Consider the following 144179-nt stretch of genomic DNA (forward strand, 5'->3'; position numbering starts at 1 on the left):
CAGGCAAATATGTCAGTATTAATAATCATCATCATCCTCCTGAGGTTAAAGATTATATACGCACTTGTTCAACTGAATAACTCAACTTTTTTAAATGCCTGCTATGCATCAGGCACTGTTCTTAACACTTGTGTAAACTGATTTAATCTTTACCACAAACCTACAAAAGAGTTGCTATTATTATTCTCATTCTACATACAAATGTCTGAGGCTCAGAAAGGTCAACAGAGGAACTGAGATTCTAGGACTAGAAGCTCCACTCCATGGTGACTATTGCATAAGGCATATGATGTAATTAATGGCACTGGACCAGGAGTCAGCAAACCTCTATGTTTCAGAGACCTCCTAGCCAGAGCCTAGAACCAAACACATTGTTCATGAAGCACTTGCCAAAGTCACTGATGAGAAGCATGTTCTTTTACATGTCACTGAACCCCACTTTGCCCACCGGCCTCAAGATGTGTGTGAGGCTCAGTGAGAAAACACATCTTGTATGGGAGTAATGGACTATTAGTGGTATCTGTTAAGAAACAAATACCTTTGAATAAAGAGCTAGACTGGTTTGTTCCACTCATGCTTTACCTGTTCTGTGGTCTAGTCTAGTAGCTGGTGATTCAGTTTTGATATTAGGGTAGAACTTGCTGATTCTGTTCCCATGCATATCAGAGCCAGGGGATGCTGTAAGCCATGCAAGGCTATGAGGCTGCTGCAGGTCCGTCTGCCATGTCATGCAAGGACCAAGATCACTTCCTGTGCCATATCCTGAGGTCTCCACATTTTTGGCCAATCACCCCAGTAGGTCTTCCCCTCTACAACTGATCTGTCTGACAACTTTTAAGGCATGAAATAATGCAAGATTGTGACATCATCATGATCATAGTAGCGGGTTGAATATTGTCCTCCCAGTATGTTACTTTATTTGGAAATTGGATCTGTGCAGGTGTAGTAATTTATTAAAAATTTTTAGATAAAATCATCCTGGTTTTAGGGTGGGCATGAAACCCAATGATAGGAACCCTTATCAAAGAAAGGACAGGGAGATTTGGGCACAGAGATACCCAGGCACAGAGGAAACAGAGATACAGGAAAGAATGCCATGGTTAGATGGAAGCAGAGATTGGAGTGATGCAGAATAAACCAAGAAACACCAAGGATTGCCAGGAGTCACTAGGAGCTAGGGCCTTGGGGAGGGAGGATGGCTCCCACTTTGATTTCAGACTTCTGACCTTCAAATCTGTGAGAAAATAAACTTTGTCTTTTTAAGCAACCCAGTTTGTGGTAATTTATTGTGGTGGCCCTCAGGAATTAATGCACCACTCCTACTGCTTATTCTATAAAGAATTACAAAAGGTATATCAATGACTTTAGAGTTCACTAAAGAATCAGAGATTCTAAATTCAGGACTAAGTTTAAAATTCTGTAAATCATACTCTGGGGGAAAATTATGTTAATCATACTTCGCATACAGAAAGCACAAGCCATTACTGGCAACATTTATTTTCACATTTGATGGTCCAATAATGAGAACAAAAATCTATTTACAGTCCAGAGACTGTTTCCCCTTGTATAGCATACTTCTACATAATTATAAAAGAGCATGCTCTTAAAAAAATATTCTATGAAAATAAACTTAAAGGACATATTTTAGAAAAAAAATTAATTCCAAGAATATAATAAAATACTGTTATATTTCTGCCATCAAATAACTATTTCAAGACATATTTTCATTACATTTTGTTACTACTGATCTATCTAGCCCACTTTAAAATCTATTACACAGTAAAGTTCATTTAAAATATTCACTAATCCACATTTTTCCACAACCTAAATAACTAAGAACCATCAAAGATGATTTTTAAAATATATTTTAACTGGGTCCATTTATGCATTTTGGACTATTTTGTCTTGGATTATTACCCAAATGAAACATAGACGAGACCCCAAATTTTCACTTATTAGGAAAAAAAAGCCTGTAAAAATTTTATGCTTTGCAATCAAAGGTAGTACTCCCAGCATGGTGCCTGCTACCCATGCGCAGCTGTGAATGAAAAAAATCAAGGTGTGATTAAACAGTCTTTTTCATATTATCCTCCCTTAAAGGTTTTTTAATTGGAACACAGCCATCATTAACAGAGCCTGTTCACCAGAAGCCTTTGCTCCCCGTGACGAAAGGAGCCACCCAACTTCTGGCTTCTCCTTGCCAAGTTGATGCCTGCTACTGACGTCTCTCAACAGTGTACCCGCTCTGTCCCATGTCAGTTTTAATAAAGGAAATAGCATGAAAATAACTCTGTTTATAAGCTTTTGACATCCTGTGGCTTTATACGAAATTTAATTTTCACAGCACAAACAGGAAGCACTGGGTTAGATCTTCTCTCCTGTGTACACACACCTCTTTCTCCCATCCCCATTCTGGTCCTCCTTCCCTGTCTCCCCCACGTCCCTCTGTGGTAGGACTGCGTGCTGGTGGCCTGCCCTGAAAACTTCAGAAGCATTTTGTGCTTCCTTCTGTGTGTTCCCTGCATCTATTTTGTTGTCAAAACACCCCTTAACTGAAGCTGTGTCCATTTGTGTCATGACTCCAGCTCTCAGATCTCCCATTTCCTGTCACCTGAGTCTTCTCCATGACATCCTTGGGCAGACTTCTCCCTGCTGGGATCCCTCCCCCAGTCTCCTTCTAAGTAAATATGCCTAAAACATTACTTTCTTCATGGCATTCCCCTGCTTAATATTTTGTTCTGGTTCCCAATTGTCCACTAGATAGAAGCACTAATCCCATAATGGGTTTTTCAACCCTCTACGATGTTGCTCAATTAATGTGTCCATCTTTCTTTTTTCTTTTTTTTAATTTTTTTATTTATTCATGAGAGACACACACAGAAAGAGAGAGAGAGAGAGAGAGAGAGAGAGAGGCAGAGACATAGGCAGAGGGAGAAGCAGGCTACCCGTGGGAGGCCTGATTCAGGACTCAATCCCAGGATCCAAGATCACGCCCTCAGCCAAAGGTAGACATTCAACTACTGAGTCACCCAGGTGCCCCTTCCTTTTTCTTGTAAATCCCAACATAGCTATTATTCAAAACAGGTCAATGTGCACATTGCTTCCTTTCTATCTGCACCTCCTCCTTCTCCTGCATCATGGTTACTCTTTCAGCCTGTCCCAGCTTCCCCTTTGACTTTGGGCACAGAATGTCCTTCCTCTTACACACCATCAGAACTACCAACTCATAAAGATCTTGCTCAGTCCTACTTCCTCATAGAGTCTTCTACACTCACTCTACATAATAATTTTCCACCTCTGAAATAATTAACCCTTGTTCTTTTTTTAGATGTCTCTTCCTATTCTTCCATCTCTCATATTCCCTCATGCTCAAAGAAATTGGCTCAGACACCTGGTTGGAGACCTGTTGGCTTTATCTTCTCATTAGTTTTCCAGTTTATTTGCCCTTTCTTGGCTTAATTCCTTCCTTGTTCGGCCTATATAGTATCACATTCTCATCAACCTGATCAATAGTCCCACCTCACCTTGACCTTCAGCCTTGCTATCTCCAGTGCTGATTAATAAATTGTTTAGTCCTTCTGGGTTTTTTTTTTTTTCAGTAGCTACTGGTACAAATTTGATGACAATGTAGATTAGCTCCTTTAAATTTTCTATTTGCATTTATGACTATTTAGCAAATCTTCCCTACTCTCACTCAGCTTCCTTTTCTTTTAAGCCTTTTGTAGAGTTTAAGTGCCTAAACTCTTCCCTTTTCCTTTCATTCTCTGCAAAGTGCCATCAGAAGATATAATCTTATTCAGTATCACTATTGTCACATTCAGATTTGCCTATATTTCTCCCTAGTCTTAGAGGAAGAGTGCCCTTAACTCTCCATGGCTGCCAATCCCTTCCCCTTCCATCTTCTTTGGGTTCCACTGTTTTAGTTCATCCTCTCCCTTGGCTTCGTCAATTTATAACATGCTCAAAGCATCCCCATATTTTTTTTTAAGATTTATTTATGTTAGACAGAGAGAGAGAGCATGAGTGGGGTGTGGGGCTGAGAAAGAGGGAGAGAGAGAGAATCTCAAGCAGATTGTGAGCTGAGCATAGAGCCTGATGGGGAGCTGAATCTCATGACCCATGAGATCATGATCTGAGCTGAAATCAAAAGTCAGACACTTAACCGACTGAGCCCCCAGGTGCCTCCGCATCCCCATATTTTAAAATGACCCTGTTTCCTTTTTGGCTTTATAAGTAAACTTGTTAAAGGAATAGCTATGTTCCCATTTTTATTCTTAATTCCCAACCTGAGCCACTGCAATCTAACTCCTACCCCACTGTTTTACTGAAACTGCTTTCAAAAATACATATATACATACACAATGTATTAAGCCACAAGAAGGAAAGAAATCCTGCTATTTGCAACAACAGGAATGGACCCTGAAGGCATTATACTAAGTGAAATAGGTCAGCCAGAAAAAGACGAATATTGTAGGATCTCACTTATCAGTGGAATCTAAACACAAACAAACTCATAGAAAAGGGTATTAGATCTGTGATTACCAGAGATGGGGAATGGAGGAAACAGATGAACTGATCCAAAGGTACAAACTTCCAGTTGTAAGATAAATAAGTGCTGGGGAAGGAATGTATGACATGATGACTAAAGTTAACACTTATGGTATATTTAAAAGTTTCTAAGAGAGTAAATCCTAAAATTCTCATCACAATACAGTGGGGGGTTGTACCTATATGAAATGGTGGATGTTAACTAAACTTCTGTGGCAATCATTTCACAATATACTTAAGTCAAATAATTATGCTGTACACTTTAAACTTACACAATGTTGTATGTCAATTACATCTCAATAACACTAAAAAGAAAAAAAGAACAAAAAAACAAAAATGTTGCTAGTTACTCTTTCCTACCTGCCAAATGCAATGGCCTCATTCCATCCTTGTACAGCATTCCACAGTTGTTTGCCTACACCTTCACTTTCATGACATACCTCTGTATTCCCTTCTACCTTCAAGACTTCTCCTGAGAGTTTTTCACTGATTACTCTTCCTTGGCCTAGCCTTTTTTTTTTTTTTTTTTAAAGCCTTGGCCTTCTTTTTTTTTTTTTTTTAATTTTTATTTATTTATGATAGTCACAGAGAGAAAGAGAGGCAGAGACATAGGCAGAGGGAGAAGCAGGCTCCATGCACCGGGAGCCCGACGTGGGATTGGATCCCTGGTCTCCAGGATCGCGCCCTGGGCCAAAGGCAGGCGCCAAACCGCTGCGCCACCCAGGGATCCCATCCTTGGCCTAGCCTTTAAACATGGGTCTTTATGAAAATTATTCCTAGGTTCTCTCTTTCTATTACTAATATTCTTTCAAGATGATTTCTTTGATTCCTATAGTTTTATGTGATTCTTGTATTCTGATTACTCTTCAATTTACTTCCATCTTCAATCTAAACTTTAGACCCATATTTCTAGAAGTCACCAAATTTCTTTTTTAAAATATTTTATTTATTTATGAGAGAGAGAGAGGCAGAGGCAGAGGGAGAAACAGGCTCCATTCATGGAGCCCGACGTGGGACTCGATCTGGGGATTCCAGGATCACGCCCTGGAAGGTGTGTGAAGCCCTGAAAGCGGCGCTAAACCCCTGAGCCACCCTGGCCACCCCAAATTTCTGCTGACGTTTCAAATAACCTACAGAAAGCTGAACTCAGTGTTTTCACTTGACACTTGCTTCTTCCTCTATCTTTTTTATATTTGTTAACAGCTTCACCAGAATACTTGTGAATGTCTCTTCCTAGGTAGCCATCTACCTTTTGTAGCCATCTACCTCAGATGCCTACTGTTCTTCTTTTGGAGATAGTCATCTGAGACTATTTCCTATACCACACCTCTAAGTCTAGTGGGTAACCAAGTCTTTACTCATTCTACCCTTCCAAAGTGCTCTCATCTTCATCCTGAAAACTTAAATTCAGGTGATTCTTGAATCTTCCTAGTTTATTGAAAAAGACATCTAATGAGTCCTTCCCTCAAGAGTCTCTGTCTCTTTCAGTCTACTCCATGTATCAGCCCTAACAGTATTTCTGTGTTGCTAGACCTCTCTTGTTACATACATGACCATGTCACTTTTCTATCTAAAAAAATCAACACTGATCTTAAACATGTTTCTAAAAGCTAGCATTTTATCTTCCCAAGGCAAAATAAGGTCTACACATAAAAGCTGGGTGAGAAGACCAGCATATAACTTCTGCCCACGTGATTTTTTTTAAGATTTTATTTATTTATTCATGTGAGATACAGAGAGAAAGGCAGAGACATAAGCAGGAGCCTGATGCAGGACTTGATCCCAGGACCCCAGAATCATGACCTAAGCCAAAGGCAGATGCTCAACCACTGAGTCACCCAGATGCCCTTGCCCACATGATTTTTATTTGAGAGATGGTTCTTATTTTCTTCCTTTGTCCAAAGGACCAGGTGCCATGTATGAAACCATTCCTTCCTCTTTCCAGATGCAATTCCCTCTACTCCACAAAGGGTCTGTCATCAGTGGTTACATACCAGCTTCATTTGCCTACTGTGGCAGTTCAGTTGTATCTCACAGCCATGGTTAAAAGATGGAATTTGGGCTTCAGTGAGCTCTCTTAAAGATGTCTCATGTATTTCTACAGAAATGTATTTTCACTTGCCAATAAAATTAATGTCACTTTTTAAATGCCTGCTGCAATGTCCAGCATCCTGGCTTTCCAACTGGAATAAGATAATAAAGATTAAAGGAACTCACCTAATTCAAGATGGGCCTGGATTTCCAGGATTATTTTTGAAGATTTACATTTGTTCCTTTGCATTTTACATGCACAAACTAAACCATCAAGCTAATAAAGCTGCTTTCAGTCTACTCTGACAGCACATGAAGGTACCTACTCACTATCAGTGCCAGCCTGGGCATCATGCAAGTCTTAACACATGGATCTTCCCTCCCACCACAGCTGGGAGAATTTGGGGATTTTTTTTTTAACTTTAAGACTTGTACAGGCTGTTCTTCCACTCACCTTCCAATGTGAAGCACTACTTAGAAGAAGACTGAAAGCCTGATTTTGTGTTGGTTTTTAAGCCTTTCACAAAACATAAATATTAAGAGTTTTATCTGAGTTTACTTGTACTGTCTCACTCAAGATGGATCTTAAAAATGCTTTAAGAATCTCCCCCTGGTTTGTCATGTGTTAGGGTGTGTGTGAGAGCAGGAAAGAAGAAGCCAAGGATCAAGTTTGTTTATCTTAAAATTTTTAGCTTGTAGTCAATCATTTCATTTTAATGTGCTACATCATACCACAGTAATTGTTTTAACCCATTTCTGCCAGTCTACCAAACTTGCTGTGAAATCAACTTACTTTGTCTTTTTGAAATTGCCCTCCAGAAAACAAGACAAATAGAGATCTGAAGTGATTGCATGAAGAGTTACATCAGAATCCTACTATTTAAGCATAGTTTGAGCTTGTTTTTCTCCTCACAACTTTGTGCATATTTGCCATACAAGGCCCTGAGATATCTATATTTTGCAGGATATAAAAACACTTAGATTAAATGGATCAATCAATTCATTAACTAATAATTAATTAACACTTAATTAATTAAGTTTCTGCTTCACTTGTCTTCTAAGTACATAGCTGTTAACATTTGTTTAGGGGAGCCAAACATGATATACTAACAGTCGTTTTCATAAGCCATTATGCTATGTTACAGAAGTTTTGGGATACAAAATCATGTAACTATAATGTCTTCTTTAAAAAAAAAAAAAAAAAGACACCCTTCCCCCACCCTAAAGAAAAGCTATAAATTTAGGCCAATATAAACTTGTCAGAGTTCTCCCTCTCAATTTCACACCAGGGCGTGGTGCTACACAGCTGGGGAGCTGAGCTAATAAGTGTTGAAAAATGAAAAATGCTGCTTTATGGCATCACATAAACTGGCAAAAAGATTACTTTTACCTCCACCCCATTTTTGACAAACAAATGCCAAAATGTAGATGCTGTAAGAATGAGATTTTATGGTATTAGACCCATGGGGCAAACAGAATTGTCTTGTGGGATTTTCTTTTTATTGAATACTATATGTAATAAGAAGTGGCATAACATTTATAAAATCTAATCACTTTTTGTTCCTTTTTGAACCTCAAAGGGGTCATTTCTAGGAAAGCTGTTGGAAACACTGCATAATGATCTATTTATCCAGTAGTGAAAGAGGATTATCCCTTTTACAAGGAGACTGAGTTTTCCCCAATAGCAGAAATACCGTAATATGAATGCACAAAATGAGCACTTTAAGGAACATCACATTCAACAAATATTTATTGAATAACTATAATAAAATTCAGAGAGTGAGGCTAAGTGCTCTTGCGTAATTTACATTAAATAATATCATCAGGATCAAGTTGTTTTTCTTGGGATGGTTTGCTTCCTAGCTGATGGCCATTCACTCACTCACTCGTCACTCACTAGCCATTCATTCAGCACTCAGCCAGCAAACATCTATTGCAAATTTACCATTTCCCAGTTCTATAGGCCCACTAAATCATGAGAATCCTGCCATTACAGCAGATATCCTAAATTTATCATGAGAAGAAATCCCTTTATTCAGGGACTAGAAATCAGCCTGATAGAGCCAGAAACACAAAAAGAGAGAGAGAGAGAGAGAGAGAGAGAGAGACAAAAGGGTACCTTGTCAGGAACAGTTCTTCCCTATAAAGGTGCATATTGAACTCCAATGAAAAAGGGAGGAGAGAGCTTAGGCCTCTAGGTGTTCTTAAGAGTCCAATGACCAGGAATTTCTGATTGTAAAATTAGAGAACTGTGGTTGTCTATTCTTCCTATGTCTTCCTGATTTTTCCATATCTAAAAGCATATCCTTTCTCCTCTGAGCTTGCTAAAATTTTACCTATCGCTCTTTATAGTAGCTCTTAGTATTTATCTTATATTACAAGTATGTACACCTTCTGTCTCTCTACTAAATGTAAAATCCTTGAGGGTAGGACCAACGTTTTATGTATCTGTCATTCACCAACAGTGTTCAGCATAGTACATTAGGGATAGTCTATATAATCAAATACTCATGGCATCAAATAATACTTACTGTAGTCATCAGTAAAGACAATAAGTACTAATTGAGAAAACCAAAAAGCATTACTAACATTTGGGAAACATACCATCGTAGTAGTCCAAATCGTATGCTTATTAGTAAATAATAGGATGAAATGAGGGAATTCTGATCACAGTTTTTAAAATGTGTAATTACATGAAGAAGCCACTGAAAAGTGACCTTCAAATTCCCAAAAATATTTGAGTATATTTTATAGGATACGTTGAAACTTACAATTACATGAGCTGAGTCATTTTACCATTTTTATGTTCCATAATTTAATAAAATGCATCACTGGAGTATTTCCCTCTCCAACAAATCCAAATTCTGCAAATGGCAGATGGTTTTCAAGAAAGAATCTATTCTCCAGTCATTGTTACTACTGGGTTACTACTCAGTTTACAACTACTTACATCAAAATGGTAAGAACAAGAAGGATTTTGGTGAATTGTAATAGGTTCTAACTATTAGGTAGATTGCTATAACATCTATCTGTTTTCTCATCATCCTGCTGCAATACACTCTGAGCCACAAAAAGGAAAACAGAAGTTCTTTAAGAATATAGACTTGTCGATCTATCAGTGCTATTAACATTTTACCTAATTTGGCTAAGTTTAATAAAAAGTTTCTACTACCAATCCTTGGGTAATAGTTACTAAAGTTTTGATATCTGGTTGAACTTTGAGGATGACTGCAATTGTGATGGTAGTTCACTATATCTCCACATCATATCTAGGACAGTAGCACTGATTCCTGATTTCATGCTAGAAGAGAGGATTATTACAGCTTTCTTCTTAAAGATTTGGTTGGACTCTTCAAATTTGGAAAGTGGTGAATATTGGACAACTTTACATTCACATGAGACATCTGGATATGTGAGTAATCACCAATTTGGTATTACTTACAACGAGTTTTTTCCATCCACTTGAATTCTAATGATGGTCATCACAATACAACTTTCACAGGGCTAGGCACAAAATACCCAAAAGGCTTAGGTGAGCTTAAAGTAAATCAACCACAAACAGCAGGGCCTGACAGAAACACTCTTAGAGAGGCATTAAAGCACTTCTTCAAACAATGTGGGAGGTGGGCAAGAAACTTCAGCAGAAAAACCTGGAATGTAGAAGTGTGGAATGTGGTGACATCTTTCGAGGAAATGATTTAGTCAACCACAGGTCAAAAAACACAATACTTATAAACAATAACAACCTCTAAGAACAGCAGTCATAGCCACAAATTAAAGTTTTTTCTTCAAAGTGCTTCATTTTGAGCTTCAGATCCCAAAATAATTTCCATAATTAGCATAACATTTGAATGTAAAGAATGCTCTTTTTTTCTAATGTTATATAATTTAAAAGAAAAAAATTTGGTTCTTTACAGTATTCTGTGTTGTTTGGGGGGAGTTGTTATTTTTTGAGGGGGGAGGTCATATGAATCTTTTAAATGAAGTCCTCAGAGAAGTTTCTTGGATTGACTCTATTGGAAATATCTCAGAAATCTGCAGAACACAGTTAAGAAGTTTCAATATCACATTCTGTATTTTCCTTCTCCTTCTTTTTTCCTTACTCAAAAATGAACAAGTCCCCTTTTATTTTTTTTAATTTAATTTTTCATGAGCGACACAGAGAGAGAGGCAGAGGCAGAGACATAGGCAGAGGGAGAAGCAGGCTGCACAGGGATCCCAATGTGGGATTCGATCCTGGCACTGCGGGATTATACCCTGAGCCAAAGGCAGATGCTCAACCATTAAGCCACCCAGGCATTCCTCCCTTTTTCTTTAAAGATTTCAGGGGTGGAGGGTGGAGGGCAGCAGACTTTCCACTAAGCAGGGAACCTGATGTCCATGGGGCTCCAGCCCAGGACTGGATCCTGATCTGGGCAGAAGGCAGGTGCTTAACTGACTGAGCCACTGAGATGTCCCTGAACAAATCCCCTAAATAATTTCATAAGAGAAACACGGTGCTTTACACAGAGGACAACTCGATAAAAATGCACGGACCCTGTGTTTATGGCCAGGGCCATGGGTCAAATCAAAATCATGTCCTGCATGAACTGAAACAATCAAAAGATTTCATTTGCTGTGCATTTTTATGTTTTCTGGAAGTTTGCTTTAAGACGAAGAACATATTTATTCATAGTTCTGTCTTCACGTTGATCAATTGAATGGCTTAAGACAATAATAAGATTAGAGTCTATGTATGTGTATCAAAGGAAACATGGGATTTGCCTTCTCTACTTCCATTCGGTATGCCTTCTCTGAATAAGCAACAAATTGGTAGTAGCTATTACCCAGAGTGGCTTCCAGATGTTAACCATGTGACTAAATAGACCTCCTTTCTGATGAGACTGGCAAGAGAGGGAAACTTAGTGTGTGCAATGATTTTGCTAACTACAAAATGTACCTTTTTGTCTATCAGCTCCACCTGCACTATGTAAAAAACCTACATAAATAGGATATGTTTTTGTGGGGAAGAGGAAGATTTGAATCTGTATAGCATAAGTGAATCCATTCTTTTTTTAAAAAAAGAATAGCTAATTAAATAAAAGCTGATTATTTATTTTTTAATGCTTTACCTTTTTTTAGATTTTAAGTCTTACATCCACACTTTATAGAAAGAGATATACATGCTTAGAGTCTATGTTAAGATATAGCAAGCGCTTTTAGTGTTTTACATAGTTTAGGTAAAAATTTGCTGTTAAATGGTTTTCAGCTAAAGTTGAACATTAATGCATTTTATATTTCTTTTGTGTGAAGAAAAATAAATAATTCACACTTTTTCAAGTGAAGTATGTACTTTTCCTGGCTTTCTTGAAATTATATTATTATTAGAAGCAAGTGCCAGCAGGCTTCATGGGTGGCATTTCTCACTGAAAAGCAAGACATGAATCAATATTTTTATTAGAGTCAACCCACTTGTCTTCATAAACAAAATATTATTAATGTTTCTCCATTTAGACTTCAATGCTAGTAACAAGAACATACAAATTGTTGGAAGAGAGAAATAAACGATTCTGATAAGCAGTTTTTCAAAGACTATCATTGGTGCAAATTGACATAAGAAGTTGAGATTGTCAGTCAAAAAGTTTCAAAAGCTGATGTTTAATGTGTTTTTTCTAATGTATTGAGTAGACTGTTTATTCATCTCATACTTTCGCTACTGACACAGCTGTAGTTAATGAGACTTTTGAACATCCTTTGTCTATTATGCATTCTCTAATGACCATGTAAATATAAATTAGTGGAGAACATGGGGAAAAATTAAGTGAAAATTCTTTCTTTCACACACACACACAACCCCACACAGAGTGCCTTCAAGTGAAGAATAATTGCAAAGGACATAGCCTAGTGGCAACATTAAATGAAAGCTCTTTATTTTTGTTAATACTATTTTTTAGGGCCACAGTGTGGGAGTGGGAAGTGAAAAAGAAAGTAAATGATCTGATGTGGACATGCTAGGTTGGTGGTGGCTGAGCTTATGTAGGTGCAGCTATAGAGGGCATTTGGGCTCAATGAAGACTGATCCAAGAAAAAGAAGATAGACTTAAGTTTTGAAGGATGGGACAGGGGAAAGCTACTCCTGGACAATAGGTCAGAATGCGTAAGGGCACGGGGCAAGAGGCAGCACAGCACATCTGAAGAATTCTTAGAGTTCGACCTGATAAGAAAGTAGAACAGAACTAATGAACAATCAAAGAGACAAACAAAAAACCAGACTCTTAAATACAGAGAATGATGATCGACAGAGGGTGATGGGTGAAGTAGAGGGGATAGAGAATGTACTTGTCCTGATAAGCACTGAAAAACATATGGAATTATTGAATTATTATATTGTATACCTGAAACTAATATAACACTGTACCTTTATTATACTTCAATAAAAAAGGACAACATCATATGTTTTCACTCATACGTGCAATATAAGACATAGTGAAAGGGATTATAAGGGAAAGGAGGGGAACTGAGTGGGAAAAAATAGAGAGGGAGACAAACCATGAGAGACTCCTAACTCTGGGAAACAAAGGGTTGTTGAAGGGGAGGTAGGGGGGATGGGGTGACTGGGTGATGGGCACTGAGGAGGGCACTTGATATGATGAGCATTGGGTGTTATACTATATGCTGGCAAATGGAATTTAAATTTTAAAAAAATGAAAAATAAAAGAAAAAAAGAAAAAAGTTTAAAACGCCAAGAAAAAAAAAAAAAGAATAGAATAGGAGATTGGCTGTCTTTGGAAATAAACAGGGAACTGAACAGTTTTTTGAAAACTGATTTTGTAAAATCAAACCTTATATTAGATATTTTACAAAACTTAAAAACCAATTCTGTGAAGAATCCTTTTATATAGTCTAGGTATTTAGAATATAAGGATGAAAAAAATCCAGTTTGCCTTCAAGAAGGTCAAAGAAATAGACACTCACTGAAATATAAATTATACTATATTTAACCTATCTTGTAAATTTAGACTTTGGCATGCATATCATACTTTCTTAAAATGAGGCATTACTATAAAAATAACCCCATTTGCTAGTTGTTCCCACACATGGATTTTCAAGAATCATCTTAAAATATGGCATTTTCTAAACAGTGCAACTTTACCTCACAAGTGTACAAGACAAGACAATCCTTTGGAATGTGGAAGGAAAATATTAAAACTTCTTGATATCTTATTTTATCCCATGTTTTAAATTTCTACTTTGGTTTATGTATTGTATATATATAATACATCACTCAATAGTGCTTTCATATAATTTATAAATAAATAAATATGCACATATAAGAAATGTGATAAAAATGTTTTACTAGTGAAACATATAATAGAAAAATTTTAGAAACAATCACTATAGAACTTAATTATTTTTCTCCTACCAATTAAACTGGATGACACACTAGCTAGACCAGGTAAATAGCATTGCTTTGGTTTAGTTAAGAGTTTAAGGCAAAAGGACCGCTAAAAACCTTGTTTGTTAGGAGTTGGAATGAACTTGTGGCCAGTAATCCTATGTGTTGTTGCTTTCAAAAATACATAAGCATGAAACAGGGTCATGCCTAAGAACCAGACATTTCTAGGGAGTCCTTTGGTGGGTTCACAATACCTCTAAAGTACATTCAAAATTGTGTGTGTGTGTGTTTGTGTGTGTGTGTGTGTGACTGTGTATTGGTGTCTGTTCCTTTCTTTTAAGATGGTCCGTAAGTGTAAGCTGAATCTTAAAGGACACCGTGAACATGCCTCACCATTCTCCCTACCGTCTAATTAAGAGACCTGCCACAGGACAACATTCTCTCTTCATAGGCTGGCTGACTTCGGTGCTCAAATCACATATGTCACATTTTAAACAAGTGGCCTTCCTGGATTATGGCTCTTTCTTTTCCTTGTCTTTTATGACCTAGTTCTTCTTTTCACTCAGCATCATGTCCTAATTTTGTCGGATTCCTACCACAAGAATTCTTGACAACGGGCTTTGTGTTTTTCAAAGAATTCTGCTTCCCAAGTTAAGGTGGAAACTAGTCCTAATATTGTGATCCTAACTCTGGCCTTGTCTGGTTTTCTCCAAGTTTTGGCCAGTCTACCTCTAGCTACTGCCAATATGACCAATGACAAGCAGGTGCCCGAATGAGTTTAGAGTTTCACTCTTCATTTTCTCTTTTTCTTCAAAATATAACTCAATCAAAATGTGACTTAATTCCAGAAAGTAATATTTATAATTTTGTTGTAGGTATTTCAAAAGAATACAAAGATATATAAAATATTTCTGGCTCTTAAGAAAGTGCAACTTACTAGATCACAAGGCTCACAGGATAAGTATTCACATTTAAGTTTCCTACCTCAAATCTACTGAACCTTTCACCACAGAACACTGATAATTTTGTCTATAATAAGTTTGGTATTGTTTGTGAGATTTCAGACTTTCAACACAGTTTAATAAAGATCTCTATTTTCACTTATTTTTAAAAATATTTTATTTATTTATTCACTAGAAACACACAGAGAGGCAGAGGGAGAAGCAGGCTCCTCGCAGGGAGCCGGAAGCAGGACTCGGTCCCTGGACCAGGATCATGCCCTGAGCCAAAGGCAGACGCTGAACCATGGAGTCACCCAGACATCTCTATTTTCACTTCTATTCTTTTACTTTGTTGGCCTCTGTGAAAGCAAACGAAAATAATGTATACAAATAAAACTGTTTAAGAAATGCTAAATTAACATCTGCCACTGCTTGAAACTCCTATTATTTTGTCACTTGCATCCATTTATCTACTGGGATAGAAGGCATATAACACAGAATTTACCATCTTAACCATTTGTAAGTGTACCATTCAGCAGTGTTAAGTAGAGTCACATAGTTGTAAGACAGATGTCCAGAACATTTTCATCTTTCAAATATGAAATTCTATCTGAAACTGTACCCATTATGTAATTCTTTCCACTTCCTCTGGTAGTCATCCTTCTACTTTTCTCTTTCTATAATTTTGACTACTCTAGATACCTCATACAAGCGGAGTCATACAGTATTTGTTCTTTTATAACTGGATTATTTTGCTTGGCATAATGTTCTAAAGGTTCATTCATATTTTAGCACGTGACAAAATTTACTTGATGTTTAAAGCTGAATAATATTTCATTGTATATATGGATAGACACTGTCTAACACTCATATAATTTTGGACACTTGGGTTGCTTCTATCACTTGGCTATTTATTATAAATAGCACCGCTGTAAACATGGATGTGCAAATATCTCCAAGACCCTGCTTTCCCCTATGACCCAGCAATTGCACTGCTGGGGATTTACCCCAAAGATCCAGATTCAGTGAAATGCTGGGACACCTGCACCCCGATGTTTACAGAAGCAATGTCCACAATAGCCAAACTGTGGAAGGAACCTCGGTGTCTGTCGAAAGATGAATGGATATTTCCCTTAATCTATCTTCATGGTCTTTTAATTGTAATGGATAAAGAAGATGTGGTCTATGTATACAATGGGTTATTACTTAGCCATTACAAAAGACAAATGCCCACCATTTGCTTCGATGTGGATGGAACTGAAGGGTATTATGTTGAGTGAAATAAGTCAGTCGGAGAAGGACAAACATTATATGGTCTCATTCATTTGGGGAATATAAAAATAGTGAAAGGGAATAAAGGGGAAAGGAGAAAAAATGAGTGGGAAATATCAGAAAGGGAGACAGAACACGAGAGACTCCTAACTCTGGGAAACGAACTAGGGGTGGTGGAAGGGGAGGTGGGCGGGGGTGGGGGTGAATGGGTGACGGGCACTGAGGGGGGCACTTGATGGGATGAGCACTGGGTGTTATTCTATATGTTGCCAAATTGAACACCAATAAAAAATAAATTTATAAAAAAAGAAGCCTAGATTACATGTAAAAATAAAAAGACCCTGCTTTCAATTATTTTGTATATATACATTTGTGTCCATTTTTAACCTATATAAATACATTTTGCTCTTAAAGACTGACATTTTGCCAGCATTTTATAAGAAAGTAAATTCTCTGAAAGTATAATAATACAAAGGAACATTTGCCTTTACAATGTAAATTAAGGAGAATTTTACAGAGCTCCTTCATTTTAATACAGATAGGACAATAGAAAATCCATCGTCATACTTCATATAAAATATTTTCCATTGGTCAATGATACAGATAAATAGATAGATATACACACACATGCATACACACATATATCTCCTGAAAGTAGTCCACTTTGGAATAAATTGTATTTATTTTTTAAACTGCAATGGCTGATTTTGTACTATGTGGTTATCTTTTCTTTTTTAAAGATTTTATTTATTCATGATAGACAGAGAGAGAAAGAGAGAGAGAGAGAGAAGCAGAGACACAGGGAGAGGGAGAAGCAGGCTCCATGCAGGGCACCCGACGCGGGACTTGATCCCCGGACTCCAGGATCGTGCCCTGGGCAAAAGGCAGGCACTAAACCACCGAGCCACCCAGGGATCCCCCTATCTGGTTATCTTTTTTTAAAATTTTTTAACTCTTTTATTAACCAACAGGGAAAAGGTAAGAAGAGAGAAGAAGGGTGCTAAAGTCAGTCACAGCAGGAAGAAGGACAATCATAATTGCTGATCTTTCTGATACTACTAAGTAGGAGTTTGTGCAGTACAATTAAGAGTACTGGGCCATAATTTTACAAGCAGAATTAAGTATCAGAGCTACATTTATAAAAATACCAAGTGTTCCATATTTAGACTTTCATGATACTAGAATCCTAGAACTTGTAAGCTTATCAAGCCCTACTCCCTTATTTCACAGTTGGAGAAATGCGCTCAAGAGACTAATGGACTGGGGATCCCTGGGTGGCTCAGTGGTTTAGCACCTGCCTCCAGCCCAGGGTGTGATCCTGGAGTCCCAGGATCGAGTCCCACATTGGGCTCCCCGCATGAGGCCTGCTTCGCCCTTTGCCTGTGTCTCTGCCTCTCTCTCTCTCTCTCTCTTTCTCTGTGTGTCTCTCATGAATAAATAAATAAAATCTTTTTAAAAAGAGAGACTAATGGCCTATCTAATATCAGCTTATAATTCCTGAAGCTGGAACAGGAACTCCTCAGTATGATTTCAAAATTCTTCTTACTGTATACTATTATGATTACATGTATATTTCATCTTCCTTTAACTGAATGTAGCAGGATATAGATGTTCAGATTGTGTTGACAGGGAAATATCTCTTTTTGCTTTTCTTCCTTTTATTTACAATAGATGTACGGGATACCACAAAGTCCCCTCAGCAAATAGGAGGGTTTGAAGATTTAACCTTCACTGCCCTTAAGGAAGCAGGATCTGGTTAGGAGTTGCTAATAGTTATTGCTCTGAATTTGAAGAGCTATCAAGGTCTGCTGCAGGAGAGCAAAGAATGGATTCTAGAATCCACAGGCTGTATGATGATCTCAATAGAGGGACTCCCAACACTACCAGGAGGACTTAGAGAAAGTAGAATAAGAGGTGTTTCCAGAAAGTAGCTTGGGAATATGAGAAGTGGTCATGGGAGGCGCTCAAAAGGGAGACAATCCCTTTCCCAAAGAAGAGTCATGTGACAAGGTGAAGAACACGTACAGATGCCCAGGTATTTACATTGACCACTCAGTTTATGTTCAATGGAGGAACTTCCAGAGTCTTTACCCAAGGGCCTGCACACTGTTTTGGTGAGAATCACTTTGTGAACAGTGCACCAGAGTGATAAATACCCATTCTCCCAAACTGTATTTGGCTTATATCCGAGAGACCCCTGTGTCCACCTCCCCAGTGCTGCCTCAGCCTAGCTCACAATGCCCCAGGTGGTCCTTCTGTTCTAAACAGACCCCATCAGAACCATGCATATCTAGTAGAAGTAGGGGGACTCCTCTCAGCTGTACCTAGAAGGGCTATGTCTAGCATAACAAATGCAAGTGTAAGCTCCCTAGAACTGAAGTAATGGCTATACTAAAGTTTAAAAACGTAGACAACTATTCCTTTGTAATGAGTTTAGTTTTAGTCTTTTATAAGAATTCAGGACCTTTAAAAAAAAAGAATTCAGGACCTTTAAGTTTTCTCTAGTTTTTCTTTCATAAATGGACAAAGGCTTGAAGATATAAAGGACCTCACTTTGTTAATTTATAAAATTTTTAAAATTACCTAATTCTGAGACATTTTGTCTAATGTGTATGTATTATTTACATACATGTGTTTCTCTTTCCTTTCAAATAATTTAACAGATATAAACCAAACAATGGAGAGGATGCAACTTGATGCTCGGGAAAACAAGATGCATAACTGCGTATTGTTTGTATGACTAACTTGACTTCACTTAACTGTAATCATTTGAAAGTACCAAACATACTACTCTGAATGACTAGTCCTTCAATCATTTTTTTACAGCCAACAAGTTGCCCTCAAGGGTTCTAAACACACAGCAAACTAGATTCTGACTTTGCCTTTATATCTTTAGATTTCCAGAAATATTAAAACCCTACAAAAAGGGAGATTTTTTTTGGCTTTTATTTTGTTTACTAGCTTTTCTTAGTTTAGACATCAAAATTACCAAAGCGGAGTACATCAAGCAATGGGCTTATAGACTGTCTAAAAGCAAATGAGTCACAACAAAAAAATTAAGAGATATACAAAGAGTAAAAGAATGCATGAATAAAAATCCGCCAGGGAATATTTTCCCCCCAGTTCAATAGGGCAAAAGATCTACCATAAAAGAAGCAAACAACCATCCTGAAACTTAATTACATTTCAAAGTAATGTAGTTACATGAAAGGAACAAAACATTTTTGTTCAATAGTTTGCCTACCAGATGGCACTTCTAAATATAGTCATCTAAAACCTTCTGTTTGTTCTATAAATAAAGATGAAAGGAATAGCAATAATAGCTAAGCATTTAAATCACTGGAAATAAAAGAGCACTTTGATTAGGTTTGGAAAAATCTGGTTTATTCTAACAAGGATCTTAAATCTGGGAAGACACAAGTTTGAGGTGAAGCTCAGAATCTCAAGCTTCCGGGACTGCTCTTGTCTCCGCTCAAAATGGTTTTCATTCAGGTAGAGGAACAAACCAGGAACTAATCCCAGGATACGTGGGGAAATCTGAAGTAACATTAGAACTCCTAATCAGTAAAGACTCTAAAGGGCTACAGTCCAAATCCCAGAAGTATTTGAGGGTTTGGGTTTTTTGTTTTGTTCTGTTTTTGAAATGAAATAGTTGGGACATGCCCTGTCTTATTTTTGTGAGCTAAAGTGTAAATGTGTAACAGTTAAGGACCGGGACTTTGGAGTCAGGCCCAATATGTGAGCCCAGGCTCTACAAATGACTGGCAGTATGCTCTTGAGCCAAGTTCCTTACCGTTTTGAGCTCCACTGGCAAAACAGATAGCAATAGGACAGAGTTTTATGGGAACGTACTAATGACAGCGCTTGGCACCTACTAAGTCCCAATGAATTTCAGCTATGTAGTATCACTATTAGTATATATGATCTACATTACATCAGCATATTATTAGGCTTCTGATTTTCTGCTGTCTCAGAGCATGGCGTGATGTGCAGCCAGGTTCTCTGGCAATAATGGAGTTCTAACAGTAGAAGTCAAAGCCTTACCTGGCATATCTCCAAGTGGTTTCTCCTAGTATAACACTGCCCTCTTCTCACCTGGATCTTGAAAGTTATCGAGAGTTCATATGTGGAAGGCAAGCCTAAAGATGGAAGTACTTCTTAAGAATTGGTTGTCAGAGGTCAGTCCACCCCAGTCCGTCCGTCCACTAGAATGACTTCATTCTCAGTATTCTCAGCTGACGATCTATAGGCTTTAGTGAAATGACTCAGAGTTCCTTTTGGATCTGGTGAACTAATGGCATGTAGGACCATTCCCATAGACAGCATTGGTCCAACACTGCAATTGCATAGAGCTTGTCTTGGCAACTGACCCATGATGTTAAGCAACCTAGTCACTTGGGAGTAGGGTGAGTACCATGAACAAATAAAAGATAAGTTGGAATTGCTTAAACATGATGCAAACTACAATGAATGGAAGACTAGAGTTTAACAGCACTTAAAGTTCTCCTGGGTTGTTTGATGAATTTTACATGAGGAAAGAGCCGTTTGAGGGGTCTACAGCCCTCAGCATTAAAGGATGTCTATGGTTAGGTCTTTATCAACAAGGTAATCCTACTTGTTTTCAGTAGTTTAAAACTTGTGATAAAATGTACATAAAATCTACCATTTTAATCATTTTTAAGTGCAGAGTTCAGTAACATTAAATACATCTGCAATGTCGTAAAACCATCATCACTATTTCCAGAAATTTTTTAATCATCCCAAACAGAAACTCTATGCCCATTAAACAACAGCTCCTCACCAATCCTTCTTCCCCTTTGCTTTTGGTAATCACTGCCCTCCTTTCTGTCTTTAAGAATTTGCTTCTTCTAGGAACCTCACCTAAGTGGGATCATTCAATATTTATCCTTTTGTGTCTGGCTTATTTCGCTTGGTATAGTGTTTCCAAGGGTCATCGAAATTGTAGCATGTATCAGAATTCCTTTCCTTTTTAGGGCTGAATAATACTCCATTGCACATGTTTACATTTTGTTTTCCATCCATCCATTGATGGCCAGTTGGGTTGCTTCCACCTTTTGGCTACTGTGAATAAGGAACACTGGTATGCCAACATGTCTTTTGAGCTCCTGCTTTCATTTCTTCACGGCCCAAAGTAGAATTGCTAGATCATACGGTAACCATTTAACTTTTTGTGGAGCAACTGATCTGCTTCCACGGCTGCTGCAACCATTTCACCTCTCCATTGGCAATGCACAAGAGTTCCAATTTCTCCACATCACCACCGACATTTATTTTGTTCTTGTTTTTGTGATAATAACCACCTTAGTGGGTGTGACATGGTACCTCCTTAGAACTGCTGTGCGAACCATTTCTTTAAAACTACAGAGCTGGGATCCCTGGGTGGCGCAGCGGTTTGGCGCCTGCCTTTGGCCCAGGGCGCAATCCTGGAGACCCGGGATCGAATCCCACGTCGGGCTCCCGGTGCATGGAGCCTGCTTCTCCCTCTGCCTGTGTCTCTGCCTCTCTCTCTCTCTGTGTGTGACTATCATAAATAAATAAAAAAAAATTAAAACTACAGAGCTATTACAACACTTGTCTTATCTTGAATATAAAAGCCACAAACGTCCTGTTCAAGGCCCAAAAGTGGAAGGTCAAATATGATTATATCTGCTGAATTCTGAGCAAAATAACACCAATTATATCTGCTAAATCTTGAGCAAAATAACACCAATATCTCTCCACATAAAATATAAGCCAATCTTGAGGAACCCTGGCTGGCTCAGTGGTTGAGGGACTCCTTCAGCCCAGGGCGTGATCCTGGAGACCCGGTATCGAGTCCCACGTCGGGTTCGGCACGGAGCCTGCTTCTCCTTCTGCTTGTCTCACTCTCTCATGAATAAATAAATAAAATCTTAAAAAAAAAAACAAAAGGGATCCCTGGGTGGCGCAGCGGTTTGGCGCCTGCCTTTGGCCCGGGGCGCGATCCTGGAGACCCGGGATCGAATCCCACGTCGGGCTCCCTGCATGGAACCTGCTTCTCCCTCTGCCTGTGTCTCTGCCTCTCTGTCTCTCCCTGTGTGACTATCATGAATAAATAAAAAAAAATAAAAAAAAAAATTTAAAAAAAAAAAAAAGGCAATCCTAAATTCTGGGATTGCAGCTAAAAATCCTACAGTAAATAAACAGGCTGCTTAGGCTTCCTGAAAAGCTGTCACCTGCACAAACCACCCTCCGCATAACCAAAGCGTCAGGGCTGCAAGACTCGCCTCTGACTTGACCAGAGGGGCAGGACCGCAGCAGCCCCAGCACGCATGCGCGGCCCGAGGAGCGCCCCTGCGTCCCTACGTGCGTGGGCTCGCGCGGCGAAGGGGCGGGGCTGCGGAGGGGCGGGGCTGCGGAGGGGCGGGGCCGCGGCGAAGGGGCGGGGTTGCGGCGAAGGAGCGGGGCTGCAGCGAAGGGGCGGGGCCGCGGCGAAGGGCGGGGCCACGACGGGGCGGGGCCGCGGCGGAGGGGCGGGGCCCCGCACTCCTCGGGCGGCAGCGATGGCGGCTGTGTCGGGTTCCGTCCGCTTGCAGCGCTGCGTGGCGTCGCCGGCCGGGAGGCACAGCGCCTCTCTGATCTTCCTGCACGGCTCAGGTGGATTACGCCCTAGTTTTCTCCTTGGGGAGCGTCCTGCCCTCGGGTTCCCCAGTGTTGCTGTCGTGGAAGAGTCGCCTCCCCCCCCCCAGGGCTCGGTGAACTCGGAAGGGCGACCCTCCCCGCTCGCTGGCCCCGCGCGGGGGGACCCGCCGCCTTCCCCGCCGCGGGTTCCCTCTGCCTGGCGGTGCTCGGCCCGTCGTCCTGCTGGTGGCCCCCGTGCCCCCCCGGGCCATCCCCCCATCCACAACACTGTCTCCATTGCAGCCCTTGCTACCGTGCCCCCCTCTCCTCCACCCCCACCCGGGTTCTCCCTCAAGTCTAAACAGAGCGAGTTAGTAAGGTAAGTTTTCTGCAAGAGGCACATAAATTACTTAGTACTCTCCAGGGCCAGCTATTAGGGATTGGGGTTTCAGCCGCCTTGGATTCTGTGCCACTTTCTTCCTCCAGCCTCGTACTCCTGTAGACGGGGGAGATACTGGAGTGGTTTATGGATTATGTCCTTTGTGCTAGGCCCTGTGCCGGGGCCGGAGCGCTTTCTCCCAGTCCTGTCGCCCCTGCTGCTCCTTCTGCTTTGTTCCTCTTTCCCCCTCTTGTCCTTAAACCCCCGAGATGGAGCACAAGGTCACATCTCAGCCCCGAGGGACAGATAGTCTCCTTCCACCGCCTGCCCTTAGGGCGTTTAATTCTTTGTAGGACTCCTCACCCTCATCTGTAATTGCTTAACGCCTGTCCTCCCCACTTCGCCTTCCCTTCCTCAAGAGTAAGGACCCTTGTGTTTTTGTTTTGTTTGTTTGTTTTTTTAAAGGACCCTTGTTTTAATCTTTGCATCTTTGCATCCCTAGTGCCCGGCCTAGGGTGAGTTCTTGGGAAATATTTTTTTTTTTTTTTTTTTTTTTTTAAGAAATGAGATGCAGCCGGTGTCCTCAGGGCGCCTACCTAAAGTCAAAAAACAAAAACAATTCAATTAGTTTGAGTCAGCAGTGGATGGGAGATCACAAGATGGTGCGTGATTTACTGCCAAGAGGATCGTAAGGAGAAAACTGTGGTTAGGCCTATTAAGCATTTGGAAGATGAAGAGCTTGTCGGATTTGAGCGAGAACGTGGGCTCTCAAGCCGAGATTTCTTCTGTAGGCCTAAAGAGGATGGTGGCTGGTTAGTGCAAGGGGATTGGGAAGGTACAAAGGGGAGACCTCCAATGGGCCAGTTGTGGGAAGTATTTTCATTTTAAAAACAAGTCCAGAGAAGTTGAACAGCTTGCCCAAGGCAATTTGATGTTACTGTGAGTGTAGTGGGTTTAGGATCCGCACCCAGATCTCTCTGACCCCCCCAGAAGGGGTAAGGCGGAAAAACTCTGAGCTAGGCTGTATCATTTTGGAAATAGGGAAGAAATGGGCCAAAGATGTTGAAAGGGAAAGACTTGGCTGATGAAATATATTTAGAAGATGAAGCCAGATGTCTTAAGAGGACATCAGTGCTTTACAATTAAGAGACTTATTCCTGGTACTGTTTGGGGCTCCAGGGGTGTTCATTTATAAGCATCCAGAAATGCCCCGATACTGTAGTCTTTGTAATAAATAAGCTGATTATCTCATAATATCTTTTTTTTTTTTTTTTAGATTTTATTTATTTATTCATAGAGACAGAGAGAGAGAGAGAGAGAGGGGGACTCGATCCCAGGTCTCCAGGATCCGGCCTGGGCTGCAGGGCGCTAAACCGCTGAGCCATCCGGGCTGCCTCCTATCTCATAATATCTTTAGGAAATACTCCTAGACTTTTCTTTGGTCCATGGCCACTTTGCTTAAAGTACTATCCTTACTCTTTTCAATTTCAAATTACTGACCTTTTTATAGGTTGTAAGCCCAGACTTGTACAATATAAAAATATATATATTTTTTCCCTTTGTACTTTGGAACAAAGAATTTATCCAAAGAATTCTGCCAATTATGCAAATGAAATGCAATTCCTATATAGTTAGAGCTCCATTGCAGTAAATTAAAACCCTTACTGGAAGTCCGATTTTAACATTTGACTTTATGTGGTTATGTTATAAATGCTTGGGTTCTGGTTAATCCAAATACGGGCAGACCAGTTTTAACAGTCTTAGCAAAGCTCCTGGAATAAAGTGCTGGCTTTTTAAAAGTGCACCTTGTGAATGGATGACTGGAGGTTACTTTGTAGCATTAAGTTTTGCTTTTCAAGGTTGAAAAAGTGTATTTAGAGGCAGATTTTTTTTTTTTTTTTTAATCTTAAAAGGCTGAAGTTCTCTGCTAGGATATGGCAGCCATAGAAGAACAGATGGGAATGTAATATATAGCCAACTTAGTTTGAGCCTTTCCTACTCCTAAAATACCAAAGAAGTACTTTCTTTCAGGATGGTAAAAACAATAGTTTTAGTTCAGCTTTCCAACTTAAGATTAATTCATTCTATTGTATGCTACTTTAGAATACTATGGTTCTTCTTTTAATGGTATTTTCATATGTGTAATTACCAAATTTAACGTCTATATTCCACACTACACCATAAGGTTCACATAGACCCGAACCATGGTATTTTGCTTTCTGCCCTTATAGTCAGTTTCAGTGAACTAAGTTGACTGTCGCTAAAGTTACTAGTAACCTCTGTGTTGCTAAATGTGGTGAATCTTTTCCAGTCATCTTATTTGAACTGTCAGCAACATTCAGTGTTCTGGAAACACTTGATTCTTTCTACCTATTTATTTCTTTTGATTTATTTTGCAGACTCATACTCTTCTTTCTGTCCACTAATGTTGGGGTTCCTCAGAATTTGGTCCTAGGACCTCTTTTTTCATTTTGCATTTTTCTCTCCAGGCTAATGTGCATATATACCTGAGGATTCTATTTTTTCCACCATACGATGACATAAATTTGTGTCTCTATTTTAGGTTTCCTTTGTGCTCTGGACATGTTTATCCAACTGCATAACAAGTGTTCATTCATTAATCTATTCATTCAAGATATATCTATTATATGGCCAGCAGTGGCACTGTTCTAGGCTCTAGGCATATATTGATGAATGAAACAAACAAAAATCCCTGTTCTTGTGGAACTTACATTCCAGTGGAGGAAATTTTATATAGTGGGTAGAAGTCCAATGGGGGGAGAAAAAAAAAAGTAGGACGAAGAGAATGGGAGGTGCCAGGGGTGATAGTTTTAGATAAGGTGGTCAGAGTAGGCCTCACTATGAGGGTGACACTTCAGCACCTAGACTTGAGTGAGGGAATCATGTGGATGTTGGGTTAGACTTATTGTGGACGAGGGAGAAGCCAGGACAAAGGCCCTGAAGTAGGTTCCCTAACATTCATGGAACAGCAGTCAGGCGTGTGTGCCTGGAGTGAGACGAGTAGGCCAGGATCTTCAAAAGGGCACAGATGGTGTGGGGCAGGGGTCAGCAAACTCTCCATAAAGGGTTAGATAGCAACTATTTTAAGTTTTGTGAGCCAGATATGGTTTCTTTGACATTCTTCTTTTCTGCTTACTTTCCCTTTTCAATCCTTGTTCTTTATTTTTTTTAGCAACTCTTTAAAAATGTAAAAACCATTCATAGGTTTTGACATTTGTCTTCCACCTGGCTGTACTTTGCTCAACTCCAGGTAGAAGACCCTGTAGGCAGTAGAGCAAGTATAGACCTACTGATTCATGTGTTTCCTGTCTCAGTGTGTAGTTCCTTTGTTCATTCATTTGTCCTGGCCAGAAACCTCACAGTCATCCTTGAAACCTTCCACCACTGACCCATCATAATGAACCTATTACCAATCTCTATTAATTTTATCTTCTAAGTATCCTTGTACCTCTTTCTGTGCATTCATTGCTGGACCCCTAATATAAACATCTGTCACCTGAACAGTAGGCTCCTAATTGATCTCCCACACCCACTTTTGTCCCTCCCTCCTGTCCACACAGCTGCCAGAGTGACCCTTAGAAGATGGCACCTTTCTGCCACAAAGTAGCTCCATGCTCTTAGGAATTGTCACATCCCCACAGTTTCTCTTGCCTCATCTTGCACTCCCTGCTCTTTCTCATTCTTCAGTATCCTCCTCCCCCTTCCTATAAAGAATCTTAGCACTTGCCATATTCTGTCCAAGATACTCTTTCCTTGTGCACTTCACTTTTCACCATCCTGTAGATCTGAAAACTGTGTCAGTTTGTGTCATTTGTGATCTAAGCATTAAATGAATAAATAACTTGGTAAAATACAAAATGAACTTTGCTTTACAGAGCTTTTATTTTAGTAATTGTATCACCGAACTCCTTAGCTGGGTCAGTTCTGAATATAGTAAAACCCTGGCAGCACCAAGTGTCTCATCTTTGCAGTGGTTACGTTTGTCTCTCATATTTATGTATGATTATTTGACTCATGTCCTAGTGAGCACAGCATCTGACACATTATAATAGGTATTCAGTAGATATATTTTTAGTTGATGTCTTAATGAACTGATTTAAAAAATTAAAAGTTGTTACCTTTAAAATTTCCTCTTCAAGACTACATAACATGGACCTATATTACCTTCCTTTTTTTTTATGGAAATATCCATACATTAATTCTTACATGGATTTTGGTTATTTTTCAGCCTTGGGATGTGTAATCAATATTTTACATGATGTAAACCTGTTATCAAAATTAAATTTAGATTTCTTCAAGTGGGGGGCGCCTGAGTGGCTCCGTGGTTGAGCATTGGCCTTTGGCTCAGGTTGTGATCCTGGGGTCTTGGAATCGAGTCCCTGTGGGGAGCCTGCTTCTCCCTCTGCCTATGTCTCTGCCTCTCTCTGTATGTCTCTGATGAATAAATAAATAAATATTTTTTAAAAAAATAAAAAAGAAAGATTTCTTCAAGTTAAAGTAAGCTGAATACCCCTTTTGAAAAATTTTGTTATTTTTACCAAGAAAATTGCTTTAGGTTGTTAAACTACAAAAGTTTATATGCACCTCAGAAATTTATTGTTTTTATGAGTAAGATGAGAAATGACAGTATTTAAAATCAGATACAGAAAGAATTTTTTTTTAGAAAAAAATAAATTTACTTCATGTATTTGTGCCTGTTATACCCTTTAAACAAACAAGGAACTGAAAACTCAAACAAGGTCTTTATTTCTGTATTTTTTAAGATTTTATTTCTTTATCCATGAGAGACACAGAGAGAGGCCGAGACACAGGTAGAGGAGAAGCAGGCTCATGCAGGGAGCCTGACGCGGGACTTGATCTCAGATCTCCTGGACCATGCTCTGGGCTGAAGGCAGTTGCAAAACTGCTGCGTCACCCAGGGATCCCTCAAAACAAGGTCTTTAAAGCGATTGGTGGTGTAGTTATTTTTACATATGGAGATTTTTTTTTTTTTTGTATTCCTTGTTCCAGCCTCTACGTGATATGAAAGTTACATAGACTGCTTTTAAATATGCTGTGTTATCAAAATGATTTCTCTTAATCTATATTTTGTGATCCATCAGGTGATTCTGGACAAGGATTGAGAACATGGATCAAGCAGGTTTTAAATCAAGAGTTAACATTCCAACACATAAAAATTATTTATCCAACAGCTCCTCCCAGGTATGCAATAATTTATCTCACTACTTAGTATAACTGTGGCATAAAATGTATATAAATAGATGTACCAGCTAAATGTTCTTTAAACGTAATTCTGTATTTAAAATATTTTGAATTGGGGTACCTTTTGCCCAGAACTTTTTTTTTCCAGTTCCACAATTGGGCCAAGTTTTACAAGACGAAAAATTTCTTCACTCTTTGTAAAGCATTCCCTGAAGCTCTTAACTTAGACTTTGTCCTAAGCACAGCCTATAGAACTCTGCTTCCTTTGTCCCTAAGATTGCTCATCTTTCAAATTCTCTTTTCCCTTTGTTTACTCCTAAAAGAAACTGCTCCCAACAAATATAAGCTTTCTAATAATTTAGTTAGGCCAAAGTCCATAATCTCTGGCAAAGGGTTTCATGGCATTCTTTCTATACTTAAAAAGATTTAGAAACAATGTTAAGCTTTTTGAATCAGTAAACCAGAATAGGAATGTGATATTGACTACTTAATAAAATATTTAGATTATACAGTCAGTAGATGTGTTTAATAAAAATACACGGTCAGGAGATTGGTATAGTTTTAAAGTCATACTGTTTTTTATAATTATTAAGTTAGCATCTGCATATGCTTTTTATCCTGAGCACATATTTTAAACTGGGGTTTGCACATACTTTTTTTGGTAAGCAAACTAATGTGCTGAGCTGTGCATCCCTATCTGATTTCCCATTATCTGTTCTTGATTTGTTCTTATTAATTATGCTGTGTGCTTATACAAATCCATTTTGGTTTTTTGATTGTGATTTTTTTTTTTTTTCCCCTAAGTTGTATTGAGAATCAGAACCAGAACTTCAAGGACCTTCTTATGTGCAATTAAGATTTTACTTACCTCAATTGATAGACTCGAAAGAGGTAGAACAACAAAATGATAATTTTGTTGTAAAATTAAGATTCAAAAAGTTATTTCAATATAATCTTAAAGTGGTTTAGTAGTTTGGTAGTGTAAATAAAAGACTAATAACCAAGGGGTTATTTTTGTATTGTAACTCAGATGTTTTTGAAATGTCAAAAGAGCTTGTCATTTGCTATTGGTTTTCAGAGTAAGTGAAGTTTAGAAGAAGAAAGACTGTGATATTCCTATGGAGATGGGAAAGATAAGTTCATTTCATCCTAAATGTAAATATAGTTGATAAAATTGAATGGAAGATCATTAGAAACAGATTCTAGAATTAATACTTTCAGCTTATGAATTTTATATCATCACCAGCTTTGATAGGTGTTCCAGGCCAGTGTATCTCAAACTGTAGGCCAGAAATATTTCTGAGAATCCAAAAATCTTCATGTGCACTCATATTATTTGTGGATGCTGTTTTGTTTAAGTAAAATATAAAATCACTCAACTCTTTCAGTGAATTCATGGTAACATTTTGATATTATATATTTTCATTGTCACCTGTTTGAACAGGCTGTCAAACATTTTAAACCATGCTGATCAATGAAATGAAATACGTGAATTTAAATTTTCTTGGTACCACATTAAAAAAAGGAAAAACAAGTAAATTGATTTTAATAATATATTTTACTTAACTTACTATATCCAAATTATTATCATATCAACATATAATCAATATAAAATTATTAAAGTAACAATTTACGTTCTTTTATTCATTCTAAATCTTTGAAATCTGGTATATATATCTTACATGTGCAGTACATCTCAATTTGGATGCTGATCAATTAAATTTCTATTAAATAATTATTTACTCAAAACAAAAACACTAATTTGAAAAGAAATATGCCCACCTGTGGGTTTATTATTGCAGCATTATTTACAGTAATGAAGATATGGAAGCAACCCAAGTGCCACCAATAAATGAATGGATAAAGATTTGGCGTGTGTGTGTGTGTGTGTGTGTGTGTGTGTGTGTGACACTGGAGTATTACTCAGCCATAAAAATGAGTGAGATCTTGCCACTTGCAGCAAGATGGATGGACCTAAAGGGTATTATGCTAAGTGAAATAAGTCAGACAAATATCATATGATCTCATTTTCATGTGGAATATTAAAAAACAAATAGAAACAAACCAAAAAACAGACTTAAATGCAGAGAACAAACTGATGGTTGCCAGAGAGGAGGTGAGTGGGGGGATCAGTGAAGCAGACAAAGGGGATTAAGAGGTAGAAATTTCCATTTATAAAGTAAATAAATCACAGAGATGAAGAGTACAGCATAGAGAATATAGTCAGTAATGTAATAACATTTGGTGACAGATGGTGACTGCACTCATCATGGTGAACACTGAGCAATGTATAGAATTGTTGAATCACGTTGTATATCTGAAACTAATGTAACACTGTATGTTACTTATACTTCCATTAAAAAATTATCTTAAATAAAAGTGAAAGTTCAGTGGCTGGTTAAATTACGTGCATTTTTAAATGCTATATAGCTCTATGTGGCTAGAAATTACCATTTGGGACAGTATAATTTGAGACTTTAAAGAGGAGGTCCCATATATTATAGTACATTAAAGACGACTATCCTAGATCAAATCATCATTTTTACTTAAATTTCTCATGGATTATAGTGCTTGGAATTGTTAGATTTCTTTTGTTGAAATGAAAGTGATTTTTTTTGTTGAAATGAAGTGATTTAAATTGTTAGTTCTCAAGCACAGATGGTTCTCCCTCCGAGAACATTTGCAATGTTGGGAGACATTTTTGGTTGTCAACTGGCCGGAGAGGCAGCATAAGAGGCTACTGGCATCTCGGGTAGAAACCTGGGATGCTGCTAAACGTCCTACACAGCAAGAGACAGCCCCCACAACAGAGAATAATCCAGCCCCAAATCTCAGTAGTGCCCAGCCTGAGAAACCCTGCTTTAAATTACACCTTTCTCCCACACGTACTAGATGATTAGTATCTTGAATCTCTGTTAGAGGGAAAAAAAAATGTTGCAGTGTGGTCAGCTGTTTATATTTTAGAAAAACAAATATATGAGGTAATTAAAATATGAATGGTATCATTGTCTTTGAATCAATACAAAAAGAAGTTGAGATTGCACCTAAGAACAGTTCTTTATGTACTAGGCTTTCTTTATTTTTAGATTTAATTACTCTAGGTCAGAAACGTTAAATACAAAATTCCACTTTCCTTCAAAATTTACTCTTGAGAGCATGAAATTGTGAAGCTTTGCTTCCTTGTTTTCACTGGTTATAAGATTCCTAAAATGAAGAAATTAAAACCTCACAATTAAGTAAACTTTACAGTTTTCCATTCAGAAACTTGAGAGCTTTTCAAAAATTTTCAGAAAGAGTGTGTTTATATGTTTTTAGTCCAAATAAGATCTATATTGTGGGTTATTACATCTCAGACCCCTATCCTTGATTAGAGGCATCATATATGACAGTGAAATGAAACACATTATAATTGAGGATAGTAATGCCAGTTAATTTGCTATCAATATACAAATCAAGTAAGTTTGTAAAATGTTTGTTGCTTTCAAACATAAATACCAGAACCCTCAACTGACCTAGAAAAGTTATTTTGTGTCAGATATTCAGCACGTTGTACATTCTGTAGCTCTGCTGTATTTCATTGGTCCTTTCCCACATTGGAAATCAAATGTCACTGATCAAGGATTACCAATGGCTCCAGACATTTCAACTTTATGATCTTCTAAATATTGGAAGGGATCTTATAACGAGCCAGTATAACAAGCAAGAACTGGTTCAATGTTTTATTATATTAGAAAATCTATTTCAACATTGTGAAATAGTGTGAAATCATTTTTCTTTTGTTCTGTGAACAGTGAAGAAATCAGCAAATCTTCCAAATGTCTCAGACTCTCAGAGCAATTAGAAACTTTATTTAATATGTAATTTAAAGTTACAAGATCTGAACTATTTCACTTTCAAATATGAACCACATCCTTATTGATTGAGGATTTTGCAGTCTTAGTTCATCTTACATCTCATTGAAGTTTGGTACATGCTATTTCCTTTCTGTTTTAATGTGTTTCAAGATTATTTTGACTTAAGTACATGGGCCCAGAATCGAAGTAGTTAGGACGCTAGATACTAGTGTTTAAATACTTCATTCTCTTGTCCTTTTTGAAATTGGTAATGATGCTTTCTTTAGTTTCATAGTGAATTAAGTGTAATACATTTTAAGCATTTTCATGTTTTTAGACCTAATTCTCTGTCTCACAAATAATCGTTTCTTATTTTTTTTCCCATTAAATCGTGTTTGGTAGTTATGTAGTATGACTCCTGTTCACAATCTGACCTCTTTTCCGTATGCTTTTTCCAGACTGTTCAATCAGTCTGGCCCTAGTGCCCTTAGATTTTAGCACTATTAGTGGTGATTTTATATAAATATAGTTAATAAAAATTTGTCCTAGAGGAACAATATTTTGGAGCCTTTTTACATTTTCCTAACTAAAAGTAAAAACTTCAGTAAACCACAAGTATCGTAAAAAGTAAATGGCCACTATTAAGACTATCATCCTATCTTTAATATCTTTAATGTCTTAAGTGTTTATTTAGTTGTGCAAATGTGAGTTCATACTAAACATATGATTATAAATTCTGCCTTTTTTCACTTAAAACTGTATTTAATGATTTCTTCCTATAATGATTTCAATTCCTTTTGTTTAGGGAGTTAACTTTTCTAAATTGTTTTCCAAGAATGGACAGTTTGCAGTATTACTAACAGTAATACTTAGCATTAATTTATTTTAAAAAACATTTTCTCATTTTATTACTGAAGCTCTCTGAGGTTTACCAGTTATCATATAAACAGTGCTTTCTATATCACTAATTCAACTTAGCAGTTTACTGAACTAATGTGTTTAGGTAAAAATATGATAGATAAGTGATTTTTTTTTCCTTGTACACTCAAAATTCTTTAAATATTTTTTCTTGGTCACAAAATTGTTGCCTTTACAATGATATCTACCTTATAATTTAACAGCATCTGACACATAACAGACTGAGAATAAAAATACATAAGAATGTCAAAACAGGAACAGAGTACTAATTTGTTGATTAATTCTAAGCTTAGTTAATGGATAAAAGCTTTGCAAATATGTGTAGTTACATTTACGTTTTATTCATTTTTGTGCCATTTATATTTAAGTTTATTATATATTAATAAAAATAAAAGTTATGTGGTACATATTCAGAGTAACAAATAATAGTAATGTATAAGCAGTAAATTCACTTGTTATTCTTCTGATTACTTTGAATCAGCAATCTGATATGTGCTGTACAATGTAGAACCTTTGAGAAACCAATACTTCAGTTAAGAAGGAAAAATGAAAACATTTAGAGATAGGTCACCTAATTCTCATTTAAAATAAAATTGTGAAGGCTATTAATGCAGAATTTATCAGTTCTAGGTCTTAAAATTTGCATGTCTAAAATGAACAGATTGGCCTGGATCTCCAAAATCCTTTACAGTCATTGACTTTTTGAATTTTAGGTCTCTTAAGATTTTATGCAGTATAAGAAAGAACCAGTAATGTAATACTCCTCTTTTGTGCCATAGTGTTAGACCAATAGGTCAGGGAAATATCCAAGATATACTATTGTTCAGCAGGCTATTGAAGATAGAATTATTGTAGTACAGTAGTTAAGAATATGATCTTTCGATTAGCCCGCCTGGGTCGGAATCAAGATTTCTCTACATAGGCTTTAAGATCTTGAGCAAGGTATTTCACCTCTCTAATGGTGTCCCAACTTCCTGAAATGCAAAATAGAGGTGGTAATTGTATTTACCTCAAAGGGTTATCGTGAGAATATATGATGTTATTGAGTATATATGTAAATTCCCCAACATGATGTCTGACATAAAACAAGCACTCAATAAATGTTAGTTATTAGTAGTAATCTATGGTATCCCTGTGGGCAGGATGTAGAAATATTATCCAAAGGATTAATCGCTGATAATTCTTAAAGAAATTTTCCAGACCTATGTGTGTGGGTTGTATTGTAAAGGACTATTTGGGTTAGCAGTTTTATTTTCCCATACATGAGTTTTATCTTCATACTGTTCAAATTCCCAGATGACATAAAGCTGAGAAAAATAATGAATATATTGAATAATAAAATGGAAATCTGAAATGATCTGATAGTCTAGAATAGGATGAGCATACTACAGCCTGTGGGTTTAATATGGCCAAACACCTATTTTTGTAAATAAAGTTTTATTGGAATACAACCACACTCTCTCACTTACATATTATCTATGGTTGCTTTTGTGCTATAAAATGGAGATCAGTAGTTATCAAAGAGACTATATGGTCCACAGAGCCTACAATATTTACTCTGTGGCTTTTACAGAAAAGGTTTGCTGACCCCTGGCCTAATGCAGTAGCTTTCAGAATTTTTAAACTCCAACTCACAATGGGTTTTATATTTTACTTGCTGATCCTGTACATACATTTCAGTGATTAAAGTATTATAAATACTAGAGCATAGGGTTGCCAGCTCTATTTAGCAATGAAGAAACAATATCTGAGACATATTTATACTAAAAAAGTATTTATTGTTTATCTGAAATTAAAATTTAACTGGTGTCCTGTATTTTATCTGCAACTCCATCTGGTTGTTACCCCCAGAGAGTTTGATTTAATTAGTTTGGGATGTGGCCAAGGAAGAAAGATTTTTAAAAGCTTCATTTCTTATTCTTATATGCAGCCAAAGGTGAGATCCACTGGTCTAGCAATCATAAAAGTTTGAACTAGGTCACTGTGGTGGAAATGCAATATAAGCAGTCAATTCAGGAGAGATTCACAAAGCAGAAACTGGGAAAAATTGAAAATTAGGGGAAAGGAGAAGGTGGTGATGTTAATTTAGGGAATCTATGAGAAGATTATACGTTCAATGACTGAATATGCAATGTGTTTTGTTTTTTTTTTAATTTTTTTTTAATTTTTTTTTTTTTTATTTTTTTTATTTATGATAGTCACAGAGAGAGAGAGAGAGAGGGGCAGAGACACAGGCGGAGGGAGAAGCAGGCTCCATGCACCGGGAGCCTGATGTGGGATTCGATCCCGGGTCTCCAGGATCGCGCCCTGGGCCAAAGGCAGGCGCCAAACCGCTGCGCCACCCAGGGATCCCCTGCAATGTGTTTTGTATGGGGCATTTTAAATTTAGCATTTGGCCTGATATTCATGAGTTAGCACCCATGATTTTTTTTTTTAATTTTATTTTTACTCTACAGTTTATTGAAAAATTGGAGTTTTAAACTGGAAGACAAATGTTTTTAAAATATACTGTTCCCAACTGTTCCCAGTAAGAATCATCTGGGAAATTATTTCGTCTCTCAAATTCTGATTGAGTAGATATGAGACAGAGCTCATAATTTGCATCTTAAGGAGCACCACTTCTGATGTAGGTAGATTCAAAGTGTCTGTCAACCATTTGTACTCAAGTATACCAGCATGTTTATAAAAAAAAAAAAAAATTACAGAATCTTCCTTCCCACTTCTGAAAACTGAAGTAGATTTTGAGAGTGATCTGGCTCTCTTTGTCGTTTTTCTGCATCAAAATTTGAGAGCTCTTACTTTGGAAAATACAGGTTAAATTGAAATAGAGTTTCAAAAACATTTTTGCAGGAGATAACTTTTTAAAATATCTCTATTACTTATGTGCTTGAGATTGTTTGAGATATTTTAAGTTTGGAAAAAGATACTAATGAAAACAAAGTAAAAGGAGGGGAAAAGATATGTTATATAAACAGTAAACATAGGGAAGTTGACGTACTATATTATTATTAAATAAAGTATACTACAAGGTGGTATTACCAGAGATAAAAATGAACATTTATAAGCTAAAAGTAGATGTTAAAGAGGAAGACCATAATCCTACATGGGCAAGTCCTTAATAATATTGCTTATATGCATGTGCAGAGAAAAAGGATAGAACTAGAGAGAGAAGCAGACTAATCTTTAATCTTTGTTGAAGATTTTAATCCTCATTCTTCAGGATCTAATAAGATAGATCTAATAGACTAGAATAATAGAACAATTTAGGAAAAGAATGTGGCTAAGCAGATACAAAATTTCATTAGTACTATAACTATTTTGAACATTGACATTGATAGAACTCTATATAAAAAAAAGCTTGTAGGACAGTCACCAAGAGATGACATAGAAAAAAAGATCATAAGGATGGATGAGTATCAAAAGACGGAAATTGCACAGAATATTTTCTGTGATAAGAATGGGATGAAATTAGAAGTTAACAGCAATAGGATATTTAGAATACTTCCAAATATTAGGAAATTAACAACATTTCTAAATGTGAAAATAAATAAAGGATATCAACACAAATCCTAAAGGGAAGAAAGGGAACTATCATGAACAACTTTATACTAATAGATTTGAACAGTTACAAAAAAAGATAAAAATTCAATGAGAAATACAAATGACAAAAATAAAGTAAAAATCAAATTACCCTCATTATTATGAAAGAAATTAAATTTATTATCAGCACCTTCACACAAGAAACCTTCAGGTCCAAATAATTACACTAGTAAATATTATTGAACATTGAAGTAAGAAACAAACTCAGGAAACAGGAGCATTTCCTAAAACATCTTAAGAGACCAGTATGAACCTGATAACAAAACTTAACAGACATTCAAGAAAAGGAAACTACAAATCAATATCCCTCATGAACAAATATGTAAAATTCCTTAACAAAAACTAGTAAATCAAATTCAGCTACATATAAAATGGATAATACATTGTGACCAGATGGAGTTTATCCCAGGATTGAAGAGTTAGCTTTACATTTGAAAAGCCGTCAATGTAATCACTGTGTTAATAAAATGAAAGATCAAAAATCATGTTTATTTCAAAGGATACAGAAAAAGCATTTAACCAATTCATAAAGAAAACTCTGAGCTAATAAGGTAAAGAATGAAATTTCCTCAACATAATAAAAGGTGCATAGGAAAAAACTTGTAACTAACACCATATTTAATGATGAAGTACTGAATGCTTCCCCTCAAAGATTACATAGGAGGATGTCCTTAATTCTGTTCAACAATGTATGGAAGTTCAAACATAAGGCAAGACAATGAAATAAAAAGAAGAGAAAGTAACGGTGCCTTTATTCCCAGATAATATAACTGTTTACACAAAGATCATAAGGAATCTACTAAATATCTAGAAATAAGTGAATTTAGGAAGACATCAGGTTGCAAGAGTAAGATACTAAAATTAAATCCATTTTTATGCATTCACAACAAATAATAGTATGTCTTTTTTCATCTTTTTACTTTTAGCCAGTGTGTCATTATATTTAAAGTGGGTTTCTTACAGACCTATATTTTTGAGATTTGTTTTTTGTCTTTAACCAATGTGATAGCTTCTTTTAAGTGATTTGTTTAGACCATTTACATTTAATATAATTATTGATAATGTTTGGTTTAAGTCTACAGCTTTTTGTTCCTCTTTCTCCCTCTGCCATCTTCTTTATGGATAATTTGGATATTTTTAATACTCCATTTCACTTATCTATTTTTATTTTTTCCCAATTGCTCTAGGGATTACAAGATATATAAACTTTTCACATAGTTAGATTTTTACCACTTTACATGACATGTAGGAAGCATACAACCATATCGTTTCCTTTATCTTCTCCCTTGTTGTGCTTGTCACATGTATTTCATTTATGTATGTTGAAAACTCTATCAAAACACAGTTATAAATTTTGTTTTCAATAGTCATACATATTTTAAAGAGCTTAGGGGAGAACAATAGTCTATTATATTTATCAAGTTGTAGTCTATTACAGCATGTCAGTATGTTTTGATTAAATTGTAAATTGCCATTATGACTATAAGGTATTCCTTTTCCTCAACCCTATTTAATAGATGTTTTTAATCAGCTAAGTTAGGGGCACGTTAAGTAAAAGTCAGCAATTAACTTGCCATGTTGATTTAAATGGAAAATATTGCTTCACTTTTTTCATTATTAATTTGGACTTCATTTAATTGAAGTGCTCAATAAAGATTTTTGTTTCTCTAACATACGTTAGTTGTATTTGTAATTAGAGGTTTTCTTGGTTTGGGCTTACTATTAGAATTTCCATTTTAAAAATAATAGCAATTTTTTAACAAGCCAATTAATAACTTATATGATGATATAAATTGCTCTGTGTTTTGAAAAATTCTAAAAGTAGTAAGATTTGCATAGTGCCTCTACCGTTTGATTACTATTTTTCCAGTGAAGTGTGTATTTTTTATTAAGTGTATTCCAAAATAGGGTTAGATACTTTTGATTTAGGTATAGATAACAATGGATTCATTTTTATTCTCTCACTTGGGATTCAGTTCCTATCTGAAGCGCATATTAGGAGATTGCTGTCCTGATACCAATAAACTTCAAGTACACTTCACTGGTAAGGAACCTACTAAAAACAGCTATTTTGAAGAAATAATTTTACTTCTTTGGTAATTATTTTAAATAGCACACTTAAGTACTCATAAGTAAAAACTTTTCTTAGAAACGTGTGTATAGGGCAGCCCTGGTGGCTCAGCGGTTTGGCACCACCTTCGGCCCAGGGTGGGATCCTGGATACCTGGGATCAAGTCCCATGTCAGGCTCCCTGCGTGGAGCCTGCTTCTCCCTCTGCCTGTGTCGCTGCCTCTCTCTCTCTCTCTCTCTGTGTGTGTCTCTCATGCATAGATAAATAGAATCTTTAAAAAAAAAAAAGAAAGAAACATGTATGTTTGGGTTTTTTTAAGCAACAAAAGAAAAATTTGACCTTTTCTTAGAAATTGCAGTATGGATTTTACAGAAATTAAAGTCAAAGGATATTCAGAGCAAAGTAGGCCAATATTAGATACTCTCTTATTTCTTGCTGACCGAAATTATTCCCAGTGACATAAATAATTATTGATATTCATCATTCGACAAATACTTGTTCTTGGTACCGAGTGTATTGCTGTGGAAAAGAAATGGAAAATAAAAGAGCAACTAAATATATTCATTTCAAATAGTGATAAATTCTATGAAGACAGTTAAATAGAGTAATGGAATAGTGTGTGTGTGTGTGTGTGTGTGTGTGTGTGTGTGTGTTTTAAGGTGGAGGAGAGGTACACTTTAAATCATAGGGTCAAAGAAGGCTTTCCTAAGGAAGAGACATTTGATCTGATCCCTAAATGATCCGTGGAAGCCCACCATGCAGAAGTGTGGTGCAGAGCATTCCAGGGAGAGAGAATATCAGATGCAAAGCCACTGGATCAATAATGAGGCAGTCCTGTTTGAAGAAAAACAAGAGGGAAATGGACCTGGACCTGGTAATTGCTGGGGAAGTTCTATGAAATGACTGGAAGACTGGAGCCACATGATGTTATCTTAAAGGTTGTGAATGACCTTTTCATTTTATGACTTTTAGAAAATACAGATCAAAACAGAACTTGGTATCAAGCTGAATATCCACTCTTGTTTTTCAGCCTTGAACATTTTATTCCAGTTTAATATTTTACCAGTATGTTTGATTGATTGATTGATTTAGGAGCCACACAGATGTTCTTTTGCCAAGCATATTTATTTATTGTGGTAATGTCTGAGCTATTTTATACTAGCTAATAAAGTGATTTATTTGAGGGAAAAGGTAAATGAGTATAACATATGTGCCAGTTTGTTTAGCTGTTTTGAGAATCAGTCTTATTTTTATGCTTTCTTTAAAGATTATTCTAACATATTAAGAGAATTATGCATTCTTGATTATGTTTTCTTAACAAAAAAGTTCTAAATTATTCTTTGTCTCATTAAATTTTCCCAATTATCTCTTTTGAACAAATTCTAATTCTCTTAGAGAATTGAGAGAACAAAAAACTACTGTTTGTGAAATTTACATCGGGATTCCACCTCCGTGGAGTATCTATGACTGATTAAGTAAGGCACTGTCAAAGACAAAAAGTTAAGTGAGTGTCATTTTTTTCTGTTAATGGCTGAGTTCCCAGAATGATTCAGATTTTAGCCTATGATATCATCCTTATTTAAGTGTTTAGACAGACAAATAAATACTTAGAGAAATAGCAGAATAAAATGAAGAGGGCAGCAGAAATCTAAAAGAGTAACAGTTTGATTCAAGTTTTTAAGTGAATGCTGTATATTCAATTTTCATTCAGAACATTGTGATTTCGATGACAAATTGAATGCAGTTTGGGATTTCATTTTGTCTGACACTGACATTAATACTAGTGGAAAGCACCTGCTTTCATTTTCAGAGTACTTTAAGAAAGTTAATCCTGAGAAAGGGATTCTGGGAGATGGGAGGCTTGAATGCTTTCTGTGTTCTCTCCCCTTCTGATTCCAATTTATTTACCTCTCTTGAGCCAAGCAGCTTCTGAGGTCAGAAGGCCTGCGGGAATGAGGGAGAAAGCAGGTTCTGTGGAGTCCTAGTAAAAATCTGATGCAGAATTATATCTTCTATGGACCCCTTGAAAGCCTGGAGAACAATGTAAGAGAATCCCCATGAGTGTGGCAGATCCTAGGAAGAGCTCAATCTGCAAAAATCTTCCCTCCTCTCACTTTTTTGTCATTAAGTGTTAATTCACAGACAATAATGCGGTATTAATTAAAATTCCACAAGGACTGTCAAGGAGAATTCTTTGAAATTATTTTTAAATTACTAAATATGTGATTAATTGCTTAGATAAATAGAAACTGATGGATGCCTGAGAATAAACAGGACAAGTCTGAAAAAGAGATTGATTTTGATGATGGTAGGGAGAGAGTAACTAATATTACTCAACTTTAGAACACACTCTAAAGCCACTTCAGTACAATCAGTATGATCCTAACAGAAGGATAAATACTTCTGTAGAACAAAATAGAACCTTTCTCAACTAGAGTTCTTCACCTGAATCGCAGAGCTCAGGAAGTGATTTATTATTGTTTTCTTGATTTCCTCATGGATAATACAGAGCTAGTATCATTCTAGATTCATTGGAGAGAAGTCCATTTATTATATATAGTGTATGTGTTAGGCATCAGGATTTCATTCTTCCACAGAATCTAGGTTGAGAGAGACTAGATAACTCAGAACTATAAAATTAAATATGTAATGAGGATGGAATTTCACCTTTGTGAAAGATTTTTTTTTTCCTTTCGGTAATAGTACAGACACAATTAACTATCCATATGGGAGAAAATGAACCCTTACGGCACTTCATGTATGAAATAAAATTCCAGGAACTCTCAAGACTTAAATCTAAAAAAACAAAAATCTTAGAAGAAAATTTTGAATTCCATGTATTAAAAAACGTGTGGATTAGGAAGAGTCTCTAAAATCAGGAGATCTAGAATTTTCAATTTTTTTTAAAGATTTTATTTATTCATTCATGAGAAACATAGAGAGAGGCAGAGACCAGGCAGAGGGCAAAGCAGGCTCCATGCAGGGAGCCCAATGTGGGACTCAATCCTGGGTCTCCAGGGCCATGCCCTGGACTGAACACGATGCTAAAAACCACTGAGCCACCAAGGCTACCCTATTGTCTTTTTTTTAAGGACAGATTATATCAAATGCAATGGCTTTATCTGAATTTTTAAGAAGACACTATAAATACGTAATGTCAATATGTAAAAAAATAGATGTTAAAAATACTTGAAATAAAAATGATTACTATTAAAGTGTCAATTATAAGCCGTCTTCTTCTAAACTAGTAAGAGAAAAAAAAAAACAGGAAAAAACCAGCAAATGTTACAAATAGGTAATTCCATTTATGTAGAGTTCTAGAACAGTAAACAGTAATCTATAGTAATAAAAACCACTCCATGGTTACCTGGGAAGTGAGTGGAAATTGCTGGCAAAGCGGCATAGTGGAATTTTCTAAGAGGATGTTCTGTGTTGTTGTGGAGATGATTACATTGGCAGGTCTTGGACCTATGTACTTAAATGTGTACTTTAATGTATGTAAGTTATACTTCAGGAAAGTTGATTTAAAATATAATTGATACCTTTAAATGCTAATATTTTTAATGATGTGAACACCTGTTGTTAGGGCTTTGGACAAAAGGATTTTCTCTTTTCTTGCACAAAACTGAATTTTTATAGCCTAAATGGTAGCAACTTTGAAATATCTAAGAAGATAAAAATATATTTCAAGCCAGCAGTCCTGTTTCTTGGACTTTTCCATGGGAATAAAAGTCTCCGTACATAAAAACACGTACACAAATATGTTCAATGCAGCACCGTTCTTAGTGGCTAAAACCTGTGTAACCAAATAAATGCCCATTAGTATGGGAATGGCTGATGAAACTGTGAAACATCTTGATCATAAGGTTTTAGATAGCCATTTAAAAGGATGGGTTCAAACGATATCAGGTGTAAGAGTTCCCATAAGTTATTGTTAAGGGAGAAAAGCATGATGCATGTAAGAAAAGCAAATAGACCATTGCATTTTTGAAAAGCAAATAGTGCTCTGAAAAAAATATCCTATAAAGATGCATGTTTTACTGTATGTGCACAAAACAAAAACAAAAAACATTCAAGGATATATTCTAGATCCTAAACATGGTTTGCCTAGCATAAAGGTTGGGGTGTAAGAGGAGTGGAAGGATAAAGCAGCAGTGAAGAAGAGGAGTGGTGCACTGAAGAAGATTTGTACAAAAAACACCAAAACAGCACACAGAATTTCTCATCTCTGCAAAATACCATGTATCTTATAAGCTAGAAGAAAATTTAGGTTTTTGTTCTATCTTAACAGGGATATTTAAAATATATGTTCAGAGTTTAGAAAGATGTTACAAAGTAATGTTTATGACATTCTTCTAATTTAGTAAATAAACAAGATCCTCTGTAGGTGAGGTGTTGTTTTCAGACTGCTTTCAGTTTCCCTGAGAAACTTTCCAAATACAATCCTCTTGATTTCCAGGCACCAAAAGTGGATTTCCATTTATTCTGGAGTGGTATGATCTATACAGAAAAATGAGTTCTACTGTTGGTCCCAAGGGCAGATCTGTGCAGATTGTAGAGTCCTTTTGATATAGTGGATGAAAGAATGAGAATTGACTATTCCTAGCTCTTTAGATTTGTGGAGATTCTACTTGGTTTTTCACTAGAGAACATATGGGGAAACACTGTCAGGTCTCTGTTGGTATCTTTCAGCCCTTCCCCCCCTACCCAACACCTGTACATATTTCATACTATTATTTCACTGACTTTGGAGGGTGAGAGTCTACAACTAACTCTGACATGGGCAAGGTAGTAAATGTAGGAGGAATTCTACATTTGTGGTCATCACTGGTTTAGATTTCTTTGAAGTTATGATGGGTACTTTTAGCACTGGTTGTGTTTTCTAGGGCCTTCTTGCATTAGACATAAATCCTATTTTCAGTATCATGGAAGGGAAAAGCACAGATTGCCATGTGGAAAAGTTTCTTTGTACCATACTATCCTTCATCTTTGGAAAACCTTCATTCTCCATGTTTATCTTCTATATCCTGCTATACCTCTGTGTTTGCTTACGAGAACGTCTAAGATTGTTTTCCTTCCCCTTCATTTATATACCTTTACCAACATAGGACATGAACACAAGAACCCTTAGCCCCATTGTAATTGTTGAAAACAGTACATTTAGAATACCTTGTCATACACACACACTCACTCACTTTAGTAGAGAATTCCAGAGTAGAAATATACATTGAATAAGATTTACTAATACTATAACCATCCCACCTCATATGTAAATATAGAGCATCTTGTAAGATCAGTTTTGTTCAACAGAGCACCAAGTTCAGAGCATCTTATCACATAAAACATAAGTTCAAGGAGGCACCTGATTTGAGACCCAAATGATGCAAACAGCATGGAATATCTTTAAGATGAGGATTTCCAAAGATTATTTGTACCCCATTAAATTCTCATTTCGAGGTTCCAGAGGAGACCAAAAAAATAGAAGTTCCAACTCTTGATTAAAAAGAAAAATCAGGCCCGCATTCTAAGGATGATCTGGGTGTGTTTTAGAAAGCTCTTATATTATTAACTCATCTTTTCATACTTAAGTGCTACAAATTAGCCACCTTTTAAAAGCATTTTGGCGAATCATTTTTTTCCACTCTTGAGATATTAAACTTTTTGCAGGGACAAACATTATTCACGTGGCTCTGAATACTAAAATATTGATCCTACATTAAAGGGAGGTAAGGGACTAAAGTAAATCAAAACAGAAATTGAAATAAAAAATGGTAGACTTGATCAAGTAGTCATTTAAATTGAACAGAAAAAAACACATTATATATAAATCACACACATATATATACATATATATATATGTATATATATATATTCTCTTTCTCATGGGGATTCTCTGGAGAATTTATGAATCTGAGAAGATGGACAGAATAAAGAAAAGATGATGAGTTGGCCTTAGGAAATGTTGATGGGATCAGTGTAAGTATAGGCAAGTTAATGTAATATGCATGAGGCTGCTTTTAATATGAACTCTTTAACTTATAAAACTTAGAGGAAATTGAAATTATTCAACACACTAGTGTTTGAATTTGAAATTGAAAGATCCATTTTAATAACATTCCCTTTTCCTTTATTTTCTTCTTTTTTTGTTTTGGTTTGTTTTGGTTTGGTTTTAAACAGGCCATATACTCCTATGAAAGGAGGAATCTCCAATGTATGGTTTGACAGACTTAAAATATCTAATGACTGTCCAGAACACCTTGAATCAATCAATGTAATGTGTCAAGTGCTTACAGATTTGATTGATGATGAAGTAAAAAGTGGCATTAAGAAGAATAGGATATTAGTAGGTAAGACCTTTAAATGTTGGTGATTTAAATTTCTTTCACTCTTGTATATTTCTGTACATTGAAATTTACTTGAAATATTATTTAGAAACACTCGTATATCACTTGACCTGTTCATAGTTTCAAACCGAGTTTACATATTAAGGGTTTTAAAAATGGTAAACAACAGCTCATGAAACTTTAATTTATTTTCTTTTTAATAATAACATAATTTGAGAATTCCATGCTTAATTTTCAATTAAGAGATAATTCATTTCAGTTTTTAAAATATTTTATTTAAATGAGCTTAAGTTTTATAAACATGTTTAAACTACTATGGCCATATTTGAGGTAGCATATACAGTCAAAATATAATATAAAATTCATGAAAAGTAAACTTCAGAGTTAGTAATAGGAATAGGGCATTTATAAACTCCTGTTAAATATATCTTCAGCAATTTCTGTTTCCAAGGGGATACAGTGTGCCTTTATATAAGCTGTTTATTCTACTTAATGCCCTTTTCTTTTTCTGTAATCATTAAATACATAAACTATAAAATCTCTATTTCTATAATGCATAGGAAAATGAGATTGGCTGGGTAGAATGTGGATGTTGCAGGACATATTTTGATGAAGGAGTTTTATTTTCAAATATAACTTCAATTTATAATGAGTTGTATTTAATGATGAAATTATAAAGCAGATTGGCTATCTCTGTCATATTCTAAATAACATTAAAATACACATTGGAAAAAAATAATAAAATACACATTGGGATCCAATATAGAAAAGATTTGGGTACATCAATAAACTTCCTTTGTGTTTATTGAAGTACTGAACAAGTCATTGAGTTGAGAGGCAGTATAATATAATCCATAAAATCCATTCTCTTCTGCCTTGCCTTCAGCTTCCACTTTTGTTAGTTAAAAGCAGTGTGCCATCCAGCCCAGCAACATCCCTTTTCTGGTCTTCTGTTTCAGCATCGAAATAGGTAACAAAATGAGAGTGCTGGAAAGACCACGAGGAAGGGCACCCAGCTCAGTCTGGGGGTACATTATAAAACACTTAACAAGATAGAATTCAAAATGTGAGAATGTACGGCAGGGTTCGTCATTCATCATTTAGCAAATATTTTCTAAGTTCCTGTTGCATGCCAAGCGATCTTAAATGCCCAAAGGGACACACAGATAAATAGAAAAGGATCTGTGTCACAACTGCTAACAACCTGGAAGAGCCCATGAGGTACTTAAGCGAAACTGTAATGCCAGCAAGCCTGTTGTGAGTGCCCTAAAGCAGTATAACTGACATTCAAAGAGAATGATCACGTATATTTATTATTATTTCCCAGGATGCATTGCAATTCCTGGCATAGAGCAGATGCTTAGGAAGTTTATATGAATGCCATGACCTGATCAGTAACTTGATTTAATTAAGTACCACAGGAATTCAGATGAAGCAGAGATCATACCTATTTGAGGCTATTCAGTAATTGTTTAATAGTTGTTTAGTAGGAAGGTAGCAATGACATTTGAGATTCGAGATGTATGCATAAATAAAAGTTTAACTACTGTGGAGGTCTAGGCATAGAGAATAAGATGAAGTAAAAAAAAAAAAAAAGTAGTACTTGAAAACGTCTGGACATTAGACGGCTTTAGGGGAAAGTTTGTTGTCTGACCAAAATGCCTTGTTGACTCTGATAGCTGGGCTAAGAGACTACAGAGCATAATGGTAATAGTGACAAACGTGGGTTTGAACTTGACATCTGCCCTGTTACCAATACATTTCCTACACTGCTTTTCTGCTGCCTCGCCTGGAAAGTAGGAATACCAGCACAACATCTGTTTTACTGGGTGGTATTTGTCAAATACTTGGCTCATTCTAGGTTTCTCAAACTCTTTTTGGGTCCCCTTCTGTCCTTTCTTCTGTGGATGATGGGTGAGGGATGATCAAAGAAGGCCTTTGAGTCCTACAGCTCCTTAGAACTGTGCATCAGGAAAATTAATCTGGCAGAAAGGTTAAGTGAAGAGATGCAAAGTTGAGTGTGGGGAAAAACCAGTCACTGAATTGATCATTGTAAGGTAAGGAGATCCTGAAGTAATGTGATAACAGTGGGAAAAGAAAAGAACAGTTTAAGGGATTATTTTCAAATAAAATTACAAAATATCCATACATAAAAAAAGTAAAAAATAGGGATGCCTGGGTGGCTCAGCGGTTGAGCGTCTGTCTTTGGCTCAGGGCGTGATCCCGGGATTCTGAGATCGAGTCCTGCATTGGGCTCCCTGTGAAGGACCTGCTTCTCCCTCTGCCTGTGTCTCTGTCTCTCTTTCTGTCTCATGAATATATAAATAAAATCTTTAAAAAAAAAAAAGTAAAAAATACTCTAATGGATTGAGGACTGTCACATTGATGTATAACTGTCATTCCCCAGATCCATCAGCTGCTTCATCTTATTCATCTTCAAAAAGAGACTGTGGGGACTGTTGTAAGATCAGAGACTTAATAAGAATTTTGAATCAAGGTTTACTTCTCCCGTTGAGTTTAACTGAACATTTTAAGACTTCTAATACATGTTGTCACATTCCTTTCACAAAAAAATTATACCTATTGATATTTCTACCACCCCTGTTAGGATGTCCATCTGACTACATCCTCACTGAATAATATTGCTGTAAAAAATGTTGCTGAAAATAAGGTCATTAATTTTACTTAATTTGTTATTTCCCTTCTAATGCTGTTTGTTATATTTTAACACAGGATAACTGTTCTTAATTGTCTGTTAGTCTTCCCTTTTATGATTTTTCTTTTCCAAGTAAGGTCTCAGTTTAAGACTCTCTAGAGCTTGTGTAAATATTCAAATAGATTCTCTACTGGTTTTCTGTAATGCAATTTATTTTTTTCGACACATAATTCTATGATTCATCTGGAATTTATTTTGCTTTTTTTTTTTTTTTACCATGTCTTGGGGGTTTTAATTATTTTCTGAAGTACCAAGAGAACCTAGTTAAAGGATAGTCTTATTTATAAAGCAATCAGTAATATAGTGAGTATTTCATCAAAATTCCACTGAATTTATAACAACATTTCATTTTGGAAGCTTTATAGGTTACTACATTATAAAATGGTAACATCTGAAATTTATGACAAAGGCATATTAAAACATTAAGATATTTATATATTATATTATTTTACGAATATAAAATATAGCTGGGAAAGAAAAAAAGACGGTGTTTTGTTTTTTGTTTTTTTGTTTTTTTTTTAGAATTTGTGAGATGAACTGATTAACTTCTATCCAAAAGCCTCCTTCCTAGTTTGAGATATGAAAGGGACCACAAAGTGCAGATGCAAGATGTTCTTGTTACCTGAATTGTTAGTTATTTAGCTAGTCAATGAACATAGATCTTCAGGAAGGATTCTTCAGCACTAAACATGTCCCCAAAATACACATGATCCTTGACCTCTTATGCTATGACAAAAAAATTAAGTTATATTACCTCCTTTTTGTGTGCTGGATTCTTTACATGGGTTAGTTATTAATGCAGAGAAGAAATAGCATTCTATCCTGCAAGAAATTTTTTGTTGTGGTTGTTATTTGCTTGTCTTACTGCGCACTGAACCACCGATTTATTTTAAAACATGGCACAAGAAGCAGTATCATTGCTGTGTTTGAATATTAGTACATGCATTCCCTGAGTTACAAATATCATAATTACAGATGCACTGATGCATCTGATGGCAGTATAAAACAAATAAGAACTTGGGCTCTGGCCTCAGCCTACAGATTTCCAACCTGGATTCACTACTCTGTGGTGATCTCCTTAACCTCTGTGCTTGGATGATAATAATAGTACCTATCATACAGAGTTGTGGTAATTGAATTAGTCAATTCATATGAAATACTTGGAAATGTGTCTGGCATGCAATGTTGAGACCATTTTCTTGCTGTTATTATATAGTCTTTATACCACTTATGCCACAGCCTCTCCAAACAGAAAGGCCCTACCTACTAGGCCAGGCTTGCCACTGGGAGACTCATAGGGTAGCTCACTACTTCTTCCCTACTAGCTGTCTTATTTTTGCTTAGTGGTAGGTATACATGCTGTGTTTCCCTCTTTCTTTTTCATAGGTTAAATATTTAAATATTAATATTAAATAATCTTATTTTTAATTTAATATTTAATAATTTGATTTTATATTTTTCTACTGGTTTTTATGTTTTTGTAGTCTGTTACAGAACATTTTAAGAGAAGTAAGTTTTAAGTGCTATTCATAACATTTTAATAAAGAAGAGATTCAATGGGAAGTCAAAGAAAAATGCACTTAAGATTCTGAACAGTTATTACACACATACACACTTGCACCACAGTGAGGATGGGCTATTTTTAAAACTTGTAAAAGGGAAAACTAGAGAATTTTAAGATTGGAAAAGAAAAACATGGAGCTAATAGGTACAAAAATTGTTATCCTTATTGACTTGTTTAATATGTAGTAAAATCTCTGATATAATATCGTACAGTATGTGCTCATGGAACCCTCATCTCAGATTTTAACTGCAACCAGTATAACTTTGTAAAACAATACCTTTCTCTGTATTTGGGTAGATGGGAGTCTGTTCATTGTCTGGTTTTATTTTGATTAGTGATATTTTATTATATTAAGCCTAGTTTTATAAAAACAATTGTTTTTGGGCAGCCCCGGTGGTGCAGCGGTTTAGTGCCGCCTGCAGCCCAGGGCGTGATCCTGGGGACCCTGGATCGAGTCCCACGTCAGGCTCTCTGTATGATGCCTGCTTCTCCCTCTGTCTGTGTCTCTGCCTCTCTCTCTCTGTCTCTATGAATAAATAAATAAAATCTTAAAAAAATAAAAACAATTGTTTTTATAATAAATGTTTTCCAAACTGTTTTTGGATAGTCTACTTAGTTTGTTCAGGTCAAAGATGGTACTTCTCATACCAAATTTGATCTCCAAATTGTTCATAAAAGTGTTAATTAAGTCTTGCAGTATCAAGAAAACTATCAAAAATTCTGCAGCCTAATGAGGGAGATACAGAAGTAAGGTGTTCTGATACAATGTATTATAAAAGTGTGTATAGGGTACAATGTGAGCAGTGAAGAAAGACAAGTAAATTCTGGGGGAGTTAGGGACTGCTTCTTAGAAGAGAGGACTCTCCAAGCAAGTTTTAAAGAATGAGTAAAAATATGACTGGTAAACAAAGAGGGGAACACATTTATAGAAGAAAGCAAGGAGCACATCAGAATCTCTCAGGATATACTAGTTGAGTATGCACTCAACCACCGATAATTATCGAATTAGAAATAGAGAATGACTTGATCAAATGTGCATTTCAGAAAGCTTATGCTGTTAACTCTATGGAAGGCAGGCCAGTCTGAAGGTCAAGAGAATAGCAAGGTGGCTAATGCAATAGATACAAGAGAATGATGGCAACTGACACAGACACTGTTTTCAGATTTAAGGAACACAAAGATAAATAAGGTTATACTGAAGGACATGATACTCAACTGCAAGCATTAGCTGTGAGAACAAACTCTTGGATTTTTAGTCATGAGTGGAAATATATTGCTTTCTTAATGGAAAAAATAAATTAACTTTGGTTAGATAGGAAGAACTAAACAAAAAGTTTACTACCTGTCCCAGTGTTTGAGTTGGATACAGAGGAGATGGTCAAGAAACACCAATGTGTTCCTTGGAGACATTTGTGACTCCTCACTCTGTATATTAAGAATAGACATAAGAGGGACACCTGGGTGGCTCAGCGGTTGAGCGTCTGCCTTTGGCTCAGGGCATTATCCCACAGTCCTGGGATCACACCCAACATTGGGCTTCCTGGATGGAACCTGCTTCTCCCTCTGCCTGTGTCTCTGCCTCTCTCTCTCTCTCTCTCTCTCTCATGAATAAATAAATCTTAAAAAAAAAAAAGAATAGACATAAGAAAGCTTGTTTGATTTTATGTATTTATACCACACATGATTCTACAGAGGGTAAGATAAAAGGAGAAACATGGACAATAAAATAGTGATTTTAAATCACTTTCTGATTGCTGACAGTATAGTTACTAATAAACTTTTGGTTCAAATCTTGTAACCTGCAAAGATTGTTAATAATGCTAGATTATCTTGATTCTTGTTTTATTAACATATGGGGAGTGTCCATTGTGCAGAATGCAAGCAAATTCATAGTACTATATTAATGTCAGTCTTGAAACTCATTTCCTTTTAGTATGTTTCCGTGTAATGTGAGAAATCAAAATGGAGAAAGGTATATAAATTTGCCCATGTATACCGTTCTGCTTTAAAAGTATATATAGTAGTAGTACTGTGAAAATAGCTGGCATTTGTATTACACTTGACAGTTTTTAAATAATTTTCATTATTATACATTATGTTTTCAGATAGCGTCAAATTATAAGGTTGTTTTCATGCACAAGGTCTATTTTGAGCCTTGTGATAGTGAAAACAGGATATTTAAAAAAAAGAAAACTAAGATTCAAAGAGATTACTAGCTAACATAAAATGAGGGGGACTAGAACCCAGATCCTTTGACTTGGTCACCTTTGTACCAGGATGAGATTCCGTTTTTGGCCACTAGGTGGTGACAATTTGCTAAGACAAAACTGATAAAATTTAGGGTTTAACTTTGATCTAGGACGTATAGAACATGACAAGTGATACAACCAGATAATAAGAATTTTGATAATATGAGCATACTGTCAGAATTTTGAAGCAGGGAAAATCAAGTTCTCCTGGAATTACACCTGACTAATTTACATGGATGTTCTAAATACCCATCGTGAGAAATGGTTAAGGGAATTACTGTCTATTAATAAATTGAATATTATGTAACAGATACTGTATGTACACATAGAAGTAACTTTATGAATATGTGTTCAATGAATAAAATTATGGATTTCGTAATTCTTTTGAAGGACTTAAGTCAGTATGATTTGAAAGAAAAAGTAAGGTACAAAAATTACACATGCACTCTAATAATTAAAATGAACTTCTGAAAACATGTCAGAATTATGTATGAATAGTTGAAACTTTGGATGGTCATTTTATTTCTGCCTATATGGTGAAAACGCTTTATACGTTGGATATATATCAATGTTTTTTATAATATTTAAAACTGAAGGGATAGTTAGAATGACCAAGATGAATTAGCACCAAAATTTCCAGGCTTCCTTTGTCCTGACCTTATACGAATTTCTTCTGAAGCTCTCTCTTGAGCTAAAACTTGAGAATGATAGCAAATTTCTATTTCATTTTAACATATATTTGCCTTCATTAAGCAACTTGTGTTTTTTCAACAACAATTAGAACTTTAAAAGCTTGGAACTCCTGTTCAAACAGCTTTTTCTGGAAGATGGATAAGTATTTTGTTTTCCCTGTAAATTTTGTATCAGAGAACATAGACAATAAATATATATTCCCAAACCTTTTGAGACTTTATCACGGTTCAGTCTGAATCACTATGATACATAAGTTAAATGAAATAATTGTTGAAATTTGAAGGGAGGGTAAATTTTATTACATTCTAAATCCTATGCAATTGATGGTAAACTTGAGTTTTTAAGTATTTTTTTTTCCTCTGGATTTTGTTTTCAGATAGATTAGTTTTCCCAGTGTAGTTTTTTTATACATTGTTTCTGTTTTATTTTATTTAAAGAGCTCATAAAAGTTAGGTTTATTATTTTTTTAACATGTTTTATTCAGCTTGTTAATCTTAAATGTATGTTGAAATGTTAACTCTTGACGTTTTAATACTTTGCCAGCAACTATAAATATATGTTATAACCATTACCTACAATGAGTTTACTATTTGGTATTTACTTATTGAACAGTATATTTTATATTGCATTTTAGATATTTAGATGGAAATTGGATTCAGATAACCAGTCTTTTGTGTTAAATTTCCTTCTATTAGAAAAAAATACACAAAGTCCCTTTTCATAGTAAGTTGTGATGCTAAAGGTAATTATATTATCAAAGATGACTGGTCAAAAATTGCAGATTACCTCACAAGATTATAATTAGGTAAGGGACTTAGATTAAATCTCTAATAAGATTTCAATGAGTACATTTATTTTCACTGTAAATTATGAGTACTGAATATGAGGTTAAAAGTCTGTAGGATGCATTTATGTTTGTTCATAATGACATCTCAGATGTGGAAAATGTTTTCTTTCTTACTTTTGGTTTTGTTCTTCATAGGCTGGTTTCGGCCAGGGGGCTCTGAAACCACAGAAAGTGATTAGGTTACCCTAGTCAATAAAAGGAAATGTTGGAGGGGGAAATTTGATCTGTAAAATTTTCTCAATATGTATGGTTTTAAAGTAATTTTTAAGTTGTTTTTGCTTACTTATCTGTTTTGTTCATATTTTAAATCCTGTGATTCTTAAATCTCAATCATATTAAAAGATCACATTTAATGATCCTAGCCTCAACATCTTTTTATTAAATGTTTTCTTTTTGCTCCATTTTATGAATTTTGAAGCTTTTTTCAATTATTGGTGCAGCTTAGATTACCTAGAACTTTATTGTCCAATATGATAGTCCTTAGCCACATGTGACTATTTAAACTTAAATTTAAACTAGCTAAAATTGAATAAAATTAAACATTTAGTTCCTTAGTCACACTGGTCACATTTGATACATTCTGTAGGTACGTTTCGCAAAAATATAATTCAAGCTCTTGAATTTCTCCAAAAAATAAAAACTTTGTTGCTACAGGCTTGGTATCTATAACATATGGATTTCTTTTAAATCATGACCATATTTTTACTTTCTGTTCTTACCCATTATACCTAATCCTGAATTGTCTGCCTTGCAGCCATTGATATTTTTCTAAGACTATGATTCTCATACATTTGATTTATAGGTAGAAGAGCTTTTAAAAATTAGACATATACTTTGAGATTGTGTTAGAGGGCCTGGGGCTGAGTCTAAGAATCTTTATTATTAAGGAGCCAGATTTAGAAATTGTTAGCCTGGGGCACACTAACCATTCCCTCCTGCTTTTTCTAAGCTTCACTTTTACATCCAGTCAGATCACCAAAGAGCCACATTTCCTGAAGATATAAATTTGTCCCCTTATAGAAATACTCTTATAGAAGCACAACTGATATTTATTTGATAAGATACTTATTAAATGCCTACTATGCGCCAGGCACTGTTCTAAACATAGGGAGGGAACATCAAATAAAACAGACAAAAATCCCTGTTCACATAAACCTTACAGACTATTGAATGTTCGGTCTTTATGTCCTCGACTTATATAAAAGAGTCAAGAGCAGAAGAGGCTGTATGTAAAATGTCTTGTTTTGAGTTTTATGTTTAATAAAGAACTACTTGATGAATTCCACCCAGGAATTCAATGTTAGGAGAAGTTTCTGGTATGATTCGGCACATGATTCCTTCTGTTGGAGAATGTTGTCTTGTTACAGGGAAGCAGTTGGAAGTCCAGTTGAACTCCTGATTGCTGCTGCCTCCCCGTATTTTGGTCTTGTGTTTCTCTCCTTCATTCTTGATCTCTCGTTCTTCCAGCAACCCCATCTCTCCCTCCCTCACATTTTCCCCTCATCTTAGAGATGTAGTTTTGTTGTTAACAGTGTTTGGTTATAAGCAATGTAGAATTGATTTTGTAAGTAAATTTGAAAAAGGGGAAATCTAAAGCGATGAAGGAAGTAATAAGCATTTGCTAAGATTGGTTTTGTGAACTTTAAGGAGGGCTGAAATTGTATTCTGGGAGATACAGATTCTTATTCTTAAACTGAAAGGTTTCTGTATTTACAGTAACTGTAAACTTTGAAAGTCCTTGCTGTTTTGACTTTTACAAATGATTATTAAGCATTTGTATATATACTTGGTGGAAATCCCGGAGTGCCTGGGTGGCTTAGTTAAAAATCTGCCGTTTTTAACTGCCCTGGTCATGATCCCAGGGTCCCAGGATGGAGCCCCACATCGAGCTTCTTGCTCAGTAGATAGTCTGCTTCTCCCTCTGCCTCTCCCTCACCCCCTGCTTCTATGCGCTCTCTCTCTCTCTCTCTCTCTGTCAAATAAATAAATAAAATCTTAAAAAAAAAAAAAAAAGAACTTTGTGGAAACCCTAAAGATCATCTAGTCCAACTATCTAATCTTTTTTTTTTTTTTCCCCAGCTATCTAATCTTAACTGGGACTGAGATCTTAGGTTTTAAATAATTTACTCCAAGACACGCAGTGAGAGTGTCACTAGCAGGATTAGAACTCAGTTTCTCTTTATTTCAGTATGTCCTCTTTCCACCAGACTTTAAATTAGAAAATGTTTCATGTGCTTTAAGTATGATAAATTTAAGAGATGTTTTACTACTTTCATCCTATAATATATGGTTTCTAAGACTAAACAGACTTATATTGCATTGTCACTGTGTACCAGCAAGCATACTCACCACTGGGCATGGACAATAACGAAGCCAGTTCTTCTGCACATGGGCACCAGAGAGTGAGGACACTTTGCTGAGCTCCTCCTAATCCTGCAACCAGTGTGATGGTGGAAGAAAGAACTGTTTCTTACCCTCAAGGATTTCAAAATCTAGAGAACTTAGTTACTGAATTAAAGCTTGACAAGAATTATACTTCAAGATGTTTGCTTTATAACTCACACACTATATATTACATAGAAAACTTGAGGAAAAAAGAGAAGCCTGTAACTAGAACTGTAGCAAAACCCAATAAGTTTCAAATTTTCTGCGCTTACTTACAATGAATGTTTACCAAAAACACTATCTTGTCTGCGGTAAACTCTGCATATCCAAATGGGGCATGTCATGCTTATCAGTGTACACATTCATAGGTAATGTAGTCCAGTAGTTTTTAACCTTTTTGAGAATCCGATGCACATATGCAACTCATACTCAATTTTAAGATGTGTATGATGCCTCCTCCGCTGCCAATCCATTCATGATCTCTCTTCAGACGTTTCTGCTTCTGTGACTGGAGTGGGGGTTATTTTGAAAGAGCCTTTCAAGTAGTTCTCATCTACAGTGAACTTCTGCTACTGATGAGACCCTATTATTTCTTTCTGGTATGTTGAAAACCACAGATGTAATATTTATCATACACTGTAATTATTTACATATTATGTACTTCTTGAAAAGCTAAACTTCACAAGCCTAGTAATCTTCACGCATACATTTGTATCCTGCCAAATATTGGCAGGCCAATAATATTATTAAGCATTATTAAATAAGTAAAATATAAAAATAAAAGTTCTATTTTAATAAATGCCAGAGGGTAGTAAAGTATATTAAAGTCCGTGGCAAGCAATCTGGACTCTGAAAGTCCTAGCTTTATAGCTAAAATTAAGGGTGCATCCTTAAGCAGATCACCTAATCTTGGGCCTTGGTTCACTTCATCTGTAAAAGGAGATTATAGTAAATTCAAATTTATATTCTACAAGGACTCAGCTTTACACTTTGTTAAGTGAAATAAAGCAGGAGATTAGAAATGAGATCTGGACTCTATACCAATGTATATTTTTATATTTCCACAAATGTGTGGCTGTGTGATTTACTTTCTATATTTATTTCTCACAAAATGTAAAATAAGACACCTTTTAACTCTCACTCAAGCTCAAGAACAGCATTCCAGGTCTCTAGCCTGAAGTTGGGCTACTGCATCACATACCCATCTTGTATTCTGTGATGTCTCATGAAGGGCCCATGTATAGAATACGTGCTGCTGAAGGGAGCATGGGGACCATGTATTTTAGTCTGCATATCTCCGGTGGCTAGCACAGTGTTGGGCACATACAAGACAATAAAAATTTGCTAAATGAGTAAGTTATTTTTTAACTCTCTTGAAAAAGTTCATATAGGTACATACATTTTAATTATACCATTATAAGTCAGTTTCCAAAACAATATTATAATTCAGGATGTTTTAACTAGCTCACCAAAGTTTTGATCATCCTCCCTAGAAGATTACTGAACATCCATCATATGGCAAGCCCTAGAAATTTAACTCCTCGTGGGGCTTGGAGCTTGGCAAATAAGACAAAATGATGTGTGTTACTAATTCTGGTGGCAGTGTGAGGACTCCTATGCTACAAGTATAAGCAAAAGTTTAATTAGCACTTTTACTATGACTCATTTTGAATTATGATAATATGATAGTATATTTTTACTCAGAATAATTTCTTTAATTCCAGCTCTTTTTATAACAAGTTTCTTTACCAGTGATGACATGGATAAACCAGCGTTATTTACTCAATTGCAAGTATTTTTTTAATGAGATTGAAAGTAGACTAAATTTATTTTTAGCACTCTCTCTCTCAAAAGGTCTCCAAATATTTTAAAACATGTGTGGAAGCCTGACACAGATGTATCTTGTTCTAAATTATTGTCACAAATATTCTGCTTTTTTTTTTCTTTTTGCTAAGTGAATTTTTGCTTCTTTTAGGAGGATTTTCTATGGGAGGGTGCATGGCAATGCATTTAGCATATAGAAATCATCAAGATCTGGCAGGAGTATTTGCTCTTTCAAGTTTTCTGAACAAAACATCTGCTGTTTACCAGGTAAGTTCCAGATTTTAAAAACAAAAGAAACAAGCATGAAATTTCACACATTGGAACAAACAAAATGAAGCAGGAACAGTCAGTGCACACAGCACTGCTGGGAATCCATCCCCAATTAGTTATATTAAATATTGATTCCAGCTGATATTAATGTCCAGGAAATGCCATAGAAAGAATATTGTTAAGCACAGTGTCAAGGGGGAAAGGATAAAAATAACCTAGATACATATGTATCCCTTATACATATTAAAAATACGAATGACTATAGCAAGGTTGTTTATTATGTCATGAATGTCATCAAAACAAAGAATCCCTTACATTCCTGATACCTGTTTCATAGCAGCATGCTAATAATATGAATATAGAACGTTATAGCATTGTAACTTCATACCAAAAATGGAAACAGCAGATACAGAAATGAAAGCTAGAATGTAGTTTTTCCCTTGATGGTGCCTTTCTCCATCCTTCCACTCTACATGAAAAGGTTTGTCTGATGGAGTCACGTTTTCTCCAGGAAATACTTTGACCATGTTCAAGGTAGTCCTCTATGGAGTCAGTGCTGGTCACATACAACTAACTGTAGCTCATGTGATGCCAGCAACAGGCTGAGCCCCCCCGCCAATAAAACAGTGTATGCCTTAGACTGTACCGCCACTGTACCACTCCTTTTTCCCTTGGAATATTGAAGCTTTGGTAAAATTGCAATTTTTCTGCCCTGTCTGATTTCCAAGTGATGTTCTTAAACGAATTTCTTAAGCATTTCCATTTTTGTATCCTGTTCTCTAGGCTCTTCAGGAAAGTGATGGTGTACTCCCTGAATTATTTCAGTGCCATGGTACTGCAGATGAGTTAGTTCTTCATTCTTGGGGTGAAGAAACAAACTCGATGTTAAAATCTCTGGGAGTGAGCACGAAGTTTCATAGTTTCCCAGGTGTTTACCATGAGCTAAGCAAAGCTGAGCTAGAAAAACTGAAGTCATGGATTCTTGCAAAACTTCCAGGAGAAATGGAAAGTTAAAGTTGAATGAATCAAGATTGATTTGGTAATCTACATGTAATGTCTTTGTGAAAAGTGTTTTTTACTGCCAAATTACAATTGATAAATGATAATTAAAATATTAATAAATATCAAGTTTACTGATTTTTCTACTAGTTATTGAAATGCTTAGCACCACAGAGAGTAGCATCATCTTATTTAGACAAACATTTGTATATTATTTTTCAGATACATTTGTAAATATTTGGAGACCTTTTGAATAAATATTTAAGTTTTAAAAATAATGTAAAGTTAGTTTAAGTATGGGCAATGGGAAAACATGAAAAGGCTTAACATGGCATTTTATTTCAAAGTGCCCTATTTTGTTTCCAAATATTTGGTAATATTTGATATGTTTGTTTAATGATTTCTAATTTAAATCCATTGTGGTCAGATAGCATACTCTGTGTTACTATTTTGTCTATATTCATGAAGGATATTGGTCTGTAGGTTTTGGGGGTTTTTTGTTTGCTTTTTTGTTTTTTGGGGGGTTTTTTTGGTTAATTTGTTTTGTACTGTTTTTGTTCTGGTTTTGATACTGGGGGAAGACTGACCTCATAAAATATATTGGGAGATGTTTTGTCTTCTTCTATTTCCTGGAAGAAATTGTGTAAAGTTGGTATTAATTTTTCTTTAATATTTGTAGGAATTCTCTATTGAGACCATGTGGGCCTGAAGACTTCCGTATATCATACCCTTTTAACTCGTCATGTTCTACCTTCAAGTTCATTATACTACCTCACACTTGGTGTAAGGACCTTCTCTTTTTTCATTCTTGGTCTTCATACTATTTTTGCTATTTATAAATATTCTATAAAGAGCATGTACCATACATCTCACAACCTATTACCACTCTCTTATTTTAAGTCAGTTTTCCTTTAAATTATTTCCTTAAATAATGAGGAAAACATATATCTATCTACCTGTGTAGTTACCACCTCGGTGCTCTTCAGTTATTTTTGTGCTGCTGTGTGTTTGTGGTATCCTTTTCATTCTGCCTGAGGGGATGTTCTTTAAATAATTCCACTGTAAATCTGCTGTTAGTGAATTCTTTCAGCTTATATGTCTGAGGAAGTCTGCTTTTTACATTTGGTTTGAAAAGACACTTTCACTGGGTATGAAATTCTAGATTAACATTTTTTTTATTCAGTATTTTAAACATGGCATTCCACTCTCTTCTTGTTGACTTTATTTCACAGAGTAAATCCGTTATTATTATTATGTTTGTGCTTCTGTGTCTAATGTCGTTTTTACTCTTGATGTTTTTAAGAGTTTATCACTGATTTTGAGCATTTTGATTGCAATACATATTGGTCTGGGGTTTCATGGTTCTTATCCTGTGGTTCCCTCTAATCTTTTTGGGTGATTCTTTTCTCTGGTTTCAGATAGTCTACTCACACAAGTGTTGCATCAGTACTCTGCTGAATAATCCAGGTAGACCATGTCTAGGTCTCTGTAGTTCTCTTTCTTTCTCTTTCTTTCTTTCTTTCTTTCTTTCTTTCTTTCTTTAAGAGAGCATGTGCAAGAGAGAGAGCAGGGGCAGAGGGAGAGGGAGAAGCAGACTCCTCACTGAGCAGGAAGCCCACTGTGGGGCTTGATCCTAGGACCCTAAGATCATAATCTGAGCCAGAGACAGATGCTTAACTGACTGAGCACCCAGGTACTCCTGGAGTTCTCTTTCTGTGCAGCTTGCTCTTCCCTGATATGCCATCCTGCAAAGTCTAGCCACCCCAATCTACTCAGATTCTTAGTGCTGTTTCTCAACACAGGAGGCCTCCAAGCTCTGCATGAAGTGCTTCTCTCAGTGGGAGAGAGAAAGAGACTGATAAAATTTAATAAAATCCAAAATTCTTTTACAGAAGACTGTGCAGGGTTTTAATTATCCCAAGCCTTTAATGACCTTCAACTCCTTGAACTTTTAAATACCTTGGCTTGAATATACATGGTATTACTCGTATATAAAACCCTTCCAGCTGCAATTTGCCCTAAGAGTACCACCTATACATGGCATAAAGAAGGGTGTACAACCCAAATATAGTGCAAGGAAAGGGATCCAGATTTTGTTTTTTTTAGAATGCTTGTCCTGTCAACTTAATAATCACATATTCTAGCATAAATCTCAGCCTCTGCCATAGTATACTTTTCTGTGAAATTGTTGTCTGGAGATCATACTATATAGCATATGTAAAAATCTTTAATAAAAATGTAAGTCAAACAAATTTAAGCTACTTCTAGTATTGGTTAGTATGGTTATAAATCCATCTCAAGTAGATCCATGCATGGAGGATATATCTAAAATTTCATGTGGATAACCTTCAATCCAATTCTGGTCCCCTCCGCTGTGGGCTAGTAGGCTACTCATTGTGTTATGATGAGCAGTATGTTCTAAGGAGAGTCTCCAGCTTCCAGTTCTCCTCTCTAATCTTGAGATGCCTATTGTCCATATGTATGTGGTCTCTTAAAGCCGAAGTTTTGAGCCTGAAAAAATATGCTAAGGCTGGCAACATCAGGGTTTAAGGGATCCTCCTAAAGAAACCACTCAGTCATTCCTTTTTCGTCCCATCCCAAAACTTTCTGTTGCTTTACCAACAGAAACATTTCTGAAGGCAAGGAAATTGAAATAGCTGTGAAACTTTCTTATGTAGAAGAAGAAAAATGGCAAGAAGAAAATGTATATACGTATCACAGTAAATTACATATGTTTATGTTGGGAATACTGGAATTTTGCAAAGGAAGAGAAAGAAAGCTAGGATATAAGTGAAGAGAGACTTGCACTTTTTACTCTATTTCTTCTGTTTGAATTTTTATAGTGCACTTTAGTACTTTTATGATCCGTAAGTGAAGCAAAATGTTTATTGATAGTATTTTGTCTCAACTGAAATCTGAATAAGAAAGAGCATTGTCAGTGGTAAGGAGCTTAAATATATTCTGTACAGGAAGTTGAATATTTCAACCGAAGCATAACAAAGTGAACTGAGAACAAAATCTAAAGCAGACTGACAGTTTGGCTATTGATAATTTGTGGCACTTTCATGTAAAAGAAAATGTCCTGATATCATTTAGCCAGAATATATTTAAGCAAAAAGTCTTTATCATATAAAGGGGATTTCTTGATATAAGAGGACAGAATTACCAAAGCCAGACAAACATATCAATACCAAAAGCAAGCAGCTATTTCAAGAAAATTCATAAAGTCAGTTAGTTCATAAGACTTTGGCTCAGAGTAATTTTAACATGTGAAGAATTAGAATTGTATTTCCAAAGAAGAAATGTGCTGTTGTATAAATTTTAATTTTACTTCGCAGTTTGCCCTTTAAAAATATGTTTCTGTGGGCATACACATGTAAACTCCTCTGAAGAAGCTTTAGCATATTCTTATACTGAGGGTAAGATGCGTGTGATAGCTCTGTTATATTTGTTAAATTCTGCCATTTAGCTGTAATCACATCAGCTTAATTTGTTCCATACAACATTGAATAAAGACTACCATGAACAGGACTTTACAAACCAGAATTAAGTCATCTTGTAGCACTGATCTCAGCTGTACCCACAAGGTTCTGGTCCCATCCAGCTGAATAGATACCATGCACCATTATGGGTTTACTTTGGAGGCCAGCTGTCCTTCTCCATAAATTTCTATATTGACCCCCCCCCCCCACTTGGTCATTAGCATTAATCCAGGCATCATAGGATCTATGAGCAATTACATGGACTCTGTCTTGGCCTACAAGGCTGTCACCTAGGACAGTGTGTCCTCCACAACACCATAGCTGTGATTTGAATTGACGCTGAATGTTTCCAGAAACTAGAGGAATAATCATTTATCGTTTTAAATACCGGCACAAATTTCTTACCAAACCAGCTTTTTAAACTGGATGATTCCCATTGTAGCAATCAGAGCCCTTAGGCCATACATAAATAACAAATTGGTTATCCTCTCTAGAAAACTTTCACAAATCACAAAGGTAACTTCATTTTGGAGTGATCTCTATAGTCATGTGAGATCTATTTGAGATACTCGTGTTATTCCCAGAGATAAGTTAACACCTACTTTACAATTGTTAGGCCCCTTAAAATGTAATCTACCATCAGTCAAGGGCACAGGTGACAGTGTATCCAAAGTGAATTCCTGTCTAGCTGGTAAGCCTGATAGTTCTAAGTTCTGTTGAATAATTGAGTCTAGTCCTTGCTTTTGCAGAGAATGCCCAGGGGCAGTCACCATGTGCTGTTTATGCACATCATCAGCTTGGTAGCATTTGTCCATGCCACAGAATGAGTAAGTGACAGCTATGGAGATGTATCTGAAAGATGTATGGATAGGTGTGTTTTGTTTTTGTAAGGGAAGGGTTTGGAACTGGGGCCAACCTTCTATGGGCCCATAGACTTATTGTAACATTAGAAAAAATGGCAATCACATTTTGAGTCCTCTGTTGTGGGATGGCAGGCCCAGCAGTCATTTACATTTAAGATGTTTATAACGGTTTGGGAAAACCATACCAGGGTATTCTCCATCCTGAGGAAAACCCCAGGGGTGGTTCTGAAACACAGTGAAGCTTCTGGGGTCTAAGATATTCTCGGTTTCCAGAATTGCTGTTTTCCCTCCACTTAAATGTAACTGTGTCCTATCTAGTAGCTATACGGCCACCACTTGCCAGTTATTTCCTCCTCATACCCAGACCTTTCATCTGGAAGAGTTGCATACAAGAGGGACAAGGGCATTTTTATAAAACTTACAGAGACCCATTATGCACCCCCAACTTTGGCCCACATGGGTCATGGTAGGGAGGCTTGGCAAGTACTTATACTCAAAGTGTTACTGATTATCTTTTTGATCTAAGGTCATATTAGTGCAACAGATAAATCTGTATCTGTGAAGCAGAATAAGTTTGAATCCCCTGCCTCGTTTTGGCTAAGCAGCCTCCCAGAAGGTGTACCAACCAAGACAGCCTGGGATGGTCATTAGGAGAAAGAAGACTCATACTCAAGAATAAACAGGAGGAATCCTGAATTTTCTTTTTTTTTTTTTTAAGATTTTATTTATTTATTCATGAGAGACACACAGAGAGAGGAAGAGAGGCAGAGACATAGGTAGAGGGAGAAGCAGGCTCCATGCAGGGAGCCTGACATGGGACTTGATATTGGGTCTCCAGGATCATGCCCTGGGCCAAAGGCAGCACTAAACCACTGAGCCACAATCTCCCAACACTTTCATTCTGACTCTAATTCAGAAAACAGCCAAGAAGAGATGATCCCTTTCTGAAGACATTTGCATTCATTGAACAAACTGCCTTACTAAGATGTATGGAACCAGAGGAAAGTGAGAGAAGTAGAGCCAGACATTTTTTAGTCAGTTCTTAAGAATGCCCCAGTGCTCAGTATTACCGGATTCCAGTGAATTGCGGGGAGCGTGAAAAGCCCATTAAATACCTATCAGCCCATTGTTGAATTGTTTCGTGATAAAAGGCAAACCATTGTCAGGCTGGAAGTGATCCAGAAATATAAACCAAAAATATTACACAGATTACTTTCACAAGCCACAATAGTGTGGCCAGTATAAGCTTATCAGGCTGGAACAGCAACACAATCTGAAAAAAGTGTTAATAGCAATGAGGCACCCCTTACAACCCCAAGAAGAGGTCCAAGATCAGATGTAATTAATGTGTTAGGAGCATGCTGTGTGGTTCCCTGCACTGCGAGCCAATTGGGTCAAGTTTTGTTAGGACTCAAAGTTTAGCATGGGATGGTAGCCTATGCTTCTCAAACAGGATCTTTTACTTTGTACCCAGTCTGATGGTTGGTGTGTTACCATGTCTGGTAGGATGATGGTTCAGATAAGCAACAGTGGCATCTGGGTAGTGCAGACTCAACCAGCAGCTTGAGTCCAGTCCATTTCAACTGAAAATAGCTCCATCTATATGAGTGACCCAGAAGGTTCAATCAGCAGTCACTACTTGTTTCCTTAGTTTGCAGTGCCAAAGGGGGGTGTCTTTAATCTTCCAGTCTGTAGTTTTCCAAGTGACGGTCCAAATAGGCCATGGCAACAAATCCGGAGTCAGTAAAAATATAATGAGGTTTACCAAGGATAGTATTTGTCAGAACTATAAGAGCAGGCTTGTGTTCTGCCCACCGAACAGACTGACCATGTCCATCTTCAATTCTGAATGGTTGGCTTTGAGGCCAACTTGCAGCTGCCCAGTGGACACCATCAGATTTCAGTTTAGCCAAACCATCAGTGAAGCGAGCCCCAGCATTGTGGGGAAACTCTGTGAACCCAGGGCCCCACTGAGCCAGCAACTTAACCTGCAGGTGGTGGAGTGGAAGAGCTGCCATTTTTTTCATGTAGAGCCAGGATGCCTCTGAGGCCAGGCCAGCTGCATTCTTGAATGTACCGTTTCCATACTGGAGCCTTTTGACTTTGTTAATTAATCATTGAGTCTGAGTCCATCCACCCCAAAATAGAAACATCAGGTTATAGTCGCAGTTCCCCCAGGGGTCAGGCACTCAGCTTCAGCAGGAGCCCTAGTAAACTAATAGCTGCTTCTCAAAAGAGGTAAAACCAGTAGCTATGCTGAGGAGGTAAGGAGTCCAAAACCCCAAGGGGCATCTCCTTTTGCCAGAAGCTCCAATTGGCAACATAGTCACCAAGACTTGTAGCTCAAAGGGATCGTTGAAGATGGAAGGCCCCAAGAATATCTATATCTGGCCCTTCCGAGTCAGGAGAAGCCCTCTTGGTACTTATGCGTATTTGTGTCTAAGCATGTACAACACCAATACCAATTCTACATTCAGCACTGGGACCCAAAACAGCAACATATTCACATGGAGGACTCCACCCCCACGTTCATGTTAATTTCCTTCCCCACTGTGAACTCTGCCCCAACCCTATCAGTTGAATTGGGGTATAATCACCACATGGGACCCAGTAAAATGGCAATTCAGTCCACAGTTTGAACCCCTGTCCTTCCCAATATTCCTCAACATACTAGATAGATAGTGGCCTTTTGTCCCTTTTGGGAATCGGAAGATATCACCCTAGCCCTAACTTCTTTTCTCCTTAAACCAGCTGAGGTCAGTCAAAAGAGGAGGGATGGGTCACAGGGGTTCAGAGAGGGAGAGGACTCCACACAGTAAACGAATCACATCTCAGTTTTGAGAGGCATGGCAGTTGGTTGCAAAAATTTATTTCGATTTTAGCGTCTCACTCTTTGTGGAATCAACCTCATCAGCATTGTAAGCCAAATCCAGGACAATAAGAGTTTTAATACCAGTCAATGCCCTCTCTGTGGGTTCCCATGGGAAATTATTTCAGGGAAATTTTCTGGGAGGCCCAAAGCTTCCTTAAAACAGGTAGGGCCCACTGCAGAAAAACAAAACAAAAGTTCTGAGGCCTTTTATCACCATCTTCAAATAAATCTAGGATGGCATGATAGACTGCAGGAGAGGCTGAGCCATAAGGTGGCCCAGTTGTTCCATTTCTCCTTAGCAACCAACCTGCAGGATGCCCTGCATCTTCCAGGTGAACCAGTTAGATCTAATAATTTGCCTGGTCTCTGTCTCTGCTTGTAGGGATTGGGAATTGCCCTGCTTTCATACTCAATGTAGGTATGTGTCTCTGTAACTGTTTCTGAAAGAGGACAGAACCTTCTGCCCATTCAGAACAAATGTTAGCACTAGTTATTCTGAAGGAGTAGACCAAGGCTGCCCTCCCACTTGGAGGGGAATTAGCAACAAACACGGCATCATTTGGGTAGTTGTTCTGACCCCTCTCCTCAGTCTATAATCACTTCCCTCAATTTTCCTCATTAAGAGGAATTAAGATGGAAGAACAATGATTGCTCGACTGACCATACAATTTGGTCAACATGTTTGCAACTGTTTCCCATGGACTTCCTTCAAGTTCTATTTAACCATCCTGCAGAGCCTTCATGCCTTTCTAGTACGCCAGTATTTCAGAGAATGAGTGAAGTTTCACTTGAAATAGAGGGGACTTTAACAAAAATGTTAAGTATTATTTTAAAGTATATTTTCTTTGTGCTGTCCTCATGTTGTTACGTGCATGACTTTTGTGACTTTATGTCAGACTTTCTTTTGGATTGGTTGTGAAAGCCACGTAAGATTTTTATTTTGAGAATAGAATTAATAGTTCTATGATAGATAGTGCACATCTTATCTTAAAGAAATCATATTTTGGGCAGACTGTCCATAAGAGACTTATGTATTTGCCGATAATTTAATTCCTTCCTTCTTTCCTTCCCTCCTTTCCTTCTCTTTCTTTCTTAAAAAGTGATGAGCAAATTTGATAACTTTGCATTTTATTTTAAACCCATTTTAGGGGTGATTTTAAGGTAGCTTGCTACTTCAATGTTTGTTATTGTAACTAATAATTGGGATTTTGGTTTGGTTTGATTTGGTTTTTCACTACCTACTGTTACAGGCATATTAGTTAAAAATCACTCTGTTTTCATTTTCTATTTCCCTCTTTCTTCCCACCCCAATTTTTTCTAGTCAGTTGTTGGCTTATCCAATTGTAACCAGAGATACACTTGACATATTAGTTACTTGACATATTAATTTTGGCCACTTCTGGTATGCTTTCTTTTGCCAATGAAATTATTGAAATTGAAAAATTGGGTGGGGGTGTCTATGAGAGACGGAACTCTTTCCCCTGGGCATTAAGTATTAAGCCAGTTTCTCTATCACGTAACAAGAGAGAAGTGTTAAAACCAAAGTTCACGGCATGCAACTGGCAGAAGCAAATAAATGGTTCCCTTTAAAAATTTCACTTCAACGGCAATAAATCTCTAGTTAAGTCTAATAACAGGATTTTAAAATGGCAAATGAAAAATATATCGATTTCAAGTAGTAGCTGAAATGCATTTCTTTTTTAGGTTTCTTAATTATCCTGTGAAATGTCAAGTGTGCTTCAGGGCAGCTGGTTAACATTGTCTTAGTTCTGCCATAGAATCAAAGGGTTTTTATTGCTGGAGGGAATTCAGAGATTATCATTTTACACATATGGAAACTGAGATCCAGAGAAGTGAAGGGACGGACTTATAGTCCTGAATAAGCAAGGCTAAAAAGTGATTCCTCTTTCTGATGGTCTTTCCACTCTGCTGCAATGCAATAGTGGTGGTGTTCTGAAAGTATAGCTACAAATTCCCATACATTTCAGATGTTTTAGATTCAGAGTCATTTCCTTTCCTTTGTAGCTATTTTATATGCATGCTGCTTTTGGTTCCATTTTTCCCTGTTTTGCTGAAGAATGTAGTGGTCTCTCCCTCTGCCTCCATGTAATAGCTAGCCCAACCTAATCTTTAAGTCATGGTATACACTTAAGGGTTAATATTATCAATCTTTTTTTTTTTTTTCAGAGTTCTAATTTCTGAATCCTGTAGCCTTATTCAGTCCTTATCTTATTGGATATTTTCATAGGATTTGACACTCTAATTAACCCTGATTCTGGAAACTCAAACCTTCCAGTCTGGTTTTTCTAGGGTCTGAGGATTATTTCTGCTTCCCCTTCAATGGCTCCTTTACTATTAGTCCCTTAACATGGAGGCTAATTTTGGTTCTGTTTTTCCTTTTATTCTCTCCCTGGGTGATCTTCCTCCTCTACAGCTTGAGGCTGCTAGCTTCATAACTACACCTGTATACCTTTACGTCCTCCACACCAATCTTTTGAACATCCTCCTGGAGCTCTCCAGCTCCCCCTTTGTTGTCAGGCAGCCACTCTACCGTTTAATATCTTCAAAAACAATGCAAAATGTTCACATTTATCAAATGTGTGATTTGGGTTAAAAAAGAAACCTATTCTCTCCAAGTTTCTATTCTCTCACCTATAAAATGGGTTAAAATGAAATTTAAATGCCAAGAACCCAGCACAGCAATTGAGAAGTTTTGCTTTGTTGTCCATTCTGGAATTGCTTCTCCTATTGTGATCAGTTTTAAAGGACTTTAATATCTTTGGGTTATACTCTATTCTTCCCCACCTCTCATCTTTGCATCATGTCAGTTCACAAATGCATTGATGTTCTGTCAAAGAAGCATCTTTCCATTTTGGCCTTCACCCATCCTCAAAGTCTCTGTCTTAGTTCTGATCTCATCATGCCTTGGATGGGTCTCCTTTCCTCTAGTTTCTTCTATCAATTCATTCTTCAGCATGGTGTCAGAGTTATTGGCCTGCCCCACCACCTAACAACATCCTGCTGGCTTCCCAGTGTCTTCAAAATAAAATTATAATTATTATAATTTTCTAGCTAAGCAGTAAATCCCTTCATGATCTAGTCCCTACCTACTATTTCAGCTTTATCTTTTGCCCCTCTTTTTTTCTCATGCCACAGTGCACATGAATGGACACACACACATGCACACATGCACACACAGACTCCCAATGCATCTGCCACACCCAAATTCCCTTGATACGCCACTTTATCAAGACTACCTTCAGTATATTATTCCCTCCATTTGTAAGGCTCTCTACTCCAACTGACTTTTTAAGCACCCATCTATCTTTGGCAGAAGAATTTGTGCTCTTTCTATATTTCTGTATGGACTCTTTATATGTCGGTCCTCTACCCTTTCCAAATTTTGATCTCCAAGGCAAGGGCTATATATTAGTTTTCCTCCTTGATACCCACTACTGTGATGGCCACACAATAGACATGTAATAAATAGACAACATAATTATCATTTCCTGCTTACTTCTTAATGAAGGTTTCTTTGGATGTTATTTGGAATTTATTTTATAAAAATCCAGGTCTGTGATCTGTCTTCCATGTTAGCTTCGAGATTAGATTTTATTTTTAGGAAGACAACATTTTGAATCAAAATATCGGGAATAAAACAAACAACAACAACAACAACAAAACCCTACCAGTACACATTTTGCTCCCCACCCAACCTCCAGCAGATATGGATCATTAAGCAAGACATTCTTCTCTGAGAAGGCAGGTAGATTCTTTTTTCTCCACACAGCACTCCAAGAGCCACTATCAACTGAATGAAGTTGGCAGCTGATGTGGAACCTGCTTGGGATAACAAGTCATTAGAAAACACAGTGTGGATATCAGATGACCTGAAATTCTGGTCCAGCTTTGTTGCTGACAGCTCTAAGATGCATGTGAGATGGCATTTTATGTGATGTCTTCCATGACATAAATATTCAGCAGTTAATTGCCTATTAGTGAATGATGATTACTGAGCTATTTTTGCCTCATTTTCTCCTCCCAAGCAATAGGGGAGGTAATTTCCAAGACATTTTTGATGGTTGGCATAAGAATAAATGTAACAAGGAATGTGAATTAACTAGGAGAAAGTTTAAAATCATATAGAAAAAATAGTTTCATTGAGTTAAAATATTATGTACATTGAAGTAGTTAACTTACAGCTGTGTTGTAACAACTAGAAAGGCAAAATATACTAATGTATATTTGCAAATGTATATAAAAAACACTTGTAAGTATAGTACAAAGAACTTTTTTTCTGAACTAAAAAAATTACCAACAAAATGCGTCATCATCCTGTAATACTTTATTTTTTTTTTCTGTAATACTTTAGTGTGTATTTCCTACAAACAAGAACATTCTGCAGTTCCATAGTACAACCATAATAAATCAAGAAATTCAAAATAATACATTACTGCTATCTCATCCTCATTAGATTAGATCCCCATTCAACTTTCACCAAATGTTTGATTATATCCTTTGTGGCAAAAGAGTCCACACTAGATCATACAATGTATTAAATTGTTATGTCTCTTCAGTTGCCTTTGGTCTGGAGGAATTCTACAGTGTTTCTTCAACTTGTATTACCTTGATGCTCAAAGCTTTTAGGCCAGTTATTTTTGTAAACTGGACTTGTCTGATGTTTCCTTATGATTATATTTGAGTTAATTCCTCTCATGCAGAAATATAGAAGTGCTGGTATGTAGTTTTCATTGTATCCTATCAAATGAGTCATGGTTTCAATTTATCTCATTACTAAAAATACTCATTTTCATCATTTTACCAGTATGGTGACCTCAGGATTATTCACTATAAAGTTATCCTTTTCCTTTTTGCAATTAATAAGTATTTTATGATGAGGTTCATTGAGACTATGACAGTATCTAATTCTTCATGAACATTTTAATTTGCTTATTTACTTATATCAGAATCAACTCGTGGCTTCCTCTTTTGTTTGGTGGGTTGCAATATGTCACTGTAATATGTTGTAATTTTTGGGGGGAGGGGGCGAGGATACTGATATTATCCCAAAATTGGCAATTTGGAGCCTTTTTGAGTTGGCTTTGGTATCATTTTATGCATATCTCATTTTTTGAAAATTGCATTATTTCGCAGCTCAAAAAAAATGTGGGCTTATCTTGTACTTTTTTGCCCAAACACTGAATCAATCATTTCTCCAAGGACTTCTGGTTCCAATTAATAAGCACTAAGTAGACTTACTCTCTGGGGGTATTGGTGTTCCCAGGCTCTCGGTGGAAAACACTGGCCTTGAATGTATGAATATTCATACATACACATTTACAGCTATATTTATGTATATTTATATATACTTTATATTGTGTATATATACTTATAAATATTAGCCCTGTATAGTCTATATTACATCCATATATTTATATTTTATGAATCCATACGTACATAAAATTTGTAATATACATGATATATGTAGAGAATATACACATACATATATATGTGTAATGAATTTGTACATATACCTCCAATTCTTTTTTTTTTAAGATTTTATGTATTTATTCATGAGAGATACAGAGAGAGAGGCAGAGAGAGAGAAGCAGGCTCCATGTAGGGAGCCCAATGTGGGACTCGATCCTGGGTCTCCAGAATCACGCCCTGGTCCGAAGGCAGGCGCCAAACCGCTGAGCCACCCAGGCATCCCTGTACCTCTAATTCTAACAATAGTGATTATTCTACTCCTGACATGTTTTACAGCCAGCTTTTATTGACTTCCAATTACGGCATTTTCAGAAATTTTGCAAATTGGTTGTTAAACCACTGGTAGCTTGAAAATGGCCATTTTGGGAATCTTCACACCACAGAAATTGACAAAGACTCCCATCTTTGGGTGGGTCTGATTCATGTATTTACAGCTGAGACACTCAATCTTGTTTTTGAATACCAGACCAAATTTTCCAGTGACTTGCTAGATATCTTCTCACTGATATTGTTAATATCATTCCATGAGCAGCAACTCTAGGATAGATAACCTGATCATCATTTCCCCTAATTCTGCTTCTCTTCCTAATGTTCATCTTATTATAGCTAAGAGGGCACCTTTCCTCCTAGTCCCACAAACAAGGAATAATAGAATCATTTTTTATTTCCCCTTCACCTTAATCTTCCTAAATTTAGCCCCCAGGTTCTGTTGAGTGCATCTCTGACCTGTTTCTTATGACCCTGTTATTCATCAGCACAGGCTTATTTTAGGCTTTTGCTTTTTTTTCTTGCCTGGTCAGTTGAATGTTTATCTTTCCTAAATATCTTACCTTGACTGAGAGATAGATACAATAATGGAATGCTTTCTCACTTGTCTGAAACATATTCTAAGTGCAAGTTGTCAGTACAGGATGATGTGGTTCCAGAAAATCCGATCAACTGTGACTTAAATGGTATAAAATAGATGCTAAGTTCACAGAAGGAAGTTGGAGGAGAAGTGGTCTCAGATTTGGTAGAGCTGTCCAATACCATCATTAAAGCCTATTTTCTATCTGTTCACTCTGCCATCCCCAGTATATTGGCCTCTTTTCTGACACTTGTCATTCTATGGTCACAAAATGGCTGCCAGAGCACCAAACAGTGTATCCTCACACCACAGAGAAGGCATATCACAAGAAAGTATCCTCATTCATCTTTCTTTTTTCAAACAACATAGTCTTTCGCAGGAGCCCAATTCTGCCAACATTACAAAACATGTATTTATTAATTCAATGAGCATTCATTGAATATTATTTTAAATTTTAGGGTAGGGTGGTTGACAACACAGACAGAAATCCCTGCCCTGAAGGAGCTTATATTCTAATGGTACATCTGTTCTCCATTAGAAGTAATCTAAATCTGAATCAGAGGAGGCCAGAAGACTTTCCAGAATTACCTTAACTTACTTCCTGCCACTCTCCTTTTTCAAAAACAGGAGCTGGGTGTTGATTCTGGTGTGTTTTGATTCTGACCTAAATTATATTTTTCCTGGCTAATATTTCTTAGTTTGTGAAATGAACTTGGGCTTTTTCCTATTTTTAAGTACTAACATTTGCAATACTATTTTTGCATTTTTTGGTTCATTTTGGTCGATTATAGTGTTGAGACTTTTGTAGCCTTGCACTTTGAACAGCCACTCTTCCTTAAATTTAGTGTGTCCCATTTGAAAAGAAACTTATACTTTAAATGGAAACTTTTGCTGTACAACATGGCTTTGGAAAAGTGCCACAGGAATGTTTTTAGATTGTATAGGACTTGGCAATGAAAATAATTGGTTGAAGAATGACATTAAAAAATAATCTTTGGATTTTGACACCTTATAGAAGAAAAGAAAAAATGTTATTGTATCACTCTTTCTCCATGATATGGTTTTCTTAAAGGAGAACAGTGTATGTTTAACTAAATAATAACTTACTCCTTAATGTCTATTTTAAAAGGACATTTTATCAGTTTGGATGCTTTGGAACAGCATGTAATAGAAAACACAGACTCTGTCTTAGTCCATTAGAACTGTAATAACAAAATACCACAGACTGGGTGGCTTATAAACAACAGAAATTTATTTCTCATAGTCCTGGAGACTGGAAGTTCAAGATCAATGTGCCAGCATGTTCAGGTTCTGGTGAAAATCCTCTTCCGGGTTACAGACTGATGACTTCTTGCTGTGTCCTCACATGTGGGAGGGACGAAGGAATCTCTCCAGAGTTTCTTTTGGAAGAGCACTAATTCATGAAGGTTCCTTCCTCATGATCTAATCACCTCCCATAGGTCCCATCTCCTAATACTATCACATTGGGCATTAGAATTTCCATATATGAATTTGATTGGGGAAGGGGCACAAATATTTAGCCAAAGCAGACCCAAAGTGAATTAAATAAATATATTACTTCACATAATGAGAAATCCGCAGGTTGGGCAGGCCCTAACCAAAGTGTTCTCCATCGTGTAGGCAGGCTGTTAGAGACCCAAGACCCTTCCATCCCTTGGCACTGCCATCCCAAGACCTGGCTGTGGTGTCAGTCCTCATGGCCTCTCATGGCCTTGGTAGTTCCAGGCATTCTATTCAGATACAATATTGTCAAGGAAAAACCATCTGTTTTTCTGGCTCTTTCTTATGAGTGCAAAACCTTCCTTAAAGGCTCCTAGGAGACCTCCCTTTCACGTGCTATTGGCCAGAGTTGGTCACATGCCCATTGCTAAAACAGAGAAAAGAAGTGAGGTTATCATGATTTGCTCTGTCAAATCGGAGTCTATTCCCGAGAGCTGGAAATAGGATCACCTTCTCGTGATGCACATGGTTTTGAGGAGAGCAGATAACTGAATGAAACTGGGTTCTGCCAAGAAGAAAGAAGTTGGAAAGAAAGTGGATACCCAGGAGGCAAAAAAAGTTCTGGGACACCTGCAACAGTAGAAAACTTTCTTCTTAAAGAGTATGGTTACATTTCATCATCTAAGATGCATAGAATTGCTTTCCCCACATGATGTAATTTAATTTCTTATTTTGTTTACTAAAATTACATGAATGTTCCCCAAGCTTCAAGAATAGGACACAAACCTCAGTGTATCTCTGTGATAAGTAGTTATCTGGCAGTGTTTTTTTTTTTTCAACTACATTTCTAAGCATTTTTACTCTTTTAATCTTCACAGCAATCTTTTAGGGTAAGTTCCATTATTTTTTTTAAAGATTTTATTTATTTATTCATGAGAGGCACAGACACAGGCAGAGGGAGAAGCAGGCTCCATGCAGGGAGCCCGATGTGGGACTCGATCCCGGGTCTCCAGGATCACACCCTGGGCCGAAGGCGGCGCTAAACCACTGAGCCACCCAGGCATCCCGGTAAGTTCCATTATTATCCTCATTTTATATGTGAGTAAACTAAGGCACAAACTGAATAAATAGTTTGTCCACGATAACCCAGCTAGTAAATGTATCTTTAACTATTTGGAATTCGGGCAGCAGAGGCATCTAGATATTGGTCAGATCCTTTGCCCTGAAACCAATATTATCAAAGTCTCCTAACTAGACAAACCGAGATTTTTGAAGAGTGCACAATTCCCTTTTGAAGGTTGGGAACATTTTTAAAAGGTGCAATTTAAATTTATTCTTAGGATGGTGTTATTATTAAGATACCCTAATGGCTTTTTAGCTATGAAAATAAAATGTGAAAGATTTTTCTCTGAAATAGAACTTTTCAGATAATTTAGCATCAAGGAGTTACAGTATTAAGTAACCATTGCATTCCATGCTGTAAATATTTGTCAAGTGAGTCCTCTGGGCCAGGGGCCACACCAGTTAAGTATATAGAGCTAAACAACCAAGATGTGGTTCTTGCCTTTGTGGTGCTTACAGCCTAGTGGGAGAGAGAGAAAATAAACTAGTCAGGAAATGTTAACAATATCTTAGATGAGACTTTCCTACTATCTAGGTATTTTGCCGGAAGTTCTAAGCCTGAGAAATCATACATTCTATAGAAAGGTGCTAATTTCTTGTTCAGACAGGAGAGACAGGGGTTTAAATTAGTGATGAGTACATATAATGCAAAACAATAAATCAAATAAGGTAATTATTAACTCCAGAGATACAAGTTATATAAGAAAAGAAATGTGATCATAGAATATTACATGTCTTGGCTCTGGATAGAGTTTACATAATTAGAATACTATAAGCAGTAATCATTGAGAAAATACAAATGTTACTCAAAATACACACATACATAGAAAGACAGAACAAAACAGATGAGAGGAAGGGAAGGAGATCAATAGATGGATGAAAAGCAGCCAGAGAGGTGAAAATAGGAGGATGAAAAGGGGAATTCTAGTATCGTGGGGACAGCTACAGGGCAAAGCACATGTAAAAGAAAAGGAAAAATCCACTCTTCCCTACTGAGAAGATGATAAAATCTAAAACTGAAATTTTTTCTTAAAAAAAATAGTTAAAAACATGCTATTTAGAGATGAGTAGGCAAATACCAAAATAATCAAAAGAACTAAGCAGGGACCACTCTTTGTAACAAGTCTTATAAACTAAATTTAAAATGTTAATAAAAATAAACATGAACTTAAAGCCAACAATATGTGACCGTATTTTATAGCTGCTAAGACATTTGAATCACATCAGGATTTTAAATCATTAGAATATTGGGGAGAAGTCATGTTTCATCATCAAAGAGAATCCTCTGTTGTTTTTCATCTCAGCTAATATCTGAATCTGTGTTATAACCAAGTGTTCTAAATTTGCTCTTATGAACTATCATGAACCACTGTGTAGGGAGGCCACTTTGAAAACAAGAATAGAAGACCTGAATTACTGAGTAATTCCGTCACTTAGTAACTGTGAAGTAGCTTTCTGCTGCTAGATGAATGGTTTAGCAATGTCAATCCATTGGTCAAAAGAAAACTAGGTTAGCTAGAATTGTATTGTTTTGACCATACATTTTCAACAGTGTCTAACAGCAAAACTTAAATATATATGAAGCGAATTTCATGTCATCAAAAATCTGAAGTGTAATTGTAATTAAAGTTTAGCACATGACCTCCAACCCTCAACTGCAATAATCTGTCTCTGTGTCTCCTTTAACTTCATTCAATTACCTCAGTTGGCTTTTGATGCCTGAAATGTTATCTAAGTGCTCAGCAGGGATCCACATTTGTTCAGTTTCAGTTCCCATGGATTGGTGCAAAGACACTTTAGGGTGGTGGTGGGAAGTTGTTTTCACGAAGGGCTATTCTAGATAAAGAGCTGAATTCTGCAGGAGAATCATGCCAGGGCAAGTTTCAATCCAATACTTGTGCCATCCATACTCACAGAATCCCACTTGGCTACCCACCCAAGTGGACAGTTTTGATTCAGAAGTCATTTTAGAGGCCCTTTTAAGAAATTACTTGTCAAAATGTAGTTATATAAATCCTTGAAAATAGCTAATAAAACCACTGACAATGACAGCTAACTTGTATAAGGCATTTCTGAAGAAATATAATTCTACTTTTAAATTAGTCCCTCTTGCCAGTATATTGAAATGCTTGGAATTTTAAGTAAATCATCCTTAAGATCCCTTAACAATTTTGTACAGATGGAGGGCCACGTGGGTGAATATCTTGCATGCATGGGGATGAGATCCAGATGGTGAGAATGTAGAAAGGGTTGTTTGAAACATGTTAGAAGAGAGTCCTGAAACATCAAACACTGTGATTGTAAGCAATGGAAATAACTGTCCTAAACTCTAAAACAATGCAAAAATATGAGGATGTCAAAAACCCATGGTATCTTCATTTAGGTTTTCTGGATTGAAAATATTAGTATTTTCTATCAAGAAGAGACTGGCTTGAATATATAAATATACTCATAAAAACATACATATTAAAAACATATGCATGTAATATATTACATGTACACTATATGTTACACCTTTATGTTATTAAAATAAATATTACATATATTACATTATATATGTGCATATGTAGATTTGTGTGTATATTTATATGCAAATAGGTTTTTTGGAAGACAGATGTCACTATAAATGATAGAAAATGTTCATTATTAAAACTTTATTTCCTGATTCTTTTAAAGCCACTACCAAAGCTACAAAATATAAAAATAAAAAGGATCATTATTTTTTAAACAGATGCAAAAAATATTCTCTGGGGAAATACAACCAGACTGATGTTTTGTCTGCACCAATTTTTTCGCAAACTCTCTGGCATTGCTTGACAAGCTTGGCTTGCTTCCCTTACATGTTCAACATCAATACCTATGGGCAACTACATATGTGTTCACATAAGGGTAAAGGCTATGTCAAACATCTGCAAATATGGATGTGTAATTATTTCTATGTGGCATATACCAGCTGCCTTATTTTCCCGAAATACGAAGTTCTTTCAGAAATAGAGTTTTTTCTTATGTTCCCCATGATACACACATAGAAAATAGTACAGAATTTTCATAGTACTGTTTCATGACATTATATATATGTACATAAAACTGGACATTAGTTTTCAGGAGATGAGCTTTCTCTTGAGATTTTAAATTTTAATTTCTTAGCTGTCATCATGCATTTGTTGCAGAAACAACTTTCCTCTTAAACAAGTATTAGCTATGTCATCTTAGGTCTGTGAGGTTTTAGGGAGATATTTACTATGTAGATTTGGAATAAGGTGGTGTCCTTTATGTCAGATGACTTAGCACTCCTGTAACTCAACGGTAATACCCACTATTTAGACATAAGTTCATTTAGACATACTGTTAAGAAAAAGAGTGTAGCATGAAGTTGGACCCTGTTGTTACATCATGGACAAAATGGAGCAAAGACTTAAACATAATCGCCAAACTATAAAATTCTAGAAGAAAATATAGGAGAAATATTCATGACACTTCTTTTTTTAAAATTTATTTATGAGAGACACAGAGAGGCAGAGACATGAGCAGAGGGAGAAACAGGCTCCCTGTGGGGAGCCTGATGCAGGATTCAATCCCAGGACCCCAGGATCACAACCTGAGCCAAAGGCAGATGCTCAACCACTGAGCCACTCAGGCATCCTTCTTCATGACATTTTATTTAGCAGTGGATTCTTGCACATCCAAAGACTAGGCAACACAGCCAAATATAGATAAATTGGACTATATCAAAATTTAAAACTTCTGTACATCAAAGGACACAACAAAGTGAAAAGACAACATATGGAATAGGAGAAAATATCTGCAAATATATATCTCAGAAGCAATTAATATCTACAATATATAAAGACCTATAATGCAACAACAAGAACAATAAAAATTGGAAAAAGAACTTAAAGTAGACATTTCTCAGAGAAGATCTACAAATGGCCAACAAACACATGAAAAGTTATATAACATCACTAGTCATTCAGGATATAAATCAAAACAGTGACTAATCACTATATACCCATCAAGATGGCTCCTATCAGAAGGAAACATGTGTTGTCAAAGATGTGAAGAAATTGGACCCTATGTGCATTGTTGGTGTAAATGTAAAATGGTGCAGCTGCTGTGGAAAACAGCATGACAGTTCCTCAGAAAACTAAAATAGAGTTACTCTGTGACCCAGTGATTCTCCTTCTGCATATATAACCAGAAGAATTCAAGAGCAGGGTCTCAGATATTTGTACATCCCCACTCCTAGTGGCATTGTTTACAGTAGTCAACAGGTGAGGCAACTCAAATATCTCTTGATGGACGAATAGATAAACAAAATGTGGGATATATGTATGATGGGATATTAAAAGGAAGAAAAGTCTAACATATGCTACAACATGGATGAAGCTTGAGGACATTATACTAAGTAAAGTAGGTCAGTCATGAAACAAAAAATAATTGTATCATTCCTCTCCAGTGAGGCATCTAGGATAATCAGACTCCCAGAAACGGACAATAGAATGGTCGTTTTCCCTGGGGTGGGAGGGAAGGTTATAGGGAGTTGTTTAATGTATATATAGCTTCAATTTTGCAAGGTGAAAAAGTTCTGGAGATGGGTTGCACAACATTGTGAATATGCTTAACACTGTTGAACACATAAATGATTAAGATGGTAAATGTTACATTATCACTTTTTTGTAAACCAGTGTAACAAATACAATGAAAAAATGAAAAAATGCTTTCCAAGGGAGTGATTATCTCTGCCTATAATTACTGCTGCATTTGGGGGGACAGAAGCTGTGATAAGCATTTCAAAGGAGAGATGTGGTGTGTTTTCCAGGAAAAACAGAAAAGAATACAATGGGGGAAAAAACTGTCATGTCACCTTGGGAGTCAGTTGAACTAGGGTTTGACCATACTAAGAATTACCATGTTGAGCCAAGGTTGCTGAATGTTCTGGGTTCCTGGGTCCTTTATGTTAAAGAGAGGCAAATATGTAAACTATACCCATAAGATCTAAGATCATTTTGAAGCTGAATTGATGTGAGTTTGCCAAGTTCCCAATACACAGCATAGAACAAAGAAAGTAATAGTGTATGGATCCTAGTACTGCTCTTCAAACCAAAATGTTTTTGCTGCAAATAAAAATTGTTACGAACTTTTGGACCCACCTGTGTGGCTCAGTCGGTTAAGCATTTGACTCTTGACTTCAGTTCAGGTCATGATCTCAGGGTCATGAGAGGGAGCCCCAGGCAGGCTCCCTGCTCAGCGGGGAGTCTGCTCCTCCCTCTCCCTCTGCCCCTCCCCTTGCTCACACCCATGCACTCCCCCTCTCGCCATGAGATAAATGAATAAATCTTTTAAAAAATTGTTTTGAACTTTGGAAAATAAAGTAATAATATACCAGAATTTATATTTAATAGAATTTTATGCATAAGCTATTGAATCAATAAATTAGTGATGAGTCTAAAAAAGTATATGTCCATCTCTATTAGATAACTTCCTTAAATAGTAGATTCTTTCCCTAATCAAATAAACTACTCACAGAGAACGAAGTCTAAGGAGTTCCACATTTATTTATGCACAAAGGATAAACAAGAAATTCAGAAATGTTATAAATCTTAAATTAGTGAATACTGAAAGTTATAAAAGTTAATAATGAAAATCTGCACATTAAGCTAAAAAAAATTGATCTCTCCTCTGTAACTGTTCAGAACTCAACTCCATGGTCTTTGTTTCCCGCCCCCACTGTTATGAAAGAGCCAGAGACATCAGGCATCCTCTTCCTGTGAAATTCTTAATAATTATTGAAATATATTTTATAAGGTTCCTTGTAAAACATAACATTTGATTACTGAACTACTGTTTATATCACTTAGGGCCATTGGTTGGGTGCATATTGTGGATTCTGTAAGAGAAGGTGTATTTGCAAACAGATCATAGATAATATCCAGCCTCTAGTTGGGGGGGAAAATGAGAGCTGTATCTTTTCTGTACATATTTAAGATTACTCGTTTCTTTATCCTTGTACTTGATGAAAATAAGAATGTGATAAAGATTAAAGTCACTCAAAAGGAATTTTTAAAGATATCAATTTTTCACACTGGACTTTTCTGTAGTTCTTATATAATGCAAGATCTCTCATTTGTATACATCACAATTCACTTTGACTAAGATGTCCTGGGGAAGAGATTAATTTAATTAAAATATTATTGGGGCATGACTGCTAAACATATGGTTTTAGTGGCTGACAAGACACTCTGCAGAGGCTGAAATAACCACACCATTAAATCACACATGGACTGATATATTTGCTCGTGGCTACATCTGTAAGCAAAAATGTAAACATCTGAAAACATAAAGGTGACGTTCTTGAAACACAAAACTTCTTTCACTGAGAATGTACACTTTCCAAAGTTAATACTGAGGCATCTTTGATTACTACCAGACCACACTGAATGAGAAAGCGAAGTCGTCAAGCCAAGCCTTTGTTTACAGAGCATAATCTAATTACCTAAGGATCAGTGTGGGAAAATAGGCCAGGATCTGACTTGACATCAATGCACTTTTAATATTTCAGACAATCTATTTTACATTCTGCCTTGGAATGTGTGACTTGACCAAAAAATGCTTTTGCATAGTAGCACAGAAATCAAGTTTGCCATCACTACTGTGAATGTATACACATAGCGCATTCACAAATAAAATTGCCTACTTCCTACATGGTTTTCTAAGACATATTCATTATGTGTGTGAGCCTCTGAATTCAAGTAGAGTCTTGGCATCAGGAAGACTTCTCAAAGCCAATATGGAGATTAAGTACACCATGCTTGTTTTATATATGAATTGCTAGCATTTAATAAAGTTCCTGCCTACCTTCTGCACATTTACGTAGGAAGCCAAGAGAATAGGTTGACATTGTGAAGTCCCATTATCAGGGAAAGGACCAAGGCATCGCTCTAGGGTTCAGCATTTGTTTGGACTTCCAACAATATTGTTTTCATTATAGTGAGCTTAAATCAGCATTAGCTGCCTTTCTATCAAAGAAATTAGTTCTTACGTGAATGGCCTATAAATAAAAATTGTTATATAGTGGAATAATAGGAGCATATAATGAAACTTGATTTCCAGCCAAACAAACATATGGACATTAAAAATTAAAAAAAAAGGAAAATGTGCACTATATGGGTCCCATGTGGGATGATTGAAGTCATCCACTAACATGTGTGTCTGGATTCTATCCATTTAGGAGCACAAGATCCTTTCAGGCAGGGGACTGCTCTTACTGTCTAGAGGTGTTGGATGTGAGAAGATGTGGTTTCCTGTGGGGAGAAAAAAGGGTGAGGCAAAGTTTTCAACAGTTACCACAGTTTTGTTCAACACATTTTATTGGATAATGGGATACTAAGATTCAAGACATAGGCAGTATTAACAATTACAGCATTCACTGCTACCTCAAAGCAAGTAATGATGCCTCTGTTTTGTATGAAGGGTTATCCTACAAATACCTGCATGATTTTAGTTATCTATATCAGGACTCCTCTTAATTTCATACATTGACTTATAGACATTCATTCATTCATTCAAAACCTTTATTGTACACCTACCATTAAGACAACCTCCTAATAAATAAAAAAAGTCACTTCATATTATCTCCACTAAACTAATCTATTCATTCATATAATCCTAGTAACAATACCTAGTAACATATACCTCTAAGCTTCCCTAGTTTTCTGTGATAGTATAAAGTACCAAAATAATGAATTGAATTATAGTTGAATAACCCACTTGAACTTTCTGTGAACTTTAAAATCAATGAAATGCTAGTTGAATATAATAAGAGAAAGCACTTTTTTAGTTTTTATTTCTTTTAACACCTAAAGCTGTATCTATATGGGTTCACAGAAAATGCTATATAGAAAGTAATGCTGTGTTAACTGAATATTTTGAACATAGAGGAAATTAGTGGTTAAAGTAACATAAAAAATCAGGTCAGCACAAATGGATATGTACACCCATCTGAAATTTCCAACTGCAACTGAGGTTAAGAAAATTTTGAGTGAGGTACTACATACTAAATAAATCATCAGTGGAATAAAATACATATTTTATAAGCTTCAAATTTCATTATTTTATAGTTTATTTCCAGTATAACAGAAAATTATCTTTTTATTCAAGTAACATTATTTTGGGGATTTTATTGACCATGCTTTAGCTCCTTTTTTTTTCCCCCTAAGCTGTAGCTCTTAACAAAGACTCAGACCTCGTGTGTGGGAGAAAAAAATTGAGTAGGGAAAAGCTTACTACAATTACTAAAGATTTTGTCAGCACACTTCATTGGATAATAGAATACTGTGTTTCACAACATTGGCAGTATTAGTAATTACAACATATGGCTTTATCTCAGAACAGTGGTGATGCCTCCATTTTATATAGTTATATTAGTTATCTTACTGCTGGGTCCAGTTTGACCATAAACTTTCTACTATTCTTTTCTCTGTCCTCTCTCTTCCCTTTAGTTTTTTTTTGTCTCCCACCCTTTGCCAAGATTTCAATTTAGACTTCTCTTCCTACAGGGAGCTTGGCAAAACCAAGTTTGAGCTTTCTGGGTTTTCTCATGACATCTTTTACTTCCTCCTTCATTTCACCTGTGTTGCAATTCCTTGCTTAATATTCTGTGCACCTGCCCAGCCTCCCCTCCCCACCCCCAGTGTGTGCTGTATTAGGGGCAGAACTATCTCATCTATTACTTTCTCCCCAGAATCGATCACAATCCTTAATACAAAAGGTGCTCAATATGTATTTACTGAATGGATGAACTAATGACTGAATGAAAAATGAATGAATAGATGTATGAATGAGAATCTGTAGACCTAGCTTCTAGATAATGCTGTTTGTATGGCCTTTGGGAAATCACTCACATTTCTGCCTTAGCTTCCTCAAGTTCAAAATGAGAACGGTAGGCAAGACAATTTCTAAAAACTTGACAGACCTCCGTGTATTTGATTCTGTGATGAACCCTTCAGAGTAATCCTCCCTTCAGAATACCTTTTTTTTTTTAACCTAAGGAATGTTCTGATTTCATGTGTCATATTGAGAAAGAATTGCTTTCATAAGCAAATTTGTAGCTCATAACCCAAATATAGAGGTTTGGTTTATTTTTTTTAGCTTTTGAGGCAAAGTCTTGAACTGTTGCAGGCTTTGTACATACTATCTGCTATACAATGTTGAGACTATCACAGAAAAATCAAATAGTAGTTAATTAAATAAAATAGGGTCCTATTTTACCTATATCCGCACAGATAAATAAAAATGTAAACCTTATCTCATTTAATTTTTTCATTAAGCCATTTCAAAAATAAACTTAGTATAAAACAAGACAACTGGAGTATAAAAATGAAAGTATAAGCTCATTACCATTATCTAAAATAATGTTAAATCTAAAAATGTTTTAGTCATTGTCTATATGAATTCAAACAGAAATTAAAGAAGGGAAAGAGATGAATATGGCAGATGTTATATTGAGTATAGAGTGAAGGACCTTTAGAAGGTGTTCCAATATGTGTGGATGATGTACTGATGAGAGTCTGGCCGAGGCAATTAGTCCATCAGAATTATTACTCTTTTTATTTGTATCTTAACTGTTCTGTTCCTGGCCCATCCAAGAAGACTGTCAGATAATAATAGCTAGCATTCATTCAGAGTTTACTATGTGTCAGGAATCATGACATGAAATGTATTATTATTTCCATTTTATACGTCAGGAAATTATAAAATAAATGGGAGCACAGAGAAATCAAATAGAGGCTGTCTGAATAAAACCCAAGCAGGCGGTTACTGTGTGCATTGCCTCTGCTACCTGCTTGCTCTGATTATATTTCCAGCAGTCAACATAGTTTCTGGCACATAGTAAGTGCTCAGTTTATATTTGTTGAATTAATAAATGAGTAAATAGATGAAAAGATGGGATTCTAGAAGTATAGGAAGAGGCCAGAAATGTAAAGATGGTTTGGGTAATTGGTCAAGACACCAATGAAATTATCTTTATCAGAGATATCAGAGAAGCACCATTTTTCAGTTTAGAAAAAGCATATTGTGGGATGCCTGGGTGGCTCAGAGGTTAAGTGTCTGCCTTTGGCTCAAGGTGTGATCCTGGGGTCCTGGGATAGTGTCCCGCATTGGGCTCCCTGCATGGAGCCTGCCTCTCCCTCTGCCTATGTCTCTGCCTCTCTCTGTGTCTCTCATGAATAAATAAATAAAATCTTAAAAAAAAAAAGGATATTGTCATGGAAGTGCTTTTGTGACTTGCAGTATGGAGTGTGTGTTTTCTTATGCTAGCACAAGTAATCATCTTAAAATGATAAAGTCTAAACTTAAAAGTGAGATTTAGGTATTATATTCCAATTTATAACCAAACTAAATGTGATGGAATATAAACTCCTGACAAGGTAGGATTATAATGGAAATCTTGGCAGTTCTTCAAATATGCTTCTAGAATACATCATCATATTTTAACTCTTCATATTTAGGCCTGGAATAAAGTTAAATTACAGTATTTTCCCCACAGTCATTTAATCTAATAATTATAATTTAAGCTGTTCAGTTGTTCATCTTGATATGATCACCGGGCTTTTCTTTACTCACCAGACAGTAATCAGTGGATTGCAAAAGATTCATTAAGATAAAATATTTTTAATTGGGGGGGGAAAAAAAGGTCACACTTTTTCCACTATCATTAAACACTTACCAAACAATGACTCCAAATGGGAAAAGACAATTTGATGTACTAAGAAATCTTTAGGTCCTGGTTTGAAACATATGGAAAAATATAAACTGGACTCTGAAGCTTACTACACTATAGTTGTGTGTTTGTATGGTTTTCATAATGCAATTGTAAAAGAATCACTGCTGGAAAACTCTGATATTACTAGTTCCTTTGTATATCTTTCTGGACCTAAGAATTGGCAATGTTAGTAAATTAGTGAAATGTGCCATGGAAATAGCCTAGAGGAAACAGAATTTATATATGCGTGCATATTGAAACTACGTGTTTTTAAACAAGTATAGAAAAACCCTTAGAATTATCAAGGCATAACTTTAAAATGAAACTGTTCATGATTAATGATGGACCTAGGGTTTTACACAATTTTAAAAGATTTCCTGGGATCCCTGGGTGGCGCAGCAGTTTGGCGCCTGCCTTTGGCCCAGGGCGCGATCCTGGAGACCCGGGATCGAATCCCACGTCGGGCTCCCGGTGCATGGAGCCTGCTTCTCCCTCTGCCTCCCTCTCTCTGTCTCTGCCTCTCTCTCTCTCTCTCTCTCTCTCTCTCTCTGTGTGTGTGTGTGTGACTATCATAAATTTAAAAAATAAATAAAAAAATAAAGGTTAAATAAATAAATAAATAAATAAATAAATGATTTCCTATGAAATGTATCAGAGTAAAAATTCATTGTATAGCAGCACAACTATGACCCAAATGCTTAAGTTGGCACACGTTCAAATTCTTTAATGTATTTGCATATGAACTAATTATTGTTTCCATTTATTGTTATTTGAAAACATCATTAAAATATAAACAGAACTATAATATCAAGATGGAAATTAGGTGAAAATAACTTTTCACTCTCTCTGATTTCAAATTATAGAAGCCAAATTCCCTAAACTGTGTATTTCAGAAGTAAGTTCTCCTAAGTTTCATTGTTTTTCAATGATTTGTACTCAATAGTTCAAGTAATATTTACTTGATACAGAGAGAAAACTGAGTTGACCTTCAAGAACTTTTTAAAAAGTGGGTATTTTGTGGTAAGACTCCTAGATGTTTCAAATTCTGTTCTGTCTTCCTGTTCATAAAAGAAGGTTACATACCCTTCCCACAATGAAATGTGGATACTAATGATGTTCATCACTTAAAGGCCTGATCCTTGGAATGTGGCATAAGATCTTTCATGATGTTTTCCCTGTTGACATGACAGGAAGTGAAGATATTCATAATGATAAAGCCACAAAGTTAGAAGAATCCTGAATCCCTGAATTTTTACTTAGAAGAATACCACCAAGGAGAACTCATTCAGCCTATATAAGACTATGACATGAGTGGTAAGTACAATTTTTATCATATTATCCACTGAGATTTGGAGATGGCTGATAATAACAGCCTAGTTTTAATTACCTTAACATACAGAAAAGTTTGTATCGGGTGGGATTGATGGTGAAACAAAAACCTAAATTATAGGGCATTGGTATAGCAGTTGAGCATGAGCTTTGCAGAAACAAAGGACTGGATAACTAGAAATTCTTAGCCTTCTTGAGCTATAAAATCCAGTTACATTTAGAACCCAAAGAACAAAAGATGGGATTTTTGAGGCACATTGGTTCAGTAAAACTTTTCCATTTCAGAAGGTGACTAATAGCTGTCAAAGGAAGAGACCATCACTTACTACTGAAACAAAAAAGCAAACAAAGCCCTGAATTCATTGCTTATGAAGAAGAGGAGAGCTATGCTTGTAAGATATATATAGTCTATGAGCAGAGATTGGCCTCAGATACACAGGATTTGGGGAAGCCAGGACCTGGAAAGCTTTCAGAAACAGAAGTTGGAGGTTAATCTTCAGTTATAATATTAAGACTGTTGTTGCCTGGCTTTCAGAAGGGTGTTCACTGGAGTGAGGGTGTTGTTGATTGGTTTTCAAAGTATGATTACAGATGCAAAGTTGTCATTGATTACGTAGGATGGATTTAAAACCAGTTCAAGTTTTTATTCCTTGCTATGGCCAGAAAACAATTCATCTTTTTCTAGGGGATTAAGAACTTTTGATTTTGAGGCTAAGATGAAATTTTTTAAATATATTTTTCTCACTCATGGTTTTCTGTACTCCTAAAATAATCACTCTGGAGCTGAGAGACAAAGTCATCAGAAAGAGGAAGTGAAGTAAAACAATCTAAGGACTTTATCTGGAAAAGAACATTAGGTATGATTATTGACAAGTTTCACTGAATTAGAACCAACTGGATATAGGTCAAATAGGTCAAAAGCCTACTACTAAGTTTTTGAAGGAACTCTATTGCCAGAGAACCATGAACATGGACTTTCATGAACCCTAGGCCTCCAACTTTTCATGACCACAATGTTGGCATGTACCCCAATGTCCACTTTCAATAAATTCAAGGAGAAAAATAGGCCACAAAGAACACACTGGAGCAGGGGCCATGGAGAGGTTTAGATCTTGAGAGAGCTCTTCAGTATCACAATATGGCTTCAAAATTATAGGGTAGAAAGGGGCAATCAAGTTACAACTTGGAAGCATTTGAATTCACTGGGTAGAGAGGATTAACATCCCAGGATATTTTAGATTGCTCAACTTGGAGTCCTAAAGGAACTTCATCCATGCTCAGTTGTAGTTGCTGAAGGAATCCCAGTTCTACCAAGGCACTGGATTGACAATGATAAATGGGGGTGTGGGTGGGAAGACGGCTTTCAGATTTAATGATTGTGAAGTTACATCGTACTGCATTTTAACTTAGAGCAAGGAAATTTGTACTATAATTATTCCCTGCAGATTTGATAACAAAATAAACATTATGGTCAAATTTGAAGCATCTCTACATTGACTTACTATGTACAACCACAGAGAATCCATTATTATATCCTTTTGTTTTGTGCCTTTGCTCTGGTAAGCTATACTGAACTACAAATCTCAACATAATTTGAAATAAGGAATAGAGTAATGATAGAGTGTGCATCCCAGGAGAGAATCAAGCCTGGAGTTAGTTTGATTAGTACAAGCCTTGACCATGTCAGCACACTCTGGTAACAAAATCTAAACTACATGTTACAGAAAGAGGTGCATAAACAAGAGGGATTAGGACTTTATGAGGACAGGAGCTGGGCTATCATGAGGAAATCTGTGTGTGTGTGTGTGTGTGTGTGTGTGTGTGTGTGTGTGTGTGTGTAGTGGTGGCTAGTCACACCTCTTTAGGTTTAATGGTTAAGAAATGAAAGTACCAGAGAATGTTCAGAAGGAATTGCTTTTCCCTTTGCATCCTGGTTCTGTAAAATACTTCTGCTAGCATAGCCATATGGGCAGCTTGCCCATCTCTTACTCACTCCTGAAGGAGATTGAGTTATCTGATTGGTGGATGACAACCATGGATGGTATTTGTGAAATGAATGGAACTGATCCACTAATGGCGGTGAGCCCCAAATCAACTTGAGGCAGGAATTCTACTCTAGATCTGGATGTTCCCATAGGCAGGCTAGCCCAAGGTCTCAGGTTGAAATGGAAGAGCAAGTCTCTTTCATCAAGAGATCTAAAGTCATGTTATCCAATTGGCCTTATCAGAAATAAACCTGAAATCCAATCATGAAATGGGCAAAAGACATTAACAGAAATCTCACAGAGGAAGACATAGACATGGCCAACAAGCATGAGAAAATGCTCCGCATCACTTGCCATCAGGGAAATACAAATCAAAACCACAATGAGATACCACCTCACACCAGTGAGAATGGGGAAAATTAACAAGGCAGGAAACCACACATGTTGGAGAGGATGTGGAGAAAGGGGAACCCTCCTGCACTGTTGGTGGGAATGTGAACTGGTGCAGCCACTCCTGGAAAACTGTGTGGAGGTTCCTCAAACAGTTAAAATAGACCTGCCCTACGACCCAGCAATTGCACTGCTGGAGATTTACCCCAAAGATACAGATGCAATGAAACGCCGGGACACCTGCACCCCGATGTTTCTAGCAGCAATGTCCACAATAGCCAAACTGTGGAGGGATCCTTGGTGTCCATCGGAAGATGAATGGATAAAGAAGCTGTGGTCTATATATACAATGGAATATTCCTCAGCCATTAGAAACGACAAATACCCACCATTTGTTTCGACGTGGATGGAACTGGAGGGTATTATGCTGAGTGAAGTAAGTCAATCGGAGAAGGACAAACATTATATGGTCTTATTCATTTGGGGAATATAAAAAATAGTGACAGGGAATAAAGGGGAAAGGAGTAAAAATGAGTGGGAAATATCAGAAAGGGAGACAGAACATGAAAGACTCCTAACTCTGGGAAACGAACTAGGGGTGGTGGAAGGGGAGGTGGGCAGGCGGATGGGGTGACTGGGTGATGGGCACTGAGGGGGGCATTTGATGGGATGAACACTGGGTGTTATTCTATATGTTGGCAAATTGAGCACCAATAAAAAATAAATTAATATAAAAAAGGAAAGAAAGCTGATATTTTCATCTCCATCTGGGTCTGATTTCTCAAATGTATCTGAACGTGAGAGGGGAAGAAAAGAATATTATTTACTGCTTCTCTGAACATCAACCCTCCTCCCTATGAATCCCGTGTTACTGCCTTAGCTTGGGATGACTGACACCAAAAAGCCTTTCTTTTATGAAAAACAAATCCCTGACTTACAAGTAGACTTAACCCTAATTTACATTTTCCATAAAGTGAGATATACCTAGGTGGGAACTCTGGGTCCATCGTGATCTGAGCATGGGCACAATAAGCCATCTTCTTTGAACTTGTTTTCTCTCTGGCAGGACTGTACTTATCCTCAAATGATACCTACTTTAAAAAGCAGCTAGTACCAGGCCCAGTACAATAGGTGTTCAACAATAGGTTATTCTTTTTAGTATTAGTAAATAACTTCTTAAGCAAAAGCAAATTTTTGAGATCATGTGTCACAGTGTCTAGGACATCATAGTTGGTAAATATTAATTCCTCTTAGTTCAGTCTTTGCCCCTGAAGAATGAGTAATAGAATCCAAACTAAAGAAGTTCTGCTTTATTTGTTAAATAAAAAAAAAAGTGTCATGTAAAAATCTTATAAAGGAACATCTGTCAAGTGAAAGTCATACATCTTTACTTGGGAAAGTTCTAGTTTGTGCTCCATTATTTATGGTACAGGTTTAAGATCATGTTGGGTGGCCCAGCTGTTCCTCCTGTGCGTTAAGAATGTTGGGCACTGCATACTTCCTAAATCCAAAAGCAATAGCTCTTTCCCTTATGATCCAGCTCAAGATGGAGTTAGAGTTGGTTGGACAAAAAGTTGAGTAGGGCCATAAACCAAAGCTGGGCTTTGCTTCTTCTAGTTTGCATGCTTTCTGTGGTTTACAATGTCATTGGTAACCAGGAAAGCTCCATATAACCAGTTCACTGCATCTGGGTTAAGATGTATGCAAAATTATAAACATTGGCAACAGCCTCAGCGGAGGAGAGGCACCATGTTTATTCAAGAATATGGCATGATAGTAATCCAACTTCTGGCATATGATTTATTTTTTAAGGCCAAAAATCAAATGACCCACGTTAGAAGGCTTTTATTGAAGCCTCAGGCATGTAGTGCTTATTTGATTTTTAGAAGAAATCGAGGAGATACGTAGGTGCGTAAAGGGGGCAGGGCAGAGAGGGTTAAAAAAAAAACCCTCTTGTTAACACGAAATCCATTTTAGAGATTTTTTTCAATCTTTGAAAGAGTGATATTACTGGACCAAATGATAGTCTCTCCATAAAGAAAACACTATCCCACTTCTCAAAGTAATTCTTAATATGCATCTAAAGTTTCATTGTTAAAGAGTCAAATTTTCCAAATCAGAGAAAAGTATTACTTCATGGTTCCCAAGTTTCCAATCACTTACCATATGAAACATTGAAGTTTAAGAGTCAAATGCTCCAAGTGAAAAGCATCTGTTTGATGTCGGCGAGGTCTCTGACAAATTCAGTGTTAAAAGACTCTTTGTGCTGCTCTTTGAAAATATATCACTTTATAATAAATCTCTGGGCTTTGCCACACTCGGTGATGAGGTTTGCTTTATAGACTTACGCAGGAGGATCTGTTGGCCGCCCCTGGCTCTCTGTGAGATGAGAGTGGCAGATCTGAAAATCCAAATTAACAGATGGCTTCACGTTTAGGTGCTGACCTAAGTATCTGTATTTTCTTTACATTTCAGGACACACATTCTCCTAAGAGGGGAGGCTCCTGGCCTATCCAGCTGCATGTTTCTTCTCCATTTCTGGGAAAGAAGATACCAAATTGTGAAAGATGCAAGGAATTAAAGCTGCTGAAACATTAATGATGGAAGTAGCTGAGGCCACATCATTACGGTACATGAGTTCGGACATTGGTGGTACCAATTATTTCAGCCACTGTGGGAGCTGGTTGATTTTTGCACAAAGAAGGAATTCAATGTATATATTCGATTTTGTGGTTGCTTTGGCACATGATGGTCACAGTAAAAGTGAGTGTTTTACTCAACATTGAAGAGTGTTGTGATTGTGAATTAAATACCTGAAAAGTAACACATTACTTTTTTAAAAAGATTTATTTATTCACTTATTTCAGAAAGAGAGAGAGAGAGAAAGAGAGAGGAAGGGAGAAAGTGCGCACATGTGCCACAGGAATGGAGGAGGGGGGCAAAGGGGCAAGGAGAGGAGGAGGGAAAGAATCCCAAGGAGACTCCCTGCTGAGCGTGGAGCCAGACATGGGGCTCCATCCAACAACCCTGAGATCATGACCTGAGCCAAAATCAAGAGTCTGATGCAAATCAAGAATCAGGCGCCCCAAAAGTCACATACTTCTTTAGGAAACTTGTATTGTATGATCACCATAGGACAATAGGATAGCACAGAAAAGCACGGAATTGAATCCCTCCACTATAAATAAACACTTTGGTGTGCACTGATTTCTCTTGCACACACACACACACACACACACACTTATGTGTGTCTTTAAAAAAAAATAACAGACTCCTTCGCATATTGTTCAAGGTAGTAGTTTTGTCAGATAATATGTCAGGAACATCATTCAGTTTCCCTGTGTGAGGTATGTGTGTCTACGCACATGTATGTTAATTTTAATGGTTGCAGAATATTCCATTATATGGATATCTCACAATGAAACAATCACTCAGCCAAATAACTAGATTATCACCAATAACTTATGGATACCCTCAGGCCTCTGACATATTTTATTCCCTTTCCCTGCCACCAAAAGAAACCACTATCTTGAGGTTCTCTGTTTATATTTATCCTTTTCTTGCTTAAAAAAACAAAAACAAAAACAAAATGACACACACTCTCAGACACATACGCTCATGAGCAGGTTCAACATGTGGCTTACTTTTTCTGTTATCTGGCCTTTATAAAAATCATCTTATCTGTGGTCTTTCTTGTATCACCTAACATTACTAATGTTTTTAAGAGTCATCCATATTAGTGAGTGTAATTCATTCCTGTGTAATATATTCCATGGTGTTCAAATACCCCTATTTATATGCATTCTGCTGTTGACTGACGATTGAGGTAAGGGATTTGTGTGTGTGTGTGTGTGTGTGCATGTGACGCTCTCATGAACACTACTGACATGAATATTCTTGTGCATGTCTCCTGATACATGTACAAAAATATCTATTGTGATCCAGAAAATACCAGATCATAAATTATACTAACGTTTGGCTAGACAATAAAATGTCAAATTTTTTTTTCCTGAAGTGACTTGTACCCATTTCTATTCTCATCCAAAGTACACAAAAGTGCATGAAAGTCATGCAGCAACGTGTGTTCTTACTCACACTGGATTTTTTTTTTTTTTTTTAGATATTCTTATTTGGGTGTAGCTGTATGGCATCAGGCTTTTTTTTTTTTTTTTTTTTTTTGGCATCAGGCTTTGACTAGTATTTACCTCTTGAGTAGTGAAGCTGAACACCCATTCGTATGTTTATTAGGCATTTGGATATTTCTTTTGTAAAATGTCTGCTCATATCTTTTACCCATTTTCTACTGGCTTCATAGCCTATTTATTTAACTGTGGGAATTTAATAACACATTCTGAGTTTGCTGTTGAATAAATTGGTGGCAAATATTTTTTCTCCCATCCTCTGATTTACCATCCCACTCTTTTTATGGCATCTTTTGATGAAGAGAAACTCATAATTTTAACTTATCCAATTTGTTAAATATTCCTGTTGTAGTTAGCATGTTTTGTGTAGCACCAATTGTGTTTAAGAAATATATTTGCCTCACCAGAGTCACAGATACCATCCTATGTTGACTTCTGAAAGTTTAGATGTATTCCCCTTTATAGTTAGATCTACATTTTATCTAAAACTTATTTTTGTGTATGGTACAAGATTCAAGATTCACATCTTTTCCATATAAATATTCAATTTACATAGCATCATTAACTGAAGTCACTATGTTTTCCTACCAATCCCCTGTTACCCTTGTCATAATCTGGTAACCATATATGTGTGAGTCTATTTCCCTCTGTTCTATTGGTCTATTCTCATATCAGTGGCTCAAAATATTAATATTATTTTATAATAGGTCTCAAGGTGTGGTAGCAGTAGACTTCCAGCTTTGTATTTATTCTTATAGTTAGACCTGACTATTGTAAGCCCTTTGAATTTCCTTATATATTTTAGAATCGTCATGTCAATAGCCACAAAAAAAAAAAAAAAAAAAAAAAAAAAGACATTTTGACTGGAATTATTTTGAGTTTATAGTTCAATTTGGGGAGAATAGATACCATTGCAATAATGATGTTTGCTTTAATGAACAAAATATATTCTTCCAATTATTTAGGATTACTTTAGTTTATCTTGATAATGTTTTGGATTTATTTATTTTTTTTAGTTTTTAATGTAGAGATCATGTATATTTTTTATTATATTTATTCAGAGATGTATGCTGTTTTTTAGTGTAAATGTAGTTTTCGAATTTAATTTTGTGTTTGTTGCAGTATATAGAAATATAATTTGTTTTTATTGATCCGGTATAAAGCAAACTTGCAAATTTCACTCATTTTAATAGTTTGGTTGTACACCACTTGGGTTTTCTATGTTTAAAATCATTTTATTTTCAAATATTGTGATTATATTCCTTCTTTTTTTTATTCTATTCCTTCTTTTTCAATTCTTATACTTTTCATTTCTTTTCTTGCCTATTGCACTAAGCAGGACCTCTGGTTCAATGTTGAATAGAATTGCCAAGAGTAGACAACCTGTCTCCATTCCCAATATCAAGGGGGAAATCTTTCAATAGATAACAAATAAATATAATGTAGACATTTTGTAGATATCTTTCATCAAATTAAAGAAGCTTCCTTCTATTCCTAGATTCTAAGAGTGTTTATTGTAAATGAATGTTAAACATTATTTTTCTATCTATAAAAATCTATGAGTTTTGAATTGAAACCCCACTTGATCATGATAGGCTATTCTTTTTATGTGTAGTTAGATTTGGTTTGCTAATATTTTATTTAGGGGTTTTTTGCCTATTTTCATAGGATAAATTTGCCTGTAATTTTCCTTTTTGTAATGTTCTTATCAGGTTTTTCTATCAAAGTTTAATTGCATCATAAAATGAGTTAGGAAGTGTTCCTTTTTTCCTATTCTCTAGAAAAGTTTTTATAATATTAGTTTTATTACTTCCTTAAATGTTTGGGAGAATTCACAAGTGAAACCATCTGGGCTTAGAGTTTTTTTTTTTTTTTTTGTGGGGAGGTTATTTAATAACTGATCCAATTCATTAATAGGTAAAAAAACTATTTTGATTTTGTACTTATTCTTCTGTTAGGTGTCAATAGGTATATTTTTCAAGAAACGTGTACCTTTATATAAATTTTCAGATGTATTGGTATATACCTTTATAATTTTCTCTTATATTTTTAATATCTATACAAAATGTAGTAATGGCCACTTTTATCAAAAGGCTAATTTGAAGCACCTTGCTTTAATAATGTCTTATTAGTCTTGCTAATTTTCCTTTTGAAAGAACCATCTTGGTTTTGCTTTATTGATCCTTCTGACTTCATGTTTGTTTTCCTATTTCACTAATTGTTGCCCTAACCTTTATAATTTTTCATCCCCTTCTCTAATTTGATTTCATTTGTTGTATTTTATGTATTTATTTAAAATAGACATCTGATTGTTCCTTTCAACTTTCTTTCCAATATATGTATTTAAGGCTACATGCTTCTCTCTACCCATGGTTTTAGTTACATTCCAAAGGTTGTCATATTTTAATTACCATTTAATTCAAATTGTTTTTCAATTTCTATTGTGGTTCTTTTCAAACCCCATTTGGCCATGATGTACCATTCCTTTTTGTATTGCTAGATTTGCTTCACTACTATTTTATGTAGAATTTTTTCATCTATTTCTAAGATAGATTTGCCTGTCATTTTCCTTTTTGTAATGTTCTTATCAGTTTTTTCTAACCAAAGTTTAATTCCATCATAAAATGAGTTAGAAAGTGTTCAAGTTGGTCAACGGGTGACAGTTTCTTATTTGGGAGGGGAGTGTGGTAGATGATCTGAAAATGTCCTTATTTTGCATTTAAGACTATATATACTGCATAGGGGAAGGTGGGAAAAATAAGATAAAAACAGAGAAGGAGGCAAACCATAAGAAACAATTAACAAACTGAAGGTTGCTGGAGGAGACGTGGGTGGGGTGAGGGATGATGGGCTGATAAGTGATGGGGATTAAGGAGGGCACCTGTTGTGATGAGCGCTGGGTGTTGTATGTAAGTGATGAATCACTAAATCCTACACCTGAAACCAATACTACATTATATGTTAACTACCTTGAATTTAAATTTTTAAAAAGACTATATACACTACATAATGAATTCTACTTTGGCATTTATTTTCTTTCAACACTTTGAAGATGTTAGTGCACTGACTTGTTTAATCAGTTATTTCCAGTCATCTTACTGTTGCTTCTTTACAAATTATGTGTTTTTTCTCCCCTAGCTTCTAAGATTTTTCTCTTTGTATTTTATTTGTAGCAGTTTTAATATGATGTCCCTGGTTATGAATTTCTCTCTTTTTTTCCTTGGTGTTCATGGTGATTCTTGAAGTTGTGGACTTATGTTCTTCTCAACTCTTACCTATTTTAGTATTATTTCTGTCCCATTGTCTAATTTTTCTTCTGGAACTCCAGTTCACAGATTAATCCTTTTCACTGTGCCATATATATATATTTTGCCCTCTTTCCCATGCTTTTATTTTTTTATTTTTCTATTTTTGCTTCAGTGTGGATATTTCCCTCCATCTTTTGGCTTACAGATCTTCTTCAGCTGCATGAAGCCTAATATTAAACCCATTTATTAAATTCTTAAATGGGATTCCTGAGTTTTTACTTTTGGAGTTTAAATTTGCTTCTTTTATATATTGATTCCAATTTTCTTTTTTATGATTGATTTATTTTAGAGAGAGTATGTGCATGAACAGGGCTGGGTGGGGTAGGCAGAGGGAGAGGGAGAATCTCAAGTAGACTCTCTGCTGAGCACAGAGCCCTACTCCCAATTCCATCCAATGACCCTGAGATCATGACCTGAGCTGAAATCAAGAGCTGGATGCTTAACCAACTGAGCCACCCAGGTGCCCCTAGGGATTCTAGTTTTTTGCTAGTATTCTTGATCTTGTAATTACAACTATTTTGATATCCACATTTGAAGACTCTAATTTTCCAATCTCGTGTGCATCTATTTCTCTTTTTTTAAGATGTTTTAAATTTTTAGTTATCTCTACAGTCAACAGGGGCTCAAACTCATGACCCCAAGATCAAGGTTTGCACACTCCACTAGCTGAGCCAGCCAGGTGCCCCTGCATCTTTTTCTATTATCTATTTTTTTTCCTTGACTTTCATTTGGTCTTGTCCCATGGAATGCCAGATATTTCATAGGAAAACATGAGAAATAATTTGATGCTTTGAATGATGTTATCTTTCTCCAGAGGGTTAACTCTATTTTATTAGGCAGTGAGCCTAGAAAAGATTATTGTAATCCAATCATACACTAAGCAGATTTGATCAGTTTTCAGTCTTTGTGAGATTTTGTCTATATACAGTTGATTGCTAACACTAGAATGAATCCCTTCAAGGACCTAAGAAAAAATGTTATGTGTTTAATAAAGCCCGCCCCCTTGATAGTTTCCCAATTAAAATGTTTATCCCCCCCACAAAAAAAATAAAAATAAAATAAAGTTAAATAAAATAAAATAAAATTTTTATTCCCCAACCTAGTAAGATTGAAAGATTTGCTCACCTCAGTGGCTTCTTCAATTATGGTTTGCAAACTAGCAAATATCTTGAGGAGAAAAGTGGAGATGAATGTTGCATACTCACCTCTCTGTTCTTCCCCTCTGTATCATATCTTGTTCCCTCAAATTCATGCTGCCTTGCTAGTTCTCTAGTGCTTTAGAACTGATGTTTACATCTGTCCAGTGTTTTTAGCTGTACTCCATCGGATGATTGTGCTGAAAGTATTGCTGAATTTTTAAATATGAGGGAGTTAATGAAATACTTCAATGCAAAGACAAAGAGTAAAAATATTAAAAGAATGATATCATGAGGTAAAATATCCAAGACCTGAAGAATAGATCAAGGAAGCTAACATGAGAATACATTCCAGAGTAAGAAATAAAACCCATAAAAGAGGGAAAGTAATTTACCATGGGAAATTCATCAAGGATAAAATGATTTTTTTTTTCTATATTGAAGAAAGAGCTGAATCTAATCCTTAGACTCCATGTGTTCCAGGATGGGATGACACAAGACACATTTTGTCATAACTTGAACAAAACTTCCTTTTTTTAAAAAAGATTTTAGTTATTTATTCATGAGAGACACACAAAGAGAGCCAGCAACAGGCAAAGGGAGAAACAGGCTCCCTGCAGAGAGCCCAATGCAGGATTCAATCCCGGGAGCCTGAGGTCATGCCCTGAACCAAAGGCAGACGCTCAACTACTGAGCCACCCAGGCGTCCCCTGAACAAACTTTCTGATCTCATAGGCTAATAAAGAAAAATCTTCCAAGCTTCCAAGCAAAAGGAACTTACCAGACATCAGGGAATATAAATTAAAATCACAAAGCGATGTCACTTCACACTTACTAGAATGGTTATAATAAAAAGCACAGATAATAGGAAGTGTTGGAAGAGAGGTAGAAAAATTAGAACCTTCAGATACTCTTGGCGGGAATGTAAAATAATGTGGCTGTTTTGAAAAATAATTTGGTAGTTCCTCAAAAATTAAACATACAGTTAACTATTAGCAGTTTTGCTCCTAGCTGTGTTCTAAAGAGAAATGAAAACTTTTGTCCACATAACTTATATGTGAATGTTCACATATTTCAATGTTTAAATGAAAACAATCATTTTTGCATATCAGCTACTTTGTTTCTTTTTTTAAAAAAGTTTATTTATTTATTTGAGGGAGAGAAAGAGTTGGGGGGAGGAGCAGAGAGAGAGGAAAAGAGAAATGTTAAGAAACTCTAAGCAGACTCCTCACTAAGTGTGAAACCCTACGTGGGACTTGATCTCACAACCCTGAGGAAACGTCAGACCCTTAACCAACTGTGCCACCCAGGAGCCCTGGGGCTACATTGTTTCACTGAGTGGTCTCTCACCTTTTTTTTTTTTTCTTAATCACTGCTATCCATATCCTCAGAATCGGAATCTTCCAAGAGGCAGCCCCTATCTAGGTCTGCATCCCACATTATTGACAAAAGAGTCAACTCTGTTCTAACAGGTGGATATTAATTATTGGTGATGGTGTCAGAGAAATAAAGATAAATTGGTTTTTCACAACACAGGTTGGAAGGATACAGATTTAGATACAATATTTTGTTTTGTTTTGTTTTGTTTGGTTTGGTTTGGTTTTGATTACCCTTGGGCACATCTGACAATTTCCAGTTATCTGAGAATATATTTTTTTTCCTGCAAAGCCCTTTGTAAAAAGACAGAAAAAGTTCTTGTTAGTTAGGCCTTTTTATTTAACATAGATTTACAGTGCAAAGGGAAACATTAAGTACCAACTTGAGCAAAATAACTTCGTAGACTCTCCAAAGTAGAGTCGATGGCTTTATACCTGATGACTTTATACCTATGACTCCAGGCTGACCCTGTTATCTTGGAGCCTGTCTCCATGTGACACCTGGAGAGGAATGTTTGCTTGGGCTGGATGATAGGCAGTCTGGAGTCCTGTGGGTGGGATTCTGAGCTAACCAGGCCTTTAGATGTTCTTTTCTCCTATTTGGTTTTTAAAAGGTCAGTGTGTGAACCACTTCAATGTCTCCCACTGTTTCCCTTTGCATTTTACAATGCCTGTGTGAGCTCCAGAAAGGAGCACGTTTATTGTGCATGCCATTCAATTTAGATCCTACTAGAGCAAATAATTATAACAACTCAGAGGAAAAAACTGGAAAATAAGTCCCTGATGTAAAACCAGTCACAGGGCCAAAACGGTAGTGCCAATTATGATTTCAGTGCCTTACACACATTACACTGCCAACAGCCTTTTAAGAAATATATAATTTATTGTTGGTCTGGATGGGCATATTAATATTTGTTCTCAAGCAACCGTCTTTGTATTAAAAGTTAATATTGAAATTTTCAATTCACTATTGCTAATTTTACTTTTTTTGTTGTTCTTAAATGAAGAATGTTAATGGCAATACATTGGCCAGGAGAGAAAGGATGCCCAAAGGCTGACTCAGCGTGTGTGTGAACCTGGGGCACATATAGCACGTCCCATAGTTTTCTAGCTAATGTTCTTTCCTTGATTACATGTATAAAAAGCAGCAAGCCAATCACTCAAACAACAAAAGCTTATCACATTCTCCTTTTGTTGAAGTCAGGGATCCAGGTCTCGTGAAAGTCTTAAAATGAAGACTATGATACCTGCCTCTTATATGAGTTTCTGCAGAGATGAATCATAAGCAAGTAAATGTTAAGTCATGATACAACAGATATCCAATACTCCGCCCTATAATGACAAAAATAAAATTGCAAAGAAATGCATCATTGTTAAACAAATTGCTTGTGCCAGTGTTAGAATAAAACTGAAAGGATGTGAAAGATAAATAAAGGGGAAAAGAGAAAAAAATGAGTGGGTAATATCAGAAAGGGAGACAGAACATGAAAGACTCCTAACTCTGGGAAACGAATTAGGGGTAGTGGAAGGGGAGGTGGGAAGGGGGTGGGGGTCACTGGGTGCCAGGCACTGAGGGGGGCACTTGACGGGATGAGCACTGGGTGTTATTCTATATGTTGGCAAATTGAACACCAATAAAAAATAAATTTATAAAAATAAAAAAAAGAAAAATAAATAATCCTGTAAAAATGGTCCCTGTTATTGGCTATGTCAGAGAAGGATCAAAGTAAACTTACAGATGAATTAGTTAATGCTGGAAACGACCACTCCAATTATTCTTTGAAAATAAACTTCAAAGTTGCAGGAAAACTACTTTTTGTATGAGCATTCATAAACCCTGGCATTTCTTCTTAAACAGTGCATGAATTCTCTTTTTGTGTTTCCCAAACCCTAAGAGGAATCCTCTGGAGTGACACAGAGTCCAGAGAACACAGGATCATTTCAAACACAACCATTCATTAATACCCCTGGCAACATACCACTTACGTATTTATATCAAAATGTACCCATCACATAAACTTAGGACATTTTCCAAAGAACTAATGACGTGGAAACTTTGGCCAAAGTCAATAACAACAACAAAATAACCTGCCAGCTTTAGCCAACCCTTATCTACTTCAAGTACAAAGATTAAATAGTTCAAGTCTGGATGAAGCCCCAGTAAGCTCAAGTTCTGCCAAACCAAGAAAACTGAAATGTGGACAGGATATGCCTCTGCTTATCTGTGAGATGTAGTCATGCCTAGGGGGAACTAGGACATGACTATCCCTTCAATAAATGCCTCCTTATGCTTCAGCCCTGGGCTACCTCCTTTACTTACGGCATGTCATTTATAGACTATCCCCTTGAGGACCTCTGATTTATTCATTCATTCGATCACTGATTCACTAAATATTTGTTCCTATTTTGCAGTTGGGGAAAATCTCCTAGAGAATAAATGTCAACAAGTAATTTACTCAAGATCACCCAGTCAGCTAGTAAAATGCAGAAAAGAGATTGAAGCAAGATAGATAACGACTCGAAAGTCATGTTCTTTCCTCCATTTGGGGGCTCTCCAACAGGGGCTCCATCACAGTCATCTGGGGCTCTCACATGTACTTCTAAGTCTGATTCTGGTTTATTTGAGCAGAGTGTTCTGTGGTGGGGCCCAGGAATCTATTTTAACCAGGGCTTCCTGTGATTCTGATATGTGGTCGAGTGTAGGAACAATTAAAACGCAACATACTAGTTTTCAAACTCCTTTTTTTTAAGTTCTTTTTTTAAGATTTTATTTATTTATTCATGAGAGACACAGAGGGAGACACACACCCACAGAGAGAGAGAGAGAGAGGCAGAGATGCAGGCAAAGGGAGAAGCAGGTTCCATGCCGGGAGCCTGACGTGGGACTCAATCCTGGGTCTCCAGGATCAGGCCCTGGGCTGATGGCGGCCCTAAGCCACTGAGCCACCTGGGCTGCCCTCTAACTCCTAATACAATTACTGACCCCAAACACTTACTCAATAACTGATCATTTGGGGCACCTGGGTGGCTCAGTCAGTTAGGCGTCTACATTTGGCTCAGGTTATGATCTCAGAGTCCCGGGATCAGGTCCTGCAACAGGCTCCCTGCTCAGGCTCCCTCTCTCTCTGCCCCCCTGCCCCCCACTCGTGCACGTGCCTGCACATGCTCTCTCTCTTTCTTTCAAATGAATAAATAAAATCTTTTAAAAAAATAACTAGTACTTTATTTGACAAATATTTATTAAGCACCCAGTGTGTCCCTGGCATTGTTATTGGCATGGCAGTGAGCAAAAATTCCTGCCCTCTCTCTAGTTTAAGGATAGAGATGGGGGCACAGGAGAGAAAAGAAAACATGAATAATAAGCAAGTTATACATCATGTTAGAAGATGGTTTAAGTGTTAAGAAGCAAAATAGAGAAGTGCTTAAGGGATCCATGACGGTGGGTATTAAACAGGCCATCAGTGATGTCTTCTTCCCGGCAGAGGCGACATTTGAAGGAGATGAGGAATGAGCGAGCCATGTGCATCTCTCGGAAGAATAGCCAGGCAGATGGAGCAGCTAGCACAGAGGCACCAAGGCAAGTATGTGTCTGGTGCATCCAAGAAATATCCAAAAGGCCAAGGTGGGTGCAAGAAGGAAGCAAGAAAGAGCTGTGAAAGTTGAAGTCAGAAAGATAAAGAAGGGAAGAACCAGGAACCAGGTGAGCTCATGGTGGGTCTTACAGGCTACCGTGCTTTTACTTTTGCTCGAAATCAAATGAGAAACAGTTGTTAGGCTTTGATTTAAAAAAGTCATGCTAAGCTGCTTTATGAAAAACAAAGAATTCCCTTTACAAAGGCCAGAAGAAGATTCTGAAAGAGCTCTAGTCCAGACTTCTCTGAAAAGGCAGGTGTTTTCCTAGATTATTCCAGGGAAATGGTTACAATCTCACATGAAAGGAGGCTTCATTACTCTTTAGTCACCCATCTACTTCATTCAACTATTCATTAACCAAATATTTATTAAATCCACAACCTACCCTGTGTTAGGTGCTGTGCTAAGTGCAGAGGGCTTTATACGATTTATGACTTGGCCCCCAAAGTGCTCAGCAGCAATGTATATGGTTCGTGTTGCCTGTGAAGTAATTGTTTATCTCCAACCTAATTACTTCCATTGTAATTAAGCCCCCTTTCCTTTGGCTGATTGTCAATAAGTGATGTAGTCAGCCAACGTGGCCACCAGGTTTATGTCTGTGACAGGCTATGGCTGGCAGTCTCTTCTAAAGGTTTATTGGAAACGAAAGCTGTTGTATGCATAGGTTTACCTGAAGGGGAATAAGGGAGATTATTGGCAGAGAAGAAGGGGTGCCAGAACGGAGGGCAGGAGCACTAGAAAGTGAGAAAGTTCTCTGGTTTCCTGAAGTTGAGGGCAGGGAAAAGGGAAAAGGTGCTGCTTACTGTTTGGGGGAATAAGAAAGAAACATGAGTCAAACTAGCTGCTTTTTCTTATATAGTATATATTTTGAACTTATTTTATTGCCATTGAAGAGGGAAATGCTTTAGAGTAAGAGCAAAACATGGAATGGACCCGGGCCAAGGAAAAAAACCTTAACATAGTGACTAATTCTTTTAAGATGATTCAGTTTGCAGACTTCACAGGTAGTGGAAATAGTGTAGTAATGCACAACATAACAGAATAATAGTCACCTCAGTTTTCTTACTCAGAGGGATAAATAGTCAAGGACCAAAAATGTGATTAATATCTTGATTATGCTTTACTACAGGGACCTTTTAGTGGCCACATTTAAAAGATTTTTCTTTGTGCTTTACCTCTAGGCCAATAAATCTATGCTAACTTTATGGCATAATGGTTTTGTTTTATAAATATGTCAGCTTAAGGAATGATTGGAGCACATCCTACCTTCCCCATCCAATTTTTTATTCCTAAAGATTTAAACTGATAATCTGAATTTTTACTTTGTGCAGGGCATCTTGATTATAAATATATCATAAATCATAATTATAAACACATCATACTGTGAAGAAACAGAAAACCTCTCTGATACAGAAGACAACACTTTCTAAATATTTTCTTGCCATTTTAATTTCAAGAGTAAAGAAAAATACAAATGCAACTAGAAATCACAAAGGTACCTAACTGTTATCTCCCTGAAGTGGCAAAATATAGATGATTTTTAAAATTACTGACATGAGATATAATGCATGGTTGATAGTTCAAGTCTGATAGAGTATAAATTTCAAGCTTAGATATTGCTTATGGAAAATGAAATATAAAGGCTAAATTCAGACCTCTCCCAAGTCAGTAGCAGAGTCCTGATGGAGGAGCAGCGGTGTAAAACCAAAGTATATGTTTCACTCTGCCGGAGAAGCTGAGTGGTACCATGATAAGAGAAAACAAAAGACAAGCTTGGAGATGCTCTTTGTTCATTTATTAATTTATTTTTAAACAACATTTTATAAAGATTGTGTTGTCTTTTCAAAAAATAGTGGGACTGGAGGAGTTGTGTCTTGGGGGCTCACCTGTGCTAATCCCCACAGCATGAGCGGAGTTGAAGATGTGTTCACTGGTTTATGTTTGTTAAAGTGTTTCCTTCTGAAGGCATTTTTCTTTAGGCATTTTCTATATTCCTGACTAGGAGGCCAGCTCCTACTCTTGGACTTTCTGGTTGTGCATTGAAAAGAATTTAAAAAATATTATCAATTAAAAGACCACACAGGTAATATAGGTATATGGAACTGGTAAGCTAATGTTTGTGTTTAATTTCCTATAAAACTGAAATGCTAGTCCCTTTTGCTCCTTACTGGACTCTTGTTAAGATCACACTGGCCTGATAGCTGACTGTTTTTCCCAGTGCAGTGTAGGTGACCACCAGGTGCCAAGGAATGATACCCAGTACCACTGGTAAATCTTTAAAATCTCTTGAAAAGAGCATGATTCTTACTATCAGGAATGACGTAGTACTTCAGGTATAGAGGAATGGAGAGATCAGCAAATCCTATCTCCCTAAAACAACTTTAAAGCTGGACAGATTTGACAAAAATAATGTGAATCAGAAATATACCAAAGCAGTCTGTGAAAAACAGTAGCTTTGCTGTTGAAGAGGGCTAGCTTTATTTGGAGTGGGAAAAGGAAAACCCACACCCAGAAGCAACAGAGAAAAGACAAGACTGTGGCTCTCTTAGCCCGAGTTTGCAGTTTCTGTTGTGATGTAGTGAAATACCAGAGGGCTAGACAGGGAGGTTCTGGAAATGAGGTAGCCATTGAAGGCCTTGATAAGCATTCCATGCATCCTTGGCTGTCTGGAAGCCCGTACTCATGAAGTACAGACCTCAGAGGGCCCAGCAAAAAGTAAGAATGGAGGCAGAATTGAAAAGTGCCCAGACTTGGAATGTATTCCCCAAACCAAATACAAATCCACTAACAGAGAATGGAAGCTGTATAGACATGAGGTGTTTGAGCCCAGTGTGTACCAATCATTGACTGACCACTAAACTGTGCAGACTTGCCTCTGGGGAGACAGATCAAAAAAGGAAATTAAGATTTAAAAAAAAAAACTGAGCAGAGACATCAGTAGCCATACACTGTAGGGGTAATAGTTTCTACAGATTAAGTCTAGGTTATTAATTTTTTTTACTTTTTTAATTTAAATTCACTTTGCCAAGATATAGTATAACACCCAGTGCTCATCCCATCAAGTGCCCTCCTTAGTGCCCGTCACCCAGTCACCCCATCCTCCCACTCACCTCCCCTTCCCCTTCCACAACCCTTTGTTTCCCAGAGTTAGGAGTCTCTCATGGTTTGTCTCCCTCTCCAATTTTTCCCACTCAGTTCCCCTCCTTTCTCATATAGTCCCTTTCACTATCTCTTATATTCCACATATTGAGTGAAACCATATGATGATTGTCCTTCTTTGATTGACTAATTTCACTCCAGTTCCATCCACGTCAAAGCAAATGGTGGGTTTTTTTAAATAAAATAAAAAAGAAAGTAAACAAAAAAACCCATCAACAACAAAAACCCCCAGGATAAAAATAAAATGAGAACAAGAGTTGTTATAATATATTATCTAAAATGTCCAATTTTCAGTAAAAAAAAATAAAACATGCAAAAAAAAAAAAAACAGGAAAATATGACCCATACTCAGGGAGAAAAAGAAGCAGCCAATGGAAATAGACTCTGGGAGGTCCTATAAGTTGGATTTAACAGGTAAAGACTTCAAAGCATCTATTACAAAATGTTCAGAAAACATTTTATTTTTATTTTTTAAAGATTTTATTTACTTATGAGAGACAGATAGAGAGAGGCAAAGACATAGGCAGAGGGAGAAGCAGGCTCCCCTCAGGGAGCCCCATATAGAACTTGATCCCTGAACTCCAAGATCAGTCCCTGAGCCGAAAGCAGAGCTTAACTGCTGAGCCATCCAGGCATCCCCCCCAAAACATTTTAAAGAACCAACAGAGAACATGCTAACAATGATTCAGTACAGAGGAAACACTGATAAGGAAATCAAATCTATTAAAAAGTACCAGATGAAAATTCTAGAGTTGAAAAATACAACCACCAAAATGAAATATTCACCAGATGAGCTCCACAGTAGATTTGACATGAATGAAAAGTTAGTGAACCAGAAAATGGATCAGTAGAATTTATCCAATCTGAAAAACAGAAGAACAATTGCAGACACATTAAACAAATCCTCTGAGACCCATGTGTTACCACCAAGCATATCAATCCTGTATGTAATGGGGAATCCCAGTGGGAGAGGATAGAAAGGGACAGAACAAATATTTGAAGAAACAATTGGCTGAAAATATCCCAAACTTTATTAAAAGCCTTCATCAACAGATCTGAGGAGCTAAATGAATCTCCCAAAGAGATTCTCACCTAAACATGCCATAGTTGAATTATTTTTTAAAAAGATTTTATTTATTTATTTAATTCAGAGGGAGAGAAAGAGCTTGAGGGAGCACATGGTTTGGGGCGGGGGGGGGGGGGGGGGGGAGAAGGGGAGGGAGAGGAACTCTCAAGGACACTCCATCCTGAGCACTGAGCCTAGCACAGGGCTCCATCCAGGACACTGAGATCATGACCTGAGCTGAAACCAAGAGTTTTGCTTAACAGACTGAGCCATCCAGGTGCCCCCGCCTACCCCACCCCCCATAGTTGAACTATTGGCAGCCAAAGAAAAAGAGAATGTCTTGAAAATTTCAAGAGAAAACTCTAGTATCAGGAATTTAGATGCCTAGCATATGCAGCAATGATCAAGGAGGCTGGAATGGATCTCTCTGCATGAACCCAGATTCCCAGATCTTACAGTAAATACAAATAAAGACCTAGAGCTCTCTTTCATCCTGCATGATGCTACAATGCATATCTTTGAAAAGGAGGTTCTATTATTTTTTAAAAAGAGATTAATAAAACAAGATCCATAAGTGAGTCTGTATCCAACTTCACCTTGATCAAGTAGTGTTGATCAATAACAGCAGTACTGATTATGTTAGCAATGTTCTAAGGAATGAAAATTCTATCAAGAGCGATGACAGAATTCTAGGGAGAATGCCTTGGTGACCACAGGCAGCCCATTCTCTCAGGAATGAAAACAAACAGACAAAATCAACTCAGGAGAACCTAAACATGTGAAAACAGTAGAGCCATGCTTTTTTCCCAGGTTGCTAGACTTTAATGACCGTGGCATTTGAAAAACCAGCATTCAAATGGGTGGATGGATTTTGAGAGCAAAGTGTATGGCTGGTTTCAAATAAAAGAAGAAACTTTGTGATTAACAAAATGCCCAAGGTCAAGTCTGTGCCTCCTTATTAAATATTAATTAACAAGCAAACAAACAAAAACCAAAGTTCTCCTATTTTTAATACCATGTGTGTTCAGATCATTTAGAGTGTTTTGCTGTCTATATGAGCTCACTTTCTGGATAATTGGAAAGTTAAGTAACTGCCTAGAAAAGGTAAACATTTGTTAAAGTCCTTAAGAGGAGGCTTAACTTATTTGATACGACTGCAATAAAATAGTAGTTTGTGTCAGCATAAAATCCTTCTTGTATCTATCATATGATGTCATGTGGAACTGCCAACACACAGTTTTTGATGTAAGACTTTTTCAATATACTTCATTCATAATCAGAACCCACATTGTGATATCATTTTTTCCCTAAACTCTGAATAAATAAATAGAAGTGTGTTGACTTTGATTTATTTGTGTTTTCCTTAGGTACCTGATGACGACAACAGCTTAAGAAGATTCAATTGGCTGGTGTGACTGATAGAATTAAGTGGCTAATGACTGAGGAGGTGGGACATTTTCAATTCCAAATGAATAAGCTAATTCCTTAAGTAGTTATGCTTTTCCTCTGGGCTCATGATGGAGCACTACACATGTGTTCCAAAGTATTCTTCCCTTTGTAAGATTTTTTCAGTTCAAACAATTGTTTCTCCATAAGCAAGAGCTCAACATCCCCCTTCCCACTTTCTATATCTCTCATGGGCTTTTTGAATGTGTTTTGTAAGTATTGCTGCCTAACTGGCTGAAAGGGGGTTTGGAAGAATTTGGATACAGAATTTGAGCCAGATCTTGAAAATGAAAGGATTTTGAACAAAAATGCAATGAAGTGGGGTGGTAGTGTCAATTATTTCAAGCAGTGAACACAGCATGCCCAGATATATAAAGGAAGGAAAATTCACTGCTGGCAAAGAGGAGCAACAGCCTGGGGTAAGATTGGGACACAGGAGGAGACCCAGAAATTATAGAATAGAAAATGTGGCCTTTGCCATTTACCTGAAGAAAACTGGTAGCATGAAAAACTTAGTTTTGTACCTTTTAGGATCTAAGTGGAATTACTTGGCATGTTTCAGGAGATGGGTTCTGTCTCCCATATTTCATTTCAAGGATTCCTAGTCTTCAAGAACCATCAAAAGGATGTATTTTCCTGACATTATCATGTAAGATGGTCCTTAAAGACCCTCTAAAAGTTCACATGCCTTCCTCTTATATCAGGCTTTGAAAAATGATTTTATTACTATGAGTTTTATATACTATTCTTCAAAGGGTGACTCTTTTTTCATCTTTATTGTTTCATCAATAAAAGATATTTCTTCTAAGTAATTCTCACCACCCCTTCAATCTTCTGAAAGGAAGATACTGGGATTTTCAAAGATGGTGTTCAGCATATTTTCAGTTTTCCTCTCCTTTCCTGCTTCCACCCACTCATCTCTTCCCTGCTTTGGAAAAGAAATGCAAGACTTTCCTGACTGTTCTTGGCCCCCAGCAAACATTTTCTTATTTCAAATGTCTCTGGCTCCAGTGTCTATAACTCTATCATACTGGTCCTGTGTGCTGCCTGGTAATTCTTCTCCAGATGCTTCAGGGACACCCCTCCTGCCTCCCACTGGTGTCCCAAGTTCCTTAAGGGCAAAAGATGTGACTTCACCTCTTCAGCATCTCTAATGTAATCTCATCTAATTTAGAAATGATTATCAACTAAATGCTCAAACAGGGGAAATACATCCATAACTTTCTATGTATTTGGAAACATGGACTACATTGTACTAACTCTAATCCATATTATTATCATCAAATTTTAAGTAGATTTTCCATTATCCATTTCCCATTATTTCAGTAAATAAAAATAGCAAAGTCAATTTCAGAGAACACTTTCTTCTAAAATCAAATTATTAACCTACATAAATCTTAAGGGTATTTCCATAGAGTAGGTCAAGAATATACTACCTGTTAAGGGGACCTATAGGTGAAAAAAATGCATGTTTCCTCTCGTTATTAACCATCATAAACATTGAGGTATTTTAGAAAATTAAGTATAATATGAAATATAATAAAGAATTAAATATAAATTAAAAGAATTAAACTCATCTTAAAGCTCCAGTTTCCAGACTCTAGCTTTACTCTTTGTCCCCAAAACACTACTCCAATGAAAATAAAGTCTCGAATCCTTGAACCCTATCTTTTTGCTGCTGCTTGTTCAAAAGAGAAATTTAGTTTTTTTTCTTCCAGAGAACAGGAGCAAGCAAATCCAAGGTATAGTCAATGATTTTTCATCTTGACTAGTAGAAAAGGGCAATCTATATAAGTAATTGTTTGAAATACTTATAATACAGAATATATGAAATTAAATACTGCCTACTGCAGTACTCTCCCCCACTTTGGACCTGGGTGATTTCCTATCCAATTTTCCTCTCATTCAGTCGATTCATTTTTCAGCTGGGTCCTCTTGAAGAAATAAAGCATTAATTGGACTTGCCATTGTGTCTTGGACTATTTTGGTGACAATTTTCTGTGACAGGGAAAAGGGTTGCTAATTCATTGCTTCAGGAAATGAAGGCCTAATAGCCTCACATCTGGTAAATTATGGTCTTCCTGCTTCTTGAGGCAGCAGCAGTACACACAGCATTATTTGGAATTAAGAAAAAGCAGTGAAGGAAATCAAATTTTACATTGCAGTGGACTCACACACACAAAAAGCTCATAACATATCCTTTATAAAAGCATCCATTGTCTAAGACATAGAATCGAGTCGGCCACAAGGTAAATTGAGCAAAAACCCTTCCAATATCCTAATAGAAACCCCGAGTGGTCTGTGGACTTAGATCACATGGCATAGCTCCTTGCCCCCCGACCCAGGGTGGAGCCCCATCTTGACTCTGGGGGTGGGGCTATCTGTAAATTACCATATTTGCACACATGTAATAATATAGTCTTAAAGGCCTCTAGGGGAAATGACAAATAAAGATTGATTTTGCTTTGAGTGGGGGATCATGTTGCATATTGGATAGGAGAATCAGTTGGTCTCACTTCTGCATAACACCTGGACACCAATTTGCAAAAGAAGTAAAGAAGTGGGTACGGGGGGAAATCTGCCAAAGGACATATACAGGAGGCGGCAGCAGCCTTCCCTATGAATTGCAAGAGTTCAGAGATAGAAATTAAAGTATCTTACCCCACTTACTTCCCAGTGGTGGGGTTGGGGGTGAATAGCTTTTATCACATTAATACCAACTTGCATCATGGACCACCCTAATGACTATCACATTTGTTTCTGTCCAGGTCCAAGGGAAAATGAACTACGATGACCAAAGAAGCAAACTGGAGGACTTCAACAGTAGATATAAGCAGTTAGTGAAAATAAACCCAATATCTGGGAAGGGCACCAGTGCTTGAAAATGGGGCTCTCTCTGCCTTGACAGAGCAGTGACAGCATAGCACAGCATAGCTTACTCCCACCTAATCCTCTGTAATCCCCAATTGGAACAATTAATTACCCAAGGGGTCATGCTCTATTCCTGTGGTATTTCTATTGAGAGCTTTACGAGGTGGACATGTGTCCATTATGATGCATTTTGACGGCTCCTTTCACTTAGAGCTGAGAATATTCGTTGATTGTGGTCAGTACATTTTCGTGTTGTAAATGGAGTGTAGCTGAAGCGTTCCCTTGATCACAGATCACAGAAAACAGCATGTGTTCAGAGAGGGAAAGAGAAAGGGAGAACAAGCCTGTGGATTTAGAAATCATTTTGCTTGTCTAAACCTGGGCCTCGTTCCATCCAGATGACACAAACAGGAAGTGAGATGAGAAGCAGAGCGGGTTCAAGTCAGGATGTCACACGAAGAACAGCCAGTTGCCTTCAGAACTAAGAGATTTAGGGAAGCACCATATTATAATAGGTTCAGAAACTGGAAAACAAAATAGAGCCCGCCGAGGGCTTCAAACACCTGCTGTGTCTGATGCTCTTCCTTTCTTGGTTTGACTGTCACTCACACAATGACTCATGTTCAGATGACTGCTCACCTGAAGGCATTTAACTAATTGGCTTAAATAATTGATATATCTAACCTCATCTCTTAAAATCAGAGGATTTATCATTGTGACTTTTAAAAATACCCTAGCAAAGCTTTGAAAATCAATTCAATTCATTGGCTCATGCCCAGAAACAAATTTGAGGACTTCACATCAGTTAAACTTTTCCAGTTTGACTGTTTTTAAGGAAATGGAAAATTCTTTTTTTTTTTAAGTTTTGGAAAGAATGTGGAAATGCAGGAAGATGTAAAATATGTAACAATAAATATCATCCTCAAAGTTCAAATCTGTGATAGTTTTCACATTTATTATCTCATTTTATCCTTCTGGCAACTTTATGATTTTGCAGGTGCCAATGTCCCCATTTTGCATGTAAGAGAATAGAGGCCAGGACTGGAGAAGTCATCTTTCCAAGGCTCCTGACAAGGTCAGAACTAGAATATAACATAACCCTAGGATCTTTTCCATTAACCCCATTGCTGCTGGGCTCCATCCCTTCGTAGGGAAACCAGGACTCTTTTTGTATGAGAGACTTGTAATGTGTCCCAGACACCTTCACCTTAAGTGAAGGGGGAGGTAAGGGGACGGGGAGGAGAGAGAACTTACTATATTCAGTCCTATTCAGAGCACTGCTATATATAATATATTTAATCATCACTACAAGTTTATAATGTATGCACTATTGTTTGCGGGTATTTTACAGATAAGAAAATGATGCTCAAAGAGGAATTTGTCAAATTCCACATAGCTCCTAAGTGACAGAGCTGGGGTTTGAACCCAAGGAGTCTGGTGGTACCTGAATCAGGGCTTTTGCCCCCACCATTCTTTATTCCCTCTCTAACTTATGAAATTCCTTTTTATCTCCTTTGGTCTTGAGCACAGTCTTTGCCACATAAAAAGCACTTAATAAATGATTTGTGGATTGAGAAATAAGAGATGACCCGCTGACATTTTGTCTACTTGCTTCTGGACCTACAACTGGGTTTTTCAACCACTGAACCACTGATATTTGGGGCCAAAAAATTCATTGTTGTAGAAACTGTTCTGTGTATCATAGGATATTGAGCAGCATCCTTAGCCTCTACCCACTAAATACCAGTATTGCCTCCACCCACTCCTGCCTGTTACGACTATCAAATAGTCTTCAGACATTACCAAATGTCGCAGAAGCGGTGGGGATCAGAAGTCCTCAGGTTGAGCCAAGAGAGGAGCATGAGAAGGAGATACAGTCTTGAAAGGGGGGATGGCTGGTAAGGATTTTCCAGCAATCCCATGTCAAGAGTGTTCTCACTTGTTCTCCATACAGCCTTGGGAAGGGAATGAAGGGCTTGAGTGTTTTGCCTCACCTCAAAGCAGTGGGGAGACGCTACTTGTTGGGATAACATCCTTGAATCTGGGCAATATTCCAGATGTAGTCAGGAGAGGATAATGATGGGATGGGGAGGTGGAGATCCCTGATGGGACAAGGTTGCATAGCATTACTGATGCTCCTATATGACTACATGCTGACACATGTAACATATTTCTGAAAAGAAAAGAAAGGAATAGGAAGTAAGAGGTCTGATGCCCAGATGAACTGAGAGGCACCCACTAGGGAGTCAGGACCTGACTTGGAGATGATATTGCTTTGACGTATAGCTGTAAGGGACGCTAGATGGAGAAAATCCAGAACCTGCTTATCTTTCAGCATGGGAGACATTTGTGTGTTTTCTGAGTCATCTGACACACAGAGTGTAGGACTTTCCTGATGGATAAGGAAACCTGATGTACTCATTTGTTATAACAATGAGGTCATTGGAAGACCCATAAAACTCAAGTTTGCTATCCAAGTTCGGATCTAGTTTGTTATTCAGATAGCGGTTCCAAGCCTATTTAACAAGCCAGTTTTGACAAGTTGAATTTCTTTATAGGATGTTGGTTGAATTTTAGCATAGCCATCCTGTCATGAACAGTATTTTCAACTGTGTAGAGAAAATCAAAGTCGAGAGGATTTTTCGGGGTGAGATTTATACTTTCTTAAAATGGAGACTTTCTAAATCAGATTTTCATCAGAGATGTAGGAAAGGACTCCAGAATCTCCCTAGACATTTCTAAAAAATGCACCAGGAAAAAAAAAATGAGAGAGAAGAAATTGCAGATAAGCTTGCACCTTAAAGAGAGCTCACGGTATTTGAAAATCTGGTTACAAAGACGCCAAATATCTTCACTTTCTCCCCTGAGGTGAAGTGGCAGGACAGAATGAATACTATGGAGACAGATGATGCCCAAGGGAAGTCACCAACGATTTTTCAAAAGTTGTTGAATGAATGTCCTTTTCATCACTCCCTACTGCAATATGGAGTATGTAGGATTTAGGGAAGTTCAGACTGTCGTCCAAATCCCATCTGGATCTTCACTGAGCCTCATAATTTTTCTGCGCCTCATTTCCACATGTAAACATATAGATAATACCTATTACATAAGGCTTTTCAATGCCTAAAAAAAGATATTTTTGAAACTTAGCAAAATACTTGAATTGGTCACCCAATAAATAGAACTTATTATCATAATATTACTATCTCTAATATCATTTTGACAGCTTGTGTAGACAAGTGGACATCTTCTTTTCCAAGATTTGAAGCTGCATTTTATTCTTCCTGTGAAACTACAATTTTTCCTATTTTCCTGAGATGTATACAGAAGGAGGGTGAAGGGGAAATGACTAACTAATTTTTTACAGTTATTGGAATCATGTTAAGAAGTTGCTAATTACTACATTACACATTCTGGACAATGGATATGTTTAATCTCAGAACAGCACATAAGTTAGTTTCCATAGCATTAAACCACAAATAATGACTGAACACAATCTATTCTCATATTCATCAACTTCTTGCCAAGTTGACAAAATCTCACCATTTTGAGGACCCTCTGCAAAGCGACTCCAATGTTTAAAAAAAGTCAAATAGTTACAAAGTGTATGAGAGTTTATTACATTATTTTGCAGGAACTACTCAGGGTGGTTGAGGTGATACTCCATTGGCATCCCCTGATCAGGATAGGCCTGGCAGTTTGACTCATTAGGACAAAAAGCACATCCAGCATCTTTTCCTTTTGTCATGAAGCCAGACAACTAGGATCTAGTCACATGCATTTAACACCATTCTTCTCCCTCCCCCATCTAGGTCCTCAGTGTCAGAAGAGGAAGAAGGAGGAGGAGAAAAAGAGAAGAGGAGGAGGCAATTATTTCATTAAAAGGATGAAGAGGAAAGACAACAATAGATAAAAGTTTTTGATGCACTTTTGAAAATTGGTAAACAGTAGATGAAAAAAGAGTAGGATAATGGAAAAATCTAAACACCTGTTATCCAGGGGAATGACCAATATGAGCCAATTCACTCTGCAAAGCCTCAGAAAGCTCAGTATTTGAAGGATCTTGGTTGAACAGAGGATGGAGCTCAGGGGAAGGTTTGGATCCCACTTTCTGCCCGTAGCCCATACAATCATGTAGCCACTATTAAACTACCCTTCCTACCCTTCCCATAACACACACACACACACACACACACACACACACAAGGATGGATGGATAGATGGATGGATGGATGGATGGGACCAGAGAATTATACTCTGGAGAAACCAAACATGAAAGGCTTTTAATAAGGGGCACCAGAAAAACATGGGTCTAGGAATGGCCTTTCCTCAGTTTCACTTTCTCTACCCACTTCTAGGGTTTATAGGTTTCTCAGTTGTCAAACTCATGCTGTTCCTTCCACACCTACCCTCTCACCCATTTCTGGCAGAAGTTGATTTTTTTTCTGAATGCCCACAGGAAGAAAGTCTCTAGATAAACATTCTGGGCTCCTCAATGGAAAGGATAGATCATCCCCCCCACCAAGGACATACAGTGACCCTGTCAGTCACCACCTTTCCTCATGCAGTCTATCACTGTTAGATTTACATGAAAAGACAAGAGGCACTTGAGAAAAATGTGCACCATAGACATAGAGACCAAAACCAACAAAAGAAACAAATAAAACTTAAATAGACCTAGATGGATCAGAGTCAATGCAGAAATTCAAAGTAAACTTTAAAAAATCTGTAATAAATCATTGAAGATGTAAAAAAAAAATGAGTCCATAATACATACAGGTCACTGTGGAAAAGATGTCAAAGAACAAGAAAGAATTCTCATTGATTAAATACAAAAACTGCAATTAAAAAATTAAGTAGAACATTGTAGGGGTCAAGGAAGCCTCAACGTACAACAAAAATTTTCTTTTAAAAGGGAAAGGGAGAGAAAAGATAAAAAATACTCATGTCCAGAGTTTAGCAGCTAATAATTAAGAGTTCCATAAAGAGAAAAGAAAAAACTGAAGGGAAGATACTATCAAAGAAGCAATTTTTTAAATTTCTAGAACTGAAACTTAAGAGTCTCCCTATTGAAAAGGCACATGGAAGTAGCTTGTGAAATGAGTGAAAAAAAGGCAAAACCTCAGGAAGGGCATAGTAAAATTGAGAACACTTAAAATCTAAAAGAGATCTACAAGCTTCCACAAGAGAGGAGGAAAACAGTCAAATATGCAGTAATGATCTTTAGTTTCATAATGGCAACTGAATCTCAGAAGACAGTGAAACAAAGCCTGCAAAGTTCTGAGTGACAATATTTTTCAACTTAGAATTCTATTTCCTTCCAAACTATCTATCTCTCATAAGGATAAAACATTTGCTATTTAAAATAATTTTGTCAAGCAGGAAATGTAGGGGGGGAAAAAAAGACTTTCCATTGTATTCTTTCTTAAGAAGCTATCAGTGAAAATGCTCCAGCCAAACAGCAGAGTAAACCAAGAAAGAAGCTGATGAAATTACTCCCTAGCATAGGAGAGAGCTGGAAAGAAGCTCCAGGATGCCTACAGAGCAGGTCCAGCAAATGACCTGCCTGTAGCACAAGGAGAGCAAGTGAGGCACCAAGGAAGAGGTGAGCAGCGAGGAAATGGCATGGATCATTTTGAGCAAATCCATTATTGATAGGCTTGCAGCAGACGTGTTGGGATGTTTGGAAAATCGTTAATACAGGGTAGCAAAAGATGAGTTATTTGCCCAATGTTACCCATCTGGTAAATGACAGAGCTGAGATTACAACCTCAGGAACCTGGCAGGAACTATCCTGAGTCTGGTTCCAAGACCCAGGAAGGGACAACAGTGCATACTCTTTGCCAGTCATTTGTGAGGGGTAACTCTAACTGTTGATAAGGTAATACTTATACCAAAGCACAACTTGGTTAAGAGATAGAGATAGCTTTGAGGAAAGCTAAAAGACAGATCTAGATCCTCAAAATCCGTATCTAAAATGATCAGTGGAAAAACAGCATTGCATGTACATTATTTTATTTTATTTTATTTTCATTATTTTAAATCATGGAGTTAAAGGCAAAGAAGAAACAGAGCAGTGGTTTTTGCTTCCATGAGCTGGACTCAGGTATAGAAAAGGATGGGAAGGGCAGCCCTGGTGGCGCAGCGGTTTAGTGCTGCCTGCAGCCCAGGGTGTGATCCTGGAGACCCTGGATCGAGTCCCACGTCAGGCTCTCTGTATGACGCCTGCTTCTCCCTCTGCCTCCCTGTGTCTCTGCCTCTCTCTTTCTCTCTCTCCCTGAATAAATAAATAAAATCTTTAAAAAAAAAAAAAAAAAGAAAAGGATGGGAAGTGGAAACATCCATTTTTTGTTATTAGCCGTCTGGTGCTATTTGAATTTTAAATTCTACATTGATTACTCTGACTAAAATAAAATTAATGATACAATAGTTCAAAATCAAAACACAACTTTTTAAGAAAGACTTTTTGTAGTGATTGAATAAATAATAGTGAAAGGGAATAGAAGGGAAGGGAGAAGAAATGGGTAGGAAATATCAGAAAGGGAGACAGAACATGAAGACTCCTAACTTTGGGAAACGAACTAGGGGTGGTGGAAGGGGAGGAGGGCGGGGGGTGGGGGTGAATGGGTGACGGGCACTGAGGGGGGCGCTTGATGGGATGAGCACTGGGTGTTATTCTGTATGTCGGCAAATTGAACACCAATAAAAAATAAATTTATTATTTAAAAAAAAAGAAAATTGCCTTTATAGCTTCTGGGCAGAGGAGAGGGAAGAATGTTTATTGGGAATGGTGGGATAGTATAAGCCTCAACTTACCTTGTACATCCCTGTATATTTTCTTTAAAAGAAAAAAAAAGATTTTATTTACTTACTCATGAGAGACACTGGCAGAGGGAGAAGCAGGCTCCATGCAGGGAGCCTGACGTGGGACTCAATCCCAGGACTCCAGGATCATGCCCTGGGCTGAAGGCATGAGCTTAACTGCTAAGCCACCCAGGGATCCCCCCAGAAGAGTGACAGTGCAGTGAGTAACATATACACTCTGTGTCTGGGCACTTGTCAGGTAATGGAGACTCAGAATAAAATTGCTCTCATGGCTTAGCGAGCAGGAAGCTTGGTTATCAGAGCCCCTGGAGAGGAGACAATTCCAAAGGACATGCTGTCTCTTTCATCCTGTTCACAGGAATGAATAACAAGCAATTATTGCATGTACTAAAATACATGTTCAGCACTGTTCTGAATGCTTTTTATATTTTAACTGATTTAGTTTCACAACAATCCATAGGGTAAGGACTATTCTAGTCTCTATTTTATAGATGGGAAAATTGATATCAAAGACCTAACCTTGGCTCACAGTTGGTACATAAGGGAGTGGATGTTGGAAACCAGACAGCTTGGTTACTGGATTTATTCAGCAACAAAAAGGAATGGAGTGTTAATACCTGCTACAACATGGATGAGCCTTGAAAACATGCTAAGTGAAAGGAGTCAGACCAAAAGGCCACAGATTGTATAATTCCATTTATCTGAAATATCTAGAACAGGCAAGTCCACATGGACAGGCAATGGATTGGTGGCTTCTAGGTAACGGGGAGAGAATGTAATGGGCAGTGACTACTGACTGGATATGGGTTTTCTTTGGGTGAAGAATTATTTTGGAGCTAGATAGATCTGGTGATTGCATAACACTGAATGAATGTACTAAATATCACTGATGTATACACTTTAAAATGGCCAATTTGGGAGGTGCCTGGATGGCTCAGTTGATTAAGCATCCAACTCTTGATTTCCACTCAGGTTATGATGTCAGGACCATAAGATCAAGACCCATGCCTTAAGATTCTCTCTATTTTTCTCTCCTCTTAAAAAAAGATACCTAAAAATTAAATAAAATGGACAATTTTATGGTATGTGAATTTCCTCTCTTTCTCTTGATAGAGAGGTAGATAGATTGATTATAGATAGATAAGATAGACAAATAGGTAGCAAATACAGATAGATCCACACAAATAGAAACCAACCAACAGAATGCACTTGGAAGGCTCCTGTTCTCATAAGTAGTCAGGCAGTGGAAGCTCAAGGGGCTAGGTGCCCACTAGGCTGTCTATACTCCTCCCTGAGGTGCTTCTCTTGCACTAAGGAGCAGGTAAGGGGAGCTGATATATGAGACCTCTAGCTAATGGCCTCACTTGAAATGACAAACTGGGGATCCTAAGGCCTGGAAGTCATTTGAGGCACTAGAGATGGGAGCTATATACCAATTGGCAAGGACGTATTTTAATGTCTTAACAAGCTAACACCAGCTGAACTTCAGCTCTAATTAGAACCAAACTCAGTGTAAACTTTCCAAACAAGCGACATCTTCTTTTTGTTCAATTATATGTAAACAATCGATCTCATATTCCTGGCTTGCTAAAGTCCATCAAAGAGGCTAAGAAAAAAAAAATGAAAGGTGTTTTTTGCTTAAAACGCCCTCTCTGACTTTCACAGCTTCCTTCTGCACAATGTACTGTACCTGAGGAGTTTCTCTCTGTCTGAGTGAAAACAAAGTTGCCAGACCTTCATACAACACAGACTGGGCAGTGTCACCTCTGCTGCATGGATCAGAACAAGTCACGCAACAACCCCCACACATACCCCGCCATCAAACAGTAGAGCTCCATTGTGACTTCAGAAAAACTTAACGTTACTTTCTCTGCTCAGACAACATTCAGCTCCAGGAAAACAGCTGATGTCTTTTGCTCTGAGAGGCTTTGCTGTCCTCTGTGTAGCACTTCTGGCTTTTCATCTAGATCTTCACGGCCCACCCCTCTCTGCTTTTGGGCCCTGCCCTGTAATGGTTTCCTTCCACCTTTTCCCCATTCACCTGCTTTACTGAATAAATCTGCAAAAGAAGTTAGAAGATGGTAAGGAAGGAGGACACAAAATGAGAGAAAAACACACCTTATCATCTTTTCAGTTGAATGGCAGGACACAACAGCAAAACACCTACCATGGGTTTGCTCAGTGAATTTTGCTCACTGATTGATGTGTGGGGCTGGGATGTCTGACTTCAGAACTTCTAGGGACAGGCTACTGGCCTCAGCTTTTGTACCTGAGAACACCAGTAATCTCGGATGCAGGGATAAAGATGAAGAAGAATAAGCACCTGCTTCCCAGACCTTCCGGTCTCCCCTGGACATAAATGACTATTTTAACAGATCTAACTGGTGTACAGACGAGTTTTTCGGAATTACTTCCCATGCTAAGCAGATGCCAGTGCAATTGCTTTCCAGATAAGACTTTAAAAATCAGATTCACTTTAATTTGTGAGAATTTTGGTAGAATTAAGCTTTAAAATCAACATATGCTTTTAAAATATTGCAATTATCATGAAATGCCATTAAGCACACCCTCATTTAAATCATTCTGCTTGCATTGGTTGGAAAATGTTAATGCCTAAAAGAGTCTGGGTGATAAACGTAAGCTCCCCCCTTCCAGAGAGGGAGCATGAGACTGCTGGCACATGCTAGCCCTTCATTTTCCTTGGCTGTTTGAACCCTCTTTTGGAGGTACAGGACCCAAGGGTGTGAAATTGAGATCCATTTCTGAGGGCATAAGGTTAGAGACAAGAAGGAGGTGGCAAAGAAAAACCGATAAGTATCAGAGTCCATGCTTAATGCTGACACCTGATCCTAACTTGGTCTGTCCACTGCCTGCCCAGTCACAGAAATCCAAGAGGGAAGAAAGCCCAGGAGAGGTATGGTGAGATCAAATAAAGTGATACACGTAAAATTATTCTGTAAATTGTAACACACAGCGTTTAGGCTATGAATTGTTGAGTGCCAGGCATTTACGTCTTTATCACAAAATGCAGGCTCTGTAGGGAGAGATTTTATTAGGTACAAGGGGAAGAGAAAATAAAAGAAATAGAATGCGCAATCCTTGTGTGTAAGGACCCTGCAGATTAATAGCATAGAATACAGGGCAAAGAAGCTAGTTCCAGAAAATAATGTATTGCATGCAAAAAAAAATCTATTAGCCTTAGTCTAATAGTCTAATAGTCTGTAGAATGTAGGAAATGGTTGGCAAGAAGTACTGTGTCATATGAAGTCTTTGGTTCAAGTGAAGAAGCACTCTCAGTCCTCATCCCATTCTGTCCTTGCTGTTTTTCTTTTTCTCAAGTTCTTGGTGTTGTCAAGAGCTTTCAAGTGCATTGTTTTCCTTACATCCCACAGTAACTCATGTCATAATCACTTTATGAATGAAAAACTGTGGTTCAGAAAAGTTAAGTAAACATTCCTAAGATGACATAATTAAGGGACCTATCTGGGGTTTAAAGCCAAGCGAGTCCCTCTGATCCCAAAGTCACTTGGCCAACCTACTTCACTTTAAAGGAATATGTCTACTTATCAACTCTTAATGGAAGGAGAAATAGCATCTTGTGGCCAATCTCACTGATCCAGAATCCTCCATGCCTGAGAACTCTGAGGCTCAGGAAGAGCTGCAGGTAAGTTTGGCTCTGCTTCTCAAATGCCAAATGGTTCAGAGACATCTACCAAGGAGAAACAACAAGTCACCTTGCTTTCTTGCTAAAACTCATCAAAATACTCAAAAGTGGTGCACTGGTTCTTATGCTCAAAAAAAAAAAAAGGAGGAGAAGGAAAGGAAGAAAAAAAAGAAAAGGAGGTGGAGGAGAAGAAGCAGAAGAAAAAGAAGAAAGGAGAGGAGAAGAAGAAGTAAAAGGGATGGAGGAGGAGGAGAAGAAGAAAAAAAAGGAGAGGGAAAGAAGAGGAAGAGGAAGAAGATAAATTATTGCACGTTTGGTTCTCTGTTTTACCATGTCATTTGTACATATATTTTATTCTTCTTTCCAGAGTGTTTGCTTCTAGAGCTTGCATCTTACCTGTGACCATAACTGTGAGTTATTTTTGTATTCTCCAAAGCATCTTGCACGTGGTAGGTACTGACAAAGTTTTGCTGGATTTGCTCTATTCGCAGGGCATTATGGTATAGGAGTTAAGCGCACAGTCTATGGTAGAAAACATGACATCAAATGCCACCTACAATACTCACTGGCTATAGAATCAAGCTGCTTAAGATCATTTTCTTTGTTACCTTACCTGTAATCTGGAGAGTTAAAAGGCACCTGCTTTATAGAGTTGTTGCACCAACTAAGTAAACATGTATAAAATGCTCAAAACGGTCCTGGCATATAGTAAGTACTAGATAATTGTATCTAATATATTATTAATGTATCATCATTAATAAATCAACAGATTTATTAATAAATATCATCTCATCAGAAAAAAATGAGAAAAAGGAAAATACTCAAATAATCTTTATGTATTTAATAGATTCTCAGTACCTTATACAAGGCCAAAATATCTCTAATCCAGATATTGACATTTTGTATTTCAGTCTTCTGGATTCTATTAAATGTGGAGGAAAATATTTATTTTTGTTTATTTTTTTGGATTCTTTGGAGGTGCAAGAAGCAAGCAGCATACAAATATGTCAAAACGAGTGCCAGGTCTCAATCTTCTCTACATTGTACAGTCAGGAACATTTATCATTTGACTTCCCTAGTGAGTCTTCTCTGAGGACATTAATAATTCTTATTATGTTTCATGGGTTAAGCATTAACCTGTTTCTTCCCTAATACTTAATATCCAGGCTTCATCAAGTCTCCCAACCCTTGGTAGCACTAGAGGTGATGATGTTAAATTATTGTCATACCTCTACTCAAAGATAAGAGTTTCCTCCTAGCCGCTTAACTCTATTTAGGTTCCAACTTCAGCCAAGTCTTTTTCTTTTATATAATTAGATTAAAAATTAAACATATCTGTTGCAGAGTTGAAATGTCCTCCCATTCCACTTATATGCGTAGGGAAAATGCAGCTTCTTTCTATTGTAGTGAAATGTTCTCACTGCCATTGAAAGGCTCCATCCACTGTTAGCAGGGTTGGAGAATAAAGCCTTCCCTCAAAATAAGTTTCCTTGTTTTTTTTTTTTCCAGGAATGGTTATAGTTGAATATAATAATTGAAATAGTTTTTATAGCTCAGATACTTCTGAACACATTTCTTCCCATTCTCCTGGCTCTAGGTAAGAAGGTGTGTGGGTGTGTGCTGGAAGCCTGCATGGGCTCAGGAACTGGTCTCTTGCTCCTTAGGTACTATGGCAACACCCTTGTCTCTCCTGACACCATCTTCTGCTGCTGCTCCCTGACCCCCAAATCTGAGCTAAATGGGATTCAGTCTCCTCCTTACTGACCTCTTCATCTGTCCCAGCAGTGCAGGCCTCCTGAAGTCTTGGTGTGACTTCATTTTGTCCCCAGTCCAACTAGTCTGCCCTCAAGTCTTCCATCAGGGAAGACTTTTCTACTAACCACCCTTCTGGTGGTCCCAGATTCTCAACAATGGCACGTGTCCCATTGGGACCAAGTAGGAATAACTAAGCCCTACTCACACTACTTGAAAGCCAGTGAAGTGGTTTAGGAATTGCTGAACTTGAGCACTCCTTCTGCTTGTCTGAGCAACACCCCTGGGGCACTGTCTCTACTTTCCCCGTGCTGGTGCCCTGGGAGCCTGGAGGGCATTATTCTCTCATATCCCCAAGCCTGAAATTCAGAGTAGACCCCTCTGCCCTCTTCATTTCCCCAGCATTCACACCTTCTAACTCTCTTCTAGCTGCATCCAGCTCGATTTAAAAACTGCATCATTAGGATATTCACTGAGACTTTAAATGTGCTGTACACAGCCAGACAGAGTGGCTGCAATGCTGAATAAGGTACATCCTCTCTCCTCATCTACTGAGGGATGGGGATTACATAAGGAAGTTATTATAAAAATATGTATTTTATAATTGCATGCTGGGAAAAAGAAGCGAGGTTTCCTGGGCACCCATCGTTTGATCTAGAGCTGCAGATGGGGTTTCAAAGGAGGCTTCCAGGGGTGAGGGTCACCCAGTCTTCTCTGACTCCACCCAGAAGGTCTGAGTTGTTAATATCTTGTTAAATCCCAGGGGCCCACTGCAAAGGGACTCCTTGAGCTCTGGCTCCCAATAATTTCTATATTATAAGTTCAGTGATGAAGGTATTTAGGCCCCTTGCCTCTGACCATTTATTTCTCAGACTATAAAAAAAAAGTCAGTCTCCTAGTTTACATCTGATAGTTTACAGCTCATAGGAGACAGTGCCTTTAGGAGAATCTGAGCATTTCCTCAACAGAGGAGCCAGAGATGAGAACAGCTGTTCTCCACAGAGTTTTGACATTTCTGATCTTAGCAAACTGCATGAAAGTTGAAAAGAAAGAAACAGATGAGGTGGAAGAGAGCAAAAATAGGAAGGTAGAGGGTCTGCCAAACAATGGGTTGATTATGATATTACATAAAAGATATTGGGAAAAAAACAATCCTGCTATCCAAACTTACAATTTTAATTATTACACCCTGGCTCATAGTTGAAAATAGAGTCTCTTTCCCCCGATCTCTCTCCTTTCCCCCAATTCTGCAATTTAGTGGGATCACATCCTTGGAGCCATTGTTTTCCTCATCTGTCACATGTTTTGCTATTTTATTTAAATATAGAATCACGAATTCACATTGAAATAAAACATCTTGTTTCCTATGGCTGAAAGCCAGAAAGAGCTTGTCTTTGAAAGGCTGATGACAAAACACAAAACAGTGTTTTTGTATATTTGTCCTATTTGATTTCCCCAAGTGAATTGTAACTGCTCATGCCTGAGCCACTAGACATGTGCATACATAGAAACTAATATCTTGGGTGTCTTAACATACCATACTTCAGAATAAAACTACACCTATTGAAGAAGATTGTGTTTTAAATATGACATCTGTGTGGTTCATAAGAACCTAAGGTTTATTTTTTAAAAAGATTTTATTTATTTATTCATGAGACAGAGACAGACAGAGAGAGAGAGAGAAACAGACACAGGCAGAGGGAGAAGAAGGCTCCATGCAGGGAGCCTGACGTGGGACTCAATCCTGGGTCTCCAGGATCACACCCTGGGCTGAAGGTGGCACTAAACCACTGAGCTACCCAGGCTGCCCAGAACCTAAGGTTTAAAGCACAGAAAAGATGCCCTTGGACAAAGGGATCAAAACTTGCTTTGCAATTCCTGAAGTCACCACCACTTTTCTGTCTTGTCCTCTGAGCCTATTCAATCTTCACATATCCCGTGCCTGGCATGGAGCAGTGTGCTCTGTGACACTAATTCTTGGGGAAATACCCAAACTGCAGATTATTCCCTAAACAGCTCAACTATTTTCTCAACATCTTCCTTTTATCGGCCACCACTAAAATGGAGAATTTGCTGGAAAATGTTAATCATATAACATTTCATGAAAGAGAAGAATTCTGGTGAACCCACGATAGGAGGAAGATGTTCCTCGAACTCAGCCATTTACATCTATATTAACTCTACCACTAATGTCCCAGAGAGGGCAAACATGTAACATTTCTCTAGAAGGACACCTGCTTCTCTCTCTTTCACCCAGATGTGAAGCTTCCAAGTCTCCATGACTTTTACTTCTCCCTAGATTCCTTTATCGAGTTAACCAAGAACCCTTATGGATTTCTAACATAAAATGTCACCTGTATCTGGTCCTACCATTCTAGTCCATCTGTCCCCAGATGCTTGAATTATTTCCTTAAAATAGTGTTTTCATCATACCAATCTCCTGCTCTTCATCAAGAAGAGAACAAGAAAGAAGCTCCCAATGAGAAGCAGCCTGAGCACAATCCTCCACTGCTTACCCCTAATAACTACCTGAACCCCCTACTCTTAGACTCATCTAGTCATTGTTCCTCAAGTATACTTTCCTTTCTTCCCATTATTCCTTGTGCCTGAAGCACCTAATCTTTGTCTTCCAAAATCTCATTCAAATACCCTCCTTCACATCTGGTTGAAATTTTTTGTACGGTCTTCTACTCTATGGCTTGGTACTTAAGCACACAGACACTGGAGCCAAGCTCTCTCCCAGTTCAGGTTCTCAGGGCACAAAGAAGTTTTTTGAAGACTGCTCATCAGATCAATATCTTTAAAGAAGGGAAAAAAAGGAATATTGTATGAAGGGAGACATTGAACTGCAATGCAGTCGTTATAGAGGCTTCAGCCAATCCTTCAGGAAGCTCTGAAGTAAGGATGATTTTTTCCAGTTTTTCAATCGAGGCGATTGTACACACCCCACCACCACCACCACCAGGCTACATCTTAGGTGAGGCAGCTTCTTGCAGCCTAAGACAAGTCCTGGAAAGACAAGGAATCATGAGCACCCAACTTTCCTTCCCTACTTTCAGAGAAATGAGTGCCTTCATTGGTCCTAAAGGAAGTTCTGGGCAGCACATTACAGTGTTCGCCACAGTTCTGAGTTCACACTCATCCTTTCACTTACAGCTCTGTGATTGCAGCTCAGTTTCTTAAGTTATCCATCCCCCCATAGCTTATTTCATAAGAGTGAAGGAAATAGCTCCTTTTCCTAAAGAAGGTGCTCAAAATGTGTTAACTCTCATTATAATGTTTATCATCGTTGCTACTAAAAGCATACGTTGCCTTACATTATCCTTCAAAAAATTTAATTATGGCTCATTTCACAGTTGTTCAAAGCAAGTAACCACTGAGAATCATTGAACTAGTTTATGAAATCTCTAAGGGAAAGGATTGTATCTTTTCATCTTTACACTCCTGCCCCCTTCTCCCACACAAGAATAGCATTGTGAATTTTTTGATTTGGTACTATTTGGATTTAGCTTTGATGCCATACATTAGTAAAGAGAGTTACCACACAAATCCCCACCCACAGTTATAAATTCGGGATTTAAAAGAGATTCACAACCTCCCAGGTTTGAGACATTCGGTTTTAATCAACATTCATTAGCAGAAAATATGGCTGCACCCAAAGAGGCAGCTGTATTTATCTCCTTTAAGTTCCATTGTCTTCACCTTGTCTTCACTGTTTTAATTCAGGGCCTCCCCACTGCCAGAGCCTTTCTACTAGCTTCTTTGCCTTTGGTCTATCCCTCATCCCTAGTTATTCTCTAAACTGCACATGACACTGTAATTGCATATCACAAATCTTATCATGTGCTTCTTTTAGTTCTCTTTTGGTTTACAGAATCAGCCCCAAACCCATGGCATTTGGAAGATCTTTGCAATGGGTCTTCTCAGTACCTCCCCCAAAATTCCCGTTTGCCGGTCCCCAGTGATAATTATTTTTCTCTGGTAAATGGATACTGAGCTCCAGCCACACAGACCAACTCATTTTCTGCAGTCTATCAGAGTGCTTTTAAAATTGCTTTCATCTCTTTTTTAGTGTGCCCTTTCCCTCATTTCTCCAATTGGCATATAGTTGGTGAAGTCAATATCTGATAAATAATAGATTAATGCGACTCATGGTGAAAATTTGCTAATTTCTAAAGTAGCTTTGTGTCCTTGAAGTGCAAAGAAATTGGCATCTGGCATTCATAAAATGCACGAATAGGTAAATGAGCCTGTTATGAAGAAATAATAACTTCTAAGAATTCACTCCACACAGATAGCTTTTTCCAGATCAGCTGAGCTTTTGTAGCTTGGGCCAGGAGAATGTCTTTTGTGGCTAGGAGACACGTAGGTTTCTGGTTCATGTCCCAGTCCTGAGTCTGTGAAGAGCCCCTGGGAGTCTGCACGTGGGTAAAGTCTTCAATCTTGGCGTGATTGGGCATCCAGTTGGCAGTCATGACCGAGGTTAAGGGGCAGCAAGGTGAGTGCCTTGGTGCACGGCAGTTGGTTACTTAACCAAAGGGTTAAGTACTCAGGATCTTAGAGGCACCTGCAGAGGGAATTATCCATCAACCAGGCACATAAGTGAAGGGGACAAGCTCATGAAAGAAAAACATCAGTCTGAAGACGGGTAGCTTGGAGGAGGTGAGGGAAGCAAACCAAACACCCTTCCTTTATGAGTCACTTTTGAAGGTCTTACTTAATTTTTTTGTTTTAAAAAATTATGATTTAAAAGGTTCAAACAGCCTAGGGAAGTAAATCCATGCATACTTCTAACATTAGCTAATATTTACTAAGAAATCATAGGTTACAACAAATTAAACTTTTTGGCTCTCTTGCTGAGCTTTTCTGGCCAACCATGTTAGTGACTGTTCCTACAGATAGTTTATAACTCTATTTTTTACCCCTCTAGAGCAACAAAAGTGCAAGGAGTTAGAAGAACTCTGGGTTCATGTGGTTCTTAAGCCAGGGTCTTAGGAAAATGGATTTGAGGTTGGGGAGTGGATCAGTGTGAACAGGCAGACATTAGACGTGCCCACTAATAACTGGGAAAAGTGAGTTAAATTTCTCCTTGTTTGAGGTGGAATTCCTTCATATAAACCTGGGCACCCTCAGAGAGAAATGCTTTATAGTCCAAACTGATGTTTATTTTGGACTCTGTTTCTCTTTCGGCTTTCAGTTGTGACCTTAGGAATGAGCTCACAATTGGAAGCAAATCTGTCTTCTGTTTCTACTGTTAAAGAATTACCTACCCACCGAAAACCACATAGGATTAACAATGGCCTTGTCCCAAATATATGCTTTTTGGAATCGTACAAATTGTATTTATGATGCTAGCAGATTTCAGTTCAACTGCTGAAATATTTCAATAAGAGTGATTGAATTCTTAGTAAATGAAATGCTTCCTCTGTTCATTTTTGGTCCATTGAATGCTGGAAGGTGGGTGGGTCTGACCCATTCATTAAACGTATCTAGGGTGATAGCAAAGGCAGGCGTTTTTGGTTTTGAGGCCCTGTATGTTTTTGGCAGTATCTCAGATTGAAATTTTATGAATAAAAAATGGCCTTTAAAAGTTATTCTTAGCCTCCTAGGGATAGGCTCCTCATCTTGAGAAATGGTTGGGGCTTCTGAAGGCTTACTCTATTCATGTAAATCACGATTTGGCATATCTCTTTTATGGATTATAGTTGACATTGATTCAAAAATATCTGGTGGCTTCAATTTTCAGAACCACCAAAGAGAGTGGTAGTGTTTTTGTACTTCATTGATCAAGTTGTTGAGTAGACTCCAGGCTATCCACATTGGGTTAATAACCCAAGGATAGAAAGGGTAAAGGAACTAATATTTATTCATTTGTTTTCTCAGCAAAATTCTGTTTGATACTAAGTGCCAAGCTAAAGGATTTTACATATGACATCTAGTTGACTCCTAAATATTCTATGAGCTTTATAGGTGTGGAGACTGAAGCTTAGAGAGTTTAAACAACATGTAAATGGAGAAGGTAGTAAGTGAAGGACCTGAGGTTTAAATTTAGGTCTGTCATTAAAAATAGCCAAGGCTTTTCCATGAAGCATGCTCCGCCATGAATGTGTCATGTATATGAAAACACAAACAGCTAAAGGAGGAGGGAAGAGTCTGATGGGGGCAAAACTAATCCCTCTAGCTACTGAGGGAGTGAGAATATACTGCCATATAAAAAACACCTTCCTCCTCTTGGTCCAGTTGCTGAAGGGCTCTCTCCCCCACATTTCCTGCTTCTGTCCTCCTTTTCCCACCACCCAAGACGTGTCATGAACTCCCACGGCAGGCAAATTAGGGAACATCATTTCGAGAGTTCTCCTCAAGCATGCCTCTGACATACTCTTTCTTTGAATAGCCTCAAAACATTTCAAAAGAGAGGATTAAAAAGGGAGTTTTAAAAAGAAGCAGACCTGGAGTTGCACAGAGGCAGCAAAGACATCTTTGAGGTCATTCTTTCTTTTTTCTACACTGATGTATTCTCTCCAGAGTGATAATAATCTTTTTTGAAATGCAGGTCTAAGACGGAAGGAATTTTTATCTGGAAGAGTAATATAAATTAGCTTTGACTGCCAGTTTCCACTGATTATTACTTTCCAGGCGGAATTCCTACAAATTCTTGAGGCATGACCTCCAATGAAAAAATAAAACCCCTTTAAAAACTTGTTGAGAAATTCCAGATAACTTTCACAAGAGATTTAATTTTAGAGCATTAACACAATCTTGGTTGGAAAGATAAAACTACAATGCAGTTATTTGGTAAAAGTCATTACTTCACAATGAAGTCATTGGAGATTATTTTACTGTGCTTATCTGTCCCCTCTTTTTTTTTTTTCTTTTAAACTTGGTTCCTTTCTCCCAAAACTAATTTTATTATGCATTACTCAGTGCACTCTGGATTCACCCTTAGAAAAGCATAAAGTGTTTCAACAGATAGCCAGTTGGAGGCAGCCAACATGAGATTCAACCTACCAGAATGAGCAAACGCTGTGATCAGTCATTACGTATTAATAATATGGACTATGCCTTGTCATATATGTATGGTTTCGGAACCTGTAAGGGAAGGTTTTTTGTTTGGTTGGTTAGTGGGTTGGTTGGTTGGTTGGTTGGCTTTTTGTTTGTTTGTTTGTTTGTTTGTTTGTTTGTTTTTTAAAGCATGATATGAAGTAATGGATTCAAAGAGATTTCTGTATATTGTTGAGAGATTTGGGTGTGAGAATGTGAGAGCGTGCATACTAGTATTCCTGAGATTCATTGCAAGCATAATAGGCAACTCAGGTGAAGATGTGGGTGGAGCATTATCTGCGTTGGACCCATGGTGAGGGTGCAAATCAAAAAAGTGAAGTGATTTGTCCAAGGACTCATAACCTCTAAGCAGTGGGGTGCGAGCAGCTCAAGCCCAGGAACATCTGACTGCAAGGTTGGCTCCCTACCCACAGCAGGGTGTTGCTCTTTCTTGAGCTAGACTACATGTGGATGGGAAAACATGAAGACAAGAGCACATGTACAAAATGTATCAATGGTCCAAAGTGGCCAAAGGGAAAAAGATGTCCCTAACCACCATTTTCCCCAAAATATTCATTTACTTCAGTTCGAAGTGTCATTTAAATTATATTATATAATGTTATTATATACATAGTCAAGATAAATCAGTATGTAGTAAAAAACTATATACATATGAAACAATACATAGATATGCAATACTGGATGGATGGATAGATAGATAGATAGAATTTCATATACATATAAACCTTTATCCTCTAGTATATATATGAATATAATCATAGGGGAAATGTGAGTTATCTTTTATCATTCAGGGCACTTAACATGAAGGAGTATGACTATCCTGTGACTATAATGGTTATTATTAACATAAAATTCCCCTCTCCAGTTTTAACATTTTTAAAACAAAATGGTAACTTGTTGCCAATGAAGAGATGGAAAAGAGATTTATAGAATAAGAAAGAAGGGATTTTTGTGAACCTATGAGATTCTTTATTCGAAAATATTCTAATTTCCCTGAGAATAAGCCAGTGGTGGAAATTATCTTTGAGATATTCAATGTTTTCTTCTTTCAAGAACATTCACATTTTACCAGTTCATATATAGGAAATAAAAATGAATTTTCTTTCCAAAAGTAATTCAACATTACTAATCCTTTTTAAAAAGATTTTATTTATTTATTCATGAAAGACACAGAGAGAGGCAGAGACATACACAGAGGGAGAAGCAGGCTCCCTGCTGGGAGCCCTATGTGGGAATCAATCCCAGCACCCTGGGATTATGACCTGAGCCAAAGTCAGACGCTCAACCACTGAACCACCCAGGTGCCCCAACATTATTAATTCTTAAGCAATAAAATCTCACAGCATGATTTACATTACATAAAGCTATTAGTTCATTAACCTCATTGAGCATCTTATTTATTCAAGGCATCAGGGACACAAACACACTCTCTTTTCCAATATCCACAGTATTCTAGGGAAACAGGTACAAAAACACATTATTATGGTGCAAAATGGTGAGGATTATGTCTGATATATAAACATATGAGTGAGTATAGCTGGCCTTTCTAAATCCCCAGATATCCCAAAATCAGAACAATATGGAATGAAAATTATGCCAGACTATGTAGGAAAGTTGTGAAGATGGAGTATGAGAAAAAAAATGCAAGTTTGTTTCTGTTCCATTTAAACAGTCTCCTTTCTTTTAAAAGATACTTCAGTAAATATTTCTAAAAAACAATCTAAAGCATTTTACATGCATATGTCTCTTAGTCTTGGAGTATTTCAAAGATGCAGAAAAAGGCAGGTACTTATATTATTTCTAATTCCTACATGAATGTCTATCATAACTTCAGTTACTTCCCAGTCAAGATAACAGAACCTTGTTCAGGAAAATTCCTTAAAGTTTTAAAACTCTCCAAAAAGTTCTCTTGTACCCTTCATATATATATATATATATATATATATATATATATATATATATATATATCTTAGATATACAACTTAACTCTTTTTCATTTCTGTTCTTGATATATTGTAAATGCCTCTTTACTTTTCATCATTTGCAAAAAAGTGACCAGCAACAAATTCTCCCTTTTAAGTTTGCTTTTTTATTTCACAATCATTCATATTTGTTTTGAAGAGAAAAACTACAAAATACAAATAAGCAAAAAGCCATGTATGTGTGTGTGTGAAGTGAATGTTTTGAGATAGGGACTCTAATCAGAAGAAGCTACCACAGGCATGACAAAAGGGAACTGGGCACGCCAGGGGACAGTGGCCAGCAGCATTAGGGTTGTGCATTCTTCTTGACTTCACCTTATGACAATCCAATAATTCTCCCATTTTTAAACTCATAGCTACCATTACTCCTGTTCCTTCTCTTCATTTCCATGAACCTCAGCTCAGGCATGTTATAGTAACTGCTACACAATCTCCTTGTTTCTATCTTTCTTTTCAATCTATTCAGATTAAATATTCTAAATGAATACTTTCAAAGAGTCCCTCCTCTAGAAAGAGTTTTTAATATCTTCACCTGTCTTATAGTATAGAGTACCATCTGAGGTCCTTAGCATATTCTAACAACAAATTAACTTCATCTTTATTTTTTACCATCCCTCCACACACACACATCTCTGCTTTCCATAGATCAGAGGCTTCGCCTTGTCAGTGGTGAGGGGTAGGAGGAACATGATCCTGGGAATTAAACTGATTTGGGTCCAAATCCTGGCTCTGTCCCTAACATTTGGGAATCTGGACAAGTTGATTCATCCATGGAATAAAGATAATATTCTTTCAGGATTGTGCTAGAAGATAAACGAGAAAGATATTTGAAAACATATTAGTTTCCCCTTCTGTCCAGTCAGATTGTCCTTTGCTCTTTCCCATCAGGGATCTTGGCCCAGGATACCCCCTGATTCACATCTCTCTATTCTAACCTGTTGTTTTTCTCCTTTGAAGATCCCTAGGTCACTTCAGCTCATAAGAATTTCTCTCCTTCCTCTGAATGCCTAACGCATTATGTGGTTTCCTGCTTAACAATTCACCATTTGTTGGTGAGTTCTCTGAACTCTTCTTTGACATGTCATCCTGTTCTATTCTTTTCTTCCTGTATATACTGTCTCATGCATTCCTGCTTTGTTTCCCTGAATAGACTGTAAGTTCACCAAAGATAGGTCCTTTTGCTGTCCACTCTCAGTGCCTTGCACAATACCAAAGCATAGGAGGTGCTCAGCTATATCTTTACTGAATTTATATCATTTTACATAGACCTGCCCCCTAAATCCTTATCCATAAAAAAGAATTAATCAATTGACTCATTTGCTCACTCATTTGTGAGCACACATTCTGCATTTGTGTGAGCACACATTCTGCATATGTACTCACAAAGACATAGTAAGTGTTTACTATGTCCATGACACTGATTTAGTTACCCAACATATAGCCATTAACAAAAGAGACAAGTTGTTTGTAAGGATCATCTTCTATTCTAGTGGGAAAAGCACATAATTCAAAGGTAAGCAAATAAGTAATTTAAGAGTCATGAATACTGTGAAGGAAATAAAATAGGGTGTCAGGAGGGACAGTGACAGAAAAGTAGGGCTCTGCCTGGGGTCTTGGAATCTCCAGGACTTTTTGGTCATGGGACAAATGATCCACACCTGGCAATTAGCTGTCTTCTGACACCCAATGACATTCAAATGTGTGGAGAATGCAGAATGTGTGCACTCAAAGGGGCTTCAGCAGTTATAAAGTCCAGCAATTCTCAAATATCTTTTCATTGCCATGAGTAGTTCATTCAAGTGACGTCTCATGGGAAGGTCCATAACCTCTGGATATTTTCACAGATCCATTGGAAACCTTGGATCTGGTCTATGTTATTGACTTTTACAAATAAGGAAATAGAGGTACAGATGAGGTATAGGGATGAATGGTCGAGAATTAGATAACAGGCAGATATACATCTTTTGATATCTGTTTGGCTCATCTGGCCATCCCTTTCTTCTGAAGATGTGGCCTTAAAACCATTTCTTATGAATATGATATATTCCCCTACTTCAGTTTTTGAAGATGGGATTGCCTAGTGCATTCAGTTAGTTTATTCCCTACACTTCATTCCAAGTAGTTTTTAGTTGGTGTCCTAAGAGCAAACCAATGATAGAATAAGGATATACAGCCATTGGAGATTGCACAAGACCCTATAGCCTCAGCTCTAAATTACTTCCTCTTCTCTGATCCTCACTAATCCTTTGTATCTCACTTACAGGTCTTAACACATTTTGCCTTGTCTCATCACTGTTTGTAGCTTTTCTTCTCTGTGAGCAGAAATTGTATTTTAATCTTTGTGGTAGCCACTGAAAACAGTGTCTTGCATTAGAGTAGGTGCTAAATACTAAACAGTAAATGTCAGACCCTGACACACAAGCAGAGAGAGGTATTGAAATATTATTTTGAGAATTGATAACATCATTGGCATAGGCGGGTAGCCTTCCCAGGTGGCAGACTTGCCAAGGAAAGCATTCATTTGAATGTGTAAGATCCGAAGGTCATCAAAAGCAATTAGTATGACTTCATCATCATGGCACCTATTTAGTGAGTGACTGTGAAGTTATTCAGACAGAAAAGAAGGTGCTTTGAGTGGGATTCAGAAGAAGCACAAGATGCAGCCCATATCTTTAGCAAATTAGCAGTTTAGATTAGGAAATAAGAATCCAAAAATGTAAAGTCATATATAATTAAATTCTAAATTGTGTAGTGAAAGTAAGTGAGGCAGAAACCCAAGAAGCCATCATAAGTGATGACTGTGGAGCATAGGGAAAGCACCAGACCCTGGATTGCCATGAATGCACTCTGAGGCTCTGAGGTACCAGGTCATCTACACAGACCTCTAGGGCAAGCAAAAGGCTAGTCCACACAAGCTCCCAACACAATGAACCAGTCAGAAGAATGAAGAGCAAAACTGCCTTTCATCGTTCCTATCGGGAAGAGCCTTGGCTTAACACAGTACCTCAGATTTCAGGAATTCCAGTGTCAGACGTTGTTCCTAAAGGAGAAACATTCTGAGCACTTGTGAGAATGCAAAATTGTCCTTGAACAGGAGGAAGTCAGCCAAAGAGTTCCCAGACATTACTCACTGGTTCGGCATATCCCACAACCTACAAGGCTGACTTGTGCCATGTCACCGAGGGGACCGCAATTTGTTCTTACATGGACTCTGGCCCGGTAAATTTGGAATGGGGAAGGGGCATCTGATATGCAGATGCAAGATGCATGCATGCCTTGTAAGGAGAGATTACAAAAGAAAAAAATGTTAGAGAACCAGGAATGCCAGGTGATAGCATTTGACATGCATCAGAGGTAATGAAACAAGCCACGGGGAGCTCTAGACACAAATATGCAAATATGCTCCTCTCTCCTGGGGGTACAGTGATTTCTAATTGGGGTAAAAAAAACATATGAAGTGCTGTTCTCATGAACCGTTAGCATGAGGCATGAAATTACGTAGAGCTTAGAAAAGAGATACATGGATGAAATAGGACAGTTAAAGACACCTCTTCCCCAGTCCTCTCCATTTATCGTGAAAAGATAATTTGGCCACGAAATTGTGTGGCACCTGCAGAGACTTGCCAAAATTACTGTGAAGCCCATAATTGCTGATGTGAAACTCTAAAATAACTGTGCATGTCTTAAATTAATGCGCACAACCCGGTCATACAGAATAACAGTACAATGCAGAATGTGGTGTTCAGTGCATTAGATATTTGTTGAAAAACCTAAAGTTTACACAGAGATATTTATTGACCACTTATCGTACGTGGGGTTTTGCAAAAGATGCTGTCAGAATATAAAAGAAACCACAAGGCTGATTCTTCAGCTGGGGAGAACCTATAATTGGGGGTGAAATGAGAATTACTCTATGTTCTTGATAAAAACAAGCTCTTATCTGCAGCATCACTACCTCACCATCACCGCATACTACCATAACTCCACTTTGTTTATAAAGTATTTTCTGACTTAACCCAAGGTTGGTGGTGGTTTCTTCCTCTAATTTCCAGATTAGAGATATTGTGTTGAGTCAGGTTATCTTTGTACACGAAGAGTAACTTAATCTTAGACACTTTTTTTTTTTAAGATTTTATTTATTCATTCATGAGAGACACAGAGAGAGAAGGGCAGAGACACAGGCAGAGGGAGACCTGAATTCATGACAGTCATACGGACAGTCATGCATATAGATGCATACATATGAATGTTACCATCTTTAGTGTAGATCTTGAGAGTCCAAAATCCAAAAACTTCATGGAAAATCTCTTTGGAAATTGCTTTCAGCAAGTACATTTCATTCTGTGGATTCCTTAGCTCTGGTAAATATTTATCTTATAAAAATAAACTTTTTAAATAGCTGAAAGTTTAGGGGGGCTGCAATGGGTAAATTCAATGTGTCAACTTGACTAGGCCACAAGGTACCTATTGGTCAAATATTATTCCGGGTATGCTTGTTCTGATGTTTCTGGGTGAGATTAACATTTGACTCAGTAGACTCAGTAAAGAAGATTGCCTTCCCTAATGCAGGTGAGCCTCATCCAATCAGCTGAAGGCCTGAATAGAGAGCAGAGTCTGAGTAAAAGAGAATTCCTTTTGCCTGGTTTGTTTTTGTTTTTGTTTGTTTTTCTTTCTTTGGACTTGAGTAGAAACATCAGCTCTTCCTGGATCTTGACTCTATTGCACTTGGATTGGAACTACAACATTGGCTGTCCTAGTTCTTAGGTGTCTGGACTGGGACTGAGACTACCATCAACCCTGCTAGGTCTTCAGCTGCCAAGTGCAGATCTCGGGACTTGTCAGCCTCCTTAATTGTATGAGACAATTACTTGTAATAAATCTTTCTCTCTTTTCTCTCTCTCCTTATTTATATGTATATACACATACACACAATTATATATATATAAAACATATATATATGTATCTTATAAATATCTCTTTATATATATATGGAATATAGGAGATAGGTAGGTCCTATTGGATCTGTTTCTCTGGAGAACCTTATTAATATAGGGCCAAACTGGAGGAATATGATATGCTGGGAATGAAATTTTGGTGACATACACCCCACATACACCCCAATATTTGTTATATATATTTATATTTAATATAATATTTAATAAATATATATTTATATATTTTACATATATATAAATATAACAAAAACCCTTTATTTTTCTTATGGGCTCAAAAACTGGTTTTGAAATCCCTAGCAGGGATTCCCAGTAGATCTTGAACAATGGAAGTCTGTAACAGAGACCACTACCTGACCACCAAATCCAATTCTTCCTCTTCAAGAGACTACAGCTTGACTACTTTTTCTGTGTGACTGAGTTCCAATGTATACTACTTTCAGTTATGGCCCATAAACACTCCTACACAAGATTCCTGTTTTCTATTCAGTGGTGACTTTAGTCACGTATTGAAGACGGTGGAACATGAGATGGAAGGAACCTGAGTCCCTCCTTCCAACTGGAAGACACTTGATCAGGAATATCCATTTTTTATTTTACATGATTGAAAAATAAACTTCTATTTTGTTAAGCCACTGAGATTTCTCACATGTGGCTGTTTTTTGTTTGTTTGTTTTGGGTTTTTTGTTTGTTTTTAGTTTTTAGTTTTGTATTTTAATTCCAGTACAGTTAATATATAGTGTTATATTAGTTTCAGGTGTGCCATATAGACTCAACTGGAATATGGCTGTTCTGTAATGTTGGCTAATAGCTGATATAACTGAAGTAATACACAGTACCACGGGAATAAGGGCAGAGGTGATAATGTTGAAGGACAAGATCCTATGAACTTACAACTGCTGGTATATACATTTAAAATATCCATCTTGAGGCACCTGAGTGGCTCAGTCAGCTGAGGGTCCAACTCTTGATTTCCACTGAGGTCATGATCTCAGGGTCCTGAGATTGAGCCCCGTGTCAGGCTCCATACTCAGTGGAGGAGTCTAACTGAAGATTCTTTCCCTCTGTCCTTCCCACACTGAGTGCATGCTCGCTTGCTCTCTCAAATAAGTAAATAAATCTTTAATGAAAATCCATGGAATTCTACTTAAGCTTGTTAGAATCTAGTTATTTCCATCCATTGTGTGCCATGTAGCAACTAACAGACACCAAACAACAACAATTAATAATAAAAAATAAGATATGATTTGGAAACCTAGTCTTAGATTTGATCTACTTAAGTTGCCCTGCTAACACTAAACCAATTACATCACCAGTATAATTCAAAAAAATTGATTTTTTTCAAAAGTAGTTATAGTGTGCTTAATGGGAAAAAAAAAAAAAACATTATTTGTGATTAGAAAAGCAGAATTTGAGTCCCTGCTTTACCGTTTGCTGGTGGAGTAAGCTCTCCAAGTCTGTTATCTCCTCTCTAAGTCAGAATGGGATAATTAGACCCCTCAGTGCATTGTTGAGAAGATCAAAGTGCCACACTTTGGAAGGGAGTAATTACTTTGTCTGTTTTCAAGGTAACACAAATACTACTCCTTTGGGGTTGCTGAACAGTAAATCCAGCAGTTTCCCCTCACTCATTTCCTGTTCCCTACCTGAGTCCCAATGTTTCCAAGAGGCTGTGAATCTGCTTGTGGGTCTGATAGCTGATTTGAGTTGGAAGGCTTGTTACAAGCAAGCACTTATGTGTCCTGGGAGCAGGAACAAAGAGACCAAAAGACCAAGGCCTCTGAATAAAGTAAACACGACGGGAATGCTTTGAGGGTGATGGAGCCTGCGCTTATCTTGCTTCGTCCAAGCCTGGACTTCAAAGCACATCTTGTGACTCACATCCACTAAATGACTAGAAGCAGGCCAAGTTATGAATTATGGAGTGGAGAAAAAAATGAAATGATGGCAAAATCTTGAGAAAAAAAATGAAGTGAAATCAAACTCATCTTCATGATTTTCATATTTCTGTGCGTGGCCATTCCTTTTGCCCCCATTGGGAAATATAAGGCTGATATAGGAAAGTGGTTGAGAGACTGGATTTGGAGTCAGAAAATGCTGAGTCAGACTCCCAGTCCAGCCACCTATTCTCTGTGTTCTCTTGGGAAAGTTACTTACCTCTTAGCTGGCTCCATTTCCTTATTAGAGGAAAAATAACAGTTCTTATCTCTAAAGACTGCTGAGAAATAAGAAACGCATTGATGAAGATAGAGCATTTAGCACTGTCCCTGGCATACAGTGAGAGGAATTAAACACTAGCTCTGATCATTTGTGGCTTGTCCTAAAATATAATTTTGGCGTATACATTATGCATCACTCATCCTGCAGTTTTATTCATCAGATCGAATTATTGCAGAGAATGCTCCTTCTTCGTTTTCTGCTGGAGGAGTTGTTGCTTCCTCCCTGGTGCTGGACATGGCATTGCCACTAAGGCTTTTGTGCTTAACCATAATCTTTCTCTGTCAGTCAGAAAATTGGAGAGAAGGAGGGGAAACAGTAATATATTTCTCTAAATTTAAAAAATTGTGAGAGGTAGCATTGCCACCTGAAAAAATATTAAAGTGTGAACACACATGAGCTGTGTTTGGTGCTAGAATCTATAAATCCCAGATGGACCATCAATCTACTCTTCTAGAATAACATGTATGAGTTGCTCCGACATTCTGGTTGGAAACAGGAGCCTGGCACATCCCAAATTCAGCATGCTGTCCCCATTTCTGCCTCCTCCCATACACCAGTCCCAATCTTTGATGGCACTGACACATTTGACTTCCCTGCTATATCAGAAGGTCCCTTGACTGTGGGCACAGTCACTGTTTCCATTTTCCCAGTAGTCTCCTCCACTCAGAACCTAGCACAATATTTTGGACGTGGTGGACACTTACTACAGACGTTCAATAGGATAAAAGGGCTCAAATAAATTTGATCTGACTCCTAGTTGAGGCGATGTATTGCGATCGCACCACCAGACAATTAGATGTTAAAGGTGAGAGTTTGAATAAACACATGACCCAGTAAACATTTCTTGAGTGCCTATTTTGTGCCTAATATTGTGTATTTTTCCTTTATCATATTTCATCCAATCTTCAGCTTAAAATAGAACTGCTTAAATAAATATTTAATCACAGGCAATGTTGCCACTCAGAAACATTGCACACACAATATCCTTCAGCAATATTTTGAATGGTATACAATAAAAATATATATTTTGTGAACCAGGAAAACTTGGAAGATTTATCATGGACTCATCAATTGTTCTTACTTTAGCACAAATTAGTCTCATCATCTTTCTCTTTCTTTCTTTCTTTCCTTCTTTCTTTCTTTCTTCTTTCTTTCTTTCTTTCTTCTTTCTTTCTTTCTTTCTTTCTTTCTTTCTTCTTTCTTTCTTTCTTCCTTTTTTTTTTAGATTTTATTTATTTATTCATGAGAGACCCAGTGAGAGAGAGGCAGAGACATAGAGGCAGAGGGAGAAGCAGGTTCCCTGCAGGAGCCCGATGCGGGACTTGATCCCAGAACCCCAGGATCACTCCCTGAGCTGAAGGCAGACGCTCAACCACTAAGCCACCCAGGCATCTCTCATGTTGCTTTTGGAACAACTTGTCGAGCTTCTGTAAAGGCAAAGGCTTGTGATGAGAGAGGAGAGAGGAAGAATTGATGTTAGTGCTTTGAAAAATTTGGGACCACGTTTGGTGGTCCATGTTTGGTGACTTGGGGGGTTGAGGAGAAAGACACATTTCAGTGGTCCTGGGAGGAGGTCCTGGGAGGGGCTCCTGAGGGAAGTAATGGCAGGCAAGGACTGTTGAGGAAAAGAGTCAGGGGTGCCGAAGAATGAGTGGGAGGGCCACATGGATGAACCTTACTTTGAGATTTTGCCTAGGCCTTAAAGTATTCCTTTCCCTGCTTCTTTCATACCCCTCACCGCAGACTGTTCATGCTTCTCCTTACTTCTTCCCACATTGATGGAATAACCACAACAAAACAATTATTACATCATTTTGGGGAGTCAGGGAAGCAGTGAAATCCCAGTGAAGGCTGTTTCTGGTAGCAACTGCAACTGTACACAGGGGCAGACCCCTGGGGAGGCCACACACAGGCAGGCCTCGGGCTACATGTGTCCACGGGAAACATGTTCTGTGACATGTCTCCTGGGCACATCTTTGAGATAACTGTCATGAAGGAGAAGCAACAGGGTTTCCCACATCTTTCTTCTAAAGTTCTTTTATGACACTCTTTTCTATCTTTTCAGAACTCCTGGGGCTTTTAATCCCATATCTGAGAGCAGGCAAAGTACATGATTTCAGGTGGCAATGGGTTGAATTTATGCCTGAAATGAATAAGCTGGGTTGAGGAAGAGAGCAGATCTTCTCATGGTTTCCTGTGTACCCTCCAGAACTCTAGGAAGGAAATCATGAAGTAACAGTGTCCTAACCCAAAATTTTAACTGTGACTATGAAACTGTTGATCATATCTTTAAATAATTATTAAGGATAATAATAATACAATCTGACTTGATTGATCTGTCTCTTTATTCCAGAATTTTATTTTCTATTCAGTATTGCAGGTGATCATGTCCATGCCTCACCTTGCCTGCTTGTCTGTAAGTTTTTAGAAGGCAGAGCTCACTGCCCTGTCTTGTTGGTGGTTACATACCATCTAGTGTAAGGCCTTGCACTCTGATCCTTGAAAATGGTGGCACATTAAAACAATATATCACAAGTGAAAGAAGCTGGGCTTTGGATTCATGGAAAGGCATTCCCTTTCTATCTCCACAACTAAGTTGTGAGTTTCGAAGGACAAACTACTAATCTCAGTGTATTGGTTAGGATTGTGTTGGACTTTGTCTTAAATAAGGTGTTTAGTCTTCTCACCTGACAAAAGCCATCTTTAATGTATGCCTTCCATCCTCATGTTAGTTGGCATGCAATCCCAAGATGGAAGCTCCACTTCCAAATTCAATCAAGAAGACGGAAGGCCAAGTGAGAAATTCTCTTAGCTTTCCCAGAAGTCCCATCTGGGATGTCCTTATAACCATCATCATCTGGCAAGAATCATGTAACAGGGCCATGCTGACCAACAAGAAAGGCTAGGAAAGATCACCATTGGAAAGAGGCATCACTACTGTAGAGAAAATCCATACTTTGTCTGTTAAGAAAAAGAGTGGATACCAAGGGGGCCACTAATTCCCTTTGCCACACTTTCTCCATTTGTAAAATTAAAAAAAAATAATACCTACACTAGAGTGATTTGGAAATTTAAGTAAGATAATTCATTTGTATAATGCCTGACTTATAACAAGCATTCAGCAACCTTTGCTTCCTCCACTTCCTTGTTTGGGTTTCCCCTGATATCTGAAAGGAGAGTGTTTCTGTGAAAGCCTTCACACTAAAATGGCATAAAGAAAAAAAAAAAAATTACCATTTAGTTACATGGAAACATTTTTTAATGTGCCCAGGCTGTCCTGATACCTTAGGATATATCTTGCTAACAGATGCACAAAAAAATATAGATAAAACACAGATACTCACAGACACAGGTGAAGCTTGATGCTGAGATGGTACGAGTGGATACAGGGAAGGAGGCAGGCAGTGCCACTTTAACTCCTCAGAGCACGCTGGCTCCCTAGCTCACTGCAAAAATCAATGACAAAGGCTATTTTCTCACCTCTTGCTTTTTTTTCCATGAAAGTGAATGCTCCTCAGATATCTTTTGGATAGCAAAAACACATACTCATGTAGACTCTTTGTTGTTTTTTTTTAAGATTTTATTTATTTATTCACAAGAGACACAGAGAGAGGCAGAGACACAGGCAGAGGGAGAAGCAGTCTCCCTGCAGGGAGTCTGATGCGGGACTGGAGCCCAGGACTCTGGGATCATGACCTGAGTCAAAGGTAGATGCTCAACCACTGAGCCATGTAGGTCCTTTTAATAGTAAAGTGGTGTAACAACAATTTGTGAAGAGTGGGAGATACTTATATATAGTAGATACTCAAGAAATGTTAGCTAACAGGATGAACTTTTACAGCATCCGATGGTTTTCAGATGATATATGGTCAACCTTGGAATATATATATTCATATATATATAATATATATTCATATATATAATATATATCAATATATATTCATATATATAATATATATCAATATATATTCATATGTATATATAATATCTATATATCTATCTATATATATATATATATATATATATATATATATATATATATATTGATCCATGGAAGTAGAGATCTGGCCTCAGTAGACCTGGAAAGAAGTCTTGGACTCTTCATGTATAAGATACTATAGGTCATTCTGATGCAGGTGACTTACTGAAAACTGTCTAAAGCACAGGGCCCTAAAAGAAGTATCTGAATAGAAGAAAGAATAGTTTACTACATTTTTGATAACTTATTTTGTTTTGAGGAGGATGGATCCTTTGAGCTATACTAGTGGTAACATAAGTAAATGTTAGCATAATGAGAAAT

The 144179-nt window shown here is 37.2% G+C and overlaps 1 protein-coding gene across 5 annotated transcripts; it reads left to right on the forward strand.

Moving 5' to 3' along the window:
- Positions 1-22676: 22676 nt before the first annotated feature.
- LYPLAL1 (lysophospholipase like 1) lies at positions 22677-112356 on the forward strand. Of its 5 annotated transcripts, XR_012001796.1 has the most exons (12): positions 22677-22803; positions 28270-28369; positions 44969-45138; positions 57565-57680; positions 58467-58722; positions 59362-59465; positions 60101-60149; positions 86772-86895; positions 91761-91914; positions 102730-102947; positions 108473-108552; positions 111320-112356. XR_012001796.1 is itself a non-coding variant. In XM_072759550.1 (6 exons), exons 1-5 carry the CDS (start codon positions 22710-22712, stop codon positions 58695-58697), a joined length of 711 nt encoding a protein of 236 aa, XP_072615651.1. In that variant the 5' UTR covers positions 22677-22709; the 3' UTR covers positions 58698-58722; positions 59362-62222. The 5 variants fall into 5 exon arrangements, 2 of the variants coding, with proteins under 2 accessions (XP_072615651.1, XP_025847094.1); XR_012001797.1 differs by lacking the exons at positions 108473-108552; positions 111320-112356 and having other exon boundaries at positions 60105-60149; positions 102730-106367; XR_012001798.1 differs by lacking the exons at positions 60101-60149; positions 102730-102947; positions 111320-112356 and having other exon boundaries at positions 108473-110098.
- Positions 112357-144179: the final 31823 nt, after the last annotated feature.

Source organism: Vulpes vulpes, chromosome 5 (assembly GCF_048418805.1).
Source record: "Vulpes vulpes isolate BD-2025 chromosome 5, VulVul3, whole genome shotgun sequence".
NCBI lineage: Eukaryota > Metazoa > Chordata > Mammalia > Carnivora > Canidae > Vulpes > Vulpes vulpes.

Bases quoted from the DNA above. Each gene is read 5' to 3' on its own strand.
- LYPLAL1 (XM_025991309.2), top strand. From the start codon at position 22,710: ATGGCGGCTGTGTCGGGTTCCGTCCGCTTGCAGCGCTGCGTGGCGTCG. The intron at 28,370-44,968 runs GTATGCAATAAT...GGTTTTAAACAG, and splicing joins TATCCAACAGCTCCTCCCAG to GCCATATACTCCTATGAAAG. The intron at 57,681-58,466 runs GTAAGTTCCAGA...CCTGTTCTCTAG, and splicing joins AAACATCTGCTGTTTACCAG to GCTCTTCAGGAAAGTGATGG.